The 106,263-nt window shown below is 43.2% G+C and overlaps 1 protein-coding gene and 2 long non-coding RNA genes across 3 annotated transcripts; 1 reads left to right on the top strand and 2 right to left on the bottom strand.

Annotated features, from left to right (window-relative positions):
• Positions 1-17,309: 17,309 nt before the first annotated feature.
• GNA13 (G protein subunit alpha 13) lies at positions 17,310-60,462 on the bottom strand. Its single transcript, XM_066386641.1, has 4 exons — positions 60,036-60,462; positions 57,443-57,669; positions 38,146-38,196; positions 17,310-21,534 (listed from the first exon to the last, which is right to left on the bottom strand). Exons 1-4 carry the CDS (start codon positions 60,316-60,318, stop codon positions 20,962-20,964), a joined length of 1,134 nt encoding a protein of 377 aa, XP_066242738.1. The 5' UTR covers positions 60,319-60,462; the 3' UTR covers positions 17,310-20,961.
• Positions 60,463-74,000: 13,538 nt separating this feature from the next.
• On the bottom strand, positions 74,001-83,939 carry LOC136406671 (uncharacterized). Its single transcript, XR_010751678.1, has 3 exons — positions 83,783-83,939; positions 76,739-76,956; positions 74,001-74,262 (listed from the first exon to the last, which is right to left on the bottom strand). It is a non-coding gene; the product is annotated as an uncharacterized lncRNA (long non-coding RNA).
• Positions 83,940-84,108: 169 nt separating this feature from the next.
• LOC136406670 (uncharacterized) lies at positions 84,109-92,808 on the top strand. The gene is made up of 3 exons (XR_010751677.1): positions 84,109-84,336; positions 84,614-84,760; positions 88,806-92,808. It is a non-coding gene; the product is annotated as an uncharacterized lncRNA (long non-coding RNA).
• The last annotated feature ends 13,455 nt before the right edge of the window (positions 92,809-106,263 follow it).

Raw genomic sequence — 106,263 nt, 5'->3', positions numbered from 1 at the left:
CTCAGCCATAAGAAATGATGACATCGGATCATTTACAGCAAAATGGTGGGATCTTGATAACATGATACAAAGTGAAATAAGTAAATCAGAAAAAACCAGGAACTGCATTATTCCATACGTAGGTGGGACATAAAAGTGAGACTAAGAGACATTGATAAGAGTGTGGTGGTTATGGGGGGAGGGAGGAAAGGGAGAGGGGAAGGGGGAGGGGGAGGGGCACAAAGAAAACTAGATAGAAGGTGACAGAGGACAATCTGACTTTGGGTGATGGGTATGCAACATAATTGAACGACAAGATAACCTGGACTTGTTATCTTTGAATATATGTATCCTGATTTATTGATGTCGCCCCATTAAAAAAATAAAATTATTTAAAAAAAAAGTGACTGTTGCTTTCTCCTTCAAATTTGGAATTCTTATCCAGAGTCTTCTTGGGCTTATTTTCTGAATTGTCAAGGTGGTTGTTAACATGGACAGGCTCCTGTGCATAAATGATGGCATGGCAGTCTGGAGCGTGAACTAGAACTTCTTAAAAGGGTTTCAAAACAATATATAGAACTTGGGCCTATTTACATAAAAACACGGGTGTATTTGTGTGTAAAGAAGATATTGGCCAAAATCTTAATAATGGTCGATAATCATGGGAAGAAGCCATGGGTTCAAGTCCCAGCTGTGCCACTTACTGGGGTGGACCTGGGACAAGGAGGCTGTGTCAGCCTCTCTAAGTGTACGTCTTTATCTCTGCAGCTGGGACAGAGAGTTGTTATAAGGATTATATAAGATAGAGGAAGCACTCAATGCATGCTACTTACTATATGAGTCTGCACCTGAAGAAATGCTCCCTCTCGCTCAACAGCCTGGTATGTCTATCTCCACAATGATATCAGAGCTGTCCCAGACCTGAAGGTTTGGTGCTCCTGGACAACATTAAAGAAAATGAATAAAATTTGGTCTATTTGACCCTCAATTTTCCATTGTTGACCAACCCCTTTCTGACTGGCATATTCTTAAGCAATGTTACAAGAGGAGTTTTGAAGTAGTTTTGTAAATATGCTTTTCTTAGATTCTCCAATTCCAATCAAAAGTTGCTGAAGGAGCCATTCTGACTTCTAAGTGATTTTACATTGCTTTGTTCTAACCCAGATGTGTTAGTTTCATACTTTAACTTTCCAAGTAGGATTGCCAGATATAGTACAGGACATTTGAACATACTTAACTAAAAAAATTATTCATTGTTTATCTGAAATTGACTGGGCATCCTGTTTTTTTATTCGCTGAATCTGGCAACCCTATTTCCAAGGGAAATCTTACTTCCCTGTTTCCAAATTCTTGGAGGTGGTGGCAACCTCATGGTTGCTCGTGTAACCTCTACATAGTTCTGAAGCAAGGTCATTCTAGTTACACAAATGCACATTCCCCACAAAGAGCAAAAATCTCCCCATGCAAGGCACAGCACGGGGTGACTCTGGGACAGTATCGTCTGCTAAAACACACACCTGTCCTCAGGGAGCTTAAAGTGTAGATTAGAACATACCAATAATTGTAATACCGGGCAGAACGCAAGAGCCATGCGGAAGGTGCTCCCAGCGAGCCGCGGTCAGAGGAGGAGGTCACATCCACGTGGAGGGGCTAGATGAGAACGGCTCTTTGGAGGGGTGATATTTAGATGGCTGTCAAAATATATCAGCAGATGGAGATGGGATAGTCTGGCATTCCTGGCAGAGGGAATGACTAGAGCATGTGTAAGGTAGAGGGAGAGAAAGAGGCGGAGCTGGTGTCTTCTTTGCATAAGCATAGAACACTTAAAGATGCCATGAAGGGCCGGAGGCTGGAAAAAGTAGGTTAGATGAAATAAACATGCAAACAAAATAAGCCCCACACACACAAAAAACAAAAAACAAAACAAAAAAATCCCAGTCACTAAAACTGTTTGCAAATATAATTTTCAAATACTGAAATGTTCCCAAATATTGTCTTGGGAGAGGAGGTGTGTGGGCTTATCTTGTCCTTCAGGGAACTGGTTTTATCACGTCTTGAGTAAGCTGCACTCACAAATGCACCGCCCTTTAAGTCATTCTTGGGTTCAAGCGCAGGATACGAGAAACAATCAGGCATGTTCGAGCAAAGCAGGTATGTCTAGGGGAAGGTGGCCTGTGGAAGAAACATGAATATCTCCTGCGGTACAGATTAGACATAGTCCAGACAAGCTGGCCAGGGAATGAATTTCTGAAAAGTAAATTTAGTTCCCTAGTCTTCAATAAAAATGAGGGTCCTGGGCTCTCAAAACTAATCTAATTTATTATACAGCCCTTAGCAAGTGTGCTCATCTGTAAAATGAGAAGGTGGACCAAATTGCTATATTCCACTCCAACCGAGGCAAAGAAAACCTCTTGGCAACAAAGGAGTTAGCAGCATGACAGGCCCACTCAGATTGCCCTGTGGTACCTGTGGTTTGATTAGTCCTTTCTCAATAAGACAAAGGTAGGTTAAGCTACTCCCAGGAGTAAGCCACTATGAATGAAGGGCACTGAGTGGGAGGACCAGCCTCCATCCCTTGAAGAATGACAAGCCATGGAAGGATAGGACATATAGTTTGTTACAGAGGCAGTGCACAAAACCGCACACCTCCTGCTATTCAAGGTATTCATGTTTGAATCTGGACTGCTTAAAACAATAGACTGGGATGGAGATGACATTATACCAGCTCTGGGCCTGTGATATAGGAAAACTTGGTGTATTCTGCATCTGCTCGTTTGGGAGCCCAGAGCTGCCATGCAAGAAGTCTGACTATCCTGTCAGGCAGGCCACGTGGAGGGGCCCGTGGAGAGGTCACATGGGGAGGGGGAGGCCCAGAAACTCCATGGAGGAGAGCTGAGGAACTCAGACTTATGTCACTGGTAGAGCCAATCTAGCCACTGCCAGACTTCAAGGCCAGACCAACTAAGACACCTGACATGGCAACATCATCCAGGACGCTCCACCCAGACAGAGACCAGCCGCCCTGCTGTGCCTTGTTTAAATTCCAGAGCGGCAGATTTGTGCGCAGTTTTGCTGTTGAGCCACGAAGCTCTGGGTAGTCTGTTACACAGCAAAAAGCACTGAAACCTCACACTCACAGGAAAGGCAAGTGCCCATGAAAATGCCAGGAATCTGTGCCATCTGGCTGGTCAGGTTTCTCAGGGTCAAGAAAAAGGACATGCCCAGTTTAACTCAGGAAGGCCTACTTACTCTTGGGGAACAGACAGGAGTCCCCTGCAGTCTCTGGAGGCAGGTGGGAACGGGTGCCGGGTACCTGGAGGGGCTTCTCAGCTCTTGCTCAAGGCATCCCTGGCTGAGGGGCCCACCCTGGCCCAGCTTGGCCACACCCGTGCTTCCTCAGCCAGGCAATGGCAGGCGGAACTGTGCTCAGGGGGCTTGAGGTCACCGTGCCAGAGGTGCCTCTTCTGGACAGACAGGTGTGCCCCACCTTCTGGATAGTAGAAAAAAAAAACAAGAGACGGGAGCAGCGTGTGGAGGTGTGGAGGAGAATAAACCACCCTGTGAGGCAGCACAGGCAGAGGCCTAGGGCTCCTTCAGTCACCCCAGGGCAGAAGCAGGACCAAGGGTCTCCCTCAGAATGGTAAACACCAGGAAGGGGGCTGCATTCAGGCACTGGGCTGGCGCGCAGGCAGGCTTCCCAGGCGGAGACAGGTGCTCGGCTGTGAAGATTGCATGCTTCGACAGGGGCAGGGAGGGACAGGGAGTTCTGCATAGAGGGGACAACCCCCTAAACTTGCAGAAGCAGTGCAGGTATCCTAGCTGTGGAGGTGGGCTCTTTGGGGCATCGGAGGCTTTGGGGACAAGGGCAGGAGAGGCAAGTGAGAAATGTGACTGCCAGGCCAAGACAGCAGATGGACAAGACTACGATTGGAGGCTGGGCCTGGGTCTGGTTCATCATGGACCCCAGCACCTAGCACATAATAGATGCTCAATACATATTTGCTGAATAGATAAACTTTGCTTGCAGGACCAGGAGAGACCCAAGTATATGCAGTGAAACAAAGGCTGGGGCCAAATGGGGACTGGATGAAGAAGGCCCAGGAGGCTTCTGCAGTGTCCCCAGGAGAAGGGACAGGGTAGGGCTGAGGAGGGGACAGCAGAGATGGAGATAAGGGGAGAGGGAAGCATCGTGCTCAGGAGGAATTTTACCAGGATGGGCAGCCATGGCAGGAGTGGGTCTCGGGGCCCTGGGCTCTAGTCCAGCCTTGCCATTAAATCACTGTGGGACATGGGCAAGCCATCACCTTGCTCTAGGGCTCAGCTCCATCTCTGTGAACCAAAGGTGTTAGAGGAGAGGCTTCCCTCCTGCTCGGAGCCTTTGAGATTCTTAGATTGGGTGGCTAATCTAAAGCATGGGCAAGGTGATGTGGGGGAAGGGAAGGAACAGGAACGGGTCAAAGACAGTTCTGAGGACGGTTACAGAGAAAATGAGGCAGCTGTGGCCAGAAATAGGAAGTCAGAGGGAGCGCTGGGCTGGACAGGAAAGCTGACGTGTTGGCAGTTAGGAGAGTGTAGAGAGGAGGGGAGACATCTCCAGAGCACACAGACACAAAAGCAAGGCTGCCTGGAAGAGTCCCTCTGTGCCCCCCCTCCCCAAAGATATCCTGTGGATGTTACCTTATATGGCCAAAAGGTCTTGGCAGATGTGACCAAATTGAGGTCTTGAGACGGGGAGATAATCCTGGGTTATCAGGGTGGGCCCCAAATGCCATCACGTGTATTCTTCTAAGAGGGAGGCAAAGGGAGGTTCGACACACAGAGAAGGCAATTGGAAGAAAGGCCGAGTGGTGTGCCCACAAGCCAAGGAATGCCAGCAGCCCCAGAAGCTGGAAGAAGCAAAGAACAGATTCCCCCTGGAACTGCCAGAGGGTTCATAGCCAAACAATATTATTTTGAGACATCTGACACCCAGAACTGGGAGAGGCAAGGTTTTGGTTGTTATAAGTCACCAAGGCAGCCACAGGAAGCGAATACTGGGCATCCCCTAAATCAGAGGCTCTTAACTCACAGCCAGGTCCCCTCCCCTGGGCCCCAGGTCAGCACGGGCTAGCTCTTACTCCTTAAGAGGCTGTGAGGCAGAAACTGCAAGTATCCTCACTTCCCAAAGGAGAAAACGGAGGTGTAGCACAGCCGGCTAACCTTCCAAAGGGCACAGAATTGGCCAGTAACAGCTGACTCATACCAAGATGGGTTTGACTCCAGAGGTAATCCTCTTAGCCACCCTGCTAGTACACTGTCCAGCTAAACACCTATTCCTAAAAATGTTACCTATGAAAGCTTCCAGGTTGTAGTAACTAACTCAGTGTCTTCCTCTCCCAGTGCCCTAGGTCACAACATTATTATGTATAACCACCATGTTTCAAAATCCCAACTCAGTCATAGGGTCATTATATGTCAGTCTTGTAATAGGCCCTTTAGCATTTATCCCCTGTGACTTGCTATGTCACAGGGGAGCACCCTGGGACCCCAAGAGGGGTAGCTTGTTCAAGGGCTTGAAACTGGTCCACTGAGGTTAGAACCAGAATCAGATGCCAGTTCAGAAATTCCTTCCCAGCATATGTTGCGTATTTTAGTAGCAAATTAAGTGGCTTAAGAATGAAAAAGAAATGCTGGCTTGCTTATTTGACCCTTGCAGCTTAAGACAGTCCCAAGATGGCTCTCCAGACTTAAACTCACCTTCTTTTTTTTTTCTTCTTTTTTTGTGACAGAGAAAGAGACAGAGAGAGGGACAAGACAGATAGGGATAGACAGAAAGGGAGACATATGAGAAGTATCAATTCTTCATTGCAGCTCCTTTGTTGTTCATTAATTGCTTTCTCATATGTACTTTGAACAGAGGGCTCCAGCAGAGCGAGTGACCCCTTGGTCAAACTAGAGACCTTAGGCTCAATCCAGCAACCTTTGGGCTCAAGCCAGCGACCTGAGGTCGTCTATGATCCCACGCTCAAGCCAGTGACCCCATGCTCAAGCTGCTGAGCCCATGCTCAAGCCAGAAGAGCCTGCACTCAAGCCGGTGACCTCAGGATTTTGAACCTGGGTCCTCTGCATCCCAGTCTGACGCTCTATCCACTGTGCCACCGCCTGGTCAGGCTAAACTCACTTTCTATACACAAGCACAGGTGTGACGCTGGCCACCAAGAGAAGGTGCACAGGGAAGCATGACTGGGCGCTTCCCAGGATTGGATCATGAGAGGGCACTTGACCGGAACACGCCCATTCATTGGCTGGCTGGAGGCAGAGAAGGGTGCTCTCCAATGGAGAAGCTATTAATTAGACTAGTTGCTTGTACTGAATTGGAGAATGTGGAGAGAGAATTGATGCAGAGTCAGAGACAGACAAACAGACAGAGTGAGAGAGACAAAGAGGAGCCAGAGCAACCTGTCCGCAGAGCTGCCCTGCACCCCGGAAGCTCTCGGCTGGGGCTTGCATGTCCTCAGTTCCCCGTCCTGCAGGAAATCTGGGTGAATCTCCATCCCTCACAGCGGACACTTGAGCCTCCTGCAGAGCCCCAGGGCACTAAGCAGAGGCAAACTTGCACGATTAGCATGTTTTTTCCCCAATTATTTTGCTTTGCATCTTTGCACTCAGATGTCCACATTTTAAATGCTCATTTACTTTAAATGTGTTCCTGAATTTCTTTTATGAATCCACCCTTGATTTGCAAGGGAGTCCTCTCTCTGGAGACAGCTCCCAGGTCTCAGGAGGGTGTCTTACTGGGCCAGCCCCAGGGAGAGACCATACCGTGTTCCCCTGGTCCATGATCTATGGGCCAGAAATGAGATGGGTCATTGAGCCAACCAACCTGGGGCCCATTTTCCTATGTCAACTTACCTGATGAAAATTGTTTGAAAATGAATATCAAACACTTCACTCACTGAGGAATGTTTAGTTTCTGCCTGAGCACAATGCTAAACTTAAAAAAAAAGTATATATCTATTTTGTGTTTTCCCGTGATAAAAATAGAGCAGAGCTAAACTCAGTTGATCCCTGGCCATTGACTTATCACTGTGGTACTCAGCCAATCACAAGATTGGGGTGCACATGGATTTTGCTTACAGATTCTATTACTATAAGGCTGAACATCTCCAACTATGCCCTCTCCCCTCAACCACCAACATCAACACACTTTTTTCTCAGGGGTTGTGCAGCTTAACCACCTTTGGGTGGTTAGGGTGATATTATAGCCTAAGAATGTCACACATTGGTTTCGGTTTCTTTGGGGGTAAATTGCCAAGATGAAAAACAAAGGAAATAAAGAGAAAGATGAGAGGAAAGAAGGAAGTCAAAGAAAGTAGAGGGAGTGAAAAGGAATAAAATAAAAAAGATAAAAATAACAGTAGTGGCCCTAACCGGGTAGCTAAATCAATAAAGTCCCCTCCTGGTGCACTGAGGTCACAGGTTTGGTCTCTGGTCAGAGCACATATGAGAAGCACTCAATGAATGTACAACTAAATGGAACAACTCAGTGAAAAATAATAATAATAATAATAACAACCACCGTAGCTACACCTAAATCCTGTTCTGTGCCTGGCACTGTAGCAGTTTCTGCACTTACTGTTTAATAACAAACTTACTGCATAGGTGTTATAGATGAGGCAATCGATGCCCAGAAGGGCTAAGTCATGTGCCTCAAGCCACACAGTTTAGTAAGTAGAGAAGCCTGAATTTGAATCCAAGTTCATCCTACTTGAAAGCTCATGTTCTTATCAATCACAGAAGCATTCTTACAGTCATTCCTTCAAGAGCCTTACAACATAAAAAAGCAGCCCAGTAATTCTTTAGAAAAGTCATCATAGAAAGTTGAAAGCTGGGTGAAAAAAAATGTAATGAGTTATGTCTTATGCTAGAATTGGCAGTGTGGGCCTCTCGTATTATTGAGTGAAGAGGCCATTAAAGAAATGGGTCACACAGAGGCTGGCGAGAAAGTGCAGCCCTGGGGCTTCATGGCCACAAGGCCACAGGAGGACTGTGGCTGAGAGGAAAGCATGTTAATACTGAGGATTTGGCACAACTCAGCCTTGCTGAGTATGGACCTCACTCCATAGTCTGAGCTTTGGAGCTATTTCTACAGTTATAACAACATTCCTACAAGGCCATGGCCTCTATTTTTTTCCCGAGAATTTTCAAACATACCCACAATTTGAAAGAAAATCATAATAAACAACTAATATTTTGCTATTTGCTTCATCTTTGTCTCTCCCAGAGAGTTCTTGCTGCTAACCCTACTTGTAAGCTCCACCATGCCTCAGGGCCTTTGCACATGCTATACCCTCTGCCTACAATTCCCTATTTTGTATTCATCTTTTATCATAGCCTTCCATATTTTTGTTTCCCCTATTGGAGAGTGAACTCCTTGGGGTGGGGTTAGAAGAGCTGTTTCTCCTTACTTCTAGTGCCTTACCGAAGGCTGCTCTATTAAATGTGCTTTCTCATTTCTAAGCTATTCTGTCAGGCATGCAGCCTTATGCCCAGGTATATTTAAGTCATTGTCGAAGGCCCAGCCCAAATGCCTTCTCCTCCACAAAAGTGTTTCTGATTCCATCTAGATGGAGGTATTTGCCTTTATCTGAAGACCTGTAGCACTTTATCTAGTCCTCTTGAGTGGTATTTATTGCTGTAATCTTGGTTTAATTATTTATGCGCCTTTACTTTCTCCCCCACTAGATCGTGAGCATCTTAAATTCAACTCCATAGAGGATCATTAGTCTCTAGCACAATGGTGACATAGTTGATATGTCATAAATTCAGTCACAGTCTAAAAATGTTTTTTAAGCACATACATGTAGCTAGCAAGCTACTGGACTGTAGGCATATAGAGAGGGGATGAGACAGACACAGTGATCACTGCCTGCCAGGAGCTCGTGGTCTAGTCTAGAGGTCAGGCTAGAGGACAAGGAATGCACATGTGATCACTGGGACGCAAGGTGAGTGAACGGGAGGAACGCTTTGAAGCAAGCGCAGAGAGCCTGGGTACAATGCAGGGTTGCTCTTTTGCTTTTAAATGATTATTGATTTGTTTTCTTAAATTCTTTTTAAAAAAATACAGCATTGTTGTTTATATATAATTCATATACTATAAAATTAACCACTTTAAAGGGTGCGATTCAATGGCTTTTAGTGTCGTCACAGACTTATACAAACAGCCCTGCAACCTAATTTGAAAACAGTATCATCATTCTCTCAAATGCCCATCCCCCTTGGCAAGCACCCCGTTGCCCCTACCACCAGCCTCAGGCAACCACAAATCTGCAGAACGTTCCATGACTATAGATTCGCCTGCCCTGAACATTCCACATAAATGAAATCATATACCGTAACTGTAAAGATGAAGCCTCTTATGTTTGGCTTCTTTTACTTAGCTTGTTTTGAGGGTTTATCAATATTGTAGCATGAGGCCCTGGCCGGTTGGCTCAGTAGTAAAGTGTCAGCCCAGTGTGTGGATGTCCCAGGTTTGATTCCCAGTCAGGGCACACAGGAGACGTTCCCATCTGCTTCTCCACCCCTCCCTCTCTCGCTTCTCTCTCTTTCTTTCCCTTCCGCAGCCATGGCCCAATTGGAGTGAGTTGGCCTCCGGTGCTGAGGATGGCTCCACGGCCTCCACCTCAGATGCTAAGAAGAACTCAGCTGCAAAGCAATGGAGCGAGGGCCCCAGACGGTCAGAGCATCATCCCCTAGTGGACTTGCCAGATGGATCCCGGTTGGGACACAGTCTGTCTCAGCCTCCTCCTCTCTCACTGAATAAAAAAAAAAATTGTAGCATGAATCAGGCCTTCATTCTTTTAATTGCTAAATAATAGTTGATTGTATAAATCTACTACATTTTGTTTACCCATTCACAGTCAATGACATGAGTTATTTCCACTTTTTGGCTATTATAAAAAATGGTGCTATGGACACTCATATACAAATTTTTGTATGGATGCTTTCAGTTCTCTTTGGCTTATACCTAAGGCTGAAATTGCTGATCACATAATAACTCTGTTTAACATTTTGAGGAACTGCCAAACTTTTCCAAAGGGGCTGTACCACTCACATTACAATAACACTAGCAATGGATGATGTTTCTAATTTCTCCACATCATCACCAATACGATTGTGCCTTTTTTTTTTTTTTTTTTTTTTTTGGTTACAGACATCCTGTTAGGTGTGAAGTGGTATCCTATTGTGGTTTTGATTTGCATTTCCCTAATGGCAAATCATGTTGAGCTCTTTTTCATGTGCTATGTGCTATCAAAAGCTAAAATTCTTATTTGCACATAGGTGCAAAAGTCTTGGTGAAGAAGACTATGCTAAAGACAAGTATTAAGTCAGCAGGGAATAACAAGGCCTGAGGTCTGTTAGCCAAGTGCCCCTTCCGGGCACTGCTCAGAGTCTGAGCTGCCTTTTATGAACAACTATGAGGACATCCTTGGACATAAGCCCTATATTTCTAGAGAATTCCCCTGGGCACACAAAACTGACCCAACAAAAGAGCCCTCAAAATCTCGGTATATAGGAGTAAAACTAAAATAAAGCTTAACCTCACAATGTAGATAAAAAAAATCATTTTCTTATTTTTATTACTAAATGAGTAAAATGGTTTACTACCCCATTTTGAGATATCTTCCCCAAACTGAGAATTATTCACGCAATACCAGCAACCCACAAAACAGATCAGCTTTAAATTTTTTCTATTCTGTTCTGTTGTGCCACAAGGGTGGTGTGGTTCAACTCCCATGAAAATATGGAAGGCCTTGGAGATGCTGGATTTATGAGAAGACGAGAATTTCAGAACCAAACTCACTGGTGTCTGGGAGAAAGTCAGGTACACACCAAATAAAATATGCAACTATTGAAAACAACTGTCATTGGGGCTTTATGCTAATGACATGTTAATGAATATATACAGGTAAAACTAACTAGACAGAACATCAAAATTATTTACGGTGGTTGTGGCAGAGTAGTAAGATACTCCGAATTCTTATAAGGCCCTTCAGTGATCACTGGGGGGGGGGGGGGGGGGGGGGAGTTTCTTAGAGAAAAAAAAGAGAAAACCAAGCAGGATTCAAGTCAATCCTGAGGAAGTTTTGGTGCTATAATGGAGTGGAAGTTTGTGCCCCCCCACCACCATCCATTTGTTGAAGCCTTAATCCCAATGTAGTGATTTTTGGAGGTGAGGCCTTTGGGAGGTAATGAGGTCATGAGAGTGGAGCCCTGATGAATGGATTAGTGCCCTTAGAAGAGGCCAGCTAGCTCCCTTCTGCCGAGGGAAGATACAATGCAAAGTGGGCAGCCTGCAAACCCAAGGGGTCCCTTTTTTAAAACAAACCCCCAAATCAAAGAGGTCGCTTTCCAGGACCCTGTCACCCTCACACCCTTAATTTTGGACATTTGGTCTCCGTAATAGCGAGAAAGAAGTTTCTGTTTGTAAGCCAGCTAGTCTGTGGTACTTTTTATAGCAGGTTCAACTCAGACAGTGGTTATTAAAAAAAAAAAATCTGAAAACTCCATTGAGATTTTTTTTAATTTTTAATTTTTTTTTTTTTAGTTTATTCATTTTAGAGAGAGGAGACAGAGAGAGAGGGAGAAAGAAGGGGGGAGGAGCAGGAAGCATCAACTCCCATATGTGCCTTGACCAGGCAAGCCCAGGGTTTTGAACCGGCAACCTCAGCGTTCCAGGTTGACACCTTATCCACTGCGCCACCACAGGTCAGGCCTCCATTGAGCTTTTGAAGCTATCAGATCCTAACTTTTAAATCTCAGAAAGATGAACGTGATCTTGAAAATCTATGGCTTGATGCAAAGAAATTCCCCATGAGGAAAAGAGGGCAGAAAAATAAAATTATAAACCACAGGGGTGAATCTTTTTTTTTTTTTTTGTATTTTTCTTAAGCTGGAAACAGGGAGAGACAGTCAGACAGACTCCCGCATGCGCCCGACCGGGATCCACCCAGCACGCCCACCAGGGGCGATGCTCTGCCCCTCCGGGGTGTCGCTCTACCGTGACCAGAGCCACTCTAGCACCTGGGGCAGAGGCCAAGGAGCCATCCCCAGCGCCTGGGCCATCTTTGCTCCAATGGAGCCTCGGCTGTGGGAGGGGAAGAGACAGAGAGGAAGGGGGGGGGGGGTGGAGAAGCAAATGGGCGCTTCTCCTATGTGCCCTGGCCGGGAATTGAACCCGGGTCCCCTGCATGCCAGGCCGACGCTCTACCACTGAGCCAACCGGCCAGGGCCAGGGGTGAATCTTTTAAAAAAAGAAACCTACTAAGTTACCCTTAATGTCCTCAAAGATACTTACAATTTTCCCCATGAAATCCTTCCCTTTATTTTTTTCCTCAGGAATAATTGAAGATCTTATCATAGGAACTTTATATTATCGACTATAATTCTATATCATTCTCAAAACCATTTTTGTTACAACTTGGATCATTCTAGGCTTTCAAGAATCTGAATGTGTTTGAGTGTAGAAGTCATCTAGCTCAACCTCACTTCCGGGTGACTGGTCTAATCAGGCCTCCCTTCAAGCTAGTTGACCTTCCCTGGAGAGCCACAGCTCACACCGGTGGGACGGAGTTCTCGCCACCCCTGCTCCGGCTGCCTACACTCCGGCTCCCAGCACAATTTGGCTCCCAGTACAACTAGGTCGTGAGTCTCATAAGAAGAGGCTGTGTTGGTTAGTGTCAGGGACAGTCCTGTGGGTCAGACAGGCACTTGAATTTAGGAAGAGCATCTGTGTAACTTTGTCAAGTTCACATCACAATCAAGTAAAGGAGCAAAACCCTGAACCTAGGTGGCTCAGAATAACATAGAACCTTTTAAGTGCCCTGAGGGAAGGGTTAGTGGGATGGTTGCTCACAGGAAGGAAACTGCTCCTCGCCTCTGGGTGGGGAGAGATCAGGAAATCTTCCTGGGGGGTGCGGGTGGCTAAGATCTGGCCTGAGGCAGAGCCAGAGAGGAGAGGCATGGGCAGACAGCGGTCCAGTTTAGTTGGAGTGCTGGTTGAAAAGGCAGTTGATACTCTGGGCCTTACATGTGGTGCAGTCTGCACTTTAGCAAGGGCTCCCCTGTGCAGCACACCTGTCTTACACTGGTGCTCTGTAATGCCATAAGGTCGGGTGTCCAGTCCTTACTCTGCATTTCCAGGTTAGGATTTCTAGTAATTTCCCCCAACCTGTAACTTGCTACACCAGTACAAAATTTAGCATTTATATGTAATTTCATCAATATTGCTGAGCCATGGGAGCTGTGATGTTCTTTTTTTCCCCAAGATCAAGTTTCGATGAAACATTAGTTAAATCCCACAAAGTTGACAAGAACTGGGATCTTCCATGTAGCATAAAAATGAAACACAGAATACACCCTATAACACTTCTCTCCCAAGGCCGGCAGCGTTGGCCTTCAGCTTCATCTTATAAGCTTGTTCCCTCTCCTCAACACTTGGCATCAAGCCTAAGTCTAAAGCTGCAGTACAGTTCATTACAAAAGAATGACCAACTTTTAATACACTTTGTTCCTGATTTTCCACCATGCACCTTCATGGGGAGAAGAAAAACCAACACACTCCCCCGCCCAGTACAAATACTCACTGTGGACACACTTCCCGCAGTACTCTTGTGGCTAGCCAAGACACCGCGCACAGATGCCTTGAATAGTTAGTTTGTATGGAATACTTGTTTGAGCCTTTCGTCTCGATGGACTTGAAAAGGAGACACTTGTGAAATAGTTGCTGATTTCACAGATGCTCTCACTCCAACTACACTACTGTGTTTCAGATACTCCACAAGTTTGAGAAAAGTGGTGAGACCTTGGAACAGAATTTTTATTTGCCATAAAGGCCTGGGGCCAACCAGCCTGGAGTACAGCCATTGCCACCCAACATGTATTCACACCTGCTTTGTAGTTCCCATTGTGGGGGAGAGGCCCTTTGTTGGGCAGATAAAATATATTATGCTCACTTTGTTAAAGATGGCATTGCCCACATGGAAGCCCATCGCCCAGGTGATATTAATGTGTGTTGGGGGCGGGCTGTGGACAGGCAGGATCCTTGTAGCCTGGGGCTTGGTTTTAGGACTTAGCCTTTTTAATGTGGGGTGGTGCAATCCCATCACGCCCCAGATAAGTGACTTTGTATTAGTGTCTCCCCTATTTTGTATATTGGATTAAAGGGTTTGATTTCTACACTATAGAGTGGGACAGACCTGGAGCTTGCACTCTTGGTTTCTGAGATTAGGATTAGAGAGCAGAGAAAGGCCACGTGGTGGAGGCCTGGAGAAGCAGCCAAGATGGCAGAGTGCTGAAGGAAAAGCCAGTTTGTGCAGGGAGAAGGAAGGAGATGGGGAACATAGGTGAATAAGTCTGGTGAGCTAGAAACCTGATTCTAGGAAATTTGGGTAAGTCAGTAGCTTTGTGAGCACTGAATGAGTGGGTTTTGGAGCCCAGTGTGTGTTTTACTTGCCCGCCAGGTGCAAGCTAGGATTAAAAATGATGGCCCACCAGTTTTTGGCTCCATTGTTTCTTTACCGATTGTCCGAATCCAATGCGAACCTGCATGGGCCTGGCAGCTGTGATGGTGGCCTTGTATACTGGCTTTACATCCTTCGTTCTGCTTTGGGGAAGAAAAGTACATACCTGTTCAGCTTTCAACAAATGCCACCTAAGAAAAAGTTATAAACATGCCAACATTTATGCAACACCTTCTAATTTAGCTAAGTTGTAAAGGGGAAAGATGAAGTTGTGTGCCCGACAGGATCTGATGACAATGGTACCTTACCTCTGTGGTCCCCCAACACACAACTCAGTCTAATGGTGAGAAAACCCTCGCCAGACCCCGACACGAGGATCCTCTAGAAAAGAAGGTGTACCTCAGGGAGTTGGTGGGTGCAGCTCTGGACCTCCACAGGAAAGCCAGTGGCAATCTTGCTGGTGGAGGGTCCTGCCTTTAATTTGTAAAAAGAAATTCAACATCTGTGAGCGCAATAAAGATACGCCTGTACCTGATCAGTATTCCTCTTCCTTAAAATTGCCAAGGTCATCCAAACGAGGGAATTCTGAGAACTGCACTAGCCAGGAGGAGCTTGGAGACATATCTAAATGAAGCTCTGCTGGATGGATGGATTCTGGAACAGAAAGGGACATTAGGGCAAGACAGAATAAAGTACGGGCTTTAGTTAACATTAAGGTATCGATGTGGATTCATTAATTACGACCATTGTACCACACAAATGCAAGGGGAGTTCTAGCCTCTTTGCAAAATTTCTGTAAATCATCTAAAATAAAATTTATTGAAACAAAATGAGTGGGAATGGTTGTTTTCAAACACCATTTCAAGTGCAATAGACATAACAGCATTATTCCTGTAGGTGGACAAATGAGGAGTTCAGAAATACTCTAGTGCAGGAGTCCCCAAACTTTCTACACAGGGGGCCAGTTCACTGTCCCTCAGACCATTGGAGGGCCAGACTATAAAAAAAACTATGAACAAATCCCTATGCACACTGCACATATCTTATTTTAAAGTAAAAAAACAAAACAGGAATACAATATTTAAAATAAAGAACAAGTAAATTTAAATCAACAAACTGACCAGTATTTCAATGGGAACTATGCTCCTCTCACTGACCACCAATGAAAGAGGTGCCCCTTCTGGAAGTGCGCGTGGGTCAGATAAATGGCCTCAGGGGGCCGTAGTTTGGGGACCCCTGCTCTAGTATAATTAAAGCAATTTTAAGAGGGGCAGAGGAAAATGAGGGTTTCCTCTTTCCCCATTTCCACGTCAAAATGTATTGTCTGGGAACTTCCTTGAATGGAGTCCACATCTCCATCCTTAGTAAGAACAAGTTTATCGAGTAATAATAGTAAGGCAAAGTATTGTTGGGAGATCTGCTAAACTAGAGATTTCTAGGCTTTAGTCACTAGATGAAATCTTCACTTTACAATTTTAAACTAAGCGCCTGCTTCACATTTTACATTTAGCAGTTTAAATAACATCATAGTATGAAATAGATTATAAATGTTTATTAAATGTCAGTAATCTTTACAAAGCAAATATTAATAGCAAGAGGCAAAAATTTTGCAAAATATGTACAAAAGTAAAAAGCTTTAATGAACTAGCAAACTCATTTTATAAAACCAAACTGTTCCTTCTACTTTCAGACCTCCTTTAGAAATAATTTATTGCCCATCCTGAACTAAAGCACTGACAGAAAATAATTTACAATATCAAATAATGTGCTTAGTTCCTGGAAAGTTATAAAAAGATACATGTATAAAAAAATCATCCTACACCACAAATACTTTTATACAGAGCTAATACAAAGCATATTTTGCTAGGTACAGTATCTATGAAGTTGTTACAAAATATAGTTTTTGATAAGGCTCCTTGTGGTAAATAAACTCTCCCCCCAGTATAGAAAAGCCAATGACAACATTTTCCACTTTCGCTTTCAAATAAGAGGTAAAGAAAAGTGAACAGTATAGTCTGTTGCATTGTTACATATACTTTCTAAGAATTAACCCTTATTGGGCCCTCTCCTCTTCCCCCTCGGTACCATCAAAAAAAATGATTGAGGATAAATACATCACTTACTGTTGCAAGAAATATAACCCAAATCAGGTATCAGGCATTTGTCATGACATTCACTAACTAAAAATTTATGCATCAGTACTTCGAATAGGTCGCAAAACGTCTTTTATCAACTCAGAAAATACTGCCCTATCATTAACACTTTTTGACCTGTATAAGCTTTGGCATTTGAAATCAGATGGTTAAACCTGGATGACACAAGAATGAGCATATTTATTTAAATGCTAACTATACATTCAAGTACAGATGTTAAGAATGTTAGCAGTACAAACACTGTACATTAGATGTTAATAATCACTTATAAGCCTGAGCTAATATCAACTTGTTGGTACTCAAAAAAGCCACATAGTCCAACTTGTTTAAAATGTTCAGGTTTAGACTTAGACTCCAATTTCTAGTATGAATTTCTTAAGCCCTAGCCTCGTACCATAAAATGGATATGTACTATATCATCTACTTTATTTGGAACGTGGAAACATACACACCCACTCACATTCAATCCCTCCCTTCCTCATAAATAATAAATCAATACTGCTAGTTAAGCAGCACAACACATAACCAGATCATCTGTGACTAATGGAACTGAACCTGTTGATAACAATGGGAGAAAGTGACCCAGCACTAAGTCAGATCTCCAACTGAAAAAGACATGCAAAATTTCTGTCCTGATTCCTCAAATAAAACTAAAAGAAATGAAAAGGTGACAGAGTGACTTTCTCTAGATTTATTAGGGAGTTTGTTACAAATGTTTGAGCTTTACAGGCATGATTTCATGGATTCAAACAAGTTAACACTGATAATCGGCCTTCTATTACATATATAGAAATAACATTGCTACATTGCAATGGAGACTCGTGTTTCAAATGGTTTGATTTGGGGTTTTGTCTAAATGTATCATTATATAATGAAAGTACCAATTTGAGGACTTCTCAGTGATTTGAGTTTTAGAACATGACTCTGTAGCTTTAATTCTTCATATAAATAAGGCATAATTGGATATGTGTACTAATGCTGAAAATACATTTTATAAAAAGCATAAATACAAGTATTTGGGTATACATTGGCAGTTAAAATTTACTCATTCCTTCTTACAGAAAACTAAAGGGCACACGATTTCTGTCAAATCTATATACTTCTAATCATTTCTGGTATTCAGGTCATCTTACTTTGTTCTACTTTAAAACAATCACTGCTACCAACTGAACAAGGATTTCCCTAAACAACCTGAATTGATTCAGCAGAGGATCCCCACTTTGTACAACACACGTCAGTGAAACTTCAAAGAAAACAAAACAAAACGCATGGCCTTTCTTCACGTTGCCTTCTTGGGTTGCGGTTACTCTCTAGCCATCAAGTGCCCTTTCCGGACAGTGAGGCCGAAATGAAGATGGGAACTTAATACAGTATTTGGCAGGAAGCAACAATTCAAGTTATTAAAAATAATATTTAAGTGGCAGAGGCACTCCTTGAATTATTTGGATCTTCTGGAAACTTTTGATAAAATCTTTTTCCTATATAAAAATCAAGACCCAAGTTTGTGGTGTTTGCTGATTTATAAGGCAACTCTGTATACTACAAATTTCTTCAAGGTCAACAAAGACACTATTGTGGCATTTCTTAAGAATTAAACAAGAAGACATTCAGATTTAAGAATAGAATTTAAGAGAATTAGGCACATCTTATTCCAAATGAAAATAATAAAGAATTAGAAAATCTAACACATCAAAGAAATTTCCATTTACCTTTTTTTAGAGAATAGGAGTAAATTGGCATAGCAAAAACTACAAGCACCCTTTCAATTTTGTTCACTAAATTTCACTTCCCTCTTCATATAGTGGTATTTCAAAAGGATTGGTTTTCATGATATAGGTATAACCACTCATTCAAATGGTTTAAGAATACAGTATATAAAAAAGTGTGGACTGCAGTGGTTTTCAACCTTTTTACACTTGGGAACCGGTGAAAATAGAATTATTTGGGGGACTGCTAAGGCAGAAATCACCCTGAGCATAAGCGAATTTGACTAAGGTCATTGGGTCTATGATCTTCACACAGTATCAGGGTGGTTGACCCTTTTGCACACTGGCACGGAATTCTGGTAGACTGGTCCACTGGCCAGCAGTTGCAAAACACTGGACTTAAGTATTCAGATTGAACTTCACAGTTCTACTGAATGTCTAAACAAGACTGCCATCAAATAATGTAATTTATTGCCTAAAACTATATTCTAGATTTTACTATAAAAGAACATTGAGTCTGAGACATCACACATGAGGAAAGAAAATCACAAATGCCCAAAATGATACCATATCTATTTGATGTTTAACATTTCTTGGTGGTAGTCAACATAGGGAACTGTGGTAATTTCTGCTTTGTCAGGCAATACTTACTTATGGTTCACATCACAAATCTTAAATATAACATAAATAGACTAAGTTTCCTCTCTGCACAGGGAACTTATCTCAGTGTTTGCTAGAGTTAATGGTTTGGCCATTCCATAAAACTATTTGCTAAATTTACACATAGACTCTCCACCACAAAGTCCAAATGGTCCCGTGCATGTATTCAGATATTCACTAGCACTGAAATTATTCTAACTCTGTGAACTTAAAATGTTCTTTTGGCAAGAGCTGGATGGGGAACTGTGTGGACAGCAGTCTGGAGGTCCTGTACCCCCAAAGCATGAAAATATGGGAAGTGACTATAGATATCATTCATGATGGTGGGTGGAACTTCAAATGCGAGGAAAGTCAGGCCCACGAAGGGCAGTCCCTGGGTAGCTCACTGAAAAGCCCTAGTCTCACACTAGGATAGCAAGACAGACGAAGAGCCGTTGTCTTGGAACGGGTGGGTGATCCATAATGTTGACCCATCTTTCAAGAACTTTCTAGACAAGAAAATACCTGAGAACCTGGTCAGCTATACAGTAAAGTAACAGATATCACAGTCTTAATCACAATTTTTAGAAAAAGGAGAAAAGTTGCCAGACTTTCCAAACTGTCCCCAGCCTCGTATGTCTGCGTCTCTAATCCAGTTCTACCACAGCACACAACCTGCAGGCATTTTCAGTACTGCAAACCAGTCATTCTAAAGAGCTCACGGCGGATGCGTGTGTAATCACAAAGCTACCTCATCTGTATGTTTTAATTTGGTAAATGATGAAGGGAGATCAAATGCAATCACATTTTGGTGTGAGTATCCTTAAAAAATTCAAAATGTACCTCAATAAAGCTGGAGTTCCATAAACAATAATGCTACAAGCATGCACATACAGTGCTTTTTAAGCAACACATCAAGAATGAATAGGAATCTGCGATACCTTCTTGAATAGTTTGACACAAAAATACTGCTGTTGGTGAGTTCCAATTGAACAAAAGAAATCCTATAAATGCCACGTCCTCAGCTGATGGGGACAAACAGGAGAGGAAAGATGTCTGTGAAGGTACAACTGATTTCCATAGTAAGGCCCCATCAACTGAGACAGGATTTAAAAGTCTGCGAGTAAAACACACTAACATTCTGAAACGGGCATGTTTATTTAGCAAGTTCTGTTATCAAGTTGCTTGCAGTTTTTAGATATTACTAAAGCCAAATGTTTCACATCCGGCACTTTTATTACATGGTATTAAAAATGAAAGGGGTAAGTTATATTTCACTCATAACTTTGATCAAAACACCATATGTGGCACTTGCCTGCCTTTTGCTCCCCTGTACCATTTGGGAACTTTAATAAGCATCAAACCAAAAATCCTTATGTAAACTTTAAAACACTAGAAACATTACCTTTAGAAACCACAGAAACTGAAAAACAAAAGAACTGTTGTGTATGTAAGTAATTAAAAATACATGATGGCTAAATCTGTGTAAATCTATAAAATGTCATTCCTAAGATCAACATTTTTCCCAATGGCCATTTCAAAATAGGTCACTGTAAAGCTAGTCACAAGTGTCACTGCTATGGGTCAGTCAGACAAAAGGTCTCTTACTTATTTTAGAACGGATTATTCTTAACCTCATACCTACAAATACTTAAGGTCACCTTATACACTTGGCACTACAGGAGAGTTCAGTTTGAACAGTGGGAGAATGTCAAGCCCGGACTGTACCTCGTCTGAGGTCTGGCAGGAAGTGACAACTCTAATGGAAGGTGTGGTGAAACAGACCAAAGCCCGCACGTCAGCAGGTGCTGGCGGTGTTACGCTACAGCTTTCAGCCACAAACCAAAGTCCGCAGGACTAATATTTCCAAGAACTTAAACACAGAGTCAAGATTTTTCTAATTTCTGTTGTAAACTATTTTAAAAAACAAAACAAAACAATCAAAAAGACAAAAAGGTACTGAAACAGCAAGTCTTTTGTACATCACTGTAGCATAAGCTGCTTGAGGTTGTCATGAAGAATCGTGTCCTTCACGTCGCGGAACACCAGGCGGATGTTCTCCGTGTTGATGGCGGTGGTGAAATGGTGGTACAGGGGCTTCTGCTGCTGGTCCCGGCGTTTGTTACGGAAACATTCCACCAGGAATTTTTGGACGTCTCTTAAGCAGTGGGGATCCCCTTCAAATTCTAAGAAATAGTCTTTGATGCTTACAATTTGCACTTTCTCCTCAAGCAAATCTGTCTTGTTTAAGAAGAGAATTATGGAGACATTGCTGAAAACCCGGTTGTTAACGATTGTTTCAAAAATGTTCAGAGATTCTGTAAGGCGATTGGTCAGTCGGTCTTCCATAAGCACCTGATCAAATTCACTTGAGGAAACAAGGAAAAGTATTGATGTCACACTGTCGAAGCATTCAAACCAACGTTTTCTTTCTGATCTCTGACCACCTACATCAACCATTTTGAAAGGAACATTTTTAATTTCAAAGTCGTACTCATGAATGCCTTTGGTGGGTCTTCTAGCAAGCAGGATATCTTGTTGTGATGGAATGTAATCCTGGAAAAAAAATGGTTTTATAGTCAGTAATCCAGAAATAATTAGGATTTTTAATACACTAAGTGGTCTAGTGAATGGATATACAAACAAAATTTTCTTTTTAATGACACGTCCTGATAACATGAAAGTATTAATACTATTATTATCTCCATAAAAAGCCAAAATATATTAAAATGTTGGAGTACAAAGAGTTCAAAATTCACCACCTTCTCCCCCCACAACACTACTCAGACTTGGGTCTTCATTGCTGCCTGTCCTTACCCTGGCCGGCTGCCGTGTATCCACCTTCAGTGTCCCCCTCTCGGTGTCCGCCAGAGTGACTCGCTGCGCACGCACCCCCATGCTCCTGAGGTCTGAAATGTCCATTTGTGCGAACCACTTCCCAGTTCAAGGTCTGCCTCTCTCTCCAGCCCATTCTAAACATTCATTTACCACCTTTATGACTGAGAAATTCTACACTGGTCACTCCGTGTTATCATCACTGCTACATTACACGTGTGGAAAACAGTCCCTTTACTAGAATTTATGAACTCAACTACTTTGGGCCACCCCCTCGGTTTACTTCCAGGGGATGGTGTCACTGTGTCCCAGCTATCTATCTCATCTACTGACACAAGTAGTCATTTACTGTCAGCACTTCTGCCTATGCAATGAAGGTGACCGTGGCTGGCCTACCTGCCTCTGAGGGACAGTGTGTGCCAAGATCAGATGAGCCCTCCTGTGACCAGGACCAACTCGTCAGCTACTAGATGAGGCTGCTTGTCTCACGTGGCTCTGGCTGCCCGCCAGGGCACTTCGTTAAGCAGTGTAACTGGTCCTTTCTCCTCTCAGGCTAGTATTTTTCCAGGACTTTGACACAGCTTTTTGGCAATACTGAACAGAAGTGTTTTTAATGTTCATCATCAAGGTCAAAGTATTTTTTAAAATCAAGGCAAGACTTTAAAACAATGCTGGTTGTTATTTGCATGCTGCATTTAATTTAATGCCTTTTCAAATAGTGTAATATGAGTTTGAAGTGTCATTACGATGAGAATACTTATCTCCTGAAAATGGTGTGTTAGAGTTAAGAAAAAGAGTAGGTAGCTCTTAGTTACCTGTAACCCTAAGTCCTTTATTAAATAACCCTGGGGCTCTAATCAATGTGTTGGCATTCCCATGTTTCCTTCTAGCTTTTGTTCTCATACCTACCTATTTTATATTGAATGCATTAATGTGATATAATTTACATCAACACTCCCCCCTACCAGTGGTCATTTAGGTTTCTAATTTTTTGGTTTAATTAATAGAAGTGCAGCAATTAAAATTCTCATGCAAACACTTTTTCTCCCTTCCAGACTATTTTCTGAGACTAAATAACCAGGTAAAAGATTCTGAGGTGAATCGTTAGAAAACATTTTGATAGCCCCGGACACTTAGTGCCCAATTGCTTTCTAGAAAGAGGCACCAGTTTCCAGGGCATTATGTGTAACAATACCTTGAGCTGTTCTTTTTTAAAAAATGCTCTAGTTCCATAGAAACAAGAAGTTCTGGGAAGACAAGATGGCACTGGAGTAGGCGGACGTTCCAACATCCACCTCCCAGAACCAAAGTGGATTACAAAATAATTTTAAGAACTATCATCTGGAAAAACTAACTTTGGACTAAACTAACAGGACTCTTCAACCAAAGAACACTGAAGAAGCCACACCGAGACTGGTAGGAAAAGCGGAAATGCGGAGAGGGCTGCCCAGCTCCCTGGATCAAACGGCAGCCGGGAGAGACTCGCGTGGTGGGAAGTGAGTTTAGCAGAGAGGGGAGGGTCCTGAGCCCCAGGAACAAAGCCCAAGCCTGCAGCCCCAGAGCCTAGAAGAGGAGTATGGACAGTATTTAGCTGGAAACAAGCCAGGATACTTTTTTGTGAGAAAGAGACTGATTTCTCAGACCCAGGATTCTTCTTCAAGGGACCACGCAGAACACCTCTCTCACAACCACTCACCTGGGGCTCCGGGGGATGGGAAGAGAGGAGAGGACTGGAGTAACAGGAAGAGGGTGTAATCTAGGAGGCACAGGGAGAAACATTTTGGGAGACAGCCACCCTAACCCCTGGGACGAGTCACTCCCCAAATCTGAAGTGAATATTTCCCCTGGAAACAGCAATACCAGCAAAGGGAAGCAGGAGAGGAGCCAAACAAGCTCTCCCGTGGAACTCAGAGCAGAGTCTCTTAGAAGGAGGGAGTTTTCAGGGCAACAGTAGTGAGTGTTAGGGTCTGAGCTGCAGCACCCGCACCCCACACGGCTGAGGGTTCGCCGGAGGGCGGGCGGCAATGGGATGCGGAAGCGTGGTTCTGTCGGCAAGGGCGGAAGCCGGCTGGCCACCACTGGGCCCAGGTGTGAGCTCAGTCTTGCCTGGCTGGAGAGGAGGGGGCATGCAAAAATGGTCAAGCCCAGCTGTGGGCAGCCTGTAATCCAGCCTGCGGGAGAAGGGCAGAAACCTGGAAGGGGTGGAGACCAGTCCTTGAGCAAGGGTGCAGGAGCACAGCCCTGCCCTGCCCATGTAACCGAGGCATGTGGCCTGACTTGGGAGCCGGTTCCTCCCGCGGGGATGGACACGAAAGCCCAGAACAGGCAGAGTCCCGCTACTGAGTGTGGGCACGCAGTCCCGCCTGGCCTGTGGAGCCAAGGCTTGCAGCCGTCCCATGAGCGGGCTCCTCCTGCAAGGGTGGGGCGAAAGCCCGAAAACAGGCAGAGACCCGCAGCTGAGCAAAGGTGCTCGCCACTAACCTCAGGGCCAAGCATAACACCACCCATGGGGACAGGGCAAAGGCCAAGGCCACCAAGGTTTGTACACCTGAGCTCATGATCACAGCCACTCCCGTGAAGAAGAGGCAGAAACCATAGCAACAGCCCCAGTGGGTAGGCACTGGCAACACCCATACCCAAACACCCTAGGCAGGAACAGCAGAGGGGGTGGCAGGCCTGCAGACAGACCATACCTAGGGAACAGAGGCCACACCCAGTGGACTCCAGTGGCCAAAACCTTCCATTACACAGAGAAAATGAGAAGGCAGAGAAATGCAACATAAATGAATCAAGAGAAATCCCCAGAAAAGGACCTGAATCAATCAGATATAACCAAATTACCAGATGCAGAGTTTAAAGGACATTGAAATAATAAAAAAGAATCAGTCAGAAATGACAAATACAATATCAGAAATGAAGAACACAATGGAAGGAATTGAAAGGAGGATGGATGAAGCTGAGAATCGAATCAGCGAGTTAGAGGACAAGATAAATAAAAGCACAGAAGCAGAGCAGAAAAAAGAAAAGAGACTCAAAAAGTCTGAGGAAACTCTAAGAGAGCTCTGTGACATGAAGAAAAATAACATTCACATCATAGGGGTTCCTGAAGAAGAAGAGAAAGAACAAGGGATAGAGACTGTGTTCAAGCATATCATAGCTGAAAACTTCCCTCAATTAAGGCAGGAAAATATCTCACATGTTCAAGAACCACAGAGAACTCCATTAAAGAGAAACCCAAAGAAATCAACACCAAGATACATCATAATTAAAATACCAAAGCTAAGTGATAAAGAGAAAATATTAAAAGCTGCTAGAGAAAAAAAGACTATCACCTACAAAGGAGCCCCCAAGGATGACTTCCAAATTCTCAACAGAAACACTTGAGGCCAGAAGGGAATGGCAAGAAATATTCAAAGTAATGCAGAACAAGAGCCTACAACCAAGACTACTTTATCCAGCAAGGCTATCATTTAAAATTGAAGGAGAAATAAAAAGCTTTCCAGACAAAAAAAAAACCTCAACCAATTCACTACAACCAAACCAAGGCTGCAAGAAATGCTAAGGGGCCTGTTGTAAACAGATCAAAGGAGAAAAAGAATATAGCAAAAGAGGAATACAGTTTTAAAGAATAAAATGGCACTAAACAATTACATATCAATAATAACCTTAAATGTAAATGGATTAAATGATCCAATCAAAAGACATAGGGTAGCTGCGTGGATAAGAAAACAAGACCCACACATATGCTGTCTACAAGAGACACACCTTAAAACAAAAGATGCACATAGATGAAGATAAAAGGATGGAAAAAAAAATATTTTACATAAATGGAAATGAAAAAAAAGCTGGGGTAACAATACTTTTATCAGAAAAAATGGACTTTAAAACAAAGACTATAGTTAGAGATAAAGAAGGTCACTACATAATGATAAAGGGAGCAATCCAACAGGAAGATATAACCCTTATAAATATCTATGCACCTAATATAGGAGCACCTAAATATATAAAGCAAACTTTGATGGATTTAAAGGGTGAGATCAACAGCAATACTATAATAGTAGGGGATTTCAATACCCCACTAACATCACTAGATAGATCCTCAAGAAAAAAAATTAACAAAGAAACAGCAGACTTAAAGGACATACTAGATCAACTCGATTTAATAGATATCTTCAGAACCTTTCACCCTAAAACAGCAGACTATACATTCTTTTCAAGTGTTCATGGTACATTCTCTAGAATAGACCACATGTTAGGGCACAAAAGTGTTCTCAACAAATTTAAGAAGACTGAAATCATATCAAGCACTTTCTCTGATCACAATGACATGACTAGAAATCAACCACAACATAAAAACTGAAAAATACTCAAACACTTGGAAACTAAATAGCTTGTTATTAAATAACGAATGGGTAAACAATGAGATCAAAGAAGAAATTTTAAAATTCCTAGAAATAAATGATAACGAGCATACATCAACTCAAAATTTATGGGATACAGCAAAAGCAGTCCTGAGAGTGAAGTTCATAGCATTACAGGCCTACCTCAAGAAGCTAGGAAAAGCTCAAATAAACAACTTGACCCCACATCTAAAAGAACTAGAAAAAGAACAGCAAGTAAAGTGCAGAGCTAGTAGAAGGAAGGAAATAATAAAGATCAGAGCAGAAATAAATGACATAGAGGCTAAAGAAACAATACAGAGGATCAATGAAACCAGGAGCTGGTTCTTTGAAAAGGTAAACAAGATCGATGAACCTTTAACCAGACTCATCAAGAAAAAAAGAAAGAGGACTCAAATAAATAAAATTAGAAATGAGAGTGGAGAAATAACAACTGACACAACAGAAATACAAAATATTGTAAGAAAATACTATGAAGAACTGTACGCCAAAAAACTAGAAAACCTAGATGAAATGGACAAATTCCTTGAAACATATAATCTTCCAAAAATTAATCTGGAAGAATCAGAAAACCTAAACAGACCAATTACAACAAATGAGATAGAAACAGTTATCAAAAAACTCCCAAAAAAGAAAAGTCCTGGGCCTGATGGCTTCACAAGTGAATTCTACCAAATATTCAAAGAAGAACTAACTCCTACCCTTCTCAAGCTATTTCAAAAAATTCAAGAGGAAGGAAGACTTCCAAGCTCCTTTTATGAGGCGAGCATAATTCTGATTCCAAAACCAGGCAAAGACAACACAAAGAAAGAAAATTATAGGCCAATATCCCTGATGAATTTAGATGCTAAAATCCTCAACAAAAAATTAGCAAACCAGATCCAGCAATATATGAAAAAAGTCATACACCAGGATCAAGTGGGATTTATTCTTGGGAGGCAAGGCTGGTACAATATTTGCAAATCAATCAATGTGATTCATCACATAAACAAAAGGAAGGACAAAAACCACATGATAATTTCAATAGATGCAGAAAAGCATTTGATAAAATCCAGCACCCATTCATGATCAAAACTCCCAGCAAAGTGGGAATACGGGGAACATACCTCAACATGATAAAGGCCATCTATGACAAACCCACAGCCAACATCATACTCAATGGGAAAAGTTAAAAGCAATCCCCTTAAGATCAGGAACAAGGGGGCCTTTCACCACTCTTATTCAACATAGTTCTGGAAGTCCTACCCACAGCAATCAGACAAGAAAAAGAAATAAAAGGCATCCAAATTGGAAAAGAAGAAGTAAAACTATCATTATTTGCAGATGATATGATATTGTATATAGAAAACCCTAAAGTCGCAGTCAAAAAACTACTAGACTTGATAAATGAAGTCAGCAAGGTGGCAGGATATAAAATTAATACTCAGAAATCAGACGCATTTTTATACACTAACAATGAACTGTCAGAAAGAGAAATTAAAGAATCAATCCCCTTTACCATTGCAATAAAAAAAAAATAAAGTACCTAGGAATAAATTTAAACAGGGAGATTAAAGACTTGTACTCAGAAAATTATAAAACATTGATAAAAGAAATCAGGGAAGATACAAACAAGTGGAAGCATATACCGTGCTCATGGTTAGGAAGAATAAACATCATTAAAATGTCTATATTACTCAAAGTAATTTATAAATTCAATGCAATATCAATTAAAATACCAATGACTTACTTCAAAGATATAGAACACATATTCCAAAAATTTATATGGAACCAAAAGAGAACAAGAATAGCCTCAGCAATCTTGAAAAGGAAGAATAAAGTGGGAGGTATCACACTTCCGGATTTCAAGTTATATTATAAGGCCATTGTACTCAAAACAGACGGGTACTGGCATAAGAACAGGCATATAGATCAATGGAACAGAACTGAGAACCTAGAAATAAACTCACACTTTTATGGACAACTGATATTTAACAAAGGAGGTAAGAGCATACAATGGAGTAAAGACAGCCTCTTCAACAAATGGTGTTGGGAAAATTGGACAGCTACCTGCAAAAAAATGAAACTAGACCACCAACTTACACCATTCACAAAAATAAACTCAAAATGGATAAAGGACTTAAATGTAAGCCGTAAAACCATAAGCATCCTAGAAGAAAACATAGGCAATAAGCTCTCTGACATCTCTCGCAGCAATATATTTGCCGATTTGTCTCCACAGGCAAGTGAAATAAAAGACAGCATAAACAAATGGGACTTTATCAAACTAAAAAGCTTCTGCACAGCTAAAGACAATAAGAACAGAATAAAAAGACAAACTACACAATCGGAGAATATATCTGACAGTGCATCTGATAAGGGGTTAATAACCAAAATTTATAAAGAACTTGTAAAACTTAATACCAGGAAGACAAACCAATCCAATCCAAAAATGGGCAACAGAAATGAATAGACACTTCTCCAAAGAGGACAGATGGCCAATAGGTATATGAAAAAATGCTCAACATCACTAATCATTAGAGAAATGCAAATTAAAACCACAATGAGATATCACCTCACACCAGTCAGAATGGCGTTCATCAACAAAACAACACAGAATAAGTGCTGGCGAGGATGTGGAGAAAAGGGAACCCTCCTGCACTGCTGGTGGGAATGCAGATTGGTGCAGCCACTGTGGAAAACAGTATGGAGATTCCTTTAAAAATTAAAAATGGAACTGCCTTTTGACCCAGCTATACCACTGTTAGGAATATATCCCAAGAACACCATAGCACTGTTTGAAAAGAAGAAATGCACCCCCATGTTTACGGCAGCATTGTTCACAATAGCGAAGATCTGGAAACAGCTCAAGTGTCCCTCAGTGGACAAGTGGATTAAAAAGCTTTGGTACATATATACTATGGAATACTACTCAGCCATAAGAAATGATGACATTGGATCATTTACAACAACATGGACGGACCTTGATAACATTATACTGAGCGAAATAAGTAAATCAGAAAAACCAAGAACTATATGATTCCATACATAGGTGGTACATAAAAATGAGACTCAGGGACATGGACAAGAGTCTGGGGGTTACAGGGTAGGGAGGAGGAGAGGGAGGGGGCTGGGGGAGGGGAGGGGCACAAAGAAAACCAGTTAGAAGGTGATGGAAGACAATTGGACTTTGGGTGATGGGAATGCAGCATAACCAAATGTCAAAATAACCTAGAAATGTTTTCTCTGAACATATGTACCCTGATTTATCAATGTCACCCCATTAAAATTAATCAAGAAAAAAAAAATTTATCTCACAGCTAATTCAGGCAGTTAGAAGAATAGTATAAGGATGCTAATTCTGCTTCTCAGGCCACATCCTGCAGAAGGGGCCCCAAGAAAATTGGTGATTTGGCTCCTGATTTTGCCAACTGGATTAAATAAAATAGGTCAGGAACACCCTGAAATGGAACTAACAATACATGGGCATAAATTTAAAGGACTTTTAGATACTGGAGCTGATATATCTGTTATTGCTAAGCTACAGTGGCCTCCTTCCTGGCCCACTCATGGGCAGCAGCCACAGAATTACAAGGTATACGGCAGAGTAAATCCCCGCAACAAAGTTCTAGTTTTTTACATTGGGAAAATTAAAAAGGTCATTCTGGATTTTTTAAAGCCTTATGTGCTCCCTGGATGGCCAGTTAATTTGTGGGGTAGAGATGTTTTGAAAAATACGGGAGCGTTGCTTGTCAGCCCTAACGGTATAGTTAGTATTCAGATGCTTGATCAGGGATTTTTGCCCAATAAGGGACTAGGGAAAGAACAGCAAGGAATTCTCATCCCCATAGAAGTGGCACCGATACCAGAAGGTGTGGATTAGGATATCAAAATTTAGCATAGGGGCCTTGGTAGCTCCTGCTACCCCAATAATGCATTGTGCAGACCCAATTACTTGGAAATCAGATAATCCTGTATGGGTAGACCAATGGCCCCTTTCTCAGGAGAAACTTAGGGCAGCTGCTCAATTGGTACAAGAGCAGCTACAGCTTGGGCACACTGAACCATTTAATAGCCCATGGAATACACTTCCATATTTGTTTTATTTTTTATTTTTTAATAATTTTATTTTTTTAATGGGGCGACATCAATAAATCAGGATACATATATTCAAAGATAATATGTCTAGGCTATATTGTCATTCAATTATGTTGCATACCCATCACCCAAAGTCAGATTGTCCTCTGTCACCTTCTATCTAGTTTTCTTTGTGCCCCTCCCCCTCCCCCTTTCCCTCTCCCTCTCCCCGCTTCCCCCCCGTAACCACCACACTCTTATCAATGTCTCTTAGTCTCACTTTTATGTCCCATCTACGTATGGAATAATGCAGTTCCTGGTTTTTTCTGATTTACTTATTTCACTTCGTATCATGTTATCAAGATCCCACCATTTTGCTGTAAATGATCCGATGTCATCATTTCTTATGGCTGAGTAGTATTCCACAGTGTATATGTGCCACATCTTCTTTATCCAGTCATCTATTGACGGGCTTTTTGGTTGTTTCCATGTCCTGGCCACTGTGAACAATGCTGCAATAAACATGGGGCTGCATGTGTCTTTACGTATCAATGTTTCTGAGTTTTGGGGGTATATACCCAGTAGAGGGATTGCTGGGTCATAAGGTAGTTCTATTTTCAGTTTTTTGAGGAACCACCATACTTTCTTCCATAATGGTTGTACTACTTTACATTCCCACCAACAGTGTATGAGGGTTCCTTTTTCTCCACAGCCTCTCCAACATTTGCTATTACCTGTCTTGTTAATAATAGCTAATCTAACAGGTGTGAGGTGGTATCTTATTGCCGTTTTGATTTGCATTTCTCTGATAGCTAAAGAAGATGAGCATCTTTTCATATATCTGTTGGCCATTTGTATTTCTTCCTGGGAGAAGTGTCTGTTCATGTCCTCTTCCCATTTTTTTATTGGATTGTTTGTTTGTTGTTGAGTTTTATGAGTTCTTTGTATATTTTGGATATTAGGCCCTTATCTGAGCTGTTGTTTAAAAATATCATTTCCCATTTAGTTGGCTTTCTGTTTATTTTGTTATCAGTTTCTCTTGCTGAGCAAAAACTTCTTAGTCTGATGTAGTCCCATTCATTAATTTTTGCCTTCACTTCTTTTGCCTTTGGAGTCAAACTCATAAAATGCTCTTTAAAACCCAGGTCCATGAGTTTAGTACCTATGTCTTCTTCTTTGTACTTTATTGTTTCAGGTCTTATGTTTAGATCTTTGATTCATTTTGAGTCTATTTTAGTACAGGGGGACAAACTGTAGTCCAGTTTCATTCTTTTGCATGTGGCTTTCCAGTTTTCCCAGCACCATTTATTGAAGAGGCTTTCTTTTCTCCATTGTATGTTTTGGCCCCTTTATCAAAAATTACTTAACTATATATATGTGGTTTTATTTCTGGGCTTTCTATTCTGTTCCATTGGTCTGAGTGTCTATTTTTCTGCCAATACCATGCTGTTTTGATTGTCGTGGCCACTTCCATATTTTGATCTTGTCGCCTCCTGGATTATCAAGGGGCATAGGCGACCTTTACAGCTTATAGGTTTTGAGCCTCAAAATTATTGTTGTTCCTTTTTTCAAAGGATCAACAACAATGGCTCTGGGAAACTTCCACTAAATGGCAAATCGCTTTTGCAAATCAATGGACTTTATACCGAAACAGTCAACTTAAAATCAGCTCAAAGACTAGAATTATATGCCATTATCATGGCTTTTCAGCATTTGCCATATTCCCCCTTTAATCTATATACAGACAGCAAATATTTACTTATGTTTGTTTCTACTATAAAGACTGCTGTCTTAGGGACAACTGCTGAACTATTTTAGCAGTTCCTCCTTCTTCAAAGACTTGTATGTCAACATAGAGCTCCATGTTTTATAGGACATGCTCGAGCTCACTCCCTGCTCCCTGGAGCTTTAGCACAAGGGAATGCCCTTGTTGATCAAGCTACCCAAAAGAAAATTATTTGGAGCAACCATGACAGATTGAGCAATTCAGTCTCATACTATTCATCACCAGAACGCTGCAGCCCTGTGTAAACAGTTTCAACTTTCTTGGGAAGCAGCACAGCAGATTGGTAAATCCTGTCCAAGGGGTCCTATACTACAATCTCTCCCTTCATTTGGAGTTAAACCTCAAGGACTCCTACCAGGACAACTTTGGCAAATGGATGTTACTCATATACCTTCATTTGGCAAACAGTCCTATGTCCACCTTATAGTGGATACCTATTCTAGATTTATAGTAACCTCTGTCAGAACAGGAGAGGCTGCAAAGCATGCTATAGCTCATTGTCTGTACGCATTTTTCTTATTGGATTTCCTAAACTAGTTAAACTGACAATGCTCCTGCATATGTAGCAAAAGTATTTACTGTATTTTGTCAAAACTTTTGAATTATGGGTATTTCTTACAATCTTTAAAGTCAAGGTATTATTAAAGTGTACCAGCAAATATTTTAAGGTCAATTATAAAGGGGGCAGTCATATCCTGGAACTCTTACGGGTCTACCATATCATGCTTGTTACTTAAAAAATTTTAAATTTCTTTTGAATGCTGATGAACAGGAGACGTCAAATCTTTTTCTCCTGCAAACTTATACCTTCTTTTATTTGATCCAGCTAATAACACTGTTTTGTCTTTTTCCAAATAGCTCCAGATATACGAAAAAGGTTTATATAGGCGGATGGGGATCCTCAAACCCCTCAGCGAGATCTTCTGAGCATGGCTTTTAAGGTACCAAGAGGCAGAAAAAGCCCAATAGAGATCAGGGGAACTACCAGCTTTTAGGATACACCCTTAAAGGTTCCAACACCCCAAAGGGGTCTCATAGGATGCCATCTGGGTCCTGCTTCAATAGTGAATAGGAAGGTCATTGAGCTAAAGCCTGCCAGGCTTACATGCCTTTGCTGTGAGGAAAAAGGGACACTAGAAGGTAGGCTTCCCCCTCGCTCCTCTAAGGGAGGGTTCAGTCTCTTTCAGCCCTGCTCCGGCCATCTATGACCTAACCTTGCCCAGAATGCTGGGGTTTGCCACTGAAGGCTGAAGGTGCCCAGGGCCATCAGCCCCATCTACGACACTGTGGAAGAGCCTAGGGTATTTTTTCCAAGAAGCAGGTAAACTGATCTTATTTGCACAAGGGCCACTTAACTATGTCTTGCCTGAATAGTCAGGTTTTTTATTCTTCCCTCGAAGACCTCTGTTGTGGGTGTTGATAGTCCTTTTGCTGCTGCTTTAATATATATAGTGTTTCCTTTATTCCTCCTACCTCAATGCCCCACTCATATTTCAGGCTGAGATCTACTCCTAAATTTAGAGCTCTCTTTCCCCCTTTTGCTAACTTCTATTATTAATTTACCTTTGCCACCCAGCTTAGTATATCCCAAAGTTCTCTTTACCATGCCACAGTTACAAAGCTCCAGGGAAAAGCATCCTGGTCTCATCTCTCCAGGCAGAGGAGAACAGAAGCTCCATCTCCACACATGCTGCAGATGGCTTTTCCAGTCTACCTGAATCATTACCAGCTAGAAGCAGCGGTCACTGGAACTTGGATGTGAACTGCAAAGTATAGAATTGTGACAGCAATTCCAGTGCCATGCGGACTTTTCCTGGACTCCTGCTCCTTGTGACAGCCCCTAATGGACTGATCTGGGGTTGGGTTGCATTTGCAGGGATTTGGAATGGTGTTGGTGCCAACTTGGACTTGGTGAACATGATAAGGACACTACTCTTTTATGGATTCTTGCTGTATTGGCCAAGAGTTTGCTTAAAGGCTTTAATCACTGTAAAAAAAAATAAAATAGAAGACTGGATAAAGAAGATGTGGCACATATACACTACAGTATACTACTCAGCCATAAGAAATGATGACATCGGATCATTTACAACAAAATGGTGGGATCTTGATAACATTATACGGAGTGAAATAAGTAAATCAGAAAAAACCAAGAACTGCATGATTCCATACATTGGTGGGACATAAAAACAAGACTAAGAGACATGGACAAGAGTGTGGTGGTTGGGGGGGGTGCAGGGGGAGGAAGGAGAGGGGGAGGGGCACAAAGAAAACTATATAGAAGGTGACAGGACAATCTGACTTTGGGTGATGGGTATGCAACATAATTGAATGACAAGATAACCTGGACATGTTTTCTTTGAATATATGTACCCTGATTTATTGATGTCACCCCATTAAAATTAATAAAAATTTATTTATGTAAAAAAATAAATAAAAAGAGAGAAAAGATGCCAAACAACCAGGGGGTGACAAGCTGTTATTGGAATTATCTTAAAAACAGTTTTATTGCTTTTTGTCAGGTATTATTTAATTTAATATTTTTTCATTAATATTTTAAAACTTTTTATAACATAATCTAGTTTTGTATACCTCTTTTATTGTTCTTATTTAAGTATTAAATGCATGAAATAATAAACTAAAAAAACAAAACAAAAAAAACAAGAAGTTCTGTATTACTGTCTTTCTTAGGCAGTGACAATCTAGTTAGAAGTTAAAGGCTAATTCAGTTCATATAAAGCATAACACACAGGTCAATGCTAGCAGGTGCTCAATGGTCTGGTGGTAAAAGGTATTAGGACTGTGCATTCTAGAGCCTACATACTAAATGTATGACCTTGGACAAGTCACTTAACCTTTCTGTCTCAACTGCCTTTTTGTAAAAGACAATTAACATTCATAGGGGTGCTGTGAGCACTAAATGAGTTACATGGGTGAAGAGTTTAAGAGCCACGTTTGGCGTGTAGGTTGCGTGCTACCAGCCTAGCCATTACTACTGCGTCTGCCACCGCCGCCACCACTTGGTGCAGTGATGGGGAAATCAAGGAGGCAGTGATGGGCAGGTCAACTTCCACTCAAGTCTCACTGGTCTCGTTTTTAAATGCTCACCATTCACTTGCACTTGACCACTTACAAACACAACGTATTCAATAAGAAAACTCATTTTCTTCCTTACCGACTCCTGTAAATCCAACCAGTACGCTTTCCTTTTACTTCCAGCCCCACCAACAATGTCGGCTTTCTTTAAAGCTTCTCTAGCACCTTGGACTCTTTTCCATCGTCTCCTATCTTACATTAAATCCTGTTAATACTTCCCTGAATCTTGCTTACATTTTCCCTTTCCTCGTTATTTCCACTGTCCCCATGTTTTCCATCTCGGACATGGATTACCATCTCTTCACTGGTGTCTCTGCCATGAATGTCTCGCACCTCTTGGTCCCCTCTCTGAGCCACTCCCAAACCGGATGCCTTCTCATGAAGGTTTCAGAACTTATGGAGCGGTTCCTTCCTCTACCAGATCCTAACTTTGCTGACTGGCTTTCATGGCCCTCCTTACTCCGTTTTCTAGAAGTGGCAGACTCTGTTCTACCCTGTGCAGGCTCACCACAGGCCTAACACCAAGACCTGTACAATTCTTCATGTGACGATACCATTACCCGCTCACTGACCTGCACTACAGTGCAACTGCAGTGAGCAACACACGCCAACCCGAGCTCCTGCCTTCCAGACATTGTTTTTATGAGTTAGAACCAAGAACTTCACATACCCTTTGTCAGACAGATGTGCCCCTGAACTAAACACATCCAAGTGTCCTGCCTTCTCGGTGAGCCACATCTTCTCTTTCCATATCTAATGCCAACCCATCTTTCACTTACTCTTTCTGGCTTCTCTAGCCAAAAACATGTCTCTCCATTTAGTGACTAATACTATCTTGTGACCAGTATCATTTAACTGTCCTCTGCTTGCTTTATGTATATTAGTTTTGTCTCAGACTAGAATGAGTTCCTCAAACACATGGATCAAAGAACAAAAAAGCTAACATTGAGCATTTATTACATACACTATTCTGAGCACATTACTGGGTACTACAGACTGCACTGTTTCCCCCTAATTCTTATGTTGAAGCCCTAATTGCTAATGTGATAGTATCTGGGGACAAAGTGAGGTACTCTGGCTGCATTAGCCGTGTCCTTGACCCGTGTGCTGTTCCACCCACCAGAGAGTTATGAGGCTTCAGTGGCTCTGGTATTTAAGGCAGAGACGGAGAGGCAAATGCAGCACTGCCTAACACGCAGAGAATGTGTGGCCAAATGGTAGCACACTTAGGTTTATTCTTTCCTCCTTTACAACTACCTATCAATTACAACTTTTTTTTTTAAAATTCTGAATGTGGCTGCAGAATTGTCCTCAACATGAGAATTAAGCAGCTAATACAAAACTCACTGGAGTTGGCTGATAGTCATCCATTCAAAAGCCATTTGTTGAGTGCCTAGTACATGTCAGGCACTGTCAGTAGGCATTAAAAATTCAGCTCTTTACAATCAAAAGATGAGATCCTCACCCTTATAGAAAGAGGTGGGTAAAAGATCAATATACATATAAATATATAAACCAACTGTAATAAGGGCAATGAAGTTTGAAAAAAGCAAAGGCTGATACTGAAAACAAGAGGAGGGGTCCTACTTTAAACAGTACATTCAAAAGAGGTCTAGATGAAAAGCCACAGTATGGCCTATATGGACAGCAGGTCAGGGGAAAAAAAGAAAGAAGAACAGGTCAGTATCTAAAGTGGAAAATACGGAATAACTCTTAAAAATTAGTTGGGTAAATACAATTTAGCAAAATACAAAATAAAGGAAAATAGAAAATTATCCAGAGCAAAAAGAATAATTTTCTGTGTGTGTGTGTGTGTGTGTGTGAGAGAGAGAGAGAGAGAGAGAGACAGACACACAGGAAGGGAGAGAGATGAGAAGCATCAATTCTTCGTTGCGACACCTTAGTTGTTCACTAACTGCTTTCTTATATGTGCCTTGACCAGGGGGCTACAGCGGAGCGAGTGACCCCTTGCTCAAACCAGTGACCTTTGGGCTTAAGCCAGCGACCATGAGGTTATGTCTATGAGCCTGTGCTCAAGCTGGTGACCTCGGGGTTTTGAACCTGGGTCCTCCACATTCTAGTCCGAGGCTCTATCCACTGCGCCACAGCCTCATCAGGCCAAAAAAAAAAAAAAAAAGAGAGGGTAATTTTTCACATGTCCTAGATCCACTAGCATGCTACTTTCCTACTTGTGATGGGTTTCAATTTGTACTTTCCTTCATTTATACTATTTTTAAAGTTACATATCTCAAAGAACCCATGACATTATATTAAATTGATAACAGAAATTTGCTTTAAGAGGAAGTAAACAAAACTATGTTAAATTTAGCAAGTAACAAATAACTCCAGGGCAATGGCTTCCAAACATTTTCCAGGCAGCAGAAACCTTTCTTCTAATGACGTATTCTGCACGAGTTCAATACAGAGAACAGACAGTGCAGTGCTCTGCCCGCAGTGAGCCCAGGGAGCCAGGGCGGCCAGTTCCAGTAGCGAGCTGCTGCCTCTCAGGGCAGCAGGAAAAGCACCAACTCTCTTTCCAAGGGCGACCCCTTCTTCTGCACCAAGGAGTCCCTACATCAGGCCTTCAGAATCTAGCCCTCCTACACTGTAACTCAATGCAAAGGGGTCCCAACTGGAAAATACCACTTTCTGAAAGGTTTTTAAATTAACCCACGGTGTTCTTTCTGTTTCTGCTTACAAAAAAATACAAAAGACAGTGAAGTAGAACATATAATGTGCAATCTCATTTTCAAATATACACTTCTTTCTCTAAACAGTTTTACTTTTACGAAGCAGTGGATAGGGTGTTCCTTAAGGAAATGGCAGAAAGCTGGGTGGTAAAGGGAGAAAAACTGAAGCAGGATCAGTCAGAATACAGCCACTAAGAAACAGAAAGAAGCAAATAGCTTGACCCATAATTTTCCTAAATGTCCTAACGTCAATATCCTGACTACTGCTTTCAAATGGCACTAAACACTCAGTTTAAAAACTTACTGGTTCTCCAAGTTTATCCAAGTTATCCAGGAAATATTTTACAGATTCACCCTAAAAGCAAGAAGAAAATAAACAGTTATTAGGACTTAGAAATGGAAGATTTTGTTACAACAGTTTATATTAAACTGTCTGGTCGTACACTTAATCCAAACATAGTTTGCTTCAGACTGAACAGCTAACCCCACTAAAAACATATAAAATGTCTGCCTCTGCCACAAAGTGCCAGCGCCTGGTTAATTTCACAAAGGCTTTACATAAGTGATAACCCCAAGTGATCATCTACTTGGATAGGATTACATGTATGCTTTTGATATCAACTAAAATGTAAGTTGGATTCTTTTTGTCTACATCTTTCTACCTTAGGGTTATACCAATGGTGGTTATCTTCAGACAGGAGCAAACCAGAGATGAGGCGAGAACACCATATAAAAAAGTCTTCCAGAACAGGCCCGGCCTGGAGACACCCCTTGCTAAGATTGTGAGTAATGCTGCTCCAATAGGTCTGTTTTCCTATGGGACCAGCCTCCTCTCTCTGAGCCCAGATTTCAATTGGCCCTCCAGGCAACTTCAGATATCTAAATAAACTGTATGAGAATACATTCCTAGAAGGAAATGCTTGCACAGAGGACAGAGAAGTAAACCATGTGGGGAAAGCAGGCTCGGGTCTGTGCGTCCCTAGAGCTCTCTCCCTGGGTTTTCCCTTTCCTGCTAGATGTCCACTACCAGGGCACTTTCCTGCCCCAGGCTGCTCTGCCCGTTCCTGAAGGCAGTGATCCTTTCTGCACGTGGGGAACCACTGGAAGATCTTGCTCTACTGTAGGTTCTGATGGAGGAAGGGGAATTTTCTGCAGTTCAGATGATTTCTAGGACCATACTTTCAGTCACAGGCCTCAGAAAGTAGCAGTTCTCACAATTTTTTATCTCAGGATCCCTCTTCACATATTGAGATTCTTGAGGATCCCAAAGAGACTTCTGCTCATGTGGGTTATACCTACTGATATCTACCGTATTAGAAAGTAAAACTGAGAAATTTTAACAAATGTTTCATTAATTCATTAAAATACATTGATAGTAAACCTATTACCAGTTAACATATTTCTAGTATATCTTAATAAGAGACAGTAAGACATTTATCTGCTTTTGCATTTGAACTGCTACTTTAGGTTGTTTTGGTTGAGGTATATGATGAAAATCTGGCCTTAAGACAGAAATCTAGTTAGAAAAGTAGAAGTATTTTAATAATTTAACAGCAAACCATTTCTTGAAGTACTCATTAACTACTAAATAGATGTTTATATTCTAAAATGGCTGAGTCCAATGGTTTAAAGTGGCCATATATATACTTGCCATGTATATTAAGTCCTATTTGCAAGTTTGAAATATTTCAAAGAGAAATAATCAGAAGAGAGAAAACAAGAAATCTGTTTACTCCTTAAATTAATTACAACTGTGAACTGTATTGCAATATTGTGTTTTGTTTTTTTTTTGTTTTTTTTTCTTTTCATTTTTCTGAAGCTGGAAACAGGGAGAGACAGTCAGACAGACTCCCGCATGCGCCCGACCGGGATCCACCCGGCACGCCCACCAGGGGCGACGCTCTGCCCACCAGGGGGCGATGCTCTGCCCATCCTGGGCGTCGCCATGCTGCGAACAGAGCCACTCTAGTGCCTGGGGCAGAGGCCAAGGAGCCATCCCCAGCGCCCGGGCCATCCTTGCTCCAATGGAGCCTTGGCTGCGGGAGGGGAAGAGAGAGACAGAGAGGAAAGCGCGGCGGAGGGGTGGAGAAGCAAATGGGCGCTTCTCCTGTGTGCCCTGGCCGGGAATCGAACCCGGGTCCTCCGCACGCTAGGCCGACGCTCTACCGCTGAGCCAACCGGCCAGGGCCGCAATATTGTGTTATACCTATCGCCATAGTAAGGTTTTTATCTACCTATAATATGCATTTAATTTTCATGAGTTTTATAGTCCCCAAACTAAGCCAGATAAAAATGTTTTCTGAATATTCATTAAGCAGGTTTCAATAAGTGTAAGTTTGGAGAAATCTATTCAATAGGAAACATATTAACTTGCCTTTAAAAGTGACCTATAGCCCTGGCCAGTTGGCTCAGTGGTAGAGTGTCGGCCTGGAGTGCAGGAGTCCCGGGTTCGATTTCCGGCCAGGGCATACAGGAGAAGCGCCCATCTGCTTCTCCACCCCTCCCCCTCTCCTTCCTCTCTGTCTCTCTCTTCCCCTCCCGCAGCCAAGGCTCCATTGGAGCAAAGTTGGCTCGGGCGCTGAGGATGGCTCTGTGGCCTCTGCCTCAGGCGCTAGAATGGCCCTGGTTGCAACAAAGCAATGCCCCAGATGGGCAGAGCATCGTCCCCTGGTGGGCATGCTGGGTGGATCCAGGTCGGGTGCATGTGGGAGTCTGTCTGACTGCCTCCCCGTTTCCAACTTCAGAAAAATACAAAAAAAAAAAAAAAAAAAGAATAAAAGTGACCTATAGGTTTAAAAAAAAAAATCAATAATTCACATTTGTACACACTAGTAACTTAAGCACTATAAATATCTTTGTGAAGCCACATCTAAATAAGGATCTTTTGGACAATATTCTATGTAGAGACTTTGTGTAATATAAGCTTTTTCATCTAGCATTTATTTATACGTTTTAAAGCAAGAATCAAATGCAAAATAGAAATAAGGTACAAAATGAAGAAAGTATGGCTTTTGAATCAAGACTCTTCATTTCATGCTAAGGAAGTGGCTAGTACAAAGATCAAGACTCCACTTCCCGTCCTATTTGTCCTTTCTTTTTTTGTCTCTTCGCATACTCGCATGGAAATATGAAATACAACATGTTATTGCTCTGCTGACACTATCTGAAATCTAAGATTATAACATTATACTTAACTCCTTAAAGACAGTAAACATAAAACCAGGACTAATTATATTTAAAGAATGTGGTCATAGCTTTGAAAATGGTTCTAAAGTGAAAAGATCTTGAAATCATCCCATTTGAAATCAAATATTTGAAATATGCCATCTCTACAATGAATTCCATTTCTTTTTCTCCCTTTAATTTTAATTTCAAAATAAAATCTAATAAAGAGCCAGCCTAGCGTTACACAAAGGACAGGCATCCTCCAGGTTCTCAGAGCCTGCCACGGAGCAGTCTCACTGCTTTCCTCACTGCCCTTCCAACATTCTCATTTTGCCTGGTCTTCACAAAGAACCTATTTTACTGTTCCTTATCTTTGAGATGACCTACTTTTGCTTAATGATGTTCTCTATTCATTTCTGTTTGGGAAAACCATTGTAAAGTACTGATGTGATGCACAGCACATGTTTTTATTTTATTTTTTGTAGTACGTTTTAAATAAGAGGGACATTGCTACCTTTATCATTAACACATAAAGTATTACCATTCACGCCTTTTTGTGTGGTTCATGAGGAGCAAGATGGATTTACTTATAATCAAAAAACCATAAGCTATTTTCCTTTGATCTGTAGATAGGTCAAAATCATGTAGACGCCAAGTGAATGGAGTTTCAAATGTCTTACCAGCCTTTTCTATGTGCATCACTTAAAACTTCCAAAAGAGCTCAAAATAGTTACAACTAAACCACCCCAATATCTGGGAACATTTTTTCAAATTAAATACCTATCTAGTTTAATCTAAGATAGTTTATAATAGCCTAAATTGAAATGTCCATAAAAAACCTAATTTAGACAATTTTAATTCTTCCTTGCATATAGCTATAAAAATAAACTAGTGCACAAAAGTAGAAAGAGATTTTTGGAAAAACTAAGTTCTTTTATAAACTGCCCTTTCTTTGCCACTGCTCACAAATGAATACATTTCTTTTTTATATCGTTTTCCAATTAGACTTATCACCAAAGTAATTTAAAAATAGATTTAAGTTTTCTAGGAGTATTCCTGTAGTCCCATCAAATTCCAATTTATACCTAACACAAAATGTACAATGTGGTTTAATAATTCTCCAATTACAGAAGTCATAAAAAAGAATCTTATTTTATTAAAATGTTTTATCCTAGAAATAGGTGGGGAATAACTTACCTATACACTAATAAGCATTTTTGAGTACACGTACATCTCTTTTTAATCTAAATTTATTTAGAGAGAGCAGAAGGAAGAGAGAGAGAGAAACATCAATTTGTTCTTTCATTTATTTATGAATTCCTTTGTTGATTCTTGTATGTACCCTAACCAGGGACTGGACCTGCAACCTTTGTGTACGGGGACAACACTTCAACCAACTGAGCTACTGGGCCAGGGTCCATGTGTATCTTATTATTTATGCATGTGTATCTAATACTTATAAACTATTTAATTTTATAATCTTAAGAAGTATCAATTACTCTCAAAAGTTTGTATAAGAATTACAGCCCCGGCCTGACACGTGATGGTACAGTGGATAAAACATCAATCTGGGACGCTGAGGTCCCAGATTCAAAGCCCCAATATCGCCAGCTTTGGCGCGGCTTCATTGACATGACCCCATAGTCTCTGGCTTGCGCCCAAGGTCTTGCTCTGGCTTAAGGCCATAGTCTGGCTTAAGCAAGGGGTCACTGGCTCAGTTTGAGCCCTCCTCCCCCATGAGAAGCAATCAATAAACAACTAAAAGTGACGCAAGTATGAGTGGATGCTTCTTATCTCTCTCCCTTCTAGTCTCTGTCGCTCTCTCTCAAAAAAAAAAAAAAAAAAAAGAAATTACAGTCCCTTCTTTAAAATAATATAGATTCCAGAGTTGAGGCCAGCATTTAAAAAGAAATCTCCCCTTAAAAATGAAATACAAATTTCAAAAGTAAGGAAGAAGTTTAATGTTACAGAGCAGGGCTAGCTCTTAATATGATATATAACACTGCTCAAGCAGGTAGCAACATGGTAAAGATTTACCCCTTTTTAGTCTACATTGCCATTTAGTGACACCACTTTCTGTTCTTTTAAATACACACACACACACACACACACACACACACACGAATTTTCCATTTAAGTAAAAAAAAGAAAAAAAAAAATCACATCCACTTTCTAAAAGAATGCCTTACTGGTTCTCTGAAAAAAATCACCTCCTCCAGGAAACGCTAATGTTGCAACACGAAATGAACAGGATATAAAATTGTACAGAAAGTACAGAAAAGTTTGTCTCAACACCCAATGTTGTATTGAAATACCCGAAGGAAATACACCAAATATCATCAAAGATGTCTTAGGGTGGTGGTCTAAGTGGCTAATTTGATGATTTCCTACAATGGACAGATATACGTATTTTAAAACTTAAACTTTAAAAAGCTTAGTTGTAAGAAATTCCTCTAAGTTAAAATACTTTTCTGAAGAGTCAATCATATACAATCCTAACAGCATACAAAGAAACACTTAGCTGTCCTAGAACTAGAACCTTTCAGTAGTAAAAATTTTTGATTCTCAAAAAGATTCTTAATTGTTAAAAAGAAAAAAATAAAATACAGTTTTCTAACAGTCATACTTCTCAAATATAGTTTCAATTCCCCTGATAACTAAATAGAGAGGTCCTATAAGAGCACTTTATGATAACCAGAAGTCCTCGTGAATATGGACGAGATGGAAAGTTCTGCTCTATGACATGCTACAACGAACCCTGAAACTCCCCACAACTCAAACATTACACAATAATCAGCATTAAGTAACATTAACAACCAACTTTAATTAATAATGTCATTCTATGCCTAAGATCACACAGCAGATGAGGAAACCTCAGATCGCTTTATCATCAGTTGAGGGCTCAATCTCTCATTCCAACTCTCACCAGCAGAGAAGCTCCACAGCTCACAACAGCTTGAATGACCTTCTCTCTCTTCCCCATCGCCAAGCATCCTTCATGTCAGACAGCAAAGCAATGCAACAATACTAATGAATGTGGGAAATAGCTCAAAACTTATGTTGGTCTAGTGTTTCCTTTTCCAAGTCATTATTTGGTTAATTGTGCAATCAAGGAATGCAGGAAAGCATAGTTAGTAGTGAATATCCACCCTGGGCTATGGAGTCTTACACCCCTGAGTCTGAAACACGGCTCTATCACCAAAACTACCTATGATCTTAACCTCTATGGATCTTTGTTTAAGTGTAAAATGAAGTGAACAGAACTACATGCTCTCTTGAGTCTTTTCTAGGTTAGTAAACAGATTCTGCATACCCTTGGCAGAAAAGCAACAAATACCCCAGCATTTATCATTATGATTTGCAGCTGGTGATTGACTTTCTCTGTCTGCTCCCCACTGGATTGAGAGCCTCTATTAAGACAACTAGACAGGGAGTTGAGTCCCTTGGGTCCCCAGCGCCTGCCTAATCAGTCCAGAACATACTAAGGGAATGTATTCAATACATGTTTGCTAAAAGAACCAAGAAAGGAATGAATGCCATGTCTATATAACTGATCAAAGTATTGTCCCCACTAAATAAGAAATGTCATAAGTAAATCGAGTACAGAGGGAAAAGGTCTTCTGTATTTGCTTGGCCTAACAGATTAATGATATTATTAACAAATATTAACTCTTCATCTGAGAGTGAGATTTAAAGAAACTGGTTAATATAAACACAATGTTCTCTTGAACTTTAAAAGGATTTGAAAAAATCCAACCTTCTAAGCTAGGTAGGTGGTTGAAAGTACTGCAGGGAGAAATGAGAACAGTCAGCTTGATTACAAGTGGGTCTGCTCTACTTCCTCACCTCTTCCCTCTTCTGGCCCTTCCAGCCAGCCTGGCTTCTTCCCTCACGTAACCTCCCTGTTGCCAAAACCGACGGACATATCAGTCTTTACCTACAAGACTTCTCAGTGACATGTGGAACCACTGACCATGTTTTTTCTCCACTGAAACACTTTCCTCGAGTCCATGGCATTACATGTTACTGAACTGCTTCCACTTTTCTGGTATTTCTGCTAGCATCTCCTCCTCTGAACATTCACAAAAGGTTGAAGGTTCGTCAAAACTATTCTTGGCCCTGATCTCTTTTACATTCTTCTCCTGAGAAATTACGCAATCTACAGATTTTAAATGATAAACGAAAACGAATACAATTAAATTTCTGCCTCTAGCTCAAAGCTCTGCCCTGGATTCCAGACTCATGTATCAAGCTGTCCACTTGATACCACCTGCATGTCTCACAGAGATCTCAACCTAATGTACCCAAATTAAAGCCTTAATCTCCCTATCAAACTCTTTTCTTACAATCTTTTCATTTCAGCAAAAAGCTACCCCCCCCCATTGTTAAAACCGGAAACTCAAGTCACTCTTAACATATATACCTCCCCCTCAACTCATAGCCAATCTGTCAGAATTCCAATGACTTTCCCTACAAAGTACACCTGAATGTCTTCTCCACATCTCTGTGGCTGTCACCTAACTCTGGACCTGCTCAGCACCCAGAGCAGTAGAAAGTTTCTCGATAAATACTGACTCCTCTCCTCCCTTCCCTCTAATCTGCACACTCCAGCAAGCCCTCCCCACCTGAGGCCCTACACACATGGTACTCCTGCCCATCAGACTCCTCCCTCTCTTCGCCTGCCTGACCCTTTCTCTCCCATGGGGTCTTAACCTAAATGTCCACCTCCTCAAACCATCCTTTTGTGTTGTCACTAGTTCTCTTTCTTTTCCTTCAGAGCATTTATCACATGTGGGATTATCTGGCTGGCTATGTAATATAAATTCCTCCAATTAGCATCTAACATCAATGAGAACAGAGATTACTCTCATTTGGCTCATTAGCAAATACCCAGATCACAATGAAATGCCTGCTCATTAATAGGTGTTCACTAATCACCTGTTACTGAGCTGCCAGCTGAATGTTATCAGACCTGTTGAAGAATAACTGACCCTTGAAATCTACTCCCCATGATGGTCCTGCTCTCCTTGTCTTTTTCATGAAAAGAATTCAGATGATTATAGTGAAAATGCACTTGAAGTCATGCTCTAAACCTTATTACCTGCATATAGTATAAAATATAAATACAGAGAAAAACCATCAGATGGACATATACACTGCTCATAAAATTTAGGGGATCAGGGAACGTGCAGACACTCCAGTACTTTCAGTCTTTTGTATAGTGCATTTTCACCTATGAAATAAAAGAAGGGTTTGCATCTTAATTGCATAATTGAACAACTTTGACTTGTCACTTGCTTTTCTGATGTTCGTTTAATAAAAAAAATCAAAACCTTTTTTTATCATTTCATATGCCTTTTGAAATATACCCTATATATATTCCTATAGTTCTTTTAAAACAAAGTATATATATTCCTATATATATATTCCTATATAGTTGAGCAGTATATATTCATATTTTTTTTAAATAGCAGTATATATTCCTATAGCTTTTTAAAAATAAAGAGCCTACTTTTTCAAAAGATATCTTACATTAACCACCAAATGTGAGGTGAAACCTTAAGTTACTAAATTATAATATACCAACCTCAAAACTGGTTGCAACATTTGACCATAACATAATTTAAAAGGTCAAGAGAAAAAGTTATTAGCAAATACAATTCTCCCTGCCCTGGTCCAGAATTGAAATGTAAACCATCTATATGTTAACAACTTTTAAGTCCCTATCACTTTTGAAGCTATAGCTAATTAAGACAGTTTTATTGCAAACACAGTCAGTTATAAGTTAAAAATAGCAAACATTTGCATTGCAGTATTTTAACTCAATAGACTAAATCACATTACTCTTTTTTTAAATTATATAAAATAAATAATATTTGCAGCTTTGTGAATATATTAGCACTCAATTATTTATTAGGTTTTTAAAAAATTAAAATAAATTTAGCCCTGGCCAGTTGGCTCAGTGGTAGAGCATCGGCCTGGCGTGCAGGAGTCCCAGGTTCGATTCCCGGCCAGGACACACAGGAGAAGCGCCCATCTGCTTCTCCACCCCTCCCCCTCTCCTTCCTCTCTGTCTCTCTCTTCCCCTCCCTCAGCCAAGGCTCCAGTGGAGCAAAGTTGGCCTGGGCGCTGAGGATGGCTCCATGGCCTCTGCCTCAGATGCTAGAATGGCCCTGGTTGCAACAAAGCAATGTCCCAGATGGGCAGAGTATCGCCCCCTGGTGAGCATGCCGGGTGGATCCCGGTCGGGTGTATGCAGGAGTCTGTCTGACTGCCTCCCCATTTCCAACTTCAGAAAAATACAAAAAAATAAAAATAAAAATAAAAAAATAAATTTAGAGACCGTATTACATTTGAGTTGCAATTTGTCTAAAGTATAATCACATATATCCTCTCATTTATTAAGCCTTCTGTAGCTCACAGTTGGACATGCAATAACTTTGAGTAACTCTCTCTGTAACAACTCAGAAAACCTAGTCCAGTTGCTCATAGCTAGCAGCCTCCATGAAGTTTTCTTTTACTAAGTATCAATAAATGGATACAATCTCACTTTACATCACGAAGCCTAAATAAAATTCACACAATGGTAAATTCAACTTATACTTAGGCAGTTCATCCTTTTTAATGGAAAAATAGCTTCTAAAAAACATTCCCCAGGAAATAGGAAAACAGTAACCAAGGTTTTGAAAGGGGAAGTTAAAGTCCCTCACTCCAATTATTCATTATTCCAGTTTTTTCTTTAACCTTTCTAAAAGGGTTAAAAGAGAAATGTCCTGTTAACAGGCTAAATGTAGCTGCTCCAGTTCAAAAATCCCAAAACCCTGTTAAATTATTGGGGGGCTGATGGTATAGAAAAGTTTTGTTTATTGGCTAACACTGTTTTTAAATGCCAAAGTTAAAATATTTTTTCTTTAGGGAGACAAATTTGAAATTTATTTATTTTGCTCCCTGAGAAAAAGTAGGAATTCTCTATTAGCGTAATGTTTTAGTTGGTTTTTATACAAAACAGTCAGAGGTTCTAAAAATTTCATAAAAAGGAACATGAAATCTTAAAAAAAAAATCATTTTGTATTTTATAACTCTAATAGAATTTTTACCTTGGGAAAAGAAACCCAAATACCCTCAGAAAGCTGCTGCCCACTCCAGGCACTGGAAGGGCAGAGGGAGAGCAGGTGTGGTGGAGGGCCTGCAGAGAAGGACAGGAGAGAGGGGAGGGGCAGCAGAGCAGCTGCATCCTGCCCAAGGATCTCACCACGCCTCCAGCAGGAGAAGGACATGGCTCATTTGACCTACATATCAGACTGAAAATCAAGCAAGTGACATAAGGCAACAAGAACCAATGTAGTAATAAAAACCTCAAATCTCTTTTGGATGTGCTACTTTTACTACAGACATGTGGTCTACAGAGAATGTACATCATTTTCTGCATTATTTTCAGAATCTTTTATATTGGTAATCAAGATTAGAGAGTGAATTAAAGCTTACAGTGCTTTATTTCTTTAAAAGCTACATATGGTTTATGTGCACATGGCTAATGTTACTATTGTTAATATGTGCCAGGCACCTTGTCAAAGACTTCTACATGGATTATTTCCTGTAATCCCTACAACAATTAGTAACAGTAGGGCCTTGGGTCATCCCCATTTTTCAGCTGCAGAAACAAAAAACAGAGATGCTGAGGGTCTTGCTCAAGCTCACACAGTGGGTGTCACAGCCAGGAAACAAGCTCTGACTGGCCAGTTATATTCCACTTTATTTCACAGCAGAGTATAAAACCCTATCCAATCTTAAATCATTTCTAAACAGCAAAATAAATCAATAAACTTGAACATAGTTATTTTCTAATTTGTTTGGAAGATACAAAGTAAAGTTTCATGTAGCAAAACCAAGTATATGGGTCCTATGACTGACACCAAAACCAAAATAAATCAAGGAAGAATAATTTTACTCAAGTATTTGCATCTATTGTAGAATAGTTGGGGATGAAAAAGTATACCCACTACACTGATTTAAAATATTTGTATTCATTTTACCAAAAGAAGAGAAATTAAATTTGAAGAGTAAGATAAACAACTACTATCAGTGAGGCGACGGTTAACTTTAGTCCAGTTCTCAAAACAAAATGATTTCCTTGATCTTTATCAGCCCATTCTAATAATGCTCTGATGTGAATTTAACAAATTCTCTTGAAAAAAGGCATATTGCAAAACACACACACACACACACACACACACACACACACACACACACACACACACACACACACAGTGTCCTGACTGAATAGCTCAGCTGGTTGGAGAGTTGTCTTAACACGCCAAGATTGCAGGTTCGATCCCCACGGTACATAAAAGGAGCAACCAATGAATGCACAAATAAGTGGAACAAAAAATCAGTGATCAGTGTTTATTTTTTTCTCTTCCCCCTTACCCCACCTCTCTAAAACCAATACATTAAAAAAAAAATTTTTTTAACATATATCCACCATATAGACAAAAGCAAAGTACTTTCAAACAAGGAAATAAAAATCACTGTTAATTTTCAAAATACGCAGTCAAAAATACAGGTAGGGCCCTGGCCGGTTGGCTCAGTGGTAGAGCGTCGGCCTGGCATGTAGAAGTCCTGGGTTCGATTCCCGGCCAGGGCACACAGGAGAAGCGCCCATCTGCTTCTCCACCCTTCCCCCTCTCCTTCCTCTTTGTCTCTCTCTTCCCCTCCCACAGCCAAGGCTCCATTGGAGCAAAGATGGCCCGGGCGCTGGGGATGGCTCCTTGGCCTCTGCCCCAGGTGCTAGAGTGGCTCTGGTTGCGGCAGAGCGACGCCCCGGAGGGGCAGAGCATCGCCGGGTGGATCCCGGTGGGGTGCATGCGGGAGTCTGTCTGACTGTCTCTCGCGGTTTCTAGCTTCAGAAAAATACAAAAACAAACAAACAAACAAAAACACAGGTAGTTTTTAACTGTAACTATAATTTGCAATAAACTGCAATCTGGAATGCTCAAAAGAAGTATGGAAACTATGACAATTACATAAAAAATCACTGCAAAGGAGCTCATAAAAATACAGTAATAAGTGTTCTAATAGTCTTTTCTCCAAACCAAGAGCAACTATGTACCAGATATGCATCTATTTCCAAATGACACTTTCTTTAAAAAAAATATGGCTGCCTTTCAGATAATTGGTTGCCATTTAAACTTTCATCTTTTGGGGTGCATTAACAACTGTGTTCACAAAAAATAAAATAAAATAAAAATAAATAAAAACCATTTTCACTGACAGAACATTAGTTGAGGATCACTAGTATTACATTTAGTTTTCAGGGGGGTGAGGATTCAAATAGCCTTTACCATGATGAATGGTGGTTAGGATGCACTGTACCACTCTAAGTTAATAAGTTTACCATTAAATGTCATTTTAGTTGATTTATATCATAACTATAATCTAAGTTAATACAGTAAAAAAGGAATGGCACAGGGTATTATGAAAGTTCAGAATATAAAAAGAACTATGTGGCCCTGGTGGCTGGCTCAGCCATAGAGCGTTAGTCTGGCGTGTGGAAGTTCTTGGTTCGATTCCCAGCCAGGGCACACAGGAGAAGCGCCCATCTGCTTCTCCACCCCTCCCCCTCTCCTTCCTCTCTGTCTCTCTCTTCCCCTCCCACAGCCAAGGCTCCACTGAAGCAAAGTTGGCTCAGGTGCTGAGGACGGCTCCATGGCCTCCGCCTCAGATGCTAGAATGGCTCCAGCCCCAACAGAGCAACGCCCCAGATGGGCAGAGCATCGCTCCCTGGTGGGCATGCCGGGGGGATCCCAGTCGGGCGCATGCGGGAGTCTGTCTGACTGCCTCCCACTTCTAACTTCAGGGGGAAAAAAAACTATGTCAATATCAGTGTAACACTATGTATTCTTAAGAAAACCTTATACATATTTAAAATAACAATGTGCTAGAACTTATGAGGGGAATGATAACATTTAAGTGTATGGGTGTTGGTCAGAGAGGCTGGAATGAAAGAACACTCCACAGATATAATATCTGAGTGCTTGCTAAATGGTTTAGTGGCTAGTGCTGTGGCCAGGAGTCAGTCTGGGTTCTAGTGTCCACACTATCATTTTCTAGCTCTGTGATTCAGAGCACCAAGAAGCCTTTCTGCATCTGAATTTTTTTATCTGTGAAATGGGAACAATAAACACATATTCTATTTCTCTCAGGTTTTTTTGAAAGATTACATGATAATGTATGACAGAACTTACAAAAGTATAAAGGCATTCTGATCAAATATAAGGTATAAAAAAGTGACATAATTATCAGCACTTGAATTAATTTTCCAGAGAAAGAAATCAGCACCTGTTTCGGGATAACATGACAAGATACCTCAACTTGGTAGGGATGCTGCCTATTTGTGAAAGGTCTACAGGGAATTTTTATGCCAGGTAGTCCTTTGGCCATTGTGCTTTCCTTATACGTGAGTTCACAAATCTTTCTCCTGGATTAGGTCCACACTCTAGTAAAGAATTCTGAAACGAACGTTTTAAGTTTCCTAACAAAATGATTTCCTTGCTTCATCCCTTAGTTGTTTTAATAAAATTTCAGAGCAGCATAAATTACTGTATCATGCCTGACCTGTTGTTGCGCAGTGGATAAAGTGTCGACTTGGAATGCTGAGGTCACTGGTTCAAAACCCTAGGCTTGCCCAGTCAAGGTGCATACGAGAAGCAACTACTACAAGTTGATGCTTTCAACTTCTCCCCCTTCTTTCTCTCTCTCTAAATTCAATAAAAATAAAATTTTTAAAAATACTGTATCACTAGCTTTGTTTAGCAATAAAAGGCAATAGAGAAACCAGTAAAGTGCTTTCTATTCCCCCTTCAGTACAGAGAGCCCACATATCCTAGTTAGGTGAGTTTCTACTCCTTACCCAAAATATAAGATATAAACACACAACATATCAAGACACACACTTACATTGTACACAATCTCAGCTGTATTGTAAAAGAACATGCTAAAACATCTTTGTTTTCAATGTAAACAGTATTATATCTCTGCACTTCCAAAGTTTGGATAAAAATGTAACAATTTTGACATTTGATCAATCCACCAACAGGAAATCCTATTGAGAGAGACCTAAATTTTAAAATCTCTACAACTTCTAATGATATATATAACCCTTACCTTATATAGGCTGAAATATTTTACTCTAACCCTAGAATCAGTAGATAATAGGTATTTAGCAACTTGAAGTCAAAATCCCGTTTTGATTTTATTCATAGAGAAAATGAACCAAATCCTTCCCCAACATAAACACGGTAACAGTTTACAACTGAAAGTAGTAATTGAGTCATTTTTTAAAGCAGCTCCAAATTACTGTTAAAGAATAAACTAATGCCTCTAACTCTATAGTACTTCAAATCCATGCTGCAGTGCAAATAAATATTTTACTCCAACCCGAAGTTCTTACTTTACTTAATAGGCAGCTCTTTTTCAGCAGCCAATGCATGAGACTAAACAGTTACTTTATTACATAGACTGGAGGAAGCTCTGTCTTAATGAATCAACTATCCCATCAGCTTGGAGAAGTATAACTAGTCAAGCACAAACTGTATCTGCTTGAGCAAGAAAAATTAAGTTTAGCCAAAGGTACCATGATAATAAAGAAAACAGTTTGGTTTCAAGGATTACAAAAAAAGGCTGGTCATTACAGGAAGTTGTATTAATGCTGACTATGTTCAAGTGCTCACAGAAACCAGCAGGCTCCAGTGCTTACCTCCCAGGACCACACACTTTCCTGTCCTATACTACAAGTTCTACAAAGTTTGCTTATATTTCTGAGTAAGTAACTATAAAGTAAAAGTCCAAAAAATTTAAATGGCAGTGATTTCTAGTTATTTTGTTAGTTTGACTACATATCTCCAGTTATATCATTTCCCAGCCAACCCTGGACTCCCATCTCTTTAGTCATCTAACTTAACAAATTCCCTAGCTATTGCCACACAAGAGATTTTTCTTAAGAGGTGTCTCCTTAGTGCAGTGGCAGACCCGAGTGAACGTGCAGCCAACACTGAGCATTACAAACACTCCAGCACTAAAAGAGACCACTTCTCAGGAGGCATGGCTATTTCCCTCAGTGTGCCAACGTATAAGAACTACAATGGTATCTAAAGTTTTAACAGATCAGATCCTTTTTTTTTTTTTAGTTTCTTTTATACAGTATAAGCTATTTAGCTTGCCCATGATGAAACAGACCAGAAAAGGAAATGTTTGCCTTTGTAAGCTTGGGAGTAAAAAAAAAGACATTCATGTTTATACCCAAAGTTATTTACTAACAAATGAATGGACTGCTAAAAATCTAAACTATGATATCACTATCCTATCCCTTGTCTCAAAGACTAATTATAAGGCAGTCATTCATCTAAAGCAAAAGAGCCATACAGGCTTAAAAACGGACCCATTTTTTGTCTTTCAATTTGCATTATAAGATTAATAATCAGTCATTAGTTAAAACAAAAATGACTAATTTTACCTTCTAACTCCTTCCATTTCTCTTGATGTTTACTTTTTCTATCCAATATTCAAGAATATATATTATTAAACATTGCAAAAAATAAAAATTATTATTCTGTAATACAAGGACTTCCCATCTTCTGGAAAATTAACAAATTAGCATACAAAATAATTCATATTTTCTGAAAGGAACTTAATGTGAGATGTTTCCTTTTTCTAGAATAACCTTTAACTCAGAATGTCTAAAAAATGAGAAAATAAATGTCAGGCTCTATGCTAGTGAGAGGAAAAGACAAACAAGGCATACCAAAGGAGCTTCTACTTTAGTGGGAGAACCAAACACGAATGCAAACAGCTCAAACACATGTGACTAGATGAGGGTTAGAGTGCAAGCACGCCCCACAGCACACAGCGCAGAGGCATTCCAGCAGATGCCTGGGGAAAGCCCTGGCCCTAAAGCACTGTTCCTCATTGTGGCAAAGAAACAAACTCCTCCAACCTGCCTACGGATGTCTGCTAAAAATATAGATCACTGGGTCTCATCTCACATTTCTGAATCAGATCCTCTTGTGATGAAGTCTTAGAATCTATTGTTTTACATTAAACAAGCCTTCCAGTGATTCTGATTGGGGGGGGGGGGGGGGACTGCATTTAGTCACATTAAAATCTGATGACCACTGTTCTAAGTAAAGGGTCAGACCTAATGAACAGACATGGTAATTAAAAACCTTGATGGAGGGACTTTGTGAAGAGAGCCATGGCAGCAGAACATCAGGGTATGTGGGAACTGAGGGATTACAGGATATGTGCAGCAGTTAAATAAAATATATTGTTGAAATCATAGGTAAGCTAGCTAGTCTTGACTCAAATAAAGAGGTCGAACTCTGTTCTGGAGGCAAGAGAGAATGAGCAAAGCACACTGAGCAAACTCATACTGCATTTGACCAAGATCCCTGGGAAACCAAGCAACAGGTACTAACTAGGACAGAGGAGAAAATGAGGAAATGGAGGCAAAGAAACTGCGGGGGTAGGAAAGACAGGACTGAGGAGTCGGCTGTATACAGACAAGTGAGGAACAGAACATGACTTTGAGGGAAATTTTAAATGAGCCAAGTGCCTTCTCCGTGTCTGACACACGCCAGGCACCACGAGCACCCAGAAAGTATGTGAATCATTAATTCAACATTATAGTTGAGCACTAGGTGCCAGGTACCGTTAACAATGACAAGTATACACAGAGGGGAAAACTCCCATTCTCCAGGAGTTTAAAATGAGATCTTGTTCTGTTCCTCTTTTCTTGTGTTCCTACCTACTTATTTATTTTAGTGGGGAGGGGAAGGGGAAGGGGAAAGAAGCAGGAAGCACCAACTCCCATACGTGCCTTGACTGGGCAAGCCCAGGGTTTTAAACCAGTGACGTCAGCATTCCAGGTCAACACTGTATCCACTGCGCCACCACAGGTCAGGCACTGTGTCCCTACCTTTTATTAGGAAAATAGTATTCCTAGAACTTGTCTCTCCCTGTCCAATATCTTCTTTGTTCTTGAAGGATCAGCTAGCTTAAGTCAAAAACATGCAGGTCCTCATCCTGAACAGTTTTCCTATTTCTTCTTAACGGCAAATACTTTGAGGAATGCTTTTTCAACAATGACAAGATAGTCTTGATACAACACTGTAAGATATGACTGTCCAAATTCAAAAAGTGTCAGTGAAGCCAACCTTCAATTAAATGACTTATGGAATTTTCCTACAGAGAACGTCAGAGGACAGTCATTTACTCATTCAGTCAGTATGTACCTGTGCTGTTACAGATGATGTTTCTTCTCTGACCTGGAAAGATAAATAATGTCCTGAAAAATCTTAAGAGTAGAAAGTGTGAATTAAGAAGAAAGGAGAGTAAGCAGCACTTAAAAGCAGGAGAGGGTCAAGTGAGATGAGAAGGGGTTTAGTGGAGGTATTAATATGTAAGACTGCCAAAACTCGTAACAAATACTGACCAGAGAACAAAACCTAACCACAAGTCTGAGAACTGAATGGAAGTCACTTGTTAAATTCATAATTTTCAATATATAATGCTGCTAGATACTCAATTTTAACAATAGCGTGAGATAATCTCTGCCTTCCATTAATTGGCAAATGACTTGAAAAGACACACACACCGAAGAAGAGAACTAAACAAGACAGCACATAATCAAGTACTAGGTTGTATGATACACACGAAAGTCATAATTCAGGGAAAGGTTTCAGTATCAGCTTCGCACAAAGTTATCATGAACACCTGTCTAGAATGTTTCATAGCTAAGATTGCTTCTGAGTATAAGCTGCAGTAGCAAAGGCTGTACATTGTTTTGTAGCCACACCCATAAGTGAGGATTGCCTTCATGCTGGTGACATCTCAAACAACTTTCTAAGCAGTTTTACTTGTAACTGTCACTTCTTTTGATCATAGTATGATGCTTCAGATCTGAACTACCTCCAAATAGTATACAGTCCAGATTGCCATCACTCCTGGAATCTTTCTGGTCTTTAGCAAGTAAAACCAGCATATAGTCAAAGCATTCACAATAAAATTACAAAACACTTTATTTTTAAAAATCTATTTCAATTATTACTTTGTATCTCTAATCTAGATCAGATTATTTCTCTTCCACCCTCTCTTTACTGCTCTGTAACAGTTATAAAGCTTTTTTTGTTTGTTTTTTTACAGAGATAGGGAAAGAGTCAGAGAGAGGGACAGACAGGAACGGAGATGAGAAGCATCAATCATTAGTTTTTCGTTGCAACACCTTAGTTGTTCAGTGATTGCTTTCTCATATGTGCCTTGACCATCGGGCTACAGCAGACTGAGTAACCCCTTGCTCAAGCCAGCAACCTTGGGTCCAAGCTGGTGAGCTTTGCTCAAACCAGACAAGTCCACGCTCAAGCTGGCGACCTCAGGGTCTTGAACCTGGGTCCTCTGCCTCCCAGTTCGATGCTCCATCCACTGCGTCACCACCTGGTCAGACCAGTTATAAAGTTTTATGAGTAGTGTTATTTAAGACAAAGTAGAAAAAAAATAAATATAAAATTTAGGTGCTTCCCATGTGAAACAGAGGTCCAAAAAATAACTAAGATTTCCGTTGTTGTTGTTCTTTAAGAAGATACATTTTAGCAAAGTGAGGACATAGCAGGAAGATGGCCATTTATGAACCAGGAAGCTAGCGCTCACTAAGACATTCAATCTGCCAGCACCATGACTGACCTTCCCAACCTCTAATATTGTGAGAATTGCATTTCTGCTGTTTATAAGTCTACTGTAGTTTGTTGACTAGAATACCTGTTTAGCCTGTCCAGTAAAATTTTTGCTTTGAAAAAATAAGGACGCATTTTGTAAAATGGGCTTAGAAGCCTTAAAACACACACACACACACACACACACACACACACACACACACACACACGCAAAAACAGAATGCAAATATATAAAAAATATGACTGTTACACATTAAGGACTTTAACCTCTTACTACATTAATCTGTATCATAAAATGAACAGTACCTCTAAAGACGAAATAACACATTTGAACCTAGTTCAGTTATTAAAATCAGTCCAAGAGCAAAAGGTTAATTTTTTTAAAGGATGAATATTACTACTGTAATTGGGTGGTAATTATTTTCAAAAGGAGATCAAAATTATAAGTGCCTACAAAAATCATTATAATCTTACTTTCAAAAAGAAAAAAATGAACAATTAACTATAATAGCTTCACCAAATCTATGGAGTTTACCTTATTTTTATCTTGCTTATTAGTAAAAAGCTCATCTATATAGCAACTCCCAATTTCTGAGGCTAAAATTCTGCATAGATATATTATACTGTAGAAGTCAATGAAAAGGGTTTGTTAGACTCAAAAAATAAGTATCATTAAAATAAAATCACAACATATTAAAAGAACAAATCTCTTACCAGTTGAAATTCTCGACGTCGGTCATAGGCATTCTGTATGCCACTGTCTGCCCATAATGCTCTTATGGCAGGGAGATACTGTAAGAAAACTCGAGTTTCCACCATTCCCTGGGCCGCCAAGGGGGAACGGGTGTCAAATGACATCATCTTGTCTCCATTGAGTTGATTTGAGTTATCTCCCCAAGGGATATGAAGCTTCTCTCTGGCATCTACCAGCACCCTCATACCTTTGGTTAAAAAAAAAAAAGTGTGACAGGAGTCATTAGATATTCTCATAAATTCTATTTCAGTATTATTTTCTTAAACTTAACTATTCCAGGCCCCCCCCCCAAATGGAGACCAATATCAAAACAGACATCTGTAACTTTTTAGAGTTTAAATAAACTAAGTTATTCAGTCATAAAATTAGAGCCTTAAAAACTACATGCTATTAAATAAATGCTCTTTATGAAGGATTTCAACATGTTCTAATTTATAAAATAACTTCTGAGGTAAAAAGTAGTCACAAGAGAACCAAAACCAGTGAAGAAAAAAGAAATTATGCTACATAGCCTGATGACCAGGCTTTGAAGAAAATGGCTAAAACCAAGATTTTCCAAATAAATAAAGATATTTATTTATGAAATGCCAAGTACCAAACATTATCACTCTGGGTTCTGTGGGTCCCTGAGCATCTTGCTTAATCCAATACTGTCTTTTAGGAACACATTCCAAGACTCAAAAAACTTGTCCCATACTAAGCTTAAAAACAGTGTGAGTCAAAGGATGGCATTTGAGTTTCCTAAAGACCAAATGCAAAAAAATGTACAAAAACAGAGACTTCAACTCTCAGAGATCAGTTCAAACCCAGTATCTTTATCACTAAACGTTACCTTCCGTCCATCTTAACAGCCTCAGGACTATCAAGAACCCATTAGTTTGGATTATTAAAAAACTGTTTTTGCTGTCAATTTTCTGATCATGCCAACTCAACTAAAAAAGTAGATGTCTAATTAATGCTCAAAGTAGGTCACACTTAGGACCCAGTGCACATTTGAAGAACCAGGTGTTTACCTGGCTCATAATCAGTTAACATGTTGACTATTCATTGACATAATTCCCGAAGTTCAGCTACATCAGGATACAAAGGTACCTTTAATTAAGTCAGGACTGCTAAGGCAGAGTCTGTGGCCTTGGGAGACCTTAATTACCTTTGCGCTAAACATTAAGATAGGATAAATACAACTGTTTTGTACAACTAACTGCAGTGGCAGTAGGGCTCAGCTCTCCCTCTGTTTTGGGAACTCCCTTCACTACCCCACAATCCCCCCCCCATCCCCCACCACTACTCCCAGACAGTTTTCCTCTACTCAGTCCTGGGAGGAAAAAGTGACCCAAAGAAGTTAAGTACTTTCCAAACAAAAAAAAATCCCACTTAAACAACAACCACCACTGTTTGAAAAGACCTGAAATTTGTTGCAGACTCCTAAATAATTGCTACCCAGCCGACATAAAGAGAATCTGGACGCTCCTGAAGTACCACGCTCTATATGTCCATTTTGCCAAAATGTCTTTTATGAAGCAAAAATTATCTGACACTAAGAAAAATAAGTGCTACTTATTGCTCAAATGACAAAATAAAAACCATCTCCTCAAATTCTTTGAAATCCCAAAAATAAAATCCTGTGTACCTCTCACTTAAGAACAAGGTATGTCTTTAATTTTTTAAAGTAATGTCAAATAGCAGCGTCTATGATCCAAGCTCAAAACTGATCCACTATCTGTACAGGCTCCATATCACGTTTAAGCCAAAGATTCTTTATATCAATGCACAATTTCATTTAAATAATAGAAGATGTAGTACCCCCCCACCCTCCACCCCGTTATTAAGCAAAAAACAAAAGAGAGAATGGAACGTGCTGCATAGTGATTATAGGCAAACATCCTGCCCAACCGTGACACTGGGGCGAAAAACCACTGATGCTAATTTTTTTTAGACCGACTGTTACAGGTCTATTCTTCCCAGATACCTGCACAGCAAACATGACACCCTCAAGTTTCATATCCTTATCTGGAAGGGCCCAGGGGCTGTCACCCTTTGCCCTTGACAAGTCTCAGGCAAAAGTTTCCTTATTGCGACTGTTCCAGAACCTCGGTGCTCAGGAGGCAGCCAAGGAAGCAGGGAGCTGGGAGCAGACCGGCCCCATGTGACTCGGGTCACCCACCCGGGGAGGGGATGGCGGACGGGCAGCGCTGGGGCTCGGGGTGGGGGTGCAGGGTATGCGGTTGGCTTTCTGGTCTTCCTCCCTGATCTGGAGGAACAAGGGAGGTCACCCCGAACCCCGGGGTACCCGGCTCGTCTCACTTCCCCTTCGGAGGGCGGGGTGAAGGACCAGGCGTGCCCCGCGCCAGAACAGCAAGAAAAAAAGCGGGGAGCCCTAGGGGCCGAGGGCACCCCGGCAGCAGGACCGGTGCCCCGGGCGCGCCCCCTTCCCGCCCGCCGGCTGGGCCCGGCCCTCCGCCAGGAACCGAGCGAACGAGGGCGGTGCCCGGCCCCGCGCCGGCCGCCGCCTCCCCGATCCCCCGGACCCCGGCCCGGACCCTCGCCCGGCACCTTTGATCACGTTGCTGTAGATGGTGGGGCGGAACTCCTCGCGCGCGCGCTGGTCGAAGTCCTGCCCGTGGATGATCCGCATCTGCTTCAGGAACGTGGACTTGCCGCTCTCGCCCGCGCCCAGCAGCAGGATCTTCACGAGCCGCTTCACGTAGGTCTTCTCCCGAGACAGGCATTTGTCGATCTCCTTGGACTTGCGCTGCTGCTCGGCCTCGCCGCTCGTCAGCACGCAGCCGGGGAAGCACACGGACAGCACCGACCGCGACGGCAGGAAGTCCGCCATCTTGCCGCCGCCGCCGCCGCCTCGGCGGGCTGCTCTGGCTCCCTCCACCTCCTCGTCGGGCGGCGGGCGACTCCGGCACCGCGACTCGAGGGCGGGGAGCGCTGCGGCGGCCGGCGCGCGCCGGGGGAGGGAGGGAACGAGCGAACTGACTGTAGGGCGGGCCGGGGGAGCTAGGGAGGGAGGGAAGAAGGGCGGGCCCGGGAGGGGCGGTGGCCCCGGGACGTGCGCGCGCCCGCTGCCCCCGGGGACGCGCACGCTCGCAGCGGCCGCGCCCCTGCCTGCCGCCTCACGCTGGCGAGTCCGTCTCTAGCCCGCGTGCGCGCGGCCGCTGTGGTCAGGTGATCTCCGGTGGGGCCTGGGCGCCCGACTTTCTGTTTCTTTTTAATTAGCTGCGCCCGTTTCCCTGGGCCCTGGAGGCCTTTAACCAGAAACCCGACACTGCCTTTGGACTCTGCAACCGCTCCCGCCCCTTTCTCTCCCAGGTTCCATGCCCGCCGCCCGCTGTCACCTTTCGTGTGCCTTATTTCGAAGCCATTGGCTAGAAAGTTATTCAAGCAGTGGGCGCGAGCCTGGAAGGCATGGGTGCATTTTAAGGTGGTTTTCTTGACATCCTGCTCTCTCAAACTCTGAACAATAAGAAAAGGCTATTGATCCACCACCCGCCCTTCTCTTTTTTGCATTTTCAGACGCCTGCAAAAACTTCCCCCTCTGCCCCCATTGAAGAGAAAAGAACTGAAGTTGAAGTTAATCTGAGACGTGCTGGAGGCGTCGGTTACTGTTTCACTAACGTGGATTGCGTCCCGAGCTGCGACGCAGACACCAGTGGATGTTAGCTGCAGCAGGGTGAGGTCATGGTGAAAATCCCCCTGAACCGGACACTGTGATGCAGACTCTTCCCTACAAGGAAGCAGATAAGCGAACAGACAAGAACGGGGGCAGGCAAACTTTAGGTTTCCTGCCAGATTACAGAGGATATGATCAGCCAAGGGACTTTTTCCTGCCCTAACATTAGATTCAGACCAGGACACCTGAAAGGACTGCTCGGAGACAAGCAGCAAATGACAGCTGGGCTGGCAGAGAGACTGCCAGCAAGGACCCCGGAAACCATCCTCTTCATTCTTAGTGTTTAGTTTCAAGTGGAAAAAGCTAGATTGGCCTGTCTCTGTTTTTGGCGTAGCTACCGTAATGCTCCTTGATTTGGACTCCTGTAGCTCAAAAATAGGTTTAAATTTAAAAAAAACCAAAAATCAGTGCTAGTCATTTACTGTCAGGGTTGGGTTAATGGTTGAGAAGCCTCATGACGCAGTGAACTGGCTACATTAAACTGCGTGTAGTAGAACTATCTCCCATTGTCCTGGCCAAGCCCATAGGGTAGATGATCTACAATACACACAGTGGGGTAGGTTCAACTCTGGTATCTATGGATCGATAGGGTCAGACTGTCTGCGCTGTGCCTTCAGGCAAAACGCGTGGTAAAAAGTCTACCCTGGATAGAAGATCTCTTCTGTTGTCTCAGCTGGTGTTTGAGAGGCACCGTTCTCAAATCATGGAAGGACTAACCACTGCCCAGGACAGGGGCCTATCATTGGCCGCCAAGCACCATTTCTATGTGGACTCCAGATTCTTGTCTGAATTCTGCATCAATGGGAGGAAGGAACCCTGAAAGTTAGGTAGTTAATTATTTTTTTCTTTTTCTAAAAGCATGTGCAACATAATGGAGAACCAAGGATGCCTAGGAGGCAGGAACGTATTCCTGCCCAGCCAGTTCATGTTCTGACTCGTAGAGCAGCAGTGAAAGCTGTTCAAAGCTCTGCCTGTAATGTTGTGTTGGAACAAGCTTGGCTCAGTGTTTCTGAAAAAGAGACCTTTTTGAACCCAGCCTGGGGTTTGGCTGCAGGAGTCCAGCTACTTCTAACTGTCTGGTAATTAAGCCACCTTGAAATTGTAAAAGTAAAAATGAGTTAGAGGTTTGGTGGTTTCTCAGAAAATTAAACATAAAATTGCCATATGACCTAGCAATTCCACACCTAGATATGTAAACAAAAGAATTTAAAACCGGCATTCAAAGAAAAAATTGTACACCTACGTTTATGGTAGCACTATTCAGAATAGCCAAAAGGTGAGAACAACCCATATATCCATCAGTGGGTGAATGGACAAAGGTAGTATAGACATGCAATGGAATTATTCATCCATAAAAGGAAATGAAGTACATATGCTGCAACATGGATGAACCCTGAAAACATTCTGCTAAGTAAAAGAAGCCATACACAAAGGCTTACATATTGTGGGGTTCCATTTATATGAAATGTCCAGAAGAGACAAAACCACAGAATCAGCAGATGAGTGGTGGCCAGGGGCTAGGGGCAGGGAAGAATGACTGTGTAATGGGTATGGGGTTTCCTTTTGGGGTGATGAAACTATTTAGGAACTAGATAGGGGTGATGGTTTTAGAGCATTGTGAATGTGCTAAATACCACTGAATTGTTCACTTTAAAATGATCAAATGATGAATTAGATGTTGTATAAATTTTATCACAATTAAAAGAAAAGAGGTAGGGAAAATAATATTTTCCAGGGAAGAAACGACATCGGCATCATTTAACATTAAAGTACCCAGAATGTGCAATATTCAATGAATAAAAGTGGGATTGTGTTTGTTTAAAATAACACAATTTAAATTATTTGCACCAGAAGCAAATCTACTCTAGCAGTTGCTTCAGGTTACATTGTAATGATATTAGTGATATTTTAATTTTCAGATAAGTTTTTTATAACTGAAAAAAATCTAAACTTTTTAAGGAATATTGGTTAAACATTGAATCTGTTGGGTGTATGTTTCCATTGGGCTCAGATGTTAATTCATTGGAAACGTCTGTATTGCTAGGCAGTTTATTCAAATGCTAATGAGGGATTCAGAAGCCCCAAGAAGCTATGATAAAATGATCCAACAGTTGGTTAGATCCAACAGTTAGTCTGCAATGCCCTTTCCTTCTAGAAATGTAAAGTCTAAGGACAGTCTTATAAGATAAATCATGAGGGTGTGACTCAAAATGAAGAAATACATTTCCAAATGGTTTTTCTCCTATAATGTGTCACCTTAGGATGGAACAAGCCCTTTCCAATAATACTGCCAATTCCTGAAGTCTATTTGTAATTCTTTTGTTGGAACTAAAAGAAAGATAAGCTTCCTATCTTATAGTCACAGCCTTTTTCTCAATTTAAATAAAAAATGGCATTACTGGCTTGGTTGGGTAGCTCAACTGGTTCGCGCATTGTCCTAATACCCCAAGTTTATGAGTTCCATCCCCTGTCAGGACCCGTATAGAATCAACCAATGAATGCTTAAATAAGTGGAACGACAAATCAATGTCTCTCTCTCTCTCTCAAATCCGTAAATTTAAAAAGAAATTTTAATGTCATTTTTTAGCTCATTTAGCAACATTTGTGCCATATAACTTTGTACCATTTACAAAGTCGTTATTATCCACAAAGGACAATGTCACCCTAAGATATAGTCAAAGAATGTGCCAGAGGCTCTGGGAACAATTCCAAAAGAGGAGTTAAATTTTTTTTTTGAATGGTGTGAAATATTATTTAAATTATTATTCTGAGTAGCCAAGGTGACTACTCACTACTCAGATTTGGACCACACCCATTTAGATATGTTTATTTAAAAATCAGTGACTTTACTTAATGATTAAATCGTGTGTTAATTTTCTAATAAGGATGATGACACATCCAGGTTCTTGTTACACAATTGTGTTCTGTCTCAACAGCAATGTAAAATAGGTGGATTCTAATCTTTTCTGACAGTTAAAACAAGCATGGACTTTTCCTGCCTTCCTTCCCCTATCAGAAGAGGAAGGGAATTCCCTAGCCCTCCCATAATACAAAGCCCTTACGTTTGTGTAATGTTTTAAACACGCCAAGGCTCCCTGACCTACTTTTATCTCAATCTCTACCCACAACAGCCTGATTAGGAACACCCAGCATTAACCTTACTCCCATCCGCACAGGAGGAAGCTAAGGACACTTAAAGCCTCTCTCAGCCTGACGGGATTGCAGAGCCACAGGAAGCTCCCTCTTTTGACTCTGGGTCCAGTGCTCTTTCTGATATGCCCAAATTTTCTTAGTGCCCCCAAATGCCCAAGTGTACAAAGTTCAAATTTAAGACACAAGCAGCTCCCTGTACTTAACCATGAGCTATCATAGAGTCCGCAGTTTTGTTTGTTGGTCGGCTGGTCTGTTTTCGCAGTCCCTTTCGGGCTGACTGCCATCTGGAAGCTTACCAGCTCTTAGGCTGATTCTGGTAAAATGTTCTGTACTTTGAGCTCAGCTTCTGGTTTGTAAAATGTTCCAGGTGGTTGATGTAGAAATAAGAAAAGAAGAGCCAAGCTTATGACAATATTTCCATGGTGCATCAGCAAACCCCTGATGTCCTCTTGAGGTGAGCTAGATATGAAAAGGCCACTTTTTTATATAATAAGAATTGATGGTGCCCTCTCATGTGGAAAGTTTTGCATGAAACTAGACGGGAATTGCATTGTTGGTGGGGTTTTTTGTTGTTGTTATTGTTAATAATGGAAAACATGACTTTAATTACTGGTTATATTTTTCTCAGCCTCTGAGAAAAAGATCCATGAGCTGCTGTTGACCAGCTGTGACCTCACTCGGTTTATCCAAAGTCAGAAGCCTTGTGCTATCTTACAGTCACCAGCATGCATAGGAACTCTTACACCTCACTCTCTGCATTGCCCGTGTACGGTCGATCTATTTATATAACACTGAGCACAAGGCTTTGCCTGTAAATCTGAGATTCTTTCTGAGAAATTCAAAACATCCTGCTCAGTCCCTCTCTTTTATGTTCCCTCACAGCTATTAAAGATGAAGGATACTTTTTATGTTTTTCTGCCCGTAAATGGGCTGCCCCTCGCCGGAAAGAGTAAGGGCTCTTTAACATAAATTCCGTTTCTCCAGGGAAGTTTAACTCGGCAGAGTCTCCATTTATCCCTGTGTCTTTAAACCCTCTGCTCCTAACCTGATGGCAGGGGTTTTCTTTCCCTTGGAACACTGGATTGATTAGCAAGCTTGGACCTGCTGCTTCCGAGAACCACACTCCCGGCTAGCTGGTCAGGCAGCATCACATGTCAAGGCGTGTAGACCTGGCCTTTGCCTCAGTCCTTACGCCAGAGTGCATCAGCTGGTCGAGTTCACCATTAAGCAGTAAAGGTTCACCCATGGTACTGGGACATGGTCCATGTGGCTTTTGTCAGACAGTGGCAGGCTGGCTCCTGGAGCAAATAACATCATCAGCATATCTGTCTCCAAACTCCTGTGTCAGCCGCTAAGGGAAAAAAGGGCTAGTAACAAAACAATCAGCAAACGTCTGATTCGATTTGTATGGTTTAGACAAAAAAAGTGTATTACCTTACTACTTCCTATTATAGTTTTATTAGCAACGAAAGGGAATACAATCACATGTGCAAAATTTACTGAACACACATAGAGCAGCTTCCCCTTGCTTTTATTTCCTCCTCTCATCTTCTCATGTGTGGGCCTGGCTAAGCCTCCCGCCACCAGGAGAAAGCTAATAACTACAGCAAGAAAGGGACCTTGGTGACGGTGCCTCACCTCCTAGACATCCCAACTCTGTGATTCTGACTCAGCAGAGGCTGCCTTCCCCTGAATGCCACCAGCTGTTTGGATCTTGCTACACACTCTGCTCACTTGGAAAGGCCACATAATACCACATTATGGGTTATTAGATGATTTGAACTAGCAGAAGATGTGTGCTGGGTGGGGGTGATTAGTACATATCATCACATAATGGACATCAAACAAGTGGCTAGCTCACAGGAAAGCATGTAGGACAGCAGCATAGCTAGTGGGGGGCAGGAAAAACTAGAACTTGAGCCATTCTCAACAGTGGATACTTAGTGTCCATTCCTATCAGGTATGAGTGGGAGTCACCAAGAGCATCAGCAAGAGACGGGCTGGTGTCCGCCTTGGGTTAAAATCTCAGCTCTGCTACCTGGTATAGGTACTGTTAGTGTCCTGGCATAAACCACCTAACCTCTATGAGTTTCGTTTTTCTTATCTGAAAAATAGAGCTAATTATGCCCACATCTCACTGGGTTGCAGAGAGGATCAAGTGTGATAACGTGTAAAGAACCTGGCATAGTACCCAGCCCAAAACAGATGTCCAATAATAATAACATGCTGTTAGGCATTGGCAACTAAAAGCAGTTAATGATTTTGTTACATAAAAATAAAGATTAAAAAAAAAAAAAAAACAGGCCCTGGCCAATTGGCTCAGTGGTAGAGCTTTGGCCCAGCGGGTGGAAGTCCTGGGTTCAATTTCCAGTCAGGGCACACAGGCAAAATGACCATCTACTTCTCCATACCTCCCCCTCCTTCTCTCTCTCTCTCTCTTTTCCCAACCACAGCCATGGCTCGATTGGTTCCAGTATATCGGCCCTGGGCACTGAGGATGGCTTTCTGGAGCCTCTGTATCAGGTGCTAAAAATAGTTTGGTTGCAAACATGGCCCCAGATAGGCAGAGCATTGGCCTTAGACAGGGGTTGCTGGGTGGATTCTAGTCAGGGTACATGCGGGAGTCTCTCTCTCTCTGTCTCCCTTCCTCTCACTTAAAATTAAAAAAAATGAAATTTAAGTTAAAAAAATAAAAAAACAATGTTTTATATTCTTAAGTGTTTTTTGTTTGTTTTTAAGAGAGAGAGAAAGACAGACAGACAGGAAGGGAGATGAGACGCATCAATTCATAGTTGTGGCACCTTAGTTGTTCATTGATTGCTTTCTCATATGTGCTTTGACCCAGGGGTTCCAGCTGAGCCAGTAACCCCTTGCCAGCGACCTTGGGCTTCAAGCCAGTGACCATGGGGCCATGTCTATGATACCATGCTCAAGCTGGTGATCCCATACTCAAGCCAGTGACCTTGGGGTTTCAAACCTGGGTCCTCAGCATCCCAGGCCAACACCATCCACTGCTCCACTGCCTGGTCAGGCTTATATACTAAGTTTTAAATAAACTATACTGATAATTGCTTCAGGAATCTAAAGTGTAGAGCAGTGGTAGTCAACCTGGTCCCTACCAGTGGACGTTCCACTAGTAGGCATTCCAGCTTTCATGGTGGGCGGTAGCGGAGCAACCAACATATAAATAGAAAGATAGATTTAACTATAGTAAGTTGTTTTATAAAGATTTATTCTGCCAAACTTAGTGAAAATCCGACATAAAGTACTTGGTAAGTAATTTTTATTATATGCTTTAATTTGCTGTAACTCTGCTTTATAAATTTTATAAAGTCAAGTTACTTCCCTACTTTATAAATCACCATTATTGTGGAACTAGTGGGCGGTTAGAAAATTTTACTAACAGAGATTAAAAAAAAAAAGTAGCTGGTAGGTAGAAAAAGGTTGACTACCCCTGGCTGTTTAATAAAAATATAATGCAAGCCACAAATGTAACTTCTAATTTTCTACTAGTCACATTAGAACAGTAAAAAGAAAAGTGAAATTGACTTTTAACATTATATAATAGTTTATTAAACCCAACATAGCCAAATATTGTTTCAACATGTAATCAATGTAAGGATGAATAGACATCTTACATTCTTGTTTTTATGCTGAGTCTTAAAATTAGCTGTGCATTTTACATTTGTAGGACTCTCAACTCAGATGCTAAATTTTCATTGATGATACCTGGTCTGTATTTAGATTTCATAAAACTTACAGCTGAAAAAGTGGATTCAAAAAATCAAATTGGTCCTGGCCGGTTGGCTCAGTGGTAGAGCGTCGGCCTGGCGTGCAGGAGTCCCGGGTTCGATTCCCGGCCAGGGCACACAGGAGAAGCGCCCATCTGCTTCTCCACCCGCCCCCCCCTCTTCTTCCTCTCTGTCTCTTTCTTCCCCTCCCGCAGCCAAAGCTCCATTGGAGCAAAAAGATGGCCCGGGCGCTGGGGATGGCTCCTTGGCCTCTGCCCCAGGTGCTAGAGTGGCTCTGGTCGCAACAGAGCGACACCCCGGATGGGCAGAGCATCGCCCCCTGGTGGGCGTGCCGGGTGGATCCTGGTTGGGCGCGTGCGGGAGTCTGTCTGACTGCCTCCCCGTTTCCAGCAGTTTCGGAAAAGTAAAAAAAAAAAAAAAAAAAAAAAAAAAAAGATAAGAAAAATCGAATTGTTCCGAATGTTCTTAAACATTTCCCAAAGACTGAGTTGTGTATCAGTCTTTAAATATAAATTAATTAATATGAAATGAAATACAAAATTAAGTTGCTTAGTGTCACTAGCCACATTCCAAGTGCTCAACAGCTACTTGAGCTAGTGGCTATTTCCTGGGCTAATCCTCAGGAAGTGGACAGAGCCCTGAAGTGGGCGCAAGGAAAGGGGTGAGGCAGCGCGTCCAGGCAGGTGGAACGGCCCGAGAGCTGGATGATTTGGTGTGTGCCTGGGACAACGGGGTTACCAGTGTCATTAGAACCAACTGATTGAGGTTGGAGAGGTGTGGTGGAGTCAGGACGGGAAGGGTTTGGATCCCTGGTGGTGATGTTGAGATGTTGATTCTGTTACTAAACAGGAACCCCTGGAATATTTTGGACAGTGCCTGGCATTTAGAAGAGCTCTTCTAAATGCCAGGGGATGATCAACGTGTGCACTGTTTGAGGACTACGCACCTGGCCCTAGGGCCCAGGAAAGGATGGCGAGAGGAGAGACAGAGCTGAGAAGAGCAGTCTGTGGTGGCTGTAGGGATTTAGGTGGGCAGGGAATGCTTCCTGCTAAGGGGAGAGCCAACAGAACCTTCTTGAGCCGTTCCAAAGCCAGGCTACCCAGGACTAAGGAAACCAAGACTGTGCTTTAGAGTGAGGGCAAACACAGAGGCAGCAATGGCTGGTGGCAGGACTGAAGTCTGTGTGCTCGGGAGACTGAGCTGACATTGAACGGTTTAAGGAACCAGGGTGCTTCTGCTGGCCAGGAAGTGACTCGCCTAGGACAGATGGCTGAAGCCAGGCCCAGGAGACTGTTTCTTTCTTTTCTTTTTATGGGTTTTTAAAAGCAAATGTATAATTTATATCATTCACTCCACCCTGTGAATCACACGGTGATCCTGGACTTTGTCCAGAGTCTCGGAGATTATGAAAGTCACTCCTTAGTTCTCGGGAACAAACCCCTTGAGATGCTAGTTCTAGGCTGGAGCTGAATTAAGGACTTTTCAGAAGTCAGAACCCCCTGAAACCTCTCTGTTCCCTGGCTAGCTTTCTTCATGTCCCTAATATGTTTCTTGGGAAAAGCATTACTTCTAATGTGAAGCCAGGTTTTCCTGTGCTTTAAGGGGGAAGGCTCTTACGGAAGGAAGCTGCTCATCCCCTGTCCCCCAACCCCTGCCCCACTCCTCCTGAGTCACTGTAATCTGCGCACATGATTCTGGTCCAAATCAAGCCTGCCGGGGCTGCTGGCATACAGTTAGAGACTGAACTCTGGACTGTGACACAGCCCAAGGCTGTAGGGAGTGCCTGTCTGGGCTGGGCACTGCACTCTGTGTTGGGGAGTACAAAGGAGTTTACAAGGAGGAGTTTACAGTGGACGAGGCCAATTGGTCAACCAGTCATCACCATGTTAAGTGATCTGTGCCAGGAAGAGAGCAGGGACAGCTGCCCTAGGGCCTTGAGAGTTAGAGTTTCTCAACCAGCCTGGGAGCTCTGTGTGGGGCCTCATTGAAAGCAGGCGGCTGGTACTTGAGTTGAGCTTTGAAAGAAGAGAAGGGGAAGAAGGGAATGGGGAGGAGTGCATTCTCATTCTAGGCTGGAAATAACATCCAGATGAAGACTAGGGGCCATGGACTAACAATGGACTAATAATGAGATCATGGTGGTGGTCATTGTCTATGAGCTCTTCTAAATGCCAGGCACTGTCCGAGGGCTTCTCCTCAGTGAGCCTTCTCCTCATTCCCCAGATAGGGAACTGGAGCTCCGGGCGGTCAGGTGCACTCTCCGAGGTCACACTCACATGAAAGTTGTGGATTCAAATCCAGATATTCCTGTCTCCTGCCACCCCTCTTAGCAGCAGTGTGCATGCCAGGGCTGCAAACCATTCCACCTCATATTGGAGCACGTGGGGACCCCACACTGATCTACAAATGTTGGGTTTTAGTATTGTCTTGACAAATGGACCAAAGTCATGTCTTAGGGGTGTCATTGGTTCCTCCCTGTTGCTGACTAGAGCACCTGGAAGAGTTGAACAGATAGTCCCATGCCGGACAAGAAAGCGACAATTAGTGACGGTCACAGCCCTGCCCAGCACAGCCATGTGCACCGTCAGGGCAGTAGTGTGCAGGATGGCCCTTGGCACAACGTGCCCAAGTAGCTCTGATCCCCTGGCTGAGTGTGCCTGGGCAGGCGCTTCCTCCCAGGGCTGGCTAGGCACCAGACAGTTGCCTTTCTAGGTCAGCTGTGCCGAGGATGCAGTTTGTATAAAGTGGTAGGCATTGCAGGCACGCCGAGTAAACACAGACTATCTCCCACTCCAGCATTTCCTCTGGGGAGGCTCATCCTCCAACGAGGCTACTTGATTCCAACTCTCTTATCAACAGGGGCTTCCTACCCTGATAAAAGGAAGCTATTCAAGTTCATTTCCTGGTATTGCCTTGACCTCTCCGGGGCAGACTAGAATTGGAGCGAATGTCACTTAGAAGAGAATATTTTTCACCTTTAAAAATCCATGGCCCTGGCTGGTTGGTTCAGTGGTAGAGCGCTGGCTCAACATGTGGATGTCCCAGGTTTGATTCCCAGTCAGGGCACACAGGAGAAGTACTCATCCGCTTCTCCACCACCCCTCCCCCTCTCACTTTTCTCTCATTCTCTCTCCCCTACTCCTGCAGCCATGGCTTGATTGGAGTGAGTTGGCCCCAGATACTGAGGATGGCTTCCTGGCCCTGCCTGGCCCTGCCTTAGGCGCTAAGAAGAGCTTGGTTGCTGAGCAACGGAGCAATGCCTCAGATGGGCAGAACATCACCCCTTAGCGGACTTGTACGTGAATCCGATCGGGGGGCATGCAAGAGTCTGTCTTTGCCTTCCTTCCTCTCACTGAATAAAAAAAAAAAAATAAAAAAAAAAAAAATCCATGACACAGCCTCAAATCCTCACACTATACAAGCCTACAGGCATTTTGAAAATGTTTCTACCCAAAGCCTATGCCTTCAATGTTTACTTTGGACTTCAGCGTGTTCAGCTGTACTTTGGTTTGGGGGCTCTCCTTGAACAGGCCGAGCTGCCTCTAGCACTGTATTTCTAGACCTTTTTTCCCTTCCCAATGTCCGTCTCCACTTCGCCATCCCTTAAATAGGCCCTGCTTCCTCTTTTAAATTTTTCCTCATACTTCTCCTGCTTCCCCCTCGCCCTTGTGATTATAAAAGTCCTACCCTCCTCTCTTTTCAAGTACTATGGAAGTAAGAGATATGAGGAAAAAGCGGTGAAAGACATCCTTCAAGATTTAGCTAAAAAACAAAACAAAACTCAAACATTCCCTGAGTTGTGTAACCATTTTTTTTAGCACATGCATGGGCACTCACACACGTACGTGAGGGAGATGGAGAAAGAGAGAAGGACAGATAGGGACAGACAGCCAGGAAGGGAGAGAGATGAGAAGCATCGACTCATAGTTGTGGCTCCTTAGTTGTTCACTGATTGCTTTCTCATACATTCTTTGACTGGAGGGCTCAAGCCGAGCCAGTGACCCCTTGCTTAAGCCAGCGACTTTGGGCTCAAGTAAACGACCTTGGGCTTCAAGCCAGTGACCAGGGGGTCATGTCTATGATCCCGCACTCAAGCCAGCAATCTTGGGGTTTCAAACCTGGGTCCTCAGTATCCCAGATTGACTCTCTATCCATTGTGCCACTGCCTGGTTAGGCATGTAAACATCATTTCTTCTCCTTATCTGAACTCCTATGGAAAGCTTAGTCTCTGCCATCCAGTTTAGGACTTGTGGCAGCCAACCTTCAAAAAGGCCCCTGATGAGATGCTACTGAGATCTGCACCCTTATGTAACCCCTCCCAAAATGAACAGGGCCAACCCATGGAACTTATAGGTTATCAAGGCACAGGGCTTTCCAATAAAGATATGTGGCTTCCACCCTGCTCTCTGGCAATATTCCTAGAACAGTAGCCCACCTCATACCAGGAGGATGCTCAAGCAGCCCCACACAGGGGTCCATGTGGGGAAGAACTAAGGCCCCCTGCAGACAGACAGCCCCACTTTGGCAGCCCATACAAGTGAGCCACCTAGGAAACAGGTCCCAGCCAAGCCCAGGCATCAGCTTGTCTGCAACCTTTTAGGAAATCATCCTAAGCTAGAACCATGCAGCTCTAAGTTGCTGCAAAATTCCTGACTCACGGAAACTATATGAGAAAATAAATGTTCGTTGTTGTATTAAGCTGCTAAATTTTGAGGTAATTTTATACCCAGTAATAGATAACTCATTCAGAACTTAAAAATAAAAATGGTAATAATAACAATAGTTAACATTACGGAGTGCCAGGCACTTCTTAGCACTTTACATGTAATATCTCATCTAATGGTACAGTCACTACTGATAATAACAACAATGAACACTGGTGACATGCCCGGAACTGTTCTAAGTGCTTCACACACGTCCCATTCAACCCTCTGAAGTGGCCCCACACGGTAGGTACCATGCTTAGTGCATTTAAGGAAATTGAGGCAGGTAGACGTTCAGTAACTTGAGTCCAGGGAACAGTGTGGATGTAGCAGAGCGGGATTGGAGCCCAATCTGGCTCTAAAGCCCGAGCCCCTGACCACCCTTTCCTATGCTATCCCTGCTGGTCTGGGTAACTCCGGCTCCCCAGTCCAGGCACGGCCTTCTCCAGCGTCTGGGTCTCTGGCCTTTGATTCCCACCACGATGTGCACATAATAAGGGCCCTCTTAAATGCTTGCAGGTCAGAGGCATTCCTTCACTCAGTACCTAATCATTCAACCGACTGACTGTGGCACTGATCACATGTAAACACAGTAAAGCTTTTCCAGGCGTGAGCATGCCCTGCAGAGCCACCAACAGAATGGTGCTGCCCAAGGAAATGTGCTTTTTTTTTTTTTTTAAGAGACAGAAGAAGAAATGTTTTGTTTTTTTATAGACCCATGGAGTCGCACTCAACTGGTTTGTCCAAACAGCCTGCTGGACATGTAGGGCCAGGATTGCGCCATGAGATTTGACCTGTAAGCACTCATGTTCCTCGACCCTCCAGGCTCCTCCCTGCCCATTCTGGGGTACTTGGCTCCCACCAGGGACCTTGGGGATATTAAAAGCGCCTTCCATTTATCAACCAGATACTCAGAAGGCCCTCTGGCATCAATTTCACTTGAAAGCACAATCATTCAAATTCCTCATAAACCCCAGCTCGCTTCAGCGCCTGCCTCCTGGTCTGGGAGTCCAGGCTGAGTGCCTGCGTGTGTCCACGGGGTCCTAGCTTACGAGGGTCCCTGGCAGGCAGAGCTGGAAGGGGCCTGATAGAACGTGTGGCTGACAAACCCCCGCTGAGTTAGGTTCCTTAGTGTCATATTGCCCCAGCCTGGACCTGATGACTCAAGACTTGCTTTAAAAATTCATTTTATTAAACATTTGTTGAGCTCCTCCTAGGAGCTGAACCCCAGACTATAAAGATGATTGATATGACAGAGATTGTATTAACATCTAGTGAGGAAGCCTGATGAAAGTGGAATACATCCTTCAGACCACTTGAAAGGCCTGGACAGGGAGGGGGCGGGCTGTTGCCAGGCTCCAGTTTTCAAACAGGAACATCGTGGTCACAGCCACTTAAATGTTATCTGATGGCCTGCTCATCCTCCCGCAGCTGGGAGCAGGGTGCCAGGCTTGATGGAAGGCGCTGCTTTTACATTCTGTTCCAAGCGCTTCCTGGAAAGACAGGAGGAAGGACAAGGAGCACAGGCGCTGGAGTCCCGGAGGGCTTCTACACACCGGGCGGCGAGTCGCCCTGGGGAGGCTGTCAGCAGACCCTGCCAGAGCATCTCGAAACTTGACCTGGCTGTCCTGACTGCGGCATGAGACTGTGCATGTCCGAGGGGCTGGCCTGTGTGATGGCGCAAAAGCTGGGCGAGGCTCAGGGACACTGCTGGAAACCTCAAACTCTCCCCAGACACCTGCTGCCATAGGTGGCCAGACTCAGTGTCCCCATCTGTAGCACTGGGAGCCTATGGGGTACCAGGCTCAGTGCTCGGAGCTGTGGACTTGACTGTACTCAGGATATGCCCTTGGGGCGCCTCAGGCTTACAAATGACCACACATCGCAGACCTCTGGAGTGACTTCTAGTGTAGAGTTTTAAGTCGGTGACTGCAAGGACATACTCATATTCACAGTAGAGGCCCAGGAAGGCTCTACATTCAACAGTCATTCGGAGATAGCAGCCTCACAGCAAGACAGGGTCAGGGGCCCTCTCAGAGGCCGCCTCCCAGCTGTGGGAGTTTCCCAGGGTTACCTTAACAAAGCACCCTAGCTGAAAACAACAGAAATGCATTGTCTCAGTTCTGGATGCTGCACGGCCTAAATCCAGGTGTAGGCAGGGCCATGCTCTCTCTGACAGCTGTGGCGGAGAATGCTCCTAGAATTCTCCCGGCTAACTCTTCTAGCTTCTGGTGTTTACCAGCACTCCTTTGCTCCTGGCTGGTAGCTCACATGACCTTCTTCTCCCTGTGTGTCTTCATAGCATCTTCCCTCTGTCCCAGTTTTCCCTTCTTATAAGGACACTAATCATACTGAATCAGGTCCCACCTAGCCTCATTGCTAACTTGATTTTTTTTTTTTTTCTATACAGGTGCTTTTTCAAATAAGGTTATAATCTGAAGTACTGGGGTCAAGACTTGGACATATATTTTTGGGTTAGGGGTTGCAATTCAACCCATATCACTAGTCTCACCAACCTATTCTTGGCAAGTCTATATCTGAGGAAGGAAGAGAGAAAGAAAGAGAGAGAGAGGAGAATAACAGAATGGAACAAGGTCAAGGAGGGGATAGTTGGAAACAGACTCAAGAGCACACACAGCTGGAGGTGGTGGCCTTGAACGGGAGAAAGGACACCAACTCTCTGACAGGAGTGATTGAAGATGAGTTGGAGGGCGAGAGAGGGAGGGGCCAAGGCCATCAGCTGCTTGGCTGAGCGAATGGCACACCGCCTGGGGAGAAGAGAGGGTGGAGGCTTGATGGGGACTTCAGCAGGGGGCCAACGGGAGGAAGAGCTACAGAGGAGGCTGGTCGCCTTGGGATTATACTGCTGGGGTTTCACAACCGGGTCTTCCTTACTCCAGTTCTCTTAGTCACTTGCATATGGAATTGCCCTAGTGCGTGGGTAGTAGGTGGGTGGGGGTTGAGAGTGAGTCTGTGGGGTGGGAGGACCCAAAGAGATGTTAGCTCACAGACTGACCTGGAGTCCATGCTGAGTAGGGTGAGCCGTGTGACCAGGGAGGGCCTGATGACTGAAGGGACGAGGAGGGTGGGCCCTGTCCGTGATCAGCATTGGAGGGAGCAGCGAGGGAGAGAGACGGAGGTACTGGAAGCTGCTCACAGTGCCAGGAGCTGAAATCCAGGTTTTGAAAGGGGCATAATTCTGGGAGAGAACAAGGTGCAGGATGTGGCTTTGGACATGGGGTGAGTGACTGTTATGAAGGGGCAGCAGTGGTCTTTGGCAATCGATGAGAATGGGAACCCTAAAATCACCTGAGATGAGGTCAAGAGACTGAATACAGGGTGAACACCTAGAGCCATAGCTGAATACGGTGGGAGGAGGCAGAGTGGGGTATATAATCCCCAAGGGGGCTAGCTGTTAGGAGAGGCTATGGCTGCAGAGTTTCACAGTGGGCCTGTGGGAGGACTGAGGGTAGTTCATTCAGGAAGGGGGTCCTGGAGCACTAAAGGTAAGATGGTGAGCAGGTGGGCAGAGAAGCATGCAATGCAGGGTGAGGAGGTTGTCCCAGCTCCTGACTGCACCCCTGGGGGACATGCATCCCTGGGGGCAGTGGGTGTCACCAGCAGGCACAGAACCAGGGCCAGAGAAGAGGAAGGAAGCATGGCTCTGACTGGGGCCGAGGGTCCGGAAGGGGGATTGGGGCTTCAGCAACTGTCAACCACATGGAGGAGGGGATTCAGGCAGAGGGAGGTGCAAGAGCCCTAGGCAGGTTCATGTTTCCAGGAAAAAGCAAGTCTCCTGAAATGACTCAAGAAGCCAAGAAGTGGGTGTTAGGGGGTGGGCAGCAGAGGGGAGAGGAGGGAGGCAATGTTTAGACCCATGTGGGAGCAACAGTATATAAGAGTGACGGAGATGGAATCTGAAACTGTCTAAATAAAGAAAGTGGAACATGTGGATGTTAAAACCCTCACCGGTGCTCCTGTTTTCGTTTCCTCCGCGTATCCTGGACCAGTCATCTTCCTGCACCCTTTGAGACTCCGTGGTCAGCCTTCCCAGGAAACTCAGAGGCAGCAGGCTGCAGGCTGGCACGGAAAGTCCCGTGCTGTGGAAAGTTGTCGTTGGATGGTCACACTTTCTTCTGTTTCTCCATCTCCATCTGTTTGTTTTGGAGGAAGGTGCCTACAGGAAGCTGAATGAGGGGTTGGGGTCTGGGAAGGCTGAGCCCACCACGGGAACACCAGGGGTGCCAGGACCCTCGGGGAGATCTTGGTTGCCAGTGCCCCTGAGGGTCATGAGCTGGTGTCCATTTGGGCCAAAGCAACCCAGGGGAGAGTGTGGACTCTATAGAAGCAGCCTGCTGGGATGAATCCCAGCCCTGCCACTTTCTGTTCAAGGCTACATGACCTGGGGTAGTTATTTAAAGCCTCTCTGACTCAGTTTCCCCATCAGTAACATAGGGATCATAATCGTAGCTTTTCCCTGGAGACGGGAGGATGAAACGAGCTGAAAGGTATGAAGGTTTGGCACCCTGTGGACACTCAGTAAAGGGGGTGAGCTCCTTTAGCACCCTCTGTGGTGACCCAAGGAGATCTGGCAAAGCAGAGACTTCAAGGTCAAGGCGGAGGCAGTGACAGCAGGCCTGGGTTCCACCACGTGGATGAGGGTACCCGTGACCTCCCATCCCTGAGCAGTACCCACAGCCCTCCTCACTCACAGGGCAGGGAGGCAGGGGCAATGTGTCCTTAGGATAGAGGTACCTTTCTTGAATTCCTGCCACTGGGAATTCAGGTTGGGGTGCCTATACTCAGAGGGCTTTCACATTGATACCCGCCCTTTCCTCAGGACCCTCAAGACATACCCTTCAGATGATACTGAGTGTGGGGTCTCAGATGGGACATCCAGGAGAGCCCCCTTCATATGTCTGAATTGGATAGAGTGAGTATGGAAATAGCACTTTTGTTTCTGTTAAAGGCTAGAGTGGAGACCTTAGCTTAATTTGAGAGTTGAATGGGCCTGCAGAAGCTAGAACGGGACAGGTATCTGGTCGACTCCCAGGGTTGTGGCATGAGCATGTGGGTGGGTATTCTTTGCTGTGATAGGGAACAGTCAAGGAGGCATAGTTGGAGCATGGGCAGTATTCACTCCGTTTTGGATACAGTATTACAAGTTGAGAACCCAAATGCCTTATAAGGTCATGATGATGCTGCATAGACAACATTGGACATGTGGCTCTTAGAAGAAATGAGATTTGGCTGGAGACACAGGCTGGATCATGTTTAAGATAATGGTGGCCAACATTCACCAGATCATCAATATGTGACATATTATTATCATTATCTTCATTTATAGACAGGAACACCAAAACATGGATAGGCTCAAACAACTCCTGAATGATAGTACTGAGAATGTTGACCCAGGCAGTGAGGCTACGGCGTCTGCCTGTTTAACTATTCTGCAGTCCTGGAGTGCTATAAGAGTGGGTGTGCCTAGCCCAACCTTTTCTTTTCACAAGAGGAAAAAACCCCCATCAAGAATAAACCACTTGCCCAAGGTCATATAGTTATAGCAGAGTTGGGACCAAAATCCAAGTCAAGTCTCCTGACTTCCAGGAAGTCCCTCTCCTTCACATGCCATTTCATGTCATTCAAACTTGTTGTCCCAGATTACATATTATTAATTTTTTTAAGTGTTCTTTTTTCTATTTCTAAATTTCCACTAGTGAGCATGTATATTTATAGTGGGAAAAAGATGTGTGAAAGCAAAGATGTTAATATTATTAAGCAGAACCCACCTAATTTCCATTTAAGGGGGGCATATTGTGGTGTCTCATGGGCATAGAGGATGGGACAGTGTTGTCATGTTTGCCTTTGACAATTTCTAGTAGGTGTTTCTGGGAAGTTTCTGCTCTGAACTTATTGCAGGAGCTCCACTACCCAGGATAGAAAGGATGGAGGAAAAAAATTTCTTATTTTAGGGTGACATACTGGGGGAGACTAGGAGGTCTTTCTCAGGTCAGATCAGTCTACGTGAAATTCTTGAAGTCATGGCCCCCATCCACATTCCTACTCGCTTCCTCTCTCTCTCACCAGCTCACTTCCTCACCTCACCTGGAAATTATGGAGGTGCAGGGAAGAGAGAGGAGATCGAGGCTTGCAGAAATGAGACATCTGTTTACTTATGAGCTGAGCTAATCAGTTTAGATGGACAGACATGCTCTAATCAATTGTCTTGTAAGAAGAGCAAAATGTTTATCAAACTTGAATATATTTTCACCATACTGTGCTTTCTTTAGCAGGCATCTTAGTCTAAAATAAAACAATGCAGGGCCCTGGCCGGTTGGCTTAGTGGTGGAGCGTTGGCCTGGCGTGCAGGAGTCCTGGGTTCGATTCCTGGCCAGGGCACACAGGAGAAGCGCCCATCTGCTTCTCCACCCCTCCCCCTCTCCTTCCTCTCTGTCTCTCTCTTCCCCTCCCGCAGCCAAGTCTCCATTGGAGCAAAGTTGGCTCGGGCGCTGAGGATGGCTCTGTGGCCTCTGCCTCAGGCGCTAGAATGGCTCTGGTTGCAAAAGAGCAACACCCCAGATGGGCAGAGCATCGCCCCCTGGTGAGCATGCCGGGTGGATCCCGGTTGGGCGCATGCGGGAGTCTGTCTGACTGCCTCCTCGTTTCCTTCGGAAAAATACAAAAAATAAAATAAAAAATAAAATAAAACAACACAGGTTCAAAAAATCATTTGGATAAATGTCATTTATCTTGAAGACTTTTGAGATCGCTCATTTTCCCCTTTCTTTTTATCTTGTTTAATTCATCAAGCTATCTCCCACTCATCATTCAAATATAATTTACTATATGTTTTAAAAAAGATTTTATTGATTGATTTTCCAGAGAGAGGAGGGGAGAGCAAGAAGTATAGTTACTTCACTTTAGTTGTTTATTGTTTGCTTGTTGTACATGCCTTGACCAGGCAAGTCCAGGGTTTTGAACCTGTGACCTCAGTCTTTCAGGTCGATGCTTTATGCATTGTGCCACCACAGATCAGGAAATTTATTTAATATATCTATATCCCAAGTCATTCCAAAAATGAGTGATTGTGGCTTACCAAAAGAAAAAAAGCCCAGCCAATAAAACCGATGATATACTAACTCAAATAGGAAAACAGATTGGAGAAGAACATTAGAAATCAAATGTTTGTTTCAAGGAAGCCTAATGCCATATATTTGAAGTGTTCTGCTGGTTGGGATGAAAAAGGAAACAAGATGCACATCTCTCTTGATCAAGGAAAAGGACATATTGTGGGTTGTTTCAGAGAAAACTATGTTTCAGGGGAAACTATGTTTCCTTGGTACTAAGCTTTGAAAGAGATGTCTCCTATGGTAGATGGTAGAGAGATAGACTGGATGGACAATATTGTAACAACAGTTTTGGCTCAAATCAGAATTTTTCACAAAGAAATTCACATGACTCATTCCTAGAATGACTTCAGATAACAGAAGTCCTAACACTGCAGTTTAGCTCAGAGATGCTGATTCAGGGTGGGCATTTGAACACTTCTTGATCAAAGCACACGGGATTAAGCTGACTCTTCCTGGCAAGAACTTTTGGATCCAAGTGCTGTTACTAATGTGTCAGCTATTCTTTTATTTTGTGTCTTCCTTTGAAAATGTAAACACTGCATCATCAATGTTGTCATCTGAATCATTATGATTTTTCATAGGATGTAATTCGGGGTGAATTTGGTGATGGGCAACTAGACACCTGCCACCATGCCCACACTGATGGTTTAAGAGAATTTGGGAATATGGTCATTCAGACACAAATCCACTTAAATTAGTTCTTATCTGATCTATTTATATACTTCGACCATGTCTCTTTTTACAGTGAGTCAATGAGGCATACAGAAGATGCATAATATAAAATAGTAAAGTGTAAATTAAAAATTAGAAGAAGGAAAACAAATTACATATGGCATCAGGACCAGGGTGGGTACAGGGTGAGGTTGGACAGAATGAAGATATGATGACAATAAAGTTCCACTGTTGCTACAAACTGGCTGCCAATTTGCTTTGGGCTTGCTGGGAGGGAGGGGCAAAGTTCACTTTTCCCTTCTGGTCCACAAATGTCTTGCTGAAAGACCACTAAACGTGTTTTCATCATTCCCTACTCTGTAGCTCATTACGTCCTGGGAAAACTAATCGAAGATGATAGAGTTTGCTCTTTGTGACCTAACAATAGCCCCCAGTGGCCTTCACCTCCATTTGTAAGAGCTCTTGGGGCATCTCTGCCTGCCTGGCTCTGAGCTGCTCTTCCATTCTTGTTTCGGCCCCAGGCTTCCACTGCCTGCTCAGAGTTTGTCTCCCACAAAACTTTAGCTCACCTTCGACTATGCTTCATCGGAGGCCCGATTCCACTTGGGGGCTTGTTTTTAAGATTGGCCACCTCTACTAACCATCTCAAGTGGCTGTTTCTAAGAGTGACAATCTGGTTGGAACAGGTCTTCATTTTATATCTGGCCATGTAACAGTTGGCCAGTCTATGGAGTCATGGCCTGGGTCAGGTACCCCAGTGTCCCTGGTCCAGTTAGCCAGGTGTCAAGTCACGTGGTCTAAAATATGAGCCAGGGGGTGAGGTGGGGATGTGGATGGAGCTGTGGGTGAAACTGTTTCCCTTGCAGAGAGGTTTTCAACTATGGCAAGCAATCAAGACTTTATCTCTTCATCTGGGTGAGGGCTTGAGCAGGGCGTGGCCAACCAGCTACCTTCTTGCCTCTCTTGCATTAGTTTATAAAATGAAGACCTTTGTCTTTCTGAAAATCTTTTCTTCTGTGTTGCTTAAGTCATTCTCTTCGGAAGAATGTTAGAGGTTTTTGGGAAGCTCTGCAGTACACAACTCCTTTTAAATGTATTAGGCATATGGATTTTTGAATGTATTTCACTTTAAACGTTGCCCCACTTTTTTGATTAAATGTCATATTGATTTGTAGTCTGTGGAACCAAGTCTTTTTAGACCGTTGCTACTCAGATTGAGGTCAGCGTGGGAATCAACTGGGAGCCTGTTGGAAATGCAGAGTCTCAGCCTGACCTGGACCTACTGAATCAGAACCTGTGTTTTAACAAGTTCTCCAGAGTGTGCATTCAAGTTTGAGAAGTGTAACCTGTATCGCAAGCTTTGGGAAGTGCTGAATGACTCCAGTCAGGGATTGAGCCTTCGAGAGGTAATTTGCCTGAATCCCCCAATGGGTCAGAAATGGATCTGGAATCAGAATCTGGGTGTCCTAAATCCTAGTCATATTTTCTTCCCACCATTCTATGATGCCTCTCTCAGCTAGAAGATGAGAAGGCTTGATTAGATCATTGTTAGAACACATGATCAGGGTGATCCTGGTTTATAAACCACAGTCACTTGTGAGAGCGCAAGAGGATACCACAGGTGGTCACGGTATATACCTTAAGTTTTCTTCTGTTTATAGAGCCCTCTCACAGCTGTTAACTAATTTGAACAGCATAACTATCCAATGATTAGATGACCTTAAAGTGCTAACTAGTCGATAAAATCTGACTCTTAAGTAAACACACACACAGTCACACCATCCCATTTCAGTAGATAAAGCACGCTTTAACATGATCAAGAAAGGAAGGGAGAAAGCCCAAGTTAACAAAGTATGAGAATGGAGAAACAATCACAGATACATTTAAAACGATTCTGAAATTACTTTGCTTAAGTCACTCTGCTAGGTTTGAAAACCTAAATAAAACAAGTGGTTCCTCCTCTCCCCCCACCTCTGTCATACACCATTGCAGTAGCCCAGCGGGGGCTGGGAACTACAGGTCATGGCTTTCTGCCAAGTCATTTCCTCATGAGTCAACCAGACTTCAGAGTTTAGTTTCTGAAACTGTTATTCCAGGGCTCTAGCTCAGAGCTAAGATGTCTGGGTAGCTTGGCAGGAACTTGGCTCTTCCGCCGGGTGGGAACCAGATTATCTGAAGAGCTATTCACTGAGTATACCTCTTATGGCAAATGCCCGCCCACCCTCTTCTAACATCTGCTTTATCTGCCCCTCTCCGGCTGGCTGCCCCGCAGTAGATATGAAAAACAGGCATGTCCCTGACTCGGAGAATCCTGAGTGTTAGACCTGAGGGGGTCTCATCCTGCCAGACATTGGTTAGTTGTCGTCCCTCCTTTTATAGATGAAGAAGTTGAGAATAAGGAGAAGGAAGTCACTGTCAAGTGGAGATTGTTTCATTCTGAATTGTGGGCTCTCTTCCACTCTCTGTAGTAATACTAATATTAATAATATTAACAACTAGTATCTATTGATTTATTCACTCCATTCTCCCCTTAACAGCCCTGTGAGGTAGGCGGTCATGGCGCTGTCCCCATTTTACAGAGACTGAAGTACAGAGGGATTAAGCCACTTGCCCAGATCTCAACTCAGCTACCAACTAATACACAGCTAGTTAGTCGGTGGCCGAGTTGAGATCTGACCCCAAGTAATCTGCTTACACACAGAGCCTATACCCTCATCTTCACTTACTACTCCAACAGTCATTTTATTATTCTGACACAACATATATCTCAGATTATATATATAACAGAGCCACTACACATGGTAATCTTCAAGAAAGCATCTCAAGAGACATAAGAGAAACTATGGTTTACCCAACATTCAGCTCTTGTCACTCACAGTTATAAGTGCTTTTACAAGTATTAGCTCAGTAATCTCAAAACCAATGCCCCCCAAACTCCCCAAACAAAACATACACAAGAAGAGGCAGTATCCTCATGGATCAGACGGGAAAATGAAGTCCACAGAGTTTCCATATCTCCCTTGAGGTCCTACAGTAGGTGGCAAATCCAGCGTTTAGAGCCAGGCCATCTGGCAGGTGAACAGCATTTTTCACTGCCAACAACCCTCCACTGCCCATTGACTTGGTTATTCACTCTGATCTCACAGCATCTGACAAGTGCCTTTTCCCGGCTCACTTATTGGCTTTTCTCTGGTCAGATGAGGAAACTGACCTGTTTGGAAAGTTTTAAGTAAGTTGTTAACAGCTATCCAGTGACTTGGTGGCAAGTCAGTCAGGGATCCAAAGCCCGTGGTAGTTTTCACTTCTCCGGGCTTTGGTGGTGTGGGCCAAGGCTATCTCCTACGCCCAGATCTTCCCACTCGCGCCAGTCTCGGACACGCGTATCTCACCTGAGCCTCTGCTGGGTCCCTGTGGAGCCACACACCGCCCCCTGGCGGCAGGTGAGCGTAGGAGCAGCGCATGCTAATCAGCCCGCGGCGCAGCTCGCTGATTGGCTCGCGCAGATTCCTGCTGCTTTTCCAGGGGCGTGAGCGGAGCGGGAGTAAAGGGGTGCCGCAGGCAGCCGCCGCCCCCGCCCCGCGCCCTCCGGGTTCCCCAGCATCGCCTTGGATTTCAGGGCGTGTGTGAGGCAGGCTGGCTCTTTCACCCGTGGGCTTCTCCTTTTCTCTCCCTTTTATGTTCTGGTTCTGAATCCATCCAGGGTCCAGGATGACAACCCGACACCAAGGCCAGCAGTACAGGCCGAGGATGGCATTTCTGCAGAAGGTAAGCGTGGTCGGTCTCCTGGGCCCCGGGAGGTGCGCTGGGACCCAACTCTGGGAAGTGTCCGCGGAGATGCTGTGAGGCCGGGAGCGTGCGGGCAGGCGTGGAGGGCATCTCTTGTGGTCTTAAATGACTGGTATGTAGTGTAATGACAACAGTTTCTGTTTGGATTTCTGTGCTGCCTGTTGATCCTGAAGAATCAGCACTGCTTGGGCAGAATGCTGGTGGTGAAGAGCCTGTTAGGAGCTCTGAGGGTGTTGTACACTGTTTCTCCCCAAAGCTCCAGTCGCCTAGAACTCCAGGGGTCCACAGAACGCGGCCTGGGTTGAACTTCCTTTCTTGTTGCGGCTCACTTCCCCAAACCTCGGCTGCCACTTCCTAGGATCAATCCTCCCACCAACACTAGGATATTATCTCCATTCTACAGGTAAGAAAACCGAGGAGGACCACACTGATTGTGTGTGACACAGTGACACTGGTCTCTCTCTACAATGAGACAAACATAAAAGTACAGGGGGCAGTGGGAAGGAACTTCTGTGATTCCACGTGAGGAGTGAAGGGAGAGAACCTTGACGCTGAAACTGGAGGAGGCTGGGCTTCTGCAGAGAAACGGTAGAAGGGAGGCCCAGGCAGCTCCGGCAGAGGTGTGTGCCTGTCCAGTGTGTTTATATTTTTCTCAAGTGATAAGCGGGGCGACAGGGAGGCAGAGAGACAGACTTCCACATGCACCCGACTGGGATCCACCCGTCATGCCCACTAGGGGCCAATGCTCCATTGCAACCGGAGCCATTCTAGTGCCTGAGGCAGAGGCCATTCTCAGCCATTCTCAGCCATTCTCAGTGCCTGGGCCAAACTTTGCTCCAATGGAGTCTTGGCTGCAGACAGGGAAGAGAGAGACTGAGAGAAAGGAGAGGGGGAGGGGTTGAGAATCAGATAGGCACTTCTCCTGTGTGCCCTGGCCGGGAATTGAACCCAAGACTTCCACACGCCAGGCCTGTTTGGCTCTACCACTGAGCCAACCGGCCAGGGCCCCATCTAGTATGTTTGAAGCAAGTTATACTCACTATTGCTGAACAAAGGTGGACCATGAAGATCTCCTATGCCTTTCAAAGGTGGTCCAATTCTTCCCAAAGCAAGCCATTCAAGAGTTTGGAGCAGGTGAGTGATATAGTCAGAGTCAAGTTCAAAAGACCACTCTGATGTGAGTGACAGGAATGGCTGGATGTCTTCTTTTCCTTGAACTAAAAGTTCACTCAGAGTCCTCCTGTGTCCACTACAGTCCAGTTGCTTAGGAAATAACAGGTTGGGACAGAGGTTCTGGGCACTTCCCTTGTGGCTCCTATGCCTAGTGCCCACTAGCCACACTACCACTACCTCTGATTTCTGTTGCAAAGCCCAGTGACTGGCACCCCACCAGGGAGGGTCCTGGGCTTGTTTGAGATGAGGTAGAAAGAGGTGGAATGTCAACAGTCCTGGAGCTTTACCTGGAGGACTTAGCTGATGATACACAGTAGACCCAAGAGCAGGACTAGTCAGCCTACTGTGGCCTCTTCCACCTCCTGGGCTCTGTCCCAGCTCCTGCCTGTCATCTCCTATGTCCTGGCAGTCCTGACCATGGCAGGGGGCGGGGAGGTAAAGAAAAAGTCTGCCTTCAGCTTTCTAAAATGCTTTCTTCTTCTCCTTAGGGAAAAAGTCTGCCTTCAGCTCTTTAAAATGCTTTTCTCTTCTCCTTAGGGAAAGAGTAGGTTTTAGGCAAGCACTATAAGGAGTAGGGAGCTTCATGAGGCTTGAATGGATTTAGAATTGCTTGTATCATTTATATATTCTTCCATTTAACATTTATTGAGCACCTACCATGTGTCAGACATTGGTAGACACTGGGATAACAAAGACAGTCAAGACACGGTTCCTGTCTTCATTTGGCTTCTAGTCTACCTGTGGGACACAGCCATATACAACAGCCCAATGGCACATCCCCGATGTCACAATAGACACCTAGTGGGTAGAGGAAGTGTTTAAGTGCTGGCATTCACTGTCTCCTGGGTGGAACGTCACAAAAGGATTTTGGAAAATTCAGTGGTAGTTTAGTTGCATCTTAAAGGATGGGAGGAGGTTCGTGAGGCAGATGGGATGCCAGAAGAGGGCTGAGACACGGGAAAGGACAGACGGGCATTTAGCTGTGCTTCTGTTGTGTGTCAGTTGTTGAGCAGAGCCAGAGCTGATGGCCAATAGGTAATTCTGCTTCTGGAGGGAGGTTCTGGAAGGTTTGAGAATGGTTCTCAATGATAATTGAGAATATAACAGAAATGGGGACTAGTGGGGAGTATGGGACTCGGGCATCTGGACTTTGAACGGCAGTGCCACAGCTGGGAACCCTTACTAGCAAAGAGGGTGCAGTGTGTTTTAGATCACCAGTCCATCTTTGTGCAGCAAAGGACATCATTCATATTGTCCCCGGGGAACCTCTTTGATTTATAGGAAGACTTCACTCCCTGAGATCTCTTAAGGAGAGTGAAAGCCACTTTTTATGTGAGAAGAAACTCATTATGGGTTGACAGCACATTGAAGCCATCAATTTCTGATATTTTTAGTGACTGTCTGGATTCTTTGATGTGCTTGATGTTACATCTCAGTCACATGGAATCTGAGAGGGGAAAAGCTAGGCCTGTTGTGGGGTCAGATAGGCCAATGATGACCTCTTTCTTGCAACATTTGTTGGTGGCCACAGGAAATAGCTATAGAGAAGTCAGAATTCTAAAGAGTCTGGAAGCTGTGGTCTGCTCTCCAGTATGTATATGTATATATGTGCGTAGGCCACTATGGCATCTTTTCTGAAGAGCTTTAAAACCAAGGTAGATTTTCTATTGTTGGTGGGCAGGGTTTCAGTTTAAGACAAGGAAATGGTCAAGAGCACCTAAGACCCTAGGAGTCAGTCATATTTTTTGCACTTAGATTTATTATCATTTTTTAGGGAACCACCTAAGTGAATTAAATGGGAAAAGCTCAGAGGCAAATTATTCTGTACACTAATGGGAAAACTATTTTAGTCAGTTTGGCTATAAACAAAATACCAGAGACGAGATCTCTTATAAACAACAGAAGTTTATTTCTCACAGTTCTGGAGGCTGAGATCACAGTGCCAGCGTGGCTGGGTTCTGGTGCCGGCTGTCTTCCCCGTCACAGACTTTAGGTTGTGTCCACATGTGGTAGAAGGAACAAGGGATCTCTCCGGGGTCTCCTTGATAAGGGCACGGATCCCTTTCACAATGACTCCATCCACATGACCCAATCACCTCCCAAAGGCCCCCACCTCCTAATACCATCACCTTGGGGGTTAGATCTAAGCATATGAATTTTGTGGGGACACAAACATTCAGACCATAGCACCTCCCTGAACACATACATGGCACATACATGTTCCCTCTTCCCAGCAAAACCTTCCTTTATTCCAGGGGTCCCCAAACTTTTTACACAGGGGGCCAGTTCACTGTTCCTCAGACCGTTGGAGGGCCGGACTATAAAAAAAACTATGGACAAATCCCTATGCACACTGCACATATCTTATTTTAAAGTAAAAAAACAAAACGGGAACAAATACAATATTTAAAATAAAGAACAAGTAAATTTAAATCAACAAACTGACCAGTATTTCCATGGGAACTAGGCTCCTCTCACTGACCACCAATGAAAGAGGTGCCCCTTCCAGAAGTGTGGTGGGAGCCGGATAAATGGCCTCAGGGGGCCGCACGTGGCCCGCGCCCCGTAGTTTGGGGACCCCTGCTTTATTCAGTGGGACCTCCCTGCTGGAGAGAAACCCGCTTCTCTTTATTGTGTTTTTAAAAATAGTTCTAATTGGTCCCTTTGAAGATTTTAAATTCTTGTAGATAATTATTTTTTTAATACAAAGGGAAAAGAATGAAGCTGTTGATATTTTTAATCAGAGAAGTTTAAATTTCAAACTAGTAGAGCAGGTAAAACTCCATCACTGCTCAGCTCCCTGACTCCCTACAGAGATGGGAAATGGTCGTTTCACTGAGTGAAGTAACAGTATTTTCAGTTCAAAGTTATGTATAACCTGAAAAGTTATGGCTGAAAGGAGAAAAATGTTTTAAGCCTTGTTGTTAGAAACTAGCACAACAGGGGTGTGTGTGTGTGTGTGTGTGTGTGTGTGTGTGTGTGTGTATGTGTGTGTGTGTGTATGTGTGTGTGTGTATGTGTTGGGGGGAAAGGAACAGCTGACTGCTACAGGGGGAAGTGACTCCCAGAGCTCATGGCTCCTTGGTCCCCTGGCCATATCCAGGAGGCAGTGGGGTCACCTCCCAGCCCCCCACCCTCCTGGGGGCGCCTCTTTGCTCCCCTCGCTGCTGCGGGTGCTCTGCTGTCCCAGTGGCTGGAGACACTGCCAGGCCTTGACATCGCAAAGACCAAGGACGGCAGCTCCGCATGGAACTGAAATGAAGTTTCTGTTACAGAACAAGTCTGTGAGCCCAGGAAGTGTCCGTGCAGAAGAAGCCTGCCGTCAGTCCTGCGTGAGGAGCCCCGGGGCTGCCGGGCCCCAGCCAGTCTTGCTCACTGATTGAGTGGCTTGCACTGTGCACCGCACAACCTTGACTGGGCACCTGATGGTGGCTGTTCTTTGAGATGGCAATTCAGCTGCAAACTCTGGTTTAGCAAAGGATTAAAAGAGGAAATCCCTGCCCTTGGCGTTGACTCACCTCCTTGGGGAGGTGGGAGCCTTCCAGTTTCAGGAGCTGGCTAGCTGAGTGGGAAGTGGCAGGAATAATTTTAACAAGTCAGGGCTCCACTGCACGATTCTTTCCCTCCAACATAGCCCTACCTGATCACATCACGGATTTCCTTCAAAGATCCCTTTCTCCAGGAAGCATTCCTTGACCACCTTAATGGTCTCTTCCTTTGAGCCTCTGTGCAGTTTGGATCTGTACAAGTCACTGGGGCACAATTTATCCTGTGCTGTGTCTTAATCTCTGTCTATATACTTTGCCGCCCCAGCTCCTGGAGGACAGACATTATGTTCTTTGTAATAATCATAAAATTAGATCACTAAGAAGCATTCAATTAAATCTCTCTTTAGAATCGGTTGTTCAGCTGAGCCCTGCTCTTGTAGGCCCCTTAAAGGCATATTACCAGCAGGTACCTAAAGGACATATTATGACAGTAACTTCAATCACTGCCACTCCCACCCTAGCTGTCACCATTCCAACATTGCCTTAGAGATTTTATAACTGTTTCACGTTCAGTATTTTCATTTGATCTTCACAACTGCTATTTTAGTAGGCGCAGCTATTAAATATTTTTCCCCAGCAGATAAAAGTCCTGAGGTTCAGAGAGGTCCAGGCTCACAGAGCTGACACAGAGAGCTCCACTGAATCTGGGGAAACTGGTGGTCCCATTAAGAACATGGGAACATACAACCATGTAAAGGGACTTCATGAATGGAGTGCTCATGTAATGCACATAGAATTATAATAAAATGCCTCACCTCTGGTGGTACAGTAGATAGAGCATTGACCTGGAGCACTGAGATTGCTGTTTCAAAACCCCCAGCTTGCCTGGTTAAGGCACATACAAGAAGCTACTATGGGTTGATGCTTCCCTCTTCTCTCCCTCAACCCCTTCTCTCTCTCTCTCTCTCTCCTCTCTCAAATCAATTTTTAAAAATCTTTTTTTTTAAAAGAAGATCTTTTTTGAAAAAAAAAATACAATGAAATTCAGGGTAACAACTACTACTGCAAGATTGACAGTTAAATGGAGGAGCACTGTGTTTGGATGGCTCTGGATTTGACTGGCAGGGTCAAGGTGTTGGTGGCATTTGAGGGGCTCTCCTGGTGGAGATGTAGCAGGAAGTGGTTATGAGGTGGGCAGGAAGGACTGAGTGAACAGGCTGACACTGGACTGTTGGCACATACCCTGATATTTCTTTTTTTTTTATTGTATTTTTCTGAAGTGAGAAGCGGTGGTGGTGGGGGGGAAGCAGAAAGATCAACTCCCGCATGCGCCTGACCGGGATCCACCCGGCATGCCCACTAGGGGGCGATGCTCTGCCCATCTGGGGCATTGCTCCGCTGCAATTGGAGCCATTCTAGCACCTGAGGCGGAGGCCATGGAGCCATCTTCAGTTCCCCTGGGCCAACTTTGCTCCAATGGAGCCTTGGCTGCGGGAAGGGAAGAGAGAGATAGAAAGGAGAGGGGGAAGGGTGGAGTTGCAGATAGGCGCTTCTCCTGTGTGCCCTGGCCGGGAATCAAACCCGGGACTTCCACATGCCAGACCAATGCTCTACCACTGAGCGAACCAGCCAGGGCTACATACCCTGATATTTCTTGCCTCCATCCCTCTGCTTGTGCTGTGCCCTCATCCTGGAAACCCTCCTCACTCACCAGCGCTTGAGGTTGCATTTCCAGGTGTCTCTTAGACATTTCTGTGTGCATTTCCAACAGCATAGCATGAACCGAAGCCTGTCTTCCAGAACAGGCTGCTGCCTTTGTTTCCTATTATGGGTTCTAATAAACCACTATTTGCTTGGCAGGGAGGCTGGAAACCTTGGAATTGTGTCCTCTTTCCCTCACCAAATTGTACCAGTTACTGAGGATGAGTCCACGTCCACGTCCATGGTGCTCCTGCTCTTTATTCTCTGTGCACACTGCTTCTGCCTGGACTGCCACCATCACCAGCTCACTGGGCTCCCACCTCTGCAAGCCTTTCTCTGTGTGACCTCTGTCATCTCGCAAAACAAGGCGAACTATGATGATGTCCTTTCACAGCTTCCCGCTGCCTACTGTTAGGGGCTGACCTGTGTTCCCTGCAGACTCCTGTGTTGAAACCCCAACCCCCAGGACCTCAGAACTGGCCGGTATTCAGACTTAGTCTCTTTGGTCTTCCATAATGGAATGATCTGGACTGGGTGGCTTAAACAACAGAAATTTATCTGCTCACAGTTCTGGAAGCTGAGAAGTCCAAGATCAAGGTGCCAGGAAATGTAGGTTTCATTCTGAGGCTTCTCTTCCTGGCTTGTAGGCAGCTGCCATTTTCCTGTGTCCTCATGTGACCTCTGTGTGTTCCCAGAGGGACCAGGAGACAGCATGCTTTCTAGTGTCTCTTCTCATAAGCACTAATCCTCAGATCAGGCCCCATCCTTATGACATCATTTAACCTTATGTACTTCCTGGAGGCCCCATCTCCAAATACAGTCACAATAGGGGTTAGGGCTTTAGTATATATGACTGGTAAACACAAACATTCAGTCTGTAACAGATATAGAACGTTTAAGAAGGTGATTAAACTCAATAAAATAAGGCTGTTAGGGCCCTAATCCAATTTGACTGGTGTCTTATAAGAAGAGGACATTGAGCCACAGAGAGGCACCCGGGGCGTGTGCACAGAGGGACAACCATCTGCAAGCCAAGGAGAGGCCTCAGAAGAAACCAATCCTGCAGGGACCTTGATCTCAAACTTCCCATTCCCCGACTGTAAGAAAATAAATTTCTGATGTTGAAGTTTATCAGTCTGTGGACTTTTGTTATGACAGCTTGAGCAAACTAATCTACCTGTGAAATGACGTTCCAGGCTTACTGGCTCAGATCGTTCTTCCCAACGCCTGGCCTGCACTTCCATCCTTTCCCGCCTTTGTACAGTTAGCTCCTCCCCCTGGGACGCCCCTTTCCTCTGTGCCTGTGGCAGTAAGTTCTCACCAGATATTCCTGAGAACCAGTGGGCCATGCACAGGGTGACATGGTTGACTCCCGGGCTGAATGCATTGAAGGGCAGCTGCTAATTGTTTTTGTCTCTTCCCCTGCTTAGTGATTGTGAAAGGTTGTGGGGGAATGGGGGACCACAGATGGTAGCAGCCTGGTCCGCTCAGTCACGACATTGGGGGAGTACCCTGGGCATTGCCAACCTGATGTATCATTTGGGTGAGAAATCAATCTTTGTTGTATTGGACCTTGGTTATTGTGGTATAACCTGGCTGGGCCTGACCTATACACTCTCATTTTCTGCCAGTTCAAATCTTCATCTTTTAAGTCCCAGTTTATTAAATGCTACCTCTTTCTTTAAGAGCCTTCCAGAACTGCCCCCACCCACAGCCCCCATCAGTTACCATATTTCCCTATGTATAAGATGCATCCTTTCCCCAAAAAATCTGGGGTCTAAAAGCTGGGTGCATCTTAACAGCGGTTGTAGTTTTTTTTTACTTGCATCTCCCGCTTTTTCGCGCTTGTTTTTGCGCTCATTGTTGAAGACTGATTCGTCATCAGACACAGATGAGGACAAACTAATGGATGGGAGTTGTGACAGTGATGAGGAGTTGTATGAATTTTATGATAAATAAAATGAGTTCAATAACTTTATGTAATACATTTTTTTCAAATTTTGGGCCCTCAAATTAAGGTGCGTCTTATACATGAGAGCGTCTTATACATGGGGGATAAGTGGATAAAGAGATATGGTCATCTCTTTCCTTTGTGTGTTCACAGCACATGCACCTTGTGTGGTTGGTGCTTAATGCTTAGTATTATGGTTAGTTAAGTACATGAGTTAGTGACACAGAATGACTAAGAATATGAATTCTGGAACCAGACTGATGGTTCATATCTCAGCCTTGCCATTCATCAACAGTAGGACCTTGGGTGAATTCATCTTCCAGGACCTTGGTTCATACCTGTTCTTCTAGAATAGGGGTTGGGAACCTATGGCTCGTGAGCCAGATGTGACTCTTTTGATGGCTGCATCTGGCTCACAGACAAATCTTTAATAAAAAAAATAATGTTAAAAATATAAAACATTCTCATGTATTATAATGTATTCATTTCCTACCGCTCATTTCATGGTTGCAGGTGGCTGGAGCCAATCACAGCTGTCCTCTGGGACACCAAATTTTTATTGGATAATGCGTAATGTACACAGGTCGTTGTATGGCTCTCACGGAATTACATTTTAAAATATGTGGCGTTCATGGCTCTCTCAGCCAAAAAGGTTCCCAACCCCTGTTCAAGAACCTGCCAGAGCGCCTGGTACAATAATTAACTGTTTAATAGTACCTGCTTGCCAGCTTTGCCTTGAAGATTGAAACATCAGGAAAAGACATATAGGACCAAAGATGGGGTTCAAAATGCTAAGCTAGAGGGTCCTGCTTCAGGGGCCCTCGCAACATAATGGGCCTGGCCTATAGCTTGGGCAGGCCTGGACCAGACTCCCGTTTTCTCCTACAAATTAGTTCAAATTGGAGAGCTAGAACTCAGAGGGAGGAAAAATGATTAATCCTGTTACTTTTTTTTTTTTGAAGTGAGAGGAGGGGAGATTGACTCCCACATAAGCCAGACTGGGATCCACCTGGCAACCCCTGTCTGGGGCTGATGCTTGAACCAATCGAGCCACTGGCTGCAAGAGGGGAAGAGAGAAGGGGGAGATAGAGGGGGAAAGAAGTAGATGGTCACTTCTCCTGTGTGCCCTGATGGGGGATCAAATTCAGAACATCCACACACCATGCCAGCGTTCAATCCATTGAGCAAACTGGCCAGGGCAATGTTACTTCTTGAAAGCACTCTCCCCAAAGTCATCATTTTTATGTATCTATCAAGATGGTTTATGATTTTTTTTTTTCCTGCTAATGACTTACCTTGATTTTTAAATACTGAGTTACCCTTGCATTCCTGGAATAAACCCTAGTTGGATTTTATTGGCTAATATTTTATTTAGAAGTTTGTATCTATATTCATGAGTGTTGGGTTTTTGTTTTGTTTTTCCTGCTGAGACCAGCCAGTTCTGCAATTCTCTGACACCAAGTGGGTGTCCTACAATTCAGTTCAATTTTAACACTGTCCACCTGAAGTTAGCATTAGATTCCAAAAGTTTAAGTAAGGGGTTAGCCTCACAAGACCACCCCACTGTAGGTGCCAATCCCAAGTTTGGAATCACCAGTACTTCTGATTGACTGGCTATAAACTGTGGGCTTCCATGTACCCCCAAAGTTTGATAATTTGTTAGAAGGACTCACAGAAGTCAGGAATGTGCTTTATTTCCTGATTTATTATAAAGGATAAAATTTAGTAACACAAAATGGTACATTTATACAGTGGAATGCTACTTGGCCATAAAAGATAATGAAATCTTACCTTTTGCAACAGCATGGGTGGACCTGGAGACTATTATGCTAAGAGAAATAAGCCAGTTAGAGAACGACAAGTACCATGTGATTTCACTCGATGTGGAATCTAATGAACACAATAAACAGACTCATAGATACAGAGAACAGACTGACAGCTGTCAGAGGGGAGTGAGGGGACTGGGTGAAAAAGGTGAAGCAAACAAAAAAAACAAACCCCCCTCATAGACAGTATGGTACTTACTGGGGGAAGGTGGGTGGGACAGGTAGAGAGGGTATAGGGGGGTAAATGGTGACAGGAGACTTGACTTTGGGTGGTGAACACAATACAATACAGATGATGTACTATGGAACTAACTGTACACTTGAAACATTTAATTTTATTAACCAACATCACCCCAATAAATTCAATAAAAATTAAAAATAAAATCAGTTAAAAAATTAAATAAATTAGCCTTATCCAGCATCCTGACTCACCTTTCTCCCTCTCCCTTGCACGCCCACTCCCTTAATCATTTAGCCCTCAGACAAGAAGGCCCTGGTCAGCATCAAGCTATTGTGGGAACAAAGTCTCAGGTCTGTTGACCATCAAGACAGAGTTTCAGTCAAACTAAAGATAACATCTAGGCCAGGGGTCGGGAACCTTTTTGGCTGAGAGAGCCATAAACGCCACATACAGCTAGTGCTCGACTTACGACCACAATTGGTTCCAACAGACCAGTTGTAACACGATTTGGCCGTAAGTTGAGTAGGCTATATGTACAATACTGTGAAATGATGTTATAAAAATCTTTAAGTCGTATTTTATCATAATTTTCTTTCATTATTGTTATAGATCATAATTTTCTTTGTTCATTTTATGCCATTTGTATCATCTCTACACCATTTTGTTTCTTATTTTTACATTCGTCAGGTTTAAGTAAAACACTGCATTACTAGTACAACTGGTTTAATATTTGCAAAGACAATTTCCTCTTGGTAGACATCTTGGGAGGGGGTTGATGAAAAATATCCAAGACACAAGACACAAATTGCTGTACCGAGTCTAGGATAACAGTTGAAATGGTGCACGCAGAGATGGTAGTGCTGCCGGAAGCTGGTCTGCACTGTCGTACACCCAGTTGGGCAACGCTTGCACTGCCAGATGCGGGCGGAGCAGTCTCGTGGCTAGTGATTGTGGTCATAAAGTCTAATAGTCGTAAGTTGCATAGGTCGTAAGTCGATCAGTATTTGTATTTTAAAATGTAATTCCATGAGAGCCATACTACGACCCGTGTACATTACGCATTATCCAATAAAAATTTGGTGTTGTCCCGGAAGCCAGCTGTGATTGGCTACAGCCACCCGCAACCATGAACATGAGTGGTAGGAAATGAATGGATTGTAATACATGAGAATGTTTTATATTTTTAATGTTATTACTTTTTTATTAAAGATTTGTCTGCAACCAGATGCAGCCATCAAAAGAGCCACATCTGGCTTATGAGCCATAGGTTCCTGACCCCTAATCTAGGCCTTAATTGTGTTTCAGCTCTAAAGGCAGAAAAGCAAACCACTCCACTGACCACATCCTCACGAGACTAGATGAATGGAGGCCATGGCTGATATCAGGACCAGAGGCAATGACCAACCACCCCCTGCCCTGGCACCAATCAATCAGTAGAGACCATGACCCTAACTCCCCCAGTCACTATGATTATTTGTCCATCCCCTGGAAGCCATCAAAGAGCCAGGTCTTTTGAGCACAATCTCACCTGTGGCTCTGGGCTATAATGCTATTTCCTTAAAAATAAAACTTTACGTTCTTAGCTACAAACTCATTTGTGTTTGATTGACCTTTGATGTGTGCAAAAAAACCCCTTTATTTTGATAACACCACCTACATTCTGGAGTGGACTGCCTTTTTCTTCACTCTCTCCTTGCCTGCCATGTATGGGGGCCATTTTTCAGATTTCACCCAATTAGCTCCTAAGGTTTCGAACCAATAATGGGGCCAACAGACACCTAAACTAGAAAGAGAGCAAATATATAGAATGAAATTAGTCATCAAAGAAAGGACCCAAGAGACTGTTTATGAAGACCCCAAGTCCAGACTTGGTGACCTGGGTGCAAATTCAGGGAGGCACAGCTGTATAGGGGCTAAAAACAGAAAAGCTTAACCAAGTCAATTGCATTGTACTCTAGCTAGAGAAAGAATACAGGGAGAGCCTCTCTGCAAGGGATGTAGAGAGGCAAGAGGACTTATCTGTCCTCTAGCACCATGGGAGAGTGTGTTTTTACCCATAAACATGAACATCTAGCCAATCTGACAGGTGTATCTGTAGACTGAAGCCCCTGATGCCATTAAACTTAAATATCGTTCTCATTGCTTTGATTCTATGCTATGTCTCCAATTATAATACACCATAGGATAAGAACTTGGACTCCCATGTAGATCTTCCTTCAAGAAGGAATACACTGTTGGCAAATAAAATTACCCAGCTGACTGGTAATTATATTTTTCACTAGAAAGGAATGAACTCACACTCTAGGTTTATACATCAGTCCCGTTTGAGTTCGGTTAGTAGTAGCATTATCTTCTGAAGACTGCTTACCCCTGTGAACTAATGAAAATAGGTTCCTGGCCCTATGCAAAATGCAGGACCAGACACTGGAACGAGGGTACGCCAAAGTATTGTCACTGTTATCCTCGGGCAGGTCTTGCTTGAAACTAAGTCACTTCAAAACCCTCCTTGACAGACATTTCTGTCAAACATGTGCAAATACCTCATTAAGAGCTTATCGTGTATTAAGTAACTAAGCAATTTTAAATGAAGTTCAAGATAATCCTTTTACTAAATTTTATTCTACACTGTTACGGCAAATTTCCAGTGAATGTCACTTAATGCACCCATACAACACGCTTATGTGGCTTTACATTATGTCCTATTTATACAAGAAAATATTAATTGTATCTTACTAAATTGGGTTCTTCTAGGAGTCTATGAACAAATTTCCTAAAAATTTATGAAACCCTGAGTTGTAGAATTTCCACTTGGAGCAATTCAGATATTTTTTCCAAATAATTACTCCCACTGTTTATTAGTAGTTATATGTGGATAACATTTGCTCAAGATATTGAGATGTTACCTGCTGTGCATGATGTATATGGGAGGGAGGACCAAAAGGGTTCACTTCCTTTTCCAAAAGTTATAGAGCTGGAAGTATTTCATTCATTATGGGCCATTTTCTGTAAGGCTTGTAAAATGGAAACCACCCTTACTGAAATCCAGTCAGATGATTTTCAAAAAGTAGCTCTGCAATGCCTTTTGAGAAGTGAGGGTGCCTTCTGAGCAGATCTGAGCCGACCCAGGTAAATGATTTCTTTATGTCAGTATTTCCCAAAATATGTTCTGGGAAAAACCACTTGGAGAGATATTAATAGGGTGCCACTCAAGTCTCTACAGACAAAATACTAAAGAAACACCAGGCTAATTAAAGTTAGAACTCCATTACTGCAGGGCTTCTCAGAACAAATTAATATTCTATTATTAACTGTGCTCAGAGGCCATAGCTCAAATCCCAAACTTATTTGTACATCTTTTATCTTCCCCTCAGGAACATTATGGTAAAAGCTTTTTTATGTGAAATAGTCCCCCAGCACAATCTTTAAATAGTGTCAGAGAAAGTAAACCCGGTTTACCAAAAAACTGCACAACCACACACAGTAGGATAGGATGGCAGACACCCTCATTTCAATATGGAGGAAACGCCAGTTCAAAAAGCTTGGGCAGTTTAGAGCCTCGTGCCAAGCGGCTGCCCTTGGAAGACAAATTACCCAGGCCAGTATTTTGCAGGTAATCTAAAATGGCGAAGAGTCCCATTTCCCCTTTGTAAGAGAACTTAATTCTAAATCTCCACCCTCCTCTTCCACAGTGTGGGCGTTGGGACACCGTGCGTCCCGGTACCTTCGTCCTGTTTCCAAGTTGCACTCGGCGCCTTCCCCTTACACCCCCCTCTTCTCCCAGGGGGCGCCTTCCCCTTGCACCCCCCTCTTCTCCCAGGGGGCGCCTCCTCCTTGCACCCCCCTCTTCTCCCAGGGGGCGCCTCCCCCTTGCACCCCCCTCTTCTCCCAGGGGGCGCCTCCCCCTTGCACCCCCCTCTTCTCCCAGGGGGCGCCTCCCCCTTGCACCCCCCTCTTCTCCCAGGGGGCGCCTCCCCCTTGCACCCCCTTCTTCTCCCAGGGGGCGCCTTCCCCTTGCTCCCCCTTCTTTCCCAGGAGGCGCCTTCCCCTTGCACCCCCCTCTTCTCCCAGGGGACGCCTTCCCCTTGCTCCCCCTTCTTCTCCCAGGGGGCGCCTTCCCCTTGCTCCCCCTTCTTCTCCCAGGGGGCGCCTTCCCCTTGCACCCCCCCTTCTCCCAGGGGGCGCCTTCCCCTTGCTCCCCCTTCTTCTCCCAGGGGGCGCCTTCCCCTTGCGCCCCCTTCTTCTCCCAGGGGGCGCCTTCCCCTTGCACCCCCCCTCTTCCCCCAGGGGGCGCCTTCCCCTTGCACCCCCTTCTTCTCTCAGGGGGCGCCTTCCCCTTGCACCCCCCCTCTTCTCCCAGGGGGCGCCTTCCCCTTCTACTCCCAGGGCCATGGTTCTTCATCGCGTAACCGAACTCCTCTCCCCCCTATCGAGCAATTTAATACTAAGGTTACCTACTTTTTAAATGGGCAGGTGGGTTTTTTTTTCAGATACATGGAAACAGGCCCTAAAATCACCGCTTTTTAAGTTGGGGGCATCACCACATATCCAACGAGCCAGTTGGCCTCGAGCAGCTACAGAAAGGGAACAAGTCCACGGCTCTGGATATTTGAGGGGGCAACTGCCACGCACCACTTCGGAGGAAGGGACCCCCGCCCCATGGCTGATTCAAGAAACCCCTCCGCTCCACCCCCAGGTCCTTCGCGGAGCAGGCGCTGCTCAGGGCTCGGTCCACGGCCCTGTCGCACCGCCACGAGCCCGCAGCACGTACGTAGACTAAAGCTGGTCTAGACGCTTCCAGACACCAGAGAACACGGACTGCGGCGGGTGGGCGGAGCCGGAAGTGGGCCACCGGCGGAAGTCGGCCTTCAGGGAGCCTGCGCTTCTCCTGTAGGAGTTTGGAGGGGTCCGCGCTTCTATGTCTAGACCTAGCCTGGCGCTTCGGGGAGGGAAGGGGGTTCCTGGGCTTGTGGGGTGGAGCGCGCATAAATATCTCCCGGACACTTTCTTATCGTTTCACATCGGTGTGCACCTGGCAGCACTACCAGCAGAGAATCTGAAATTGCCCTTGGCAAGATTTTAAGAAAAAATCTAGTTACAGGAATGCGATAGGGCACCCCAAAACTCCTTAACAGTTTTCTACACCTGTAGTTATTTTTTATTCGTGCCTGCGCTCACATTTTATTTTTCTTATTGACATGTGGTCAAACTTTCATGCAGTAACACTGCTAAAGTGACCCTTAATAAAAAATTAAAAAAAAAAAGTTTTACATTTGAAGTATATCTTTTGAACTCCAACAGCAGGCTGGGGCTGGCCCTGCCGCTCTTGTCTCTTCAAAGAGACCCAATACTGCAGTGTGAATGGACACACCTGTCTTTCCCCTCACCCCCAAGTGGCTCATGTTGATTCAGAGGATCATGTTAACCAAATTTTATATACTCTTATTTGAATTTTCCACTCTAAAAAGAGAAAGAAAATTATGCAAATATAAATACAGATTCTAGCAAATTTAGAATTGTCTAGGTTTTAAAAACCTAATAGCATCCAATATAAATAAGGGTGTGGCAAAATTAGTTTATTCTGGGCAATGTGAATATGCAATCCTGTTGAAAAAACTACTTATCGTTCTATAACAAAAACCATTGAATATGTTTAGGCTCTGATCCATGAGAGACTATCTATGGAAAATTTATCCCAAGCAAATAATCCAAGAGAAGGGACAAGCTGCATTTCTGAAGCGATTCTACAATGGATGGCGGTAGATTTTGCTTGTACAACATCTAGTGTTCTTTTTTTCTGATTTTAACATCATGATTTTTCTTTTGAAAGCGAGCTGGCCCTCAGTTCACTTCTGGGTGAGCACAGGACTCAGGTCTGGCCCATCAGAATGTCCTAGCACTGCCTGGTAAAGTGTGAATGAAGTCGGAGGCCCAAGGCCCAGGTGCAAGGCCCCAATCTTGGCTCTGCTGCTTCTAAAGTACATGAACTTTAGTTTGCTATTTAATTTAAGGTGACCAATTGTCCTCCTTTAGGGAGGACAGTCCTTCTTTTGTAAGTTCCGTCCTCCCTCAAAAAGTGTCCTCCTACATGTCTTCCTTTTTGATATTGGAAGACTAATCTGTAAATGTCTATATTTGATTGATGCAGAGTAGATCCATTGAGTGTGATGTGACGTATTTGTATCTAAATGAGTACTTTTTATTACAATTATTATTAAAAATTAATAGACATGTAAGCATAATTACAATAAAAATATTACAAATGTTTTTATTATTCATTTACCATATTATAGTGTATTATTGTTGCAATGAATAAAATGTTTCTTTTATTTATGATATTGTTTTCTTCAATTTTTTTCTTTTTTTTTTTTCATTTTTCTGAAGCTGGAAACAGGGAGAGACAGTCAGACAGACTCCGGCATGCGCCTGACCGGGATCCACCCGGCACACCCACCAGGGGCGACGCTCTGCCCACCAGGGGGCGATGCTCTGCCCATCCTGGGCGTCGCCATGTTGCGACCAGAGCCACTCTAGCGCCTGAGGCAGAGGCCAAGGAGCCATCCCCAGCGCCCGGGCCATCTTTGCTCCAATGGAGCCTTGGCTGCGGGAGGGGAAGAGAGATACAGAGAGGAAAGCGCGGCGGAGGGGTGGAGAAGCAAATGGGCGCTTCTCCTGTGTGCCCTGGCCGGGAATCGAACCCGGATCCTCCGCACGCTAGGCCGACGCTCTACCGCTGAGCCAACCGGCCAGGGCCTGTTTTCTTCAATTTTTTTGTCTTCCTTTTCATTGTAAAAAAGTTACTCACCTTATATTTATCCTGAGTCTCAATTTACTCATTTGTTGAATGGGTATAATAATAACAGACATCTACCTTATAGGGTTGTAGTGAGAACTAAATGAATGAAACAGGTATACTAATGCCTGATATGTCTGCATTACCAGGATCTTATCACCTTTCACTTTTCTTTTTGCCTTCCACACACGTCAGTGTCATCTACTGCATCAATACTAGAATTAGAATTTTATCTTTCTTCCCTACAGGGTAATGCCCTTGTAAGTGGAAGCGTTGACATTTCTTTTTCTGCTTTTTGTAATGCAACAGCCTGATTTAAGCTTTGATTGGCAAGACATCCACTTCAAAGACAGCAGTCCCCAATTTAAGCTTTGATTGGCAAGGCATCCACTTCAAAGACAGCAGTCCCCAATAAACACTTTGTCAGCCACGCGACTGGATAAAAAGTCAGGACACCTCCTCCTCCATCTCCATCTCTGGGCGCTTAGGCTCCGTTTGAGAGATCTTGGTTGATTTTGGTAACTCTTCAGTTGAGCTGTTTGTTTTCTCTGCCTGAGCTTTAAATCCCTCTCTTATGTTTTTAATTTACCAATCAAGGGTAAGCCCTGGAAACCCTAGCAACCCCCCACCCTCGACCCCAATAAAACCAGAACCCCAAGCTTCTCTCTCCCTCTCCCCAGCCCCACACCCTTTACTTCACCCCCTTCTAAATCTTTCTGTGTAACCCCAGGTATACTGTGTAATTTCCAGGTCCTGTAAGTAGTAAACCTGTATCTTTTCAGTTTCCTGATGGTTATTACAGAAGGGCATCTTGCAATCATAATAAGAACTGCAAGGGCTGGTCCAGCCACAACATTGTCTATTAATAGGCAGAGACTAGTTCAAAACACCCCTAAAGACAGGACCAGATCTTATTCACCTTTATACAATGGGTACTTAATATAATTCCCACCCCAGAGATGGTACTCAGTAAAGGCTTGTTGAACAAAACCAAATACTTTCTAACACAGAGCAGAGCAAAGATGGAACAATGAATGAAAATTTAATAGGATCAACAAAAGGGAAATAGAATCACATGAAATACATACTATATATACACATATTATATATATTTATATATAATATATACATATATTATGTAAAACATGTATATGTAATATATGTATATATATGTAATATATATTATGTATATTATGTAATATATGCATGTGTAATTCATGTATATATAATATATAAATATATAAAAACATATATACATATATATTTATAAATTTTTATATATTTTTATATTTTTATACACACACACACACATATTTATTTATTTATTTATTTATTTATTTTTACCAAAACACAGCTTGGTTCCTAGAAATCACAGACTCAATTTCTTCCTGGTCCTGGACTTGCTCTCACACAGTGGGCAGATGAGTTTCAGCAATAGACTGGTTCCTAAGGCGACTTCTGAATTGCTGGTTCCTCTTTCTGCCTTGGAACCCATCTCTTTCCTTGGGTATCGACAGGAAAAATGACCATTGCCTTCAGAGAGACTGAAGATTTTTGAGAAAGGGGGGATTATAATAACAATACTTTGGGAACATTCATTTTCTGACTTTGCACTCAGAATACTTGAGATAGAATTCACATACCATAAAATTCACCCTCGTGTAGAGAACAAAAGACAGTGGTTTTAGCATACTCACAAGGTTATGCAACCACCACCACTAATTTCAGAACATTTTTATAACCCCGATAAGAAATTCCATACTCATTAGCAGTTATTCCACATTCCTTCCTCCCCTAAAGATGTGTACTTATTATAAAACACTACATTTAGCGTCTGTAAAGTGGCTTGAATTTCGAATCCGGAAAGGATGTTTACCAAAGATAAAGAAAGAAAGGAAGGGGCAGAACTAGCTTTTCCAAGGTTCAGGTGATAACCAGATATCTATCTATCATCTATCTATCTATCTATCTATCTATCTATCTATCTATCTATCTATCTATCTATCTTTCTTTCTTCTAAGAGAGAGAAAGCAATATTAGATCCACATATGGAAGCAAAGAGAAATGAGTGTGGGCAGAGAAGATCTTCAAATGCAGCAGCTAAATAAAGTGGAAGCTACAGATGTTTAAAAAATTCTTGCAGGGGTTAATGTTTTTACTTTCTCTGTATCTCCTGTATCAATCGTTTTCTGGTACCCTTCCAGACACTGGCATTCCTAGGAAACCAAGGAAAAATGCAGAAGCGGCAGAACTTTGGAAAATCCCTTGCTTTGGAAAGCCTTAAGAAAGACACTTGTTCCCCAGCTGTCTCTTTTGGCTCCTCACAAAGGCAGTGATGGCTTCTAGAAGTGGGAGGAGGGGCTGCATGTGGGTGGCAGCTGGGGTGCCTGAACCACCCCACAGAAGCAGGCGGAGCATCTGAGCATCAGTACAGAACCCTATGCTGGCACGCATTCAGTTTAAACATCCTTCAGGCATGCTGAACAAAAGAAGGGACTTCCGTAAGCCTACTACCAGTGTGGTGCACCAAGTACATTTTCCTAGGGCGTTTTCTCCTAAAGTGAGTCCTGCTTGCCCTTCGCCCTCATCCCCTCTGATCACTCCTGGCAGGAATGGCTGGGGTGTGCCGATGGTAGTGCTCGGCTCTTCTGAATGCTTGTCGCATGGAATCCCATCTGGGGTGGCTTGTCTGAGTGCAGAGGGGCCTCACTTTCTTAGGAGCACCAATTCCCACTCCGTCAGCCTTCCGGCTGATTGAATATTTTTAATCTACTCTGAATACTAAAGTCATATGATTTTTAACAGAAGAGGAGACTTTTGAATTCATCAAGTCTGATACTGTTTTATTCCTGTAACAAACTAGAGAATCTGAGATTAGGCAACTGGATCAAAGTCACTGTCCAATTAATTCATAGGGACAGAAAGCAGACCAGTGGTTGCCTGGGGAGAGCAGGGGGAGAGATCACAAAAGGCACAAGGAAGCTTTTGGGAGAAATGGATATGCTCCCTATCTTGGTCATGGTGTATTTCATGGGTGTATATGTATGTCAAAACTTACCAAGTTGCACACATTAATAATGTGCAGTTGAGCATATGTCAATTGCACCTCAGTAGAACTGTGTAAAAAAGTCACAGAGCCAGTCAGAGGCAGAGCAGGGACCAGAATACATACACATCTTATGCCTCGAAGCTTTCACACTTTCTCTTAACCTCAGCAATGTCTTAAGACCAAGCCTATTTCAAGTTGTGAAAAAACCTTTTCTCAAATGGCATTTTAAAAAAATTCCACTGTTTGAAACTTTCTATAATGATGAAATAAGAACACCCTTAACAAAAACATAGCAGACTCGGGTGGACAGAAGTGAACCCCATGGACTTGGGAGAAGGGTGGGGAGAGAGAGGTGACTTTGTTCTGTTTACCTATGTTTATCTTTGGCAGCACTTGTAACCTCTGGATATGTCCGAAGAATTTAATTGATAAAAAAAGACAAGGATGAGGTTTTTATAGAACTGTACTTTGTAATATAGTTGGTGGCCCCCATGGACCAAAATAATTTTTGAACAATTTCTGGGTGAGGAAGAGGCAGAAAACCTTATGAACCTTACAGAGACATTCCAACACCTTTTTTTTTTTCTTTCTTTCTCTCTGCCTGATCACACAGCCAGGGCCACCAGGTGTGCCCTGCTTCCAGAGGTCTCAAATAGCTTCTTTGTGGAGAAGGGGAAAGTACAGGGTCAAGGGTGGCTGTGCTCCACCCCTGCTTGCTTCATTGCTGATCTGGTGCTGACCAGCGGGTGCACAGAGGGAATCTGTCCAGCTGGCCATGTATGCTTGCCTGTGATTTTCCTACCAGAATATGTTTTCATGAGCTATTGCCTCTGTAGCACTAGCTAGTAGAAATATGCATGCATCTAAGGTGTTATTTGTCCTCTATATATTTTTTTATTTTAATTTTTTAATTTATTGATTTGAGAAAGAGAAAGAAAAAGAGAGAGATCAATGTGTTGTTCCACTTACTTACGCATTCATTGATTGATTCTTGTATGTGCCCTGACCAGTGATCAAATCCACAACCTTGGTTTATAGGGAGGACACTCGAACCAACTGAGTTACCCAGCCAGAACTGCTATGGTTTTTTTTAGAATTGCAAACATAAAATACAAATGTAATAAATTCAAACAAAACAGTTTTATATGAAATGCAAACAGGGGATTGAGTAGGGGCAGGGGCTCCAGGAGTCAGATGAATTCAGCATGATTGCTGTCCAAGTCTGGGAGATGTCTGTGCAGGGGCAGGAGGAGCTGTTACTGAGCTGCCCCAAGTGCCTGGGACACAGGATCAACCCTGAGAACTCTCCTTTGGGCATCCACACTATCAAATGCCCAACGGAGCTATCCAGCCAGGGCCATACTACCAAATACTTTTAACCTGTTGTGCTGCTTTTCTGCAGGTTTACATTCCCTTTCCCCTCTCGTCCCTACCCCTGCGTCCCTCCCAACTGAATCCTTTGCTCTCCTCTGCCCTGCTCCTGTCGTGGGAGGCTGACCATAATAGACTGCATCACCTAGGCTCCCTTCTCTCTGGCTTCCAGTCAGGACTGAACAATGGGAGGCAGCAGGAGGAAAGAGAGTTGGAGTATTTATTTCTTCACGCCTTTTTAAGCTCCTCAGCACTTAGCACAGTGAACTGAACTAAATGGCTGAGCTGACCAGGGATGTTAAGACATTTTCCTGTGGAGGTGACTTTAGGCCTGGGTTGTAAAGGGCACTGCTGTGTGGATGACCACATAACTGTG

This window comes from Saccopteryx leptura, chromosome 5 (genome assembly GCF_036850995.1).
Source record: "Saccopteryx leptura isolate mSacLep1 chromosome 5, mSacLep1_pri_phased_curated, whole genome shotgun sequence".
Taxonomy (NCBI): domain Eukaryota; kingdom Metazoa; phylum Chordata; class Mammalia; order Chiroptera; family Emballonuridae; genus Saccopteryx; species Saccopteryx leptura.
This window is presented reverse-complemented; position numbering and strand designations above follow the sequence as displayed.

Coding starts and splice junctions, on each gene's coding strand:
- GNA13 (XM_066386641.1), bottom strand. CDS start 60,318: ATGGCGGACTTCCTGCCGTCGCGGTCGGTGCTGTCCGTGTGCTTCCCC. Junction 57,670..60,035: donor CTACAGCAACGTGATCAAAG/GTGCCGGGCGAG, acceptor TTTTAACCAAAG/GTATGAGGGTGCTGGTAGAT. Junction 38,197..57,442: donor GACGTCGAGAATTTCAACTG/GTAAGAGATTTG, acceptor TCTTGCTTTTAG/GGTGAATCTGTAAAATATTT.